General features: G+C 39.9%; 8 protein-coding genes across 33 annotated transcripts in view; 4 read left to right on the top strand and 4 right to left on the bottom strand.

Annotated features, from left to right (window-relative positions):
* Positions 1-23,549, top strand: part of kcnq5a (potassium voltage-gated channel, KQT-like subfamily, member 5a) — an 85,464-nt gene extending 61,915 nt beyond the window's left edge. The window contains exons 4-17 of one of the 10 annotated variants that reach the window (XM_061040229.1): positions 1-106; positions 928-1,053; positions 2,387-2,497; positions 2,633-2,728; positions 6,283-6,377; positions 7,145-7,171; positions 9,541-9,594; positions 11,748-11,989; positions 14,282-14,390; positions 18,620-18,751; positions 19,063-19,179; positions 20,208-20,321; positions 21,341-21,467; positions 21,715-23,549. The exon at positions 1-106 is cut by the window's left edge and continues 70 nt beyond it. In XM_061040229.1, coding sequence (XP_060896212.1) covers positions 1-106; positions 928-1,053; positions 2,387-2,497; positions 2,633-2,728; positions 6,283-6,377; positions 7,145-7,171; positions 9,541-9,594; positions 11,748-11,989; positions 14,282-14,390; positions 18,620-18,751; positions 19,063-19,179; positions 20,208-20,321; positions 21,341-21,467; positions 21,715-22,785 — 2,527 coding nt within the window. In that variant the 3' untranslated portion in view covers positions 22,786-23,549. Of the gene's footprint in view, positions 107-927; positions 1,054-2,386; positions 2,498-2,632; positions 2,729-5,926; positions 6,020-6,282; positions 6,378-7,144; positions 7,172-9,540; positions 9,595-11,747; positions 11,990-14,281; positions 14,391-18,619; positions 18,752-19,062; positions 19,180-20,207; positions 20,322-21,340; positions 21,468-21,714 lie in introns of all 10 variants that reach the window. The other 9 variants (XM_061040231.1, XM_061040235.1, XM_061040232.1 and 6 more) reach the window with 9 other exon arrangements.
* A 2,441-nt stretch (positions 23,550-25,990) lies between these two features.
* ddx43 (DEAD (Asp-Glu-Ala-Asp) box polypeptide 43) lies at positions 25,991-34,211 on the top strand. Of its 2 annotated transcripts, none has more exons than XM_061040228.1 (17): positions 25,991-26,330; positions 26,590-26,645; positions 27,263-27,380; positions 28,471-28,677; positions 29,147-29,228; positions 29,599-29,758; positions 30,304-30,422; positions 30,556-30,666; positions 30,776-30,917; positions 31,173-31,273; positions 31,689-31,776; positions 32,006-32,133; positions 32,240-32,349; positions 32,454-32,592; positions 32,700-32,787; positions 33,500-33,667; positions 33,837-34,211. In XM_061040228.1, exons 1-16 carry the CDS (start codon positions 25,994-25,996, stop codon positions 33,650-33,652), a joined length of 2,139 nt encoding a protein of 712 aa, XP_060896211.1. In that variant the 5' UTR covers positions 25,991-25,993; the 3' UTR covers positions 33,653-33,667; positions 33,837-34,211. The 2 variants fall into 2 exon arrangements, with proteins under 2 accessions (XP_060896211.1, XP_060896210.1); XM_061040227.1 differs by having other exon boundaries at positions 33,834-34,211.
* Positions 34,212-37,392: 3,181 nt separating this feature from the next.
* eef1a1a (eukaryotic translation elongation factor 1 alpha 1a) lies at positions 37,393-42,215 on the bottom strand. 2 transcript variants are annotated; one of them, XM_061040225.1, is made up of 9 exons: positions 42,057-42,215; positions 40,617-40,797; positions 40,313-40,492; positions 39,640-39,936; positions 39,117-39,267; positions 38,749-39,005; positions 38,308-38,542; positions 37,792-38,207; positions 37,393-37,751 (listed from the first exon to the last, which is right to left on the bottom strand). In XM_061040225.1, the coding sequence occupies exons 2-8, from the start codon at positions 40,758-40,760 to the stop codon at positions 38,083-38,085; spliced, it is 1,389 nt and encodes a 462-aa protein (XP_060896208.1). In that variant the 5' UTR covers positions 40,761-40,797; positions 42,057-42,215; the 3' UTR covers positions 37,393-37,751; positions 37,792-38,082. The 2 variants fall into 2 exon arrangements, with proteins under 2 accessions (XP_060896208.1, XP_060896209.1); XM_061040226.1 differs by having other exon boundaries at positions 40,617-40,800; positions 42,057-42,178.
* A 1,287-nt stretch (positions 42,216-43,502) lies between these two features.
* slc17a5 (solute carrier family 17 member 5) lies at positions 43,503-52,635 on the bottom strand. The gene is made up of 11 exons (XM_061040224.1): positions 52,431-52,635; positions 51,419-51,615; positions 50,151-50,384; positions 49,905-49,992; positions 49,592-49,678; positions 48,586-48,704; positions 47,465-47,626; positions 46,959-47,091; positions 46,684-46,831; positions 46,461-46,551; positions 43,503-45,304 (listed from the first exon to the last, which is right to left on the bottom strand). Exons 1-11 carry the CDS (start codon positions 52,513-52,515, stop codon positions 45,167-45,169), a joined length of 1,482 nt encoding a protein of 493 aa, XP_060896207.1. The 5' UTR covers positions 52,516-52,635; the 3' UTR covers positions 43,503-45,166.
* Positions 52,636-54,802: 2,167 nt separating this feature from the next.
* On the top strand, positions 54,803-72,139 carry arhgef33 (Rho guanine nucleotide exchange factor (GEF) 33). 3 transcript variants are annotated; one of them, XM_061040223.1, is made up of 18 exons: positions 54,803-55,080; positions 58,797-58,840; positions 61,062-61,226; positions 61,953-62,074; positions 62,279-62,430; positions 62,520-62,660; positions 63,976-64,102; positions 64,884-65,016; positions 66,230-66,337; positions 66,718-66,810; positions 67,034-67,182; positions 67,298-67,387; positions 67,549-67,727; positions 68,434-68,894; positions 68,972-69,193; positions 69,466-69,608; positions 70,068-70,155; positions 71,904-72,139. In XM_061040223.1, the coding sequence occupies exons 1-18, from the start codon at positions 55,029-55,031 to the stop codon at positions 71,907-71,909; spliced, it is 2,475 nt and encodes an 824-aa protein (XP_060896206.1). In that variant the 5' UTR covers positions 54,803-55,028; the 3' UTR covers positions 71,910-72,139. The 3 variants fall into 3 exon arrangements, with proteins under 3 accessions (XP_060896206.1, XP_060896205.1, XP_060896204.1); XM_061040222.1 differs by lacking the exon at positions 71,904-72,139 and having other exon boundaries at positions 54,804-55,080; positions 62,282-62,430; positions 70,068-70,627; XM_061040221.1 differs by lacking the exon at positions 71,904-72,139 and having other exon boundaries at positions 54,805-55,080; positions 70,068-70,627.
* A 1,223-nt stretch (positions 72,140-73,362) lies between these two features.
* On the bottom strand, positions 73,363-114,912 carry LOC132975571 (mitogen-activated protein kinase kinase kinase kinase 3-like). Of its 10 annotated transcripts, none has more exons than XM_061040209.1 (35): positions 114,668-114,912; positions 101,052-101,109; positions 100,518-100,608; positions 99,963-100,027; positions 99,772-99,827; positions 99,087-99,134; positions 98,552-98,594; positions 98,248-98,320; positions 97,744-97,875; positions 97,438-97,500; positions 97,170-97,251; positions 96,639-96,755; positions 94,684-94,762; positions 94,461-94,519; positions 92,575-92,637; positions 89,927-89,979; positions 89,218-89,256; positions 87,289-87,363; positions 84,886-84,937; positions 84,357-84,735; positions 82,985-83,094; positions 82,063-82,104; positions 81,866-81,950; positions 81,663-81,742; positions 81,370-81,430; positions 81,093-81,210; positions 80,809-80,867; positions 80,517-80,620; positions 79,995-80,166; positions 79,803-79,871; positions 79,536-79,628; positions 79,255-79,325; positions 78,818-78,873; positions 78,665-78,718; positions 73,363-77,947 (listed from the first exon to the last, which is right to left on the bottom strand). In XM_061040209.1, the coding sequence occupies exons 1-35, from the start codon at positions 114,764-114,766 to the stop codon at positions 77,860-77,862; spliced, it is 2,988 nt and encodes a 995-aa protein (XP_060896192.1). In that variant the 5' UTR covers positions 114,767-114,912; the 3' UTR covers positions 73,363-77,859. The 10 variants fall into 10 exon arrangements, with proteins under 10 accessions (XP_060896192.1, XP_060896193.1, XP_060896200.1 ...); XM_061040210.1 differs by having other exon boundaries at positions 82,063-82,101; XM_061040217.1 differs by having other exon boundaries at positions 84,534-84,735; positions 114,668-114,911.
* Positions 114,913-115,932: 1,020 nt separating this feature from the next.
* On the bottom strand, positions 115,933-122,944 carry thumpd2 (THUMP domain containing 2). The gene is made up of 11 exons (XM_061040208.1): positions 122,731-122,944; positions 121,891-122,029; positions 121,166-121,726; positions 120,946-121,073; positions 118,499-118,576; positions 118,303-118,355; positions 118,098-118,185; positions 117,874-117,945; positions 117,441-117,555; positions 116,531-116,651; positions 115,933-116,343 (listed from the first exon to the last, which is right to left on the bottom strand). The coding sequence occupies exons 1-11, from the start codon at positions 122,839-122,841 to the stop codon at positions 116,019-116,021; spliced, it is 1,791 nt and encodes a 596-aa protein (XP_060896191.1). The 5' UTR covers positions 122,842-122,944; the 3' UTR covers positions 115,933-116,018.
* A 6,093-nt stretch (positions 122,945-129,037) lies between these two features.
* Positions 129,038-133,332, top strand: LOC132975569 (uncharacterized). 4 transcript variants are annotated; one of them, XM_061040207.1, is made up of 7 exons: positions 129,038-129,162; positions 129,688-129,933; positions 130,431-130,619; positions 130,771-130,940; positions 131,083-131,232; positions 132,540-132,712; positions 132,791-133,332. In XM_061040207.1, exons 2-7 carry the CDS (start codon positions 129,754-129,756, stop codon positions 133,246-133,248), a joined length of 1,320 nt encoding a protein of 439 aa, XP_060896190.1. In that variant the 5' UTR covers positions 129,038-129,162; positions 129,688-129,753; the 3' UTR covers positions 133,249-133,332. The 4 variants fall into 4 exon arrangements, with proteins under 4 accessions (XP_060896190.1, XP_060896189.1, XP_060896187.1 ...); XM_061040206.1 differs by having other exon boundaries at positions 130,425-130,619; positions 130,774-130,940; XM_061040204.1 differs by having other exon boundaries at positions 130,425-130,619.
* The last annotated feature ends 8,931 nt before the right edge of the window (positions 133,333-142,263 follow it).

Here is a 142,263-nt window from a genome sequence, read left to right as displayed (position 1 = left end):
TGCGCTGCGTAGCCTTCGTTTCCTTCAGATCCTGCGTATGGTGCGTATGGACCGCAGGGGAGGGACCTGGAAGCTGCTGGGATCTGTAGTTTATGCACACAGTAAGGTAGGACAATTTTGAACTGTGTCTCAAGATTCAAGATTCAAGATGAACTTTATTGTCTCGCAAAGTGAGACATTTATCTTGGGCTCTTCACCTGTGCTGCAGCCATAAAAAAGACCACAACCAACATCATCATTCACATCAAACATACAATGATAAACATTGCATAACAAGATGAACATTAATTAAGTAAATGATAAATTATCAGGTTCTTCTTAAAATACCGGTGCAAACACACAAAGACAATACCAGTATAATCAGTCTTATTTGCTAATATTTAACAGTTTTATAGAAACAGGGATAAATGAATTTTTAAACCTGTTCAGTCTACAACGGGGAACTCTGAACCTCGTACCGGAGGGCAGCAGCTCGTACTCTGGATGTAGAACATGGGAGGAGTCACTGACAATCTTATTAGCTTGCTTTAGAGTAGCCAGTTAAAAAAAATCGTCTGCAAGGATGTGTGATGTTTATCTCCTATAATTTTCCATGCAGTCTGAATCAATCAGATCAGTTCTCATTATTACTTCGACCTTAAATGGTTCGGATATAAACTGAAAAGATGCCGGTGGCATTGTGTTATTTCACTTCGACCGCAAATCAGCTGACAATTAAGCACAGAAACATTTCCGTGATGTGGGAAAAATAAAGTTTTATTAGATCTTATCTTATATTACTCACAATGTCTGTTCTATCGTAATATAACTCTTATCATGTTTATGTTGTATCTGTTTATATAGATAATGTATTTTGCATGGCGATGCTTCACCTGCAGCTATCATCTGTTTCAACTCTAATCCTGATTGTGCCCGTGTGTCTTGTAGGAGCTGGTGACGGCCTGGTACATCGGGTTCCTGGTGCTAATCTTCTCCTCCTTTCTGGTCTATCTGGTGGAGAAAGAATTCAACAAGGAGTTTGCCACCTATGCTGACGCTCTGTGGTGGGGCACGGTAAGCACACATGGCATAAGACAGTGTGTAAATCACAAGGAGAAGGATATAGGAGTGCCCTATTTAATATAGCACTTTTGCTTCCCATAATTCTTGGCAAAATCACAGAAAGTCAGAAAACTTTTAAGTCATCCTGGTTTTATTGGACAGCAGTGATATATATCCATTTGCGGGGCCGGGTGACCTTAATGACAAGAGCAATACGAAAACCAACAGCACTGGCCTTAAAAGTCACACTTGGCTGGCTGTACTGCACTGTTTCCTCCTCCATCTAAAACCCATTACACCGGGAGAATGTGGAGAACAGACAACACGGCCTCAAGAAATGGTCAGATCAATACATTCATTTTCTCCTGCTGCCAGGTGAGACCGACCTGTTATGGCTTGTTTTTGGAAAGGACACTCAGACACTCTCTGTTCCCACATGGAAGAGTCTCTCTTTCTGCTCGTCACTAAAAGCTGTTAAATAATTTGAGTGCAAAGGTTCAGTTACGTTACGTAAACTTTAAAGATGTATGAGTCAACACAAAAACTGCAGGTGTTGAACACACAAACCGAAATATCACCAGCCCTACAGCCTACTAATGCATTGTGGTCATGAATTTATGAAGGTCACTAAGCTAGTTACCCAGTTTTGCTTGTGTAAACTCTGTAAAGTAATATAAAACACTTAAAGCATCTCAAGTCTTATTATATGTTTTATGTAAATAACCACTAACAATGTTATGCTATGCTATGTTACTAACTAAGAGGCTAACTACGACTTATTTCTTCTGCTCTTAAGGGTCAGTTTGTTGGACAGCTACTGTAATTTAGCCCCTTAAATTCATGCGCTGCACTCCTAACAATGTCCTTAAAGTTTGGGAGTGGGCTACATGCTTCACACCCTTTTCTGCTTGCTTGTATGTTCTTTTCCACTCTTTTGTTGACACTGTGAATACCCCAATCCTCCCTTTTTTCAGTAGTGCATGCGTGGAACAGGTTTTTCACAATGTCATAATATAAGATTATTAACCAGCTTGTGGAAGATACTTGAAAGAAAAACACTTTTTTTTATTTGACTGCAAGACTATGTAGTGACTAGAAGTGTAATTTGACCCAAATACTCCTGTCCGCGTCTACTAGTGCCTATACAGAGTATCGGTGCATTCATATTGTCCACCTTCTATGAGGGTTCTGAACCCTGGTTTTGTAAAAACATGATGTAAAATGTATAGTTATGAGATTCTATAGCTGTCAGTGATTATGCAGAATAAAATGATCGACGTTGGTACATACAAACCATAATTTCCTACACTATCCTGATTGGCAGATTTGACCTCTGACCCCACAGATAACTCTCACCACCATTGGCTATGGGGATAAAACTCCACAGACGTGGACTGGGAGATTATTATCGGCTGGTTTTGCTCTGCTGGGGATCTCCTTCTTCGCACTACCAGCTGTGAGTCACACACGGACACGCATTATTTTACTAAATCATTTAATCACAGCTCCATTCAGCTAACGCTAACAGGAAAAGCAACGGTGTTGTGATGCAGCAGGTTAAAACCTCAAGAGTTTGTTTTTCTGCCTGTAGGGCATCCTTGGGTCAGGTTTTGCCCTGAAGGTGCAGGAGCAGCATCGGCAGAAGCACTTTGAAAAGAGGAGGAATCCAGCTGCCAGCCTCATCCAGGTACACACACACACACACACGCACACACCTCACACAAACACACACACTTCTCTTCTATTTATTTTTACAGCAGCAACAACAGATGACCAGTGTGAATGCATAAAACATCCTTTCCTTTTGCTTGTTTCGACCGCATATAAGCCTGTCACTGTCTGTTTCAGTCTGAATAAAAGCGTGTGTGTGTGTGTGTGTGTGCGCGCGTGTGTATGTGTGTGTGTGTGTGTGTGTGTGTGTGTGTGTGTGTGTGTGTGTGTGTATGCTCCTTACCCTTTGATCAATGTGTTTGTAACATATTTTGGTGTGTATGCCTGATTTAATCATCTCCCCTCCTATGCAAGTGAAGGTGTTTCATTAAGTATTTAATATGAGCGTGTGTGTGTGTGTTTTGCCCTTCTCTGGGCTGTCAGGGTGTGTAGCTGATGATGACTTACTGTGTGTGTGTGAGGCCGGCTGTCGTCTCTTCGCTTTAACAGTGACACACACAGACATGCTGCTGGGGATTTGTGAGCCGTTTCTATGGTGACCATCCCCTGGGCAGACACTCCTCCAAAACCGTCACTCATTGTAATAGACAAGGCCAGCTGCATTACTTTCTAATGACCCATACATATCTGCCGGAGAGTTTTTGTTAGTGTGTATACCCACAGGTGGGCAATTGGTTGTGTGTGTGTGTGTGTGTGTGTGTTTCCTAAATGATTGACTTCATGCACCTATTTGTTTCTCGTAAGGGTGTCTGGTTTCATTTTGTGTGTATGTCGTTCTGCTGTCTACTTTTCTCTATCTTGACAAACATCTTGAAAATCAACCACAAAACAAAACAGCTGCTATGGTGCTATTTTTGGTACTTAAGGATAGTCGGGATCTCTGAAATCTGAGCCTTGTGTTCACTATGATAATACACTGCTAATTTACTTACATGCAACTGGCTCATAATGCTAAGATCATCTGACATGTGCCTTCTGGAAGTCCGTCCCTCAAGTCTTCAACTTAAAGGAGACCGTGCTTTAGTTGTCAAGGCCCCTAAGTGGAACAACATCCACCCCCCTCTCCATCAGGTCTGCCTCAAAACGTACTTTTATATGTTGCCATTGGAGTCCTCTTGTCCCGCTTGTCTCCTGTATTAATATCTGTTTTCTGTGTTGTTTGTCTGCTACATATTGATCTAATTATAATACATTTAATCTAAACATGATTTTTTTAAATACATATTAGTTTTAGCGGATGATGCTAGATACCTGACAAAAACCCATTATCAACCAATTGATCCTGAGGGCACGGTCACACTGGCCATCCGTACCGTGCCCAAGCACGCTTCAACGCTAAAGTCCAGTTCGTTTGACCAGTGTGACCGCGACGTATCGTGCTCGGGCACGGTATACTTCCTTGGCTTCGGCACGGTACACTTCATGCACGAGCACAAGCCCGCGGGTAAACAACGCTGACATCCTTCATTCTGGAGAAATCCAGAGTTTCATGGCTGTATCTGACTAACATGACACAATATAAGCCACAAAGTAGCTGTCATGTTCTCTGTGTTGTTCTCCGATGTGCAGACGTGGACTTGACTGCGCGTCTCTTTTTCTCTCTCTCTCTCTCTCTCTCTCTCTCTCTCTCTCTCTCTCTCTCTCTCTCTCTCTCGTCCGCCTGTTTGTAAACTGAGCACGCTTCATAATAACATAAAGCGTGCATGTGTTGTATTAAGACGTTATGTACAAGAGGTAATCGTGCTTAGGCACGGATAGTCCTGTGTAGTGTGACCGTGGGCCGCGCCGGCCAGGGGGGGAGTGGCGCAGCGGGGGGGGGGTGGCAATCGTGCTTGGGTACAGCACGGTACAGATGGCCAGTGTGACCGCGCCCTGAATAACCCAGACATGGGGCTGTTAATTCCACATGTGTTGATCTTGTTTTCCTTTATTGGCTTCGTATCAAACACCTGGTCTCTGTCTGTTGTCTGCCAAACCCAAAACATTTTCCTCAACAGGTGAAAGGAAACTTGGAAGCAGATTTGCTGTGTTACATATATGGATGTCATTACTGTCCTGTCTGTCACTTCACTCCTCCATCTCACACAGCACTCCCTGCTTTCAACCACTGCTTGTGTGTGCGTGCGTGTGCGTGTGTTGTATGTGTGTGTTTTGTGTCTCTGTCAGCATGCAGGGCAGGAAATTACCGCTGTCTTCAAGCCTCAGCAGCTGGTCAATGCTTAATTTCACCTGCTGCAATAACTATCTCTCCTACCAACTGTATTTTTAGTACTAGATTGAATTTCCAAATGACTATAAAGTGGTCCCAAGAGCAGCATAGCTACCTACAGCCAACTTTGACCAGCATTTGGCTGATGGCCGGTGTTAATTTTCCATCCTTTCTGTGTAGAAAGTGTATATATGGAGGCTTTCCAGTGGTGTCACAAATCTTGTAACCGCACCTGGCGCCATAGAGGAGGTTCAGTCAGCTCTAAGTGAATTCTGTTTTAATATCCAAAATATAATAAAGGAAAAATTAAGTAAAATACTGCAAAAATGATTATTGTGCCATTAGTCGTTTCTTTTGGAACAACTGGTACAAAACAAAGTTGCTTCCTATTGCATTCTAGTCCAATAAAGGAAGGAGGCCTTTAAACATAAAATCCAAATAAAACGTTAGTCACTGCATTGTAGGCTTTTTCCTCATCTGACCATATGATCTGCAGGATTCCATCTTTATCAAAAACTTCCCAAACCACCGCTCTTTTTTGACATGAAACCTCCACAGCTAATGTTGGTCTGCTTAAGGCACTGTTAATTGTTAATGCTAATTTCCGAAGAGATTATTGTCATAGTGAAAAAGAAAAAAAAAAAATAATGCTGACTGTGGATACAATGTCAGATTTCTAAAGGTGGTCTCTCATGACCAATTCACAGCCCCTTCCCGATCTGTTATGTCAAATAAACAAAGCTGATTGTTCAGCCTTGTTCAGAGCCTCCAATATGGCCACCAGCTGGTTACATCCCATGACATGCCCTGTGAATGTGTCATGTTTACATATACTTCATTACCTTTTTCCTTATCATATTATTGTGTCATTGCCCTTCTGTGTCCTATATGTGTGTTTGTGTGCGCGTGTGTGTGTGTGTGTGTGTGTGTGTGTGTGTGTGTGTGTGTGTGTTTAAATGTGGATGTGTGTGTCCTGTCCATCTCGGCTCCCTCCCCCCACCCCAGGCAGCTTGGCGTCTGTACTCCACTGAAGGTGCTCGTCCGTACCTCAGAGCCACCTGGCACCACTACCAAAGTGCCCTCTCCCCCCTCAGGCATGTATACCCACCACCTTCACCTCCACCACCACCTCCACCTTCATCCCCACCTCCCTCAGACCACAATGCATCCACGTTACCCCCCCCCCCAAAAAAAACTAATCAGCGGTTTCTTTTTTCCCCTTCTCACTTTCCCTCTCTCACTTCCTACTCTTATAACCTGTACGTTCCTCCCTCACCCCGTTTTTTTTTCCTCCCACACTATACCTCTTTAATTGTTTCATTTACCATTATTTTATTTATCCCTGTCAACTCTGCACGTAGTGTGTCTGGCGTAGTTATACTGCTGATGAGAACTCGGTTTCCATTGCTACCTGGAAGCCTCATTTGAAGGCGTTGCATACCTGCAGCCCCGCAAAGTAGGTAACAACTTACTGACTTGGAAACATGGCGGCTGCTGCGTCTCCTCATTCCTGCTTGTCTTCATCCGTCTAACTGTAACACTTTCTTTCCCCCGTTGAATCACTCATTGCTAATGCACCATTGTAACAGCGAGCTAAAAACTTGGATTAACCCTTTCTTTCAGGGATGGTTTGCCTGGCTTGCATGACCTTTAACACCTTTACAGACATGGACAAGCTAAATGACTGGCTAAAGGTACATAGGGAGTAACTCGGGTATCATGATTGATTTTTTTGAAGGTGATTTCTAAATGTAATAACATTTTTGAAATTGCACACATGCTGGTTAGTTTCTTTTTATTAATAACATATACACTGACTTAAAGTCTCAAAGTAAAATGACATAGCACATGTGGATTATCTTTACAATGCTATACATGTTGCTCTAGAACATTCACATGTCAGTACCACCACTCGTACTTTAATACACTTCACACACACACACACACACACATATCAATGCACATATCACCTTTAGATCCTTACCTTACTGATCTCCATTCCTTTCATTCTGCTTCATGCTAAACCCTTACATTGCATGACCGTGGCTTGCATGTGCTTGAAAAACGATGAATTCTTTTTTTTTTTTGTAGTTTCCCTCTGATGCCGTCCATACCCATTAGAGGAATCATCTATGAAATGCTATTTTTCTGCTGGAAGAAATAATCTGCCAGCATACTGATTTCTCTCCCTTTGTCTCATCTTTATCCCACTAACACTTGAAGGAAAGAACAGGGAGAGACTACTTACAGGTTTGTACGACACTGTCTAAAAACACAAACACACAATGTACCCTGCCCTGATGATAAAAAAAAATGTGAATCTCTTGTACTTTAAACACAGATTTAAAAGTTTAATGATACATGTATTTTTTTGATTTTTGTGTTTGTTCATTTATTTATGTAGTTGTTGACATTTCTGAATCAATTAATATGCAAATTGATATCAAAGGGTTGAAGACTGGGTCAGATGGTAAATTGGGATTAATTGATTGACTTAACCAGAGAATGACTGAACCTTTTAAAATACATTTTAAGGTTAATCGTTGGAGGTATTTGATTGAGAAATTTCCAGAAGTTGTGGCATTGTTTAGACTTTTATTGATCAAAAGTATGGGAGGAAGGGGCCCCCGGATTCAAATACGGCCTCGGCCCTTTGCTTCATGTCTTCAAAAAAAATAATAAGTGAAGGTGAAAGAAGAAGAAAATGTTTGAAATGTTGAAGCTGAGAGAAGGTTTACTGCAGTGCTTTGACATTCAAAGTAAAGGGATAATTAGCATGTGCAATAACAAGGTTGATTTATCCTAATGAAAGGAAATGAGAGATGTCAGCTACTGTTTGTTCCAGTCACTCAACTGGCAAACATGTTTATCTAATATAGTCAGACTCAAAGTGTCTCAAGGTAGTCATTTTTGTTTTGTTGCCATGGACAGGAAATAAGAAATAAAACAGTTACCTGCAAATGACTTCGTATGACGGCAAACATGTTTTCCTCTTCTTTTCTTATTTTATATTTCTGCCTCACTTTTGCAACTTTTTCTTTATGCCAACTGCCTCTTCTGACCTCTCCTTTCTCTACTTTCTCTGCACTTGACGCTGATGCTAGAAAGGCTGATGGGCTTCTTTTTCTTTGTTTAGTGTGTGTGTGTGGGGGTGTGTGTGCATACACGCCTTCAAAGACAGGAGTCTGTACCATGTCTGTACCATGACGCACTTTTTCCATTGGGATGGTATTTATATAACTCATCAAACACAAGTCTAGGGGAGACAGAGCAAAGTTGAAAAGGGGGGAGGAATGAGCGGGGGAGGGAAGGGGAGGAAAGATAGGGGATTTCAGGGAGAGGGGGAAGAAGACAGAGAGAGATTTGTGAGTTTAATTATGCTAGTATAGTTTTTACAGTTCGGAACGTCTTTGGAAACATTCAGGGGCCATATATTGAGGCAGCAGCTTCTTAGACACAGACACACACAACAACAAGGAAAAGTTTATACACTGAGTCAAGCACACTAACAAAAGGGCCTCTCATCCTTAAATGAACAACATTTTATCAGGCTATGTTGCATCCACAACAACACACATCCCCGAAGAATTCTTTTTTCCTTTTTAAAGGCTTGTGTTTCATTGCGCTTTCCTTTCTTAGAAACAATTGTTGTAAAAGTCCAATTTGCACTTCATGAAATCATAATTATGTACACTTTAATGACACTGCTCCGTGTGTTCTTAGTGGTTTCACAGACTGTCGGCTGCTTGGCGGCGGTAGGTGCAATGGTAAACAGCTGGTGGTTTTCGTTTAAGCAGACTTGTAAACACCAGCAGTTGTAAAACATTAGGCGCACCACAAAAGTGCTCCAGCGGACAACATGCTGAGTGTAAGTGTGCTGGATGTTGGCAGTAAGAGGCAACATGAAATAAAGGATAATAGGAGCTTTAATTGGATTTTATATGTGTAGGCAGGTGTTGCCTGTGTTTCTATGAGTGTTTTTGTATCTCCTGGTTAAGCCAAATTCAATTGATATGTGAAAAAAAGGGAAAGGACAAAACTTAAATAAGTTTATTCTAACAACTTTTAACCTGGATATTTGCTATAATCATTAATTGTGTGTTCGAACCTTCAATTCTTCCTCATTGGAAAATCAATAGTCAATTTAAAGGAACACCCCAAATCTAATTTCAACAATACTGTAGATCACATGAAATGTGCAAACAGCATGCTTTTTCTGTTTTTCAATAGATCACTGTTGCCACAATGTTAAAGAGACACACTAGAAAGGATGATATTATTTTTGGTGCTTTCTTGGTTTTATTTGAAGCTTTAATATGTGATTTCAACAACCAAACCATATGCAAAAGAATGTAAGCAGAAAAGTGAAGTTTATGGTTGAAGCATCTGGTGAGATTTTGGTCAAATATGTTGTGAAAACTGAGTTCAGGTGTGTTTACCTTCCATCCAGCCCTCTTCACTCATTCTCCTCCTCTGGTATATGTCCACTGTCCACTCTGTGTGTTTGCTCTACGTCAATATTGACAGCAGAGAAATTTCTCTTCTCCTTCCTCTTTAATCTCATTCCTTCTTTGTGTCTTCATTCCCTCCTCCATCCGTCTCTCCCTCCTTTGCCCTAGTAAGGGTCTAAGTAATGGGAGGTTCTTCAGAAGGTATACTCGGAAATATAGGAGGTACCTGCTGTATTGCATCCTCTCTGCCCTGACCTGCCTTTAGCCCCAAAAAACCTGTGCGAACGACTGACTAACAGCATGGAGGAGATCAAAGAGAACCACTTTCTTAGTATCCTCTTCCCTCTTTAATATCAAAACAGATTGTTCTGCCTGTTGCCTGTCAAATGCAAGCCAAACGTTATGTTACATAAGTAACATACGGAAGTTACTCTGATTTTTGAAATTGCGATCCTTTAAATACTTTCATTCCTTTAAATTGTGCAAATGAAAATGTTCCCCTGACAATCAACCAAAAAGGAACATACAGAATTCATGGGGCTGGACCCAATTCACCATGAATTATCACAGCACATCACAGCAGACAGGATCAAGGATTAACTGTTCCTTGTTTTACTGCATGCTGCATTTTAGCCATCAGAGTTCATATATCTGTATTTTTTAAGATCAATTAAGCTCTGTGTTGTGTCCTGGATTTTAGACAGAACTTCATGTTTTTTAAGTATAAGCAGGAAGATAAAAGGGTACATGAGTATGAGGGCGAGGGGGGGGGGGGGGGGGGGGTAGTTTAACACGTTTTTACAATAGTTTTAACAATTGTGAGATTGTGAGTATGTATTACATGCTGTGAAGTGTTCCTGAACAAATCTGGGAAAGTAGGGAAAATATTGTACAGGTCAACATGTCTCTTACGCTTTGGAACTATGCAAACAAACAAAAAACTGATTCAGATAATGAAAGAGAGAAGCTCTGGACAGTATAGCATGGAAACCATTTGAACCCTGCATTGCTCTCCCATTTGTCCACTGCACTGCATGCTGGTCTATTTGCCTGTGCAACATCATGCAGTAAGTGTCATTGACTTCAAGTGAATGACTGTTTAATTTTTTTAATGGGCTGATGTTGTTCAAACTTCCATAAGCGCACTGTTGAAGGAAAATGATGATTGATAAAAAATACATTTTTAAAATAATTGCATAGGTAGGTTACTATACGTTGGATTTTAAGCATTAATATCAACGGATTACTCACATGGCGGCCATTTTCCTTACTCTATATGCTCAGGGTGGGAAGCTCAAAAACTTTTTTAAATGATGTGCTGCTGTGTTTCAGGTTTTAAGTTACTAAGTGGATAATAAATCCTTATCATTTCAGCGCTATCAGAATTATCTTTCATGAAAAAATTAAGATTAAAAACCCAGAATGACATTGGGCCTAATTTGAGGTGAAACAACATAACCTATTTGATATACCATAAGCTACTTTAAATAGCTTATTTTAGCACTCAGCCAGGTCTTAGCAAATGTTAATGTTAGCTAAGAACCAGCTATGTTAAAATCAAGTCCTGTTTGTGTTATATGTGAGCATAGCCTACAACAGGAAAGGCGCAACATACACTTTTCTAGCTAACAGCTCATTTAAGCTAGCAGGAATGTTAGCTAGGTTGTGGTTGAATGCTAACATTTGCTGTTGTCTGATGTTAGCTGTGATGGTGTGATGTTTTACCTTCAAATACGGCCTAATGTCTTTCCACAATTTGAACTTTCCCATCTGAGTTTGATGTCAAAGGAAAATGGCTGTAAATTGAATACAATTATGTTTCCCAACTAAACAATGGAGATCAAAACAAATCTTATTTTCTGATAAACTCTTTAGTTTTAGTTTTTAATTAGATAAATTAACTAATTGTCTTTTGTTTCCCAAAACGTGATCCAACAATAGAACACCATGTTAAGGTTGTCAGAGTCCTCTTTTGATAATGGTCTCATTTGTTTAATGTTGTCGTAAAGTGAATGAGATGATGATGCACGTTGGTTGCCTTGTTGAACATCACCTTAAAAATATATTTTTTTTTAGGAACAAAAACATTAATATATTGTCAGATTGTATTGTGAGGATTGAAGTGCTTCAGGATCAACCACTGTGGGTTTGTTTTGGTGGCTTGGCAGGCAGTCTGGCTGTGTTCTGATGTTTTGGGCATGTCAGCTGGATGGATTATGTTTGGGCTGAAGGAAAAGACGGAACGCTGCCCTGTGTCTGCGCTCTGAACTCTTCTCACTCTCTGAGGGGAAATAGGTGTTGACAGAATCTTTTTTCCCCCCCTCTATATCTTTGTGTCTTTCTATCATCCCCCCTCTTCCTCCCCATCCCTCCAGTCAGAAGTTAAGTTTTAAGGATCGAGTACGGATGGCTAGTCCTCGTGGTCAGAGCATGAAGAGCAGACAGACTTCCATCAATGACCGCCAACGCTGTTCCCCCGGCAACGAGGTGGGGGGCAGTGCCGAGCTGATGGGTGGCAGCCCGGCCAAAGTGCAGAAGAGCTGGAGCTTCAATGATCGGACCCGATTTAGGCCATCGCTGAGGCTGAAGAGCCAGTCTCGCACTGCTGTTCCAGATGGTGAGTCAAGGACTAAAAAAACAAAATCTAACATTTGCCCTTTTATGCATGTATAACAATTTAAACGTTGTTTGAAAAACAACCTTATTTAATCTCTTAAACCTCATTGAACCCCAAGTGTGCCAATATTTTAAAGCTCCTCCAATCCACATAAGCCAGTTTCTATTCAAATGAAGATCCCAAGTTTCCAAAGTTTTGATATGTAAATATATCAGACTGAGTTTGGAGGAATTGTTTTTGATATGGTTCATTAAAAAAATGTGTGAAAAAAGGGTAAACAACTTTTCCTTATAAACAGAATTTTTAGTTTGAAAGTTCAACTGATTTAGAATAGAATTGGAAAAAGATGATACAGGGTATGTGTCAGTTGCTGTGGATTTTCAAACAGAATAAAACATATTTGTCTGTCAATTTTGAGGACGAGTTATTAAGATAACATTTACACTCAGATCTTACAATCCCAGAATCTGTGTACAAGACAATTACACTGCTAAACGCAACAGAAGCCAGATGACCACCAACCAAACCACAACAACAATAACTTAGCTACAAAAGCTGCAAAAATCTTTGTTTATGAAGGGATTGAAGGCACAGGAAACTTGGTTTCAAATATTTACTGTTTCTCTGTGGCCTCTAATGTCCAGTGCTGAATATGCATTATCAGAGAAAGTATCAGAATGACTGTGTTCATGTGGTTTGATCTGATTTTTCAGTGACATTGATCTGGGAACATTAGGAAACAACCCAATAACTACTGTCACATTGTCATGTAAATCTTGGTAATCCTGATTAGGGTGGGGTAGTACAAGTACAAAGTTACATATAAGGAAACATATTCCAGTGGAGCCCCTCCAACTATAGACCACTTAAGAGGACTAAACAGGAGATAGAAATCTCAAATCCAAACTAACCAAAGAGTTCCAGGGACACAGTTAGCTGATGAATATAAAAGGTTGTATGGCCTCTATTGACTCTAGAAACTGTTACTGTATCTAGCCTCATGAATTCCTGCTCTTGTTATTCCATTGCAGTTGACAGCTGGTGTAACAATAAACCTTGAATTGAAAGAAGAAATTCCTTTTCTTTTTTATTTAATTTTTGGATCATTATACTCCATTGTATTGTTGATTGGATGAGACTGTTTTAAAGAAAGTTTCTTATTATATTGTACTAGGATAAACTGAAGCCACTTGTTATTTGCATTTTTTATTACTACTCTTAGTTACGATATATTTTGGAGAATGGACTGCAGTATCACAAGTGTGCAGTGTTTCTTTATGGGATCAAACCTGTACCAACATGTTTTATTGAACTCTCTAAACTTTCTGTATATCTTCTCTGAGAATTCCAGATACACCAGATGATGAATGATCTGCATTTTTTCATCACATTTAATAGAAACCTATATGCTATATTAAAAAAAGGAAATAGCTGCATTATCCTTTTTGCGTTGGACATCAAAGACTAGCCCTCTATTCTTTTGATAAGACAACAGCGACCCAGGATATGTCTCACGCACTTGAGAATATATAGGCTCGATGAGTGTATATTGCTACTTATTGTACATAATTGAGATTGTAAAGTGTCTCTCAACCTTTTAGCTGGTGTCCTTGGTTTTTCTTTTGTTTTTTGCTCTTGTGTAGTTGTTTGTCCCTGTTGGTCTATGCTTCTTTTCCATAAGATCCTCTTGTATTGAACCTGTATTTCAAAGTGTCCAAAAATGAGGACTTGTGCGGATTCACAGGGAAAAGGATTTGTTGCTTGCTATAAGATAAAAATGAAGGAAATTTTTTTTGCCCTTAGTGCACACTTTGTCTTGTATTTGCCCTTCAGAAATATGTAAAAAAAAAACACAATTAAAAAAACAAAGCAATAGCGGACAGCTTTAGTAACATTTCTGTTTCACCTTTTAGTATCTTATATTTGATCACCTCCATTACTCACTAAATCATTGTGCACACTCTTTCCATCTTTTCCCTTCTGCTTCCCACCTTCTCTTCATCTCTTTAATGTCTGTCTATGTCTCCCACTCTCATTATTATTGGCAGTATTAAGGATATATACCCACTTCTCTCACTTCACACAGCTGAGCTGGCAAATTACTGCCCATTTCTAAAGATCCAATCCAAGCCGAGCATACATTTTCACCTCCTAAAAGCCAAAATAGTATCACTTTGAAACATTCTTGGCGACTCCCATCAAAACTCGCTTTCAGGAGAGAGTTTTATGAGACAAGAAACTATTAAGCATGGGTCCTCATTCATTAATGAAACAGCGGTCTGTCTCTTTCAGTGGATGCTGGCATGACCACAGAGGATTCCTTTGATGAGAGAGGCTGCCATTGTGATGTCACAGTAGAGGATCTGTCTGCACCGCTCAAGTCTGTCATCAGGGCTGTCAGGTGAGCTCCTGCTGCACTTTTTGTTTGTGAAAAATGTATATTTTCTATAAGTATGCGAGGGCCTGCATTCTGCCAGCCACAACCAAGCCAGACCTGATTTTCCACAGCTATGGCTTATCTTCATTGTGTCAGTGTTAAAATAAAGGAGTTTGATGTTCTGGGAAAAAAATATTTGCTGTCTTTATGATAAATATGAAAGTGCTGCCAGCATAAAGACTAGAAACTGGGGCATACTGACAATGTCTTGCTCGAGCACAATACCTTCTGGTTTCCTGGCAACCTCAGCATCGTCATGACAAGTATCAAGTTACTGCACCAGGCTAAGAAAAAGTCTGGGACATAATGAAACCCTTAAGCCCTAATTATTGTTATTTTATACTTTTATTTGAAGAGAATAAACAACAAGGATATAACTTGTTAATAATGATAATATGAATTATTTATTGTTTACCAGAAAGTCTTGGTTGGTGTGTTTTGTTACCGTTGGACATAGCAAGGCTAACTGTTACACCTTCTCTCCATATTTATGCTAATATGATGTGCTCATATTTATACAGACGAGTTTCATCAAAACTTCGAAGATATATGAGCGCATTTGAGAACATTTTAAGCTGTGCCTTTAACTTTGACTATTTGTGGAAATAGTACGTTTCAAGCAAGGGGTGCGTTGGGTACCCAAAACGCTAGGGAAACTGATTCTAGGGAAAGGAAAATTGTGGGCCTGGATACAAACTACCTCGTGTTACAATTGAAAAGGACAAAAACATGACTATAGGTTTCTTACAATCGAGGCAAGAAATGATGTAACAAAATCTAGATTCAATCGATAAGTGCTACCTTATTTGACTATTTGACCTGAGTCTGGTTCTAAGTGGTTGTATGGACTCATTTGCACAAAGTAGAGGTCAAGTCTTGTTATGCTAAATTCAGATACAGCTTGATTTTATGGTATCCAGTCGGTCCAAATCATTAACACTCATCAGTGGTTTTCAGAGTGCAAAAAAAAGAAATCTTTATGTTATCTACCTCCTCTCCTGATTGGCCGGTAGTGCAATGTAAGCTTTCAAGCTTATCTTATTGGCTGTATTATGAGTTTGTATGTATTTAATGACTTAAGGAACGGTGTAAAGGCAATCTTAATGAGGAGTCACATTGTTTAGATCAATTATTCCCTTGTTCTTTTTTTTTTTTTTCATCAGGTTAGTCCATTGATTCTAAATCCTCAGTGACGGCTCACTGATGCAAAGAGTTTCCAGTCAATTGGTGATGTCACTGCACCCCCTCCTCATTTTACAATGGGCTGCTTGTTGGTTGTATGTGACTACGTTTCTGTTACAGGTCGAACTCGGCTCATGTTTTCTATTGATTGTTTGGCCCTATGCTTTACTTTACATGCTGTTTATGATCTGTAACTATTGATCGGAAAGTTCATGAATGATTCAGTGTGAAGGACTTGAATGAAAATCAAATTATCACCAGTTAATGGAGGGATCCATTTTTAAAGTCTGAGGAGTCAATGGACTATGTGTACTGTTGATTTACACAAGAAAACCAAGGACAGTTTAAATGAATTGAGGCTATTTAAGAATGTGATGAATGTGAATTTCATACCCGTTAGCGTTTAGTTTAAAACCCTGTTTACTTATCTATTCCCTCGCAGCCTTACAGCGTCTTGAAATGAATCAGTAACACAACACAGCAACACAGACCCCTGTAGTGTTTCCCTCTATACAAGTCATTCTGGAGGGGAGAAACATACATTCACACATGAGTGCAGAGGTTCTCATGGTGTTTGGTTCCCTGAAGCACAGCATTTTTAAAATCTGTTTCTTTTCTTTTCTCCTTCATGCTTTTTCTCCTTATCAATATAACCCTCTGCTGGGTTTGGCTGCAGGGGGTTTCAAGCAGAACTTGTATGTGTGTTAATGTGTGTTGTCTTACACTGGCACCGGCACCCTGCGAGCGAATGTTTATCTAACTGGCGCCAACTGATTCTCTCACTCCACTGCTTCTTCTCACCCTCCTCATCATTTTTTCATTATAAAAATGTCCAGTTTCTCCACTCAATGAAGCAGGATTTACACTTAAATTAATTAGAGGTTGGGGAAAAGATTGACTTCTGGTTCAAAGATGATTGAGCTACTTGAATTTAAGCAATGCTGTGCTGATTTTATCATTCTAGATTTGACCACATAACTTCCTTCTTTATTCTACTCTGTATACTACAGTGCATTAGCGATAAATGGACACTTAGAAATATATGAAAACAGAACATATAGATGCTTTACATAGACCACAGTGTCTTTAATAAGAAGTCCTATAGCTGCCAAAATTTGCAAAAACAATACATTTTCACATAAACATATTGGGACTTTAATGACCTATTAATTATGTCCAATAATCCTCAAGAATGTCATATGCAGCAATTACCTTTACTGATATTTACAGCGGAGGCTGCAATGATTACCAGTTTAACCATTTAGCTGTCGGCTATCAAGTGAATTTTCCACCAACAACCCTAATCCAGCTACTTTGATGAACAAGTATTGTTTTGAGCCTTTTTTTTTTTATTTAAATCAAAAAGTGCAAATTCTCTGATTTCAGCTTCTAAGATATGGATGTTTTTGTGTGTTTTTCCCTCCTGAAAGTGAACTGAATTCCTTTGGGTTGTCAAAAAACAACATGTATGAAGATGTAAATCTGTGCTTTAGAAACCTTGATCATTTTCCATATAGTGTTGCATTTTCGAGACCAGTCAACTAATGGACAAAATTATCAATAGATCAATCAATGATGAAAATACTTATAAGCCCTTGTGCTTTATTCAGTAATATTGTCTTTCAGTAAAGCTTCCTGTTCTCTAAAAACAGCTCTGACAGTGACTCGTGAGTCGGGGGTGAACGCAGTGGGAAATTTGTCATTTTTATAATTGTGATGGAGAGAATGAAAACAAAACTCTATTTCAAAAACTCAATTAAGCCTTCCTCAATGAAAATGTAAAATAGTGATTTATGAAGCTGCAGGGTATGTGCACTAGCTATAAGGTTTGTATCAGTCATTGTTGAACATGATACTGAATATGTGTAATGTGAAATGTTATCTGATTGCATTGTTTCATATCTTGTTTGAGCAAACTGTATCAAATTGTATTGCACTTTATCATAATGTATCATATAGTACAATATATCGTATCGTATCTTCTATCAATCGAATATAAACATATTGTACTGATATTACCAGAGAGCCAATTCACATAAAATAAATCAGAGATGTACAAGTTGCAGTTATAGTTATAATGAAATACAGTGGATATTTACTTCATCTGCTCTGCTATTGTGTCAAAATTACGTATTTGCACTGAGAAGGATCAAAGGTGACGAGATTTGATACTTCTTTGTGAAGTCACTTAGTCAATCTCCCTTTTTCTCCAGCCTGTCTGTTTCTCTACTCTCAAACACAAAAACAGATTATAACTACCAATCAACCCCGACCGGCCTGCCCACCCACCCAGCAGGCATTTCTCCATGGGCAGCCAGAGCCCAGGGCTTTCCCAGGGTGTCGGGTTGAGGGTTGTACACCCCCCTCCCCTGCCAGGACTGTTATTACAGAGGGTCATCTGTTCCCATTGTTTCCATTTAGACAGTGAGAAAAACAGGCAACTGGAGAAAAGCAGAAGCCACCGGGGAATCTAAATGCACCTAATACATAGCTCCCCTTACCTGTATCAATATTATTCGCACAGCGGTGCTGCTGTGCACCAAATTGAAGGAGATAGAAGGGTACACTCGAGTTTCAAAGTCATTCATCTTTGTTGTTATGGATCTGACAAGAGAACCAGGGAGCTTTGGTTTCCCCTTAGTTCCACTCTGAGGTATCTGATCTTTCAATAATGTTTCCTTTATTACACTCCAAGAACAGATCAACAAGTGAAAAGTTACATAGGTCCTCCTGTTGGTTTCCACAAGTCGCTGCTACCATCTACTGGTTTCTTATAGTTATTACACCCTTTTTCAGCACTTCAGTATACATGATCTCCTACGTCTCTTTATTTTACTTGATGTACTTAACTTTCTGTGTGTGTGTGTGTGTGTGTGTGTGTGTGTGTGTGTGTGTGTGTGTGTGTGTGTGTGTGTGTGTGTGTGTGTGTGTGTGTGTGTGTGTGTGTGTGTGTGTGTGTGTGTGTGTGTGTGTGTGTGTGTGTGTGTGTGTGTGTGTGTGTGTGTGTTCAGGATCATGAAGTTCCACGTTGCCAAAAAGAAGTTTAAGGAGACATTGCGTCCGTATGATGTGAAGGACGTTATAGAGCAGTACTCTGCAGGACACCTGGACATGCTCTGTCGCATCAAAAGCCTTCAGACCAGGTCAGCACACAGACACAGAGTCAGACACACACACAAACACACACACACATCTCACATTATCGGCCCGTCTAAAAGTCATCATTCTTTATCCATTCCTACTTATTGTTTATTATTTTTAAAATATATTTTCAATGTTATTTTTTTATAAAAGTTTCATGACTTATGAGATGCTGCTGTCATTGTTGCTTCAAACGTTTCACTTTGTAGTATCCCATTATATGAAATTAACCCACTTTTACCCCAATCTAACCCTAAACTATGTGCATATATGGTCTGTATATATACATGTGTGTGTCCCCTCTCTCTCTCAGACTTGACACTGTAGTGGGTCCCCCTCCAAGACCCTTCAGCAGCCCCAACAAGACCTTTTCCTCTCCTTCCCTGCATTTATATTACAGCCAGGCCAGGAGGAAACAGTCTTCACTGGGGTTAGACCACACCCCGACCTGTTCTGCTTGCCAGTTTTCTTGCCAAGATAACTAAACCATGATGATGTCACACTTGGGTCAAGTCTCATCCATTCACATGCCTTACATCTATTAGAACATCCCCTGCATACATACATTTATATTAATGTGCATACCTGTACATATGTTTAGCCAATAAATGTCGAGGGAAGTCGTAAATCTTTTTGTTTATGCACTTTGATTTAGATACAGGGCTGATTCATATTCAACAAAGTCCAAGTGATGTAGCTCAGGCACCGCTGTCTCACACAGCTAGCGAGCTTTCTCAGATTTTTGTATAGCTTAAGATCTAGCAGCTTTTTTAGGGTTTCAGTTCCTTGAAGCAGCTTAATTCCACGTCTATACGCTTTTAGTTCTTGTATCAAAGTTCAACAATCACTTAATTTTTGAAAGTAAAGTTGATGTATTGTTTCAGAAGGGGTTGTGCTAACACAGTAATACATGTCACATATACAAACCATGTTTTTAAAAATAATCTGGACTTTCATCCACTGGTTTGTTATGTTGTGTGAATCACTAAGTGGTTCTGTAGGTAATGCCATGTTGTAACCTGAAGGATTTTACCCCAACAGGGTATATATTGTCTATCTGGATCTGTTATGAGATCAAAAATGTCAATTTTCAGAAAAATATTTTTTAAAGCAGCAGTGGCTTAGCATGGGTTACGGCAATAAACTTGCTTCCCAAGATTTTTTCAAAATGAACAAACAGACAAAACAACAAAACAAATGCCAGCATGAATATCAGCCTGTGAAAACCCCATTTAATGTAACTTTCATACTGTGTTTATTTGCATACTTATGTTGTTTGTTGTAGATTAGTGTTGGACTTGATTTCTTCATCTAGCCACCTGTGCTTTCTGCTTTTGTGTGTATGTGTGTATAAATGTGTTGAAATGTGTGTGTGTGAGAGCGAGCGAGAGAGAGAAAAAGAGAGAGAAAGAGAGAGAGGGAGAGGTGAATCTGACCCAGTGTTTCTCCTATCTCCAGACTGGCCAGTGCAGCGAGCTCTGGTCCCAGCCTGAGTAGCCGATCCAGGAACATGTCCTCTCCTGCCCTGCACTATTATTGCAGCAACAACAAGAAGAAGCTCTCTGGCTCAGGGTTACTTAAATTTCACTTAATTCAAGTTTAACCCGTACTAGACTCCCTATTAGTTATCTCCATTTCTACCATTAGTTCCCCTGCAGTCCCTGCAAAACAAACACAACATCTGACATGCTTGTAGTGATGCAATGAAAGGTCATTTCTTTCTCTCAGTTCCAGATGGTTAGAGTTTGCATTTTATAGTGTCATGTAGAAGATTTTGACTGTTACTCACACACAAAAATGGAGGTAAAACATTTACTTTTATGCATTCGGTAAATGTTTACGAACTAGGACAGACACACATTTAATTTGCAGTTAATGCAAATTCATACTAACGTGTACACACACATTTATTAAGACATAATCAATTGAACTAATTCATCATTATTAAGGCATTAAAGAGTGACATTAAAAAGTTGGAAACAGATAAGAACTGGTATTTTGAATGCAGCACAGCATAGCATCTCCAATGGTATAAATGTCATCAGAGTTATGAAAATATTTTCTTGTACGTTTCCTTCTTACACAGACTTCATAGTTACAATACTAAAGCCTTGCTACTTAAGTATTGGTAGTTTTCAAGGAGAAGGCTATCCTGTGGGAGCTGTGAGCATTTTGGGTTAAATGGGTTATATTTGAAAGCCACATTTTTAGGGTATTTTTGTTCTGCCATTCCATTTCTTTAAGGATTGATATTCGATGCAAAATGATTTGTATTTGTGTAAATGTCTATTAGAGCCAGTCAAACTCATACAAACTGAATACTGCATGGAATCCAATCTGAAAATGCTTTTCTCCTTTCTTCCTTCAAACGCACCATTTGGTGGATAATTGTTTTTATTTGAGAGCAATGATATAGTCATGGATTGTGTGTTGTGTGTAATACTAACCCTAATCTAAACATCCTAGTGCTGCTTTAGGTTTGTTGCCTGACTCTGGGATAACCTGGAATGAAGCTTGGGGGCCTACTCACATTACAACATCAGTATTTTTGAACATATTAACACAGAAATACGTGTGTTTGTGTGTAACAGGGTGGATCAGATTCTGGGAAAAGGCCAGATTCCGTTGGATAAGAAAATAAGGGACAAGCTGCACCCAGATGGAGATTCCTTGGAGGGGATGAGCATGCTGGGCCGTGTGTGTAAAGTGGAGAGACAAGTGAGGAACTACATCAGCACTTTTCAAGATTTGTATTGTCCAATAACTGGAGGTGTTTGCAAGGAGTTAAAATATACCAATGACTCGGGATGCATGTATGACATCTGTTTTTAGTTTTATCAAGGTTAGAGGACTCAAAAAATGACTTTGTTGAAATTGTAGGTCAAATAAACTGCTCCTGTGAAATACAGTGAAAATTACAAACTGGATTAAAATGAATTCTCTTTTCTCTGTTTTTTTGTTCAAGGTAACTTCCATTGAATCAAAGTTGGACTCTTTGCTGGATGTTTACCGCCAAGTCCTCCAGAAAGGCCCATCAGCACTGACCCTCTCCTCCCTGCCTCTGTTTGAGCTGGACAATCACCAGCGCCATACCTCCGACTACCAGACCTCCGTCATTGGCAGGGATCTCCCCTCTCCACATGAGGGAGATCCGGTCAGAGCGGGAGGCGACAACAACAGGGGACCAAGTCGCTCTCTTAGCGGCAACCCGAGAGGCCTGCGGCTAATCCTGCCGCCCGCCGATGACGAAGGCCCCCCAGACTCAGCACCTCCATCTTACCCCCCGTCCACAGCCTCACTCTCCCCCTCGCCCCTTCTGCCTCCAGATAGCCCCTACCCAACCGTAGTCACCCCTAATGGGACCTCCAAGAGACCACACTTCCCTGACCTGCCGCCCCCTCCCTCAACCGGGGGTTTCACCCTCCGGCTGCCCCCCGTCATGCACCCCTCCTACCTTGGATGCCATGCTGACCCAGTCCCAGATGAAATGGGGGATGAGGTGGTCGTGGATGAGGGGGGTCTTGGCCCTTCTCTTGTTGTTGAATCTAGTGCGGATGCTGACCAGGTTAGGGACTGTGAGGCAGGCTCAGTGACGCTGCGGGAGAAGTCAGACTTGAAAGCTGAGGGGGTCTGGAGGAGGCACATGAGCCTAGAGGTCAACCCCATGCTGCTGCTCTCATCTAGCCCAGATGGGACACCTTCAGACTGGGGGAGCGGTTTGGGGAAAACTCTCTCCGTTCAAAATCTCAGCCAGCCTTTGACCAACCGTGCCCCTGCACTGTCCTCAGCGCTCAACAACAGCAGCAGCAACGGTAGCGAGGATGGAAATAACCACGGGGACATAAGCAACTGGGATGGAGCAGAACTTTTCATCAGTGAGTGCAAACTAGAGCCAGAGGAAGAACTTTTCAACTTTCAGTCCCAGGGGCCCTGCAGCAGCTCCGCAGAACGTTTACAGACTGTAGAAGAGGTGGCACCCCGACCCAAAGGAAACACAGATTTTCTCAGTCAATCACCACACATACAGTTGGCATAACCACACACACACACACACACACACACACACACACACACACACACACACACACACACACACACATACACATACACACATATAAAAAAATGTCCAGGACAGGAACAAACCAAGATCAATGCCTTGTTTAGGGATAAACCCTTTATTTTAACATTTTCTCAAAATGATTATTTCCACTGTCACAAATATATATTTTTGTAATATACCTATGAGGTACTAAAATTATCATTAAGAGATAAAAACGTATGAATGAAAGTGGGTCTAGAGAAAAATTGCAGAAAAAACCTGTAACCGCCCTTTAAAACGACTCAAAAATAGCAATTTGATCAATTTGACCCTGTAAAGACTTTGTTTTATTATCCAATAGTATTTTAATGAAAGGCTATGACAGATGTCGGCTCATTTACTTTTATTTGAAATAAAAAAGGGAGGAATGTTTACTGTGATTTCTGAGCCTGCAGTCTGACACCTGCCGATTATGTGTAGAAGGAAAATCACGTTATTACACTTGACACAAAAAACTTTGAGAGAGGTTAACTTTATTTTCAGAGTCATGGAGCAGTCCTACATTTTGAGTAACTTGAACCTGAAACAGAGCAGCTAGTTTTTGCTTACATGCAACTTTTCTCTTTCGAAATTAGACATCAGATACATCAGGGAACGAGTGCCAACCTGGACAGTAAGATTGCATACATAACATAATGAATAGTCCCAAAAAAAGACACATTAAAACACGCTCACACACATACAAATGACAACAGCACCCATTGGGAACCCTGAAACAAGCCAACGACACAAAGAAGTGAGACTGACTGGTGTCTTATTCTTTCTACAAGTGCTTGTATTCAAAGCCTTCCTCAGAATAAGGGGAAGAGTGAATTATTCTCCTTGATCAATGTCTGTGTTTTGACATGTAAAATGTCATCGTTTACTTAAGCTTTCATACATATCACTGCATGGACTGTTTCTAAAATGAATGGTGAATAATGGAGGGAGGCCTGGTTTGTTGGGAAATCTGAATTTCTGACTAAGAGTTAAAAGTCACTCCCTTGGAATGTTTCAGACCACACTCATCTCTTTCTGTTAATTCTCTATAGACACATATTGGTGGTTTCATCTGTTGGCAACATGTTTGTATCCATTGGGGAAAATAGCTAATCAGCAATCACTTAAAACAAGTTCTGGGCCATATTCAACCTGATTTGGACACTAGTAGCTAGCTGCATGCTAATGGTCTGAATGCTGTACTGCAGTTCAGATACCTTGAGGGTTATTCCAGCCAAGCATGAGGTACTGCATGTCAAAGCTGTTGCAATAACTCAAGAGCAGTCGCTCACTCCCTGGTGGCCAGGATGGACTACTGCATGTTAAAGTACTGTTCCCTAAAAACCTCATCAAAAAGGTACGAACAAAGTGAGCCTATATAAACATTATTATCCTAATGAAAACTAATTTGAAACTAGTTTAATCTTGTACTGCCACTTGTGTGGATAACCAACTTACATTTGAATTTTATGACAAGCTTACAACCTTTGAAGGTAATGAAATGTTTTTGACAAACCCTGTCTTTTTTAACAGGTGCTGGTTGCACAATGCACATCAATAATTGTGAAACCCACAACAACTATTTACAGAACATACTTGTTTTCATCCAGAATACATGATGAAAGAGAGGTTTAGAGGAGTGTTGGTACCTACATTTAAAATTTATAATATTTTCCATGTCTTCAGCTTACTCATCCCATGCTCATGGGATCTTTGAGAGGGGATTAAGCAGGAATTCTAAGCTATTGTAATATTTTGGTAAATTAAAATTAAATCCATATTCAAAGTGAAAACTTTGTATGTTTTAAATTAGGAATAAGTATTGCAATCATGTTTAACGACATGGGCCTTCTCTACACTTGATGTCAGTGTTTTGAAATGTTATCCCTATGGTACATATACGTTTCCAGCTCTTAAACAAGAGTGATGCAGAAAACTCTTTTTGAAATGTCTTAAGGGATAAGCAGTCTTAAAGTTGCATTTTCATGTGTTAATGACCTTTATTCATTTATTATTTTTACAGAATCTGTTCCCTTTGTTTTGAATGGCGAGTAAGTGCATTGCTTAGGAAATTAACAATCTCTAGTGGATTATAATATATTTTATCCTCTAACAAATGTCAATTGTAAACACTAGTAGATGGTTTCTTTAAATATTCTACATGCAGGTTGCTGATTAAATATATTATAAAATAAAGGCACAGCTGTTTTTTGTCTGAAGAGCCTGAAAATGTGAACTGGTAGTTTAATACTAAATATTATTGGAATAGACTTGTAGTTTTATGAGTATTTCTACAAACCCTAGGATAAGAGGTCAGCCAGGACTCACAGTTACTTTGTAGCAGGATATGGTACACATAGGCCTACTGAATAAGTAGACCCTATGGACTTTGGATGGGTTATTACCCTCAAAAAACCTGCCCATTTTTGCAATCTGTAAATTGCTTCATGATATCTTTGTTGCATTCGAAAGGGTTTATTTTTCCAATCTACAAATGTCCTATAGTTGAAATCGAACTGCTCAATTTGAATCGGGCATCCATTTCACTTAAGTAGCTTCAGCCACCGACATTATTAGGCTCCTATGGCCAATGATACCCTCTCCCTACTGCTTAAACAGCAATTTATTACACAACTGGCCTTAAAGTTTGATGTTAACATTTATTATTTCTTTGAAATTAATTTATTAAAGTGCACATAATGTTCTCTGGGTGACAAATGCAAAAGTAATTTTATTATACATTAATAAAGAACAAATTAACTCAACTGTTTTGTCTTATTGGCTCTTTTTTTCCCCAAAAAGTATTTGCAAATACACAAACACTAACACTTTTCAGACTAACTAGGGTCACAAAATGTCATGTTGCCATCAGGGTGTTGCTAAGGAACTAATAGGGTCTTATATTCTTATATTCTACAATTCACTTATATCTGATGCTGTGGTTTTTTTTGTTTCAATTTACTACCTTTTTATGTTAAATTATTTAAAATAAATACATAAACTACAGTCCTTATTTATAATATTCGTCATGATCTCGTCAGATTTTACAGTCTATGGATCAAAGTAGGAAGAGAGGAAGTGAAGTCAACACTGTCTTGATTGACAGCTCGACAGTTAATTGCGATGTAGCTAGTTCGCGCTTCGCAGGTGGGACGGGAAATTAAAAATGGCCGACTGGGAAGATGAGTACACCTCTGACGGCGTTGCTATCTACAAGCCTGTAACAAAGTCCTCTCCGAATGAATGGAAACCGCCGTGCAGTGACGGTCTCAAGGGAAATGTTTCTTTCGGTGTAAGAAATGGCGCCAGGTTTGGAGCCCCAAGAGAGTGGAGAGCGCATCGTGGTACCGAGCCAAGAAGCTGGAGGGACGGGGGCGAAGGTCGTCCGTTTCCCTGGAGCACGGAGCGCGAAGGCCCGCCGGGAAGACGAACCTTTGATCATGAAAACTACAACTCACCTGTGACGATACACGTGGAGAATGCCTTAGTTGGAAGGATTATTGGTTGGGACTTTCTTGTAACACTTTTCTTTTCAAAAGTGACCTTATTAAACATTTTTCAGTCTTTATTGGACCACACTGCTAAATCAGCCTGGCTTCAATTTTATTTTATTTTATAAATTACACCTTGCTGTTAAACCAGCTTACTTGTGTATTACCTCCTTAGACGTAAACCATAGTTTATTTATGTGTCAAATGTTGTTACTACTCATGTAAAGTCATTTTATTTATGTAGTTTTAATATATTGTAACCTTGTTAAAGGTCGTGGAGGAGCTAAAATCCGTGAACTTGAAGAGAGCAGTGGTGCAAGAATCAAGGCAAGTACATTTTGTCATTGTAAAAACTTAAAAGCTCATTTATTAATGAACTGACCAGTGCTGGGCTGATGTCATTTTCACTTTAAAATTGAATCTGCCTTTTTCCCACCAACTAGAAATTAGGTTATATCTTGTCTAAATTTGGCTAAGACTGACTTAGTATGCTTGTTAAGTGCTGTTTTTACAGCAAGATTTCTTTACTGCTTACTTTTTTCCAACAAAACCTGCAACACAAACATACAGTTAACAATTTGAAGTTGCTCTTTGAAAATCAGACCGTTGTAAAATCCTCTTATGGATGAAATTCACTTTCAAAGACCAGAATCAAATCAGTTGAATGACAAACAAGTCCTAAAAGTTTCTGGGTTCATTAGAAACCATCTTTTTTTTTTTTTATTAAATATAATATCTGAATAGTACAAAACCTTTACAAGGTATGAGCAAGGTGATGGTTATTGCATGTTGTTGTTTCAACTGGATCCACCAGGAAGATTTAAGTGTGGGTTACAGACTTATGTATAAATATGTATTTACATTTTAGATAACATGCATGTTGAATCATGTATTTCTCATATTGGCTATAATGCCCTGTGTGCAACTGCTTGTCTCTTTTCTAGATAAACAATGGAGACGATGAGGGTGAAGTGCTTATCTTTGGGTCCTCAGATGCTCAGCAGAAGGCTAAGGAAATGATTGAAGAACTGGTTGCAGATGGCAGCTCTCGTTTTCGCAGTGGTATGAGCTATGTATTTCTAGAAAAATTTTGATGCTCAATTATTTATTGGCAGTTGTGCATCTCAAATTGAACATAAAACTTGTATTATCAAATGCAACAGATGCTTACTCACAATTCTCACATAGTCTCTGAAAGCCCCCTGGTCCTTTGTGGGCCTAAAGCGCTGTTCTTTGGCTCTCTAGTCAATGATTGTGTTTCAGTCTCAGGAGCGTGCTAGCAGTGACATTTGCTCGTTCCAAAGACGCACCGAGTCTATTTTTGACGGAGCCCGCTACAAGTACATGTCAAGCTAAACAGAGTATACCAACCCCCACAGGAAGTCAGACAAGAAAACAAACAGAGCATCCGGTCAGTGTCAAATAAAACACAATATACAGACTCCTGAGCGTATCTTAAAATCTCACTGAGGTTTAATCCTGAATGATATATGTTACTGTCAGGAACCAAAGCGCAGAACTGTAATACATGTGCCTTATCAAATCCACAAAATTTAGAAGGTAATTTGATCCCCAAGCCAAGTTGCTGTGATCTTATCAAGTGTGGATAAAGTTAGAGAAGACTGGGCAACATAGTCATTAAGTTCTTATTGAGTTCAGATTTAAATTAGCAGCTGAGATGCCATTTAAGAATTATTAAAAGCCAGTAGATGTCAATCCAAAAGACAAGCAACATTTTAGCCAATGTGGTTAAGGTAACACTCTAGTTAATCGTTTAAAAAGTCGTCAATAAACGAATCTCAAAGTGTTTCAGCTTTCATTATTCAATAGCAAACAAAGGTGGAGTAGCTAAACACCCTCCTAAACCTCAATTTTGGGAAAACACAACAAGCTTGCTGCCAAGGACTATTACAAACAAACAAAACAAAAATACAGGCACAGTCCACTAAATGTAGTTGGTGTGTCCATTGCTGCTGACTTACAAGTAATGACTCAACTTTGGTTGAATGGCTTCTTAAAGCATATCAGCAAGGGCTTCACGCTACTGCTCTATGTGCCTTTGAATTGCCCCCTGGGAACAAATCAAGTTTTCTGAATTGAATTGAGTTCCACTTACCTTTAATCTCTTTTGGTGTAATGCTCTTATTCTCAGGTCCAGGTAAGGGTGGGGACTACTACAGAGGAGAAGGAGGAAGTGATGGAGGAGGCAACAGAGGAGGAGGTTATGGAGGAGTTAGTAAAGGCTCTGTGTGGTCTGCTACAGCATTGCACACTGCAAGCGAGGTCCAGCCCAGTGAAAGCATAGACTGGAACGCCATCCGGGAGAACAAGGACAAGTATGCTGCCATGAAGTGGAAGGGTGAGAGCTCAGGTTTCAAGTGATCTACATCAACTGCAGTCCACACGTTTACTGTTTTCATTATTTAGCAGGATTCTGGATTTCAGATTAGAAATTTAAAAAAAAAAGACTATGTTAAAGAATAACGGACCTTCAGCTTCAATGGAGGTTTGGACATGTTCACCTGAAACACACCAAACCAGGGAAATGTTGCCCACTCTACCATTGAGTAGGTTTGGTTTTCATTTGACTTGAATCGATTCTTGTTTTTAACGAGTCCCTGTTTTGAATACAAAATGGTAAAATCAAGAGCCAATGCTCATGTAAAACCCTTCAAGTGTTTCATTTAAAATTGTCTGTGCTAGCCTGTTTGTAGTTACAAGCTTACATTGAATGGCTTGTGATATGATGCTAGCATTTAATTGCACAGTGAAATGGGTGTTATTCATTTCCTAAAACCATTTCTGTGATCTTTTGCAACTTTCTTCAGACCTCCCACCATTGAAGAAGCATTTTTACACTGAGGCAGAAAGTGTTTCCATGCTCACAGAGGAGGAAGTCAGTGAGTGGAGGTAAAGCTGGCTGAAAAAAAAAAAAAAAAGAATACTGTTCACAGGCTCTTTAAAATGACAAACCGTCTACTTTTTCAGTGAATTTATCACACCGACCAGTCTGATTGTCTTTAATTTGTCAGTGGTACCTGAAAGTGAAAGAACATCCTTTGTCCAGCTTGGAAACAATGAAAAATACAGCTGATTTGTGTGGTGGTAGGAAAAACAGTGAAGTTTTGCCCAGATGTGGTCTCTTAAATATAAACAGCAGTTACGCACATTTCGTATTTATCCTTGTCCAGAACTTTTGTCTTGTTTGAAGTTCACGATTGCACTTTTGCATAGTTCCACTTTTACTTATTTTTGTTGTGTGTTTTTTTTTAATCTGCAGGAAAGAGAATAACAATGTCTTTGTGGATGACCTGAAAGAGGAGGGGAAGAAGAGGCCAATCCCCAATCCCTGCCGCACCTTCCTGGAGGCGTTTGAGCCCTATCCAGAGATCATGGAAAATATTGAACGTGTTGGCTTTGTCAAACCAACTCCCATCCAGGTATGAGCCTGACACTCCACAAATGTATTTAGTAACTTATCGCTAAACCCTTGTTGTATTACTGCTGAATTTATTACAAACAGTAGACCCACATTCTCCACTGAGGGACATAATGATGAAATCTAACACAGCTGTAGTTGATAGTTATGTTGGTTTGACATTGAACAGACAAGATCAATTTAAAAAAACGTAATCCATCTGCTGTTAACAACTTATTTTCATTTATTAACAAAAACCAAATGACCCAATATTTGTTTTGTTATGTCCTCCAGGACTCAAAGATAAACCAAATCCATAAAGATCAAGATCACTGTGACCGTTTCTTTTTCAATAAAAACACATTTGAAGCCCCAGAGTGCAGACACAAAACGTTTTCATTATGTTTCCTGGATAAAATGTTGTTATTTAAAAGCAAGGATGACCTGCCTTTGATGTGAATGAAAACACGTGAGATGGATACAGCTCTAGTTTTGTGTAATGAACTTGAACTTTTACTCTTTGTTATTACATAAGTGTATTATGATGATTTTCTGTCTTGTCACCAGTCTCAGGCCTGGCCTGTGTTGCTGACTGGGGAGGACCTGATAGCTATTGCTCAGACAGGAACAGGGAAAACCCTAGCCTACCTGCTGCCGGGGTTCATCCACATGGAGGGACAGGCTATGTGAGTTTATTCTTTTATCAGTCATACTCTAGTACTGTTGTTTTTTTATTTCTTGTAGCGATACGCAGCTTTGCTAATTGTGCATGATTGTCTGTCAAACTCCTTCCATCTTTTTGTCTCGCTTCAATGACAGACCTAGAGCTGAGTGGGGGGGTCCAGGCATGTTGGTGCTGACTCCTACCAGAGAGCTGGCCCTGCAGATAGAAACTGAGTGCAAAAAGTACCGCTTCAAGAGCTACAAGAGGTCTAGCAGTCCTATTTTATCAAACCGTTTTAATGACAAGCTTACAATCAATTATATACGGTTATCTTAAAGCAACAGGACTATGACTATTAAATCTGTCCCTCCTCAGTATCTGTATCTATGGTGGAGGGGATAGGAGAGCCCAGATCAAGCTGGTGAAGGGCGGCGTGGACATAGTGATCGCCACACCAGGCCGACTAAATGATCTACAGATGAATGAGCTCATCAACCTCAGCTCCATCACCTACTTGGTCAGTTGTTTGTATACGTCTTTGTTCTTGTGCAAGGAGGATTGAACAATTGGGTAGTGCTCTGTCCATAATAAAAGTTTCACCTTTAAAGGTTTCATTTTTTCAAAGTCCTCAAATATTTACCCGAATCGAATCAGTGAAGCAAAAAAAACGTTGTGTCATGTATGGGCTTTGTCTGTTTTTGTACATATTGTGTATAGCAGTACATGAGGATATGGTTTTTAATAACTACTCTGATCACACACACAAAAAAAGGTGCTGGACGAGGCTGACCGTATGCTCGATATGGGCTTTGAGCCCCAGATTATGAAGATCCTCCTGGACATCCGCCCAGACCGCCAGACTGTCATGACCAGGTAATCAGTCCCGTGACATGAAGTACTGTAAGTGAATGTCGTCACGTTATTGAAAGAGTCAACAGAGCACACTTACAGAATCCATACTATCCTGTGTTGGTCAGTACTCCTTGCACTGTTTTCAGATAGTGTTATCGTGTATATATTATATAAATTTTCCATCATGCCATTTAAAAAAAACCTCTAAAGGAAAGTGTCATAAAAAGATAGATATACTGTATTCCATTTCACAACTGTCTATTATTTCATATTTCACTAAGCATAAGAAGAACAGAAGAACTGCTGCATTAATTTATTCCTTTTGTTGTTACTCTTCCTTAAATAAGTGCTTTTTAGGTTTGCTGGCAAACGTTGTCAGGTGCACACTTTAGAATTGAAAAGAAAGTAATTTTAAGATTACCTCAATGTTTTTCAGCGCCACCTGGCCCCCTGGTGTGAGACGGTTGGCAAATACCTACCTAAAGAACCCCATGATGGTTTATGTGGGCACCCTGGACTTGGCGGTTAGTGGAGATAAATACAGTTAATTAGTATGTTGACCGGGTGCTTGGTCTTGGATGCACCCAGTAAACCAAATGAATAATAGTGAAACCACTGTTTCTTGTCATAGACTGCTAATTAGACAATAGAAGACTAAAATGTATCTTCACGATCCTCTTTTTGCTCTTGTGAGGTGAATATTGTGATCCTATATGAATATTTGCATGCTTCCTGTGTTCCTCTGGGTCCTAGGCAGTCAACACAGTGCAGCAGACAGTGCTGATAGTCCGTGAAGAGGAGAAAAAGTCATATGTGTTTGACTTTATCAGAAATATGCTGCCTGACGATAAAGTCCTCGTCTTCGTTGGCAAGAAGATTTTGTAAGTAGAGTCACCAGCATGCTGCTTGTTGTTGCATTTTCATAAAAAGAAGTTTACCACATGTAAACTATCAAATTCATCTGTGGCTCCTTGCTTGCAATCTCAGGGCTGACGACCTGTCCAGTGACATGTGTCTGCAGGGTATGGCTGTGCAAAGTCTGCATGGTGACCGTGAGCAGTGTGACCGTGAAGAGGCCCTCAAGGACTTCAAAGAGAGTACAGGACCCAAAATCACCTTAAAGAAGATTTTAAACTTAAGTGTTTAAAGCATCTGAAGTTTAGGCTGAACAATCAAATTGATTGCAGAATTTTTACCCCAGGTCGAGTTCGTATCCTGGTCGCCACAGACTTAGCATCTCGGGGGTTGGATGTTCATGACATCACACACGTCTTTAACTACGACTTCCCACGTAACATAGAAGAGTATGTGCATCGCGTGGGCCGCACTGGACGAGCAGGGTAAGGGTGTTTGGTGTTTTGCAGGGATCACATGTAGGAAAATCACGGCCAAGTGTTCTGCTGCTGTTCTTTGGTTAGTTTGAGATGTTAATGCATTTATCTTTCAGACGGTCAGGTGCTTCAGTTACCCTGGTAACAAGGGAAAACTGGAGGATGGCCGCTGAGCTTATTCCAATCCTGGAGCGAGCAGGACAGGTTAGCATTTAACATTTAAATAGAAGTATCATTCTATTTTAACAGTAGACTAACCAGGAGCGTTTTGTTAATAATCGTAGAGAGCTTTAGTGGTTTTCACTTCATAGAAAACATAATCACAGAATGGCACTTCGGATGAAATCACCAAATAGTTATTTGAAATACAAATCTGGTTCTGTCCTCTTTGTGGCTCTAAGTCAGTAAATCAGGAATAACTGTTCCAATGAAGTATTGGCAACCTTTGATAGCTGAGATGAATTTAAAAAACTAAATGTGAAGAATGTGTTTGTGCTCTTATTTGAATGCTTAAAGGTGAACTATGGAGTTTTGGTGGTGAAATTGGAAAGTTGAAGAAGTGAAACAATTCTATGCTTTATTTTCTGAACTTAATGCACACACTTTACTCAAAGAAAAAAATGGGTCCCTGGAAAAGTGTTTGGAGCTAAACAGCTACCAGGAGATTTACAGTGTCACTGTTGCGGGCCCCCCACCATAACTTCTCACATAACATTTTATCTTCAAACTGTTACAGAGACCAAATTTTCCTCTGAGGACAGTTTATATATCGAGTTATGAACACATACCACAGAATCTGTACACTTCTCTAACTTAAAAATGTCTCTACTAAAACTACATAGTGCACATTTAAATAACTTTTATTCTAGGTTACATATATATATATAAAGTGACAAACCATGATGACATGTTGCAGGAGGTCCCTGAGGAGCTGGTTCTTATGGCAGAGAGATACGAGAAGCACAAGAGGGAGAAGGAGGCGTACGGTCCAAGAGGGGGAGGAGGAGGAGGAGGGAGAGATTTTGGAGGAAGAGGAGGCAGGGATCGAGGTCAAAACTGGGGATTCTAATGCATGATTGTTAATGTAAGTCAACACATTCAACAAAGTGTCTACTTATTAACATAAGACAATAAGCTGAAAGTTTGGTAGAAGTAGAAACAGGTGAAATTCATGTGCTGGTATTTTGAAGGAATATTTATTTACAATTTGGGACTAATATCCATTTCCCTTTTTGTTTTTTCTCTCAAAGCAGAGTGAAGCAGGATCTGAAACCGCCTGTGTTCTAACTTCTTTTGGATGTATATGTCATTCATTTTCTTTGTTTGGATTCTTTTATTTCCTTTTTTCATTGTACCATCATCAATTATCATTGGAGGCAGTTCATGCACCTTTATTTGTTTTCCTTCTGTTTTAAAAATGTTGAAATCCACAAGTTTGATGTAAATCTTCAGCCTGTAACTCGCCAACCACAGCAGTGTGCAGTATCACCCTGAACATTTTGTTGTCATTTTCTGATTTGTGATGAAAATAACCTGTATAATAAATTCTCTTTTTAAAGAGATGTGAAACAAAGTATATATGTGAATGTCTTTGTAACTTTCATCTGTTGAAGTGATGTTTAAACCTGCTTTGTGTCTCTTGATAACTCCTCAGTTTATAAGAAAGAGTTTACTTTAAGGATGCCAAAGGCTATTTTTGATTTGTAATTTAAAATCTTGCTGTCACTGGTTATAACCACAGTTTTTTTCGTAGCATTACATACCGTGAACAGGATTTCATCCTGTTGGCCATGAAAGACTTAATGAGATGTGGGGCAAAAAATCTTAAGGAAATCAAAACAAAGCCAAGCTTTATATTTCCATTTCAATCAGAAGAATGAGAACTGATACAGCAGCTAGGGGCTGTGGATCAGCGGTACAGTGGGTTATCATATGGAAGGTTGGGGGTTCGATCCCCAGAAGAGCACTTTAGAAGCCCAAGTCCATTACCCACATTTTTATTTGGCAGTTGCATACTGTAAATTGAGAAAGCTTCAAAGTCTTGGCAAGTCAATTTCATTTTAATGACACTGTTTCTTTGGCTGTTGATGTGAGCCATACCTGAGTGTGTGGGTTTGATTTTGACACCTGAATGCAGGAGTGTAAGTATTTCCAACTGTTACTGAAGCACTGTGTCAGATCTTCTGACAAAAACTTGGTGATAAATAGCCAGAATCTTGATAGCAAAGCAAACTGACTACCATTTAGAGCAGTCTTAAACAACTACAAGTAAAATACCAGACCTTAAGCCCATCAACTATGTACAATTAATTTCTAACGTTCATCTCTATTACATGAAAATGATTGCATTTAATTTGCTGATGTTACTAACCTTCAGACATTCTTTGATGTTGACTCGTAAAGTGTGAAAATTAACCTGGAAAGTGCTTGAAATCCATGAACAGTTTCTTCTATTTCCAAACCAGTGTTGCACAGCGAAGCAAGAGGAAGGATCTAATTTAATGCCAAATTTATTCAGATTTATTTGATATATTTCAGATCAATGTAATGACACCAAGTTCAACAATGTCTTTAAGATGTGTCTCCTGGGGTTCTGTTGTTTTTTATTCCCTACTGGATTAAAGGAAACTAGTGCAGTAAATGATTGATATTCATGTTGCTGTTCATATTTGTTTAATTTCAGACTGGCTGGCTCTGAGCTTCATCAGCTTCTGTGATGTGTGTTCCTGAGTCCCGGGTAAGGTACTGTTTTTAAGAGAATTATTATTCCAAAATCAGTCACCTGTTGGAGCTTGATGAGTGAAGTAAATATCATGTGTGAGTACTTGTGAAACTATAGGATACCAACATAAGCTTATTAGGTGTGTAGTAATGCTTTCAAATAAAGCAACCAGTTCTATTATATATGACTTTAAAAACATGAAGCTGTTTTACTGGCCGTATTACGGTAGGTGTTTTCCCCCTTTCAATAGCCTTTTACAGATTGTAACCTCAAAGAAAAGAATGATCCTTTATCATTTTTCTAAACATATTTAAATCCATATTTTAATTCAATAGTAACTAGACTTCAGGTCTTACAGACAGCAACAACTAAAAAGGACTTGAAGTAACTGCTGTTGCAGTATATTTAAAGTGGAAGGGGATTTTGTTCCCATCAGCCAGTGGCTAGTTCCCAAACTGCATTGAATAAACTGCCCATTTCATAACATTTAAAAGGTCAAAAGTGAAGTATTAACTTGGACATTTCTTTGAAAATGCCTTCACTTCTTCCTTGAATTCCTCAAGCATTTTGCTGACAGATAAAGTGGTGGTCTCTTGAATTATTGCCCTCCTTCCACACTTTAAGGCCACACTGTTAAAGGCTCCATCATCTCCAAATGGTTCAAATGTCACTCAGTCAACAGGAATTGGTAGCATAACACAAAATTGATCAGGATTAGAAATCTGAATAAACACATCATGGCAACATTTGAAAACATTTCCTTTAATGCGAGTTCCTGCACCACTTATAGACCACTAACCCTTTATTTACAAGGCCAAATGAAACCAAGTGCTTGTGTGAGGGAACTTTTAAGTGACTTACCTTCAGATTTTCATAAAAACTTCCAGTACGCAGTGGTTCTTCTACAGTGTTCTGTTACAAATACACAATTACATCTGCTACTAGTTTGACCACATCTGATGCCTCTGATCTCTACTGCTTTATCTTCAAGAGTTTTGAAGAGGTCGGAGTCCACCTCGGCTTTGTCCTCACACTTTTCTTGTGGCAGAAAAGCTTTTGTTTGTTCTGTTTAGGCCTTTGTCCGATCCTTTTTGGTGTCCTTTGGTGCCTCTGGCTGCATCTTTGTCATCTCATCTGAAGACCGTTGTGGTGATTTTTCCCTTTCCATTACATGGTTTTGCTTTTGTCACCTTTATCAAATTATTTTTTTTGTTCCCTTTGTTGCCCTCTAGCTGCATCTTTGTCACCTGAAGACTGTTTTGGTGATCGTTTGCTTTTGCTTTTGTAGCCTTTATCAAAGCCTTTGTGCTGTTGTTTGGTGTATCTTGCTCAGTCTTTGTTATCCCCTCTGCAGACTGTTGTGTCATTCTGACACTGCCAGCACATGTTTGTGAAAGTGTTGCTTGTAGAGTCTTTTGATGCTTAGTGGCTTCCTTTTGTGGGCTTAGTACAGATGTCTTCTCCTTTCCTTTGCATTTCCATTCAGCCTCTCTTCTAAAAAAAAGTCCTTTCCTGGACTTTTGAAAAGAGATGTTCTCCCCCTCCTAGTCATGATGGTGCAATGAGAAAAATGTTACTGATCTGTCAGTTAAACTGAGAGTATTTCCATCAAGTCTATGAAGACACACTTCTTAGCGACTTGGTATTCCACAAATGGACAAATAGCAACATCTTGTGGACAAAGGATTGTATTGTAGTTAAGCACTCTTTCTTTTCAGGACTAGTTAAGCCTAAGGAAAATCTACACACTCACATGAGCATTCATTGTTGTTAGAGACACTGGGTTTAGAGGTGCTATGTTTTTGTAGTTTGGTTTCATAAGAGAAGTTAGGTTTTAATTGAATTCCGATGTTGCACTAATTAGAAAGATAGTATTCTCAACTATAGTTTGGAGTCCTCCTTTTGTTTTCCCTGTTTATTGATTTGAACAGCACTCACTTTTTTATCTCACTGTTTTACTTCCTTGTTAATAATTACTCATGATGTTATTTAGAAGATCTGGTTATTTGTTGCTTCCCTTTTTCCTTTTTTGAACTGGGTTGCAACAGTCACACTCAGAAAAAGTGATTTGAGACCCCAGTCAAAGGTTTTTGGTTGAAACATGTTTAATGTTGCTAAGAGGCTCATGCCAACTAACAGTAAGGTGCAGTAGCTTATGCAAAAAAATTAAGCTTCTCCTGTGCAAGTGCAAAGTTAGCAAAACTCCAATCAAAGTGCGTTAAGAATCAACAGGTGGTCTACTCGGAGTCCCCTGGGAAGGATACATTTGAAACACTTGTCCTAGGTGCTATTGAAAGCTTAAACACAACAAATCACAAAGCTCTATGAATCTACTTCTGGAAGGAACGTAGTTTTAGCTTCTGGCCAAAGACTCCTACAGAGCACCATGTATTTGCAAACGAACGACAAAAGCAAGACAACATGTACCACATTAAGAGACCAGTGCCTGTACTCCTAAGAGCTAGAGGGATGATACATTTCAGTACCTTAATATCAATATGACTGAAAGGTATTGCCATGAATCAAATCAACAGTGCACAATTAAGACTATCTGTTTGATATAACATTGTACGTAATGGTAATCTAACCACTGAAATGAATTGCTGCTTCAAGGATTTCAAATCTAAACGTTGTTCTTTCCTTCGAATGCTTTTGCGATGCATTGTGATGATTAACCAGTCTTTGATTATTGAATTGAAGCAGCCAATTGTAGGGTGAAGTTGGATGACTGATGTCCTGCCATGGGAGACCTTGGGGTCGGCAGAGTAGCACAACATTCATTTGGTCTTCTGGGCCTTCTGGGCGGACTTGGTAACTTTGCCAGTGGTGGAGGCCTTCTTCTCCACACCCTTAATCACGCCCACGGCCACAGTCTGCCGCATGTCGCGCACTGCAAAGCGTCCTACGAGGTGAAGAGGAGGAATCAAATACATATGAGGGTCATGTTTCAATTTGGTATGATTACCAACTGGTTTGATTCTGTGTTCTACCGTTTAACTTACCAAGTGGAGGGTACTCAGAGAAGCTCTCAACACACATTGGCTTTCCAGGAATCATATCCACAATTGCAGCGTCTCCGGACTTGAGGGATTTCGGGTTGTCTTCCAGCTTCTTGCCAGAGCGTCGATCGATCTTTTCCTTGAGCTCTGCAAACTTGCAGGCGATGTGAGCTGTGTGACAGTCCAGCACAGGAGCATAACCAGCACTGATCTGGCCAGGGTGGTTAAGGATGATGACCTACAAAGCAATCAGAACAACGTGGATGCCCTATTAATAGAACGATTATTTACTTCCTGCCAAATAAGTTCATTGCAAAGACTTGGCAGTTTGCTTGTTCATTGACTATTTTCTCATTTAAAACCTTCTCTCTTTGTCCGAATAAACAAGACCCAATACAATAAACCTGGCGTGGAAGAAATAAAAAGATCCCTGGCAATGTCTACCTGAGCAGTGAAGTTGGCAGCTTCCTGTGGTGGGTCGTTCTTGCTATCGCCAGCCACGTTGCCACGGCGGATATCCTTGACTGACACATTCTTGACATTGAAGCCCACATTGTCGCCAGGTAGGGCCTCAGTCAGTGCCTCGTGGTGCATCTCCACAGACTTCACCTCAGTTGTCACATTCACAGGCGCAAAGGTCACAACCATTCCTGACTTCAGTGTGCCAGTTTCCACACGGCCTACAGGCACTGTTCCAATACCTGAGAAGAAGTCCAGAAGAGTGACCATTCAACAATGGACATTCAAGTGAAAATAACGTGTTTTTGGAATAGCACCCTTCTCCCACATTTCTTAACCAGTGCGCTACATGCCTCCTATTTTGTAGACATCCTGCAAGGGGAGACGCAGAGGTTTGTCTGTTGGACGGCTGGGGGGCTGGATGGCGTCCAGAGCCTCCAGTAGTGTGGTCCCCGATGCATTTCCTTCTTTTCTGTTGATCTTCCATCCCTTAAACCAGGTCATCTAGAGAGAATACAGTTTATTTTACAAGTTTGATGAACAGGACTATTAGATAAAACAACACTGGCTCAGTTTTATATTGTATGACTCTTTGTATTTACTATTGTTACCCTTCATTTTGGCATTAGTTACATAGAAATATTATGCATAACTAGTACAAAGGCACTGCTACATTCATTTTCAAGGGACAGGGAACAGAGTTGAAACGCAAACTTTATCTGGACTGTTTCTTTGGAGTCTAAATGATAGTCACAGTAACTAGCTAGCCTTTGAGCTACTCCTTCCCCTTCTACTGGCCAAACAAATTTATATTCAAATTCAAGGCTGTGTATTTCAAACTAATTCGTATTTGCATGACGTATTTGTCCTACTTACATTTGGGCTTGGCTCGAGCATGTTGTCACCATTCCAGCCTGAAATGGGAACGAAGGCAACTGTGTCCGGATTGTAGCCAATCTTCTTGATGTAGGTGCTCACTTCTTTCACAATTTCCTCATATCGCTTCTGGCTGTAGTTTGGCTCAGTGGAGTCCATCTTGTTGATGCCCACGATGAGCTGCTTCACTCCCAGAGTGTAGGCCAGGAGGGCATGCTCCCGGGTCTGTCCGTTCTTGGAAATACCCGCCTCAAACTCTCCTACACCAGCTGCCACGATCAGCACAGCACAGTCTGCCTGAAGATGAAAAGATAAAACATAAGAACTGTTGGTGCCCAGCAGGTTTAAACACCATGTCTTTGATATTAGTTCCTAAGTGGCACACCTAACAGAAAAAAAACTTTAAAGAATTAACATAAAAATTAAAGTAAGTTGTTTAATAGGAACCTGATGAAACATGTTGTTGCAGGATGGTGTTTATTATGAATTTTGCGGTTACATGCAACGTTATTTACAAAGTATTAAAAGCCAGTTCTGCTTTTAACCTTGATGAAACTCACCGGTCAGTCGTTCTAAAAAAGGCACATAGGCTTTCAAAAGGTCATCACAGCTATTTAGTAAAGCCAGCATCTAAAGCAAACAAAAAAGGCTGAGCATCCTCATGTTTACATACCTGGGAGGTCCCAGTGATCATGTTCTTGATGAAGTCCCTATGACCCGGGGCATCGATGATGGTCACATAGTACTTGCTAGTTTCGAACTTCCACAGTGATATGTCGATGGTAATCCCACGCTCCCTCTCTGCCTTTAGTTTGTCCAGCACCCAGGCGTACTTAAACGACCCCTTCCCCATCTGAAAAGTCATAACACACAGTCGTGTGGTCATAGTGGGTATGACATGGTGAGGGCATCTCAGGGAAAAGAGTTAGTGGATTCCAGAAGGCATCTACCTCCCCTTGTCTGTCCCTCTCTCTTACCTCAGCGGCTTCCTTCTCGAATTTCTCGATGGTTCTCTTGTCGATGCCCCCACACTTGTAGATGAGGTGTCCCGTGGTGGTGGACTTTCCAGAGTCCACGTGGCCGATCACGACAATGTTGATGTGGAGTTTTTCCTTTCCCATTGTTGCTGAGGCTGGCTGGAGTCACGAGACAGTCTGTCTGCTAGAACCAGTGTTAAGTTACAGCCGGTACGGAACACAGACGGTTTGCAGGACAGAAAACGGACCCAAAAGATTCAAAAGATTGGTTGAGCATAATACTAAAGTGTAAAAAAACCCCAAATAATTTGTGGAGAGATTCTAATTTAGAAATGAAATGGTGTTGAAGGGCTGTCAAAGCTCACACAGCTTGATATTCTGCAAAACAATCACAATGCCTAGTGTTTAAAAACACTGAGAGTCATCTGATGCAAAAATAATTTCAGCAACACGCTGCAAGAGGGAAAGAGACATAAACAACCTGGCTGTACTCTGTCTGGCTCTGGGTATTTGGTAACAGGAATAGATGTTTTCCTAAATGGTGTATCTCAGAAGATTAAGAATAGTAAGGCCACTGAACTGCGCAAAGCACAAAACCCTCTGCCCCTCCTACCCTGTCTTTCTCTATCCATCCACACACGCCTGCTCTCATCTTTCACATCCAGCCTGCTCTCCTGTCCTTCCTGCCGCGCTTTGCTTTTACCAAGACAATGCCTCTGGTGTTTACAAGCACATCCTCCTTTGCCAAGCATTGACTTACTACAACTTCACTCCAAACCCTGAATCCACCATTTTGTAGCATTTCTCAGTCGATGCAGTGCATTTCTCACAGGTGAATGCAGGGCTGAGTACACAGACTGTTGACAACTCTGCAGGAGTTTTATGGTTCTAATCTGAAGTGTAAGGAATCTGATTCACATATGCACCAAGTCATCCTAGAATGCTGAGCTTGGTTTAATTTGATCTGAATCTAGTGTGTACCAGGGAAAGAAGCCCGATAGTTGCATTCTAACTGTAACATGAATCCTCACATGATCTTGGCTGGACTCGTTCAGGTGAACTCGGTGTCAGGACAAGATACCCATTTACAAGCGTGTATTTTAACTCTCCCCTGTGAAACAACGTCACAGAAGCTGCCGCAGTGCGCTTCTACTTTAAAAAAAAAAAAAAAAAAGATGACAAAGAAGCAGAAAAGAGGAGAGGTAATTTTGCAGCCGGCATTAAATCTAATGTCTGAAGGATTTAAGGGAAATGTCACCCCTCCGCCATGTTCTATCATCTGCCCGCTTACTCCTAGATGCGTATTAACTGCCAGCCGGCTGCCCCTCTTTTCTGCATCACAACAACATTCCTAAAACGCTGCCTGCAGCCTCATAAACGTTCATTTTCCGTATATCTTCGAAAGGCATGCATAATTTCAAGTAGACTACTGTGTCGTACCTGAGAGCTGGCCGGTGTCAGGTTGGGTGCAGGACCGATGAGGCTGAGGAGAGACGCTGATCCGGTTATTTAGAACAGGACAGGCGGGGGTGTTGCGTAATTGCGCGCACCCGCTGCTGTGACTACAGCATCACAACGAGGGACCAGGAGAAGTTATAGGAACCGTTTTTTGTTTTTTTTAGCCATAGGACACTTTCGAAGTATCCATTATCGGACATAAAATGTTTGACCGTATTGTATTACCCAGACCTTCCACCAGATACGTGTGTGCATTACGCTCAAAAGAGATTGGTGGCGTCATTCGGTCCATTTTTAGCAATAACAAAACGTTTCTGAATACCCTTAAGCACAGGCCACGTGTTTTGTCGGCAGTTCTATCTGCTTTATTTTGCGTTTCAGAAAAATATATAATGAAGATAAAAACACGCTGCAAGCTGAGGAATGGCATCTTGTAAAAAAAAAAAATCTATCGGAAAGGGATAGATTTCTTTTGGAACTATAAGTTTATAGGCTGTACGTGTTTAGTGACAGTAATGTGAAACGGCTTTGTGTCTGCCGGCGTTCATTCACGTGCAGCAGGCGGAGCGCTAACCTTTCCAGACGGATTAAACTAAAGTGCGTGCCCTTGACTTTCAAGTGCGTCTGTTTGTCTGCCTGCCTAAAGTAACATGATGTAGGGCTTCTCGGGCAGAGTTAACATGGAGTGAGCGTTAATGATTGTTGCCCTCTGATGTTCTCGTGAAACATGTGTCGTCACGTTGCATCGTCTGTTAGAACTGTTGCAGGTAAGAAAAGGTGCCAAGACGATCCAAATTAAGTAGTACGATGCTCTCCGTCTCTACATGTCGAAGGAACGTGAGTTTTTAAAGGGCAGGGCATTCAAGAAAAAAGTACTTTCTTGCAGAATAGAAATGAACAGTGTTATGGCACACAGCTGTGAAATAGTGTTATAACATATTTTAGAAGTTTTGTGGGGGAAAAGTCGTGTTCCTTTGATCAAGTTTCTCCAAACATCTTCTTTTTTTTTAACAGTAGTAGTCAGTGTGTTTTTTTTTGGAGTAAATATCGTATTTTCCTGTGCAGAATTGGATTCCTAATGTGGTTTAGATTTGATGCGAGAAACTATAAATATGCATTACATGGTCGTCCTTTACTTGCACATGAAGAGAGATATTTGGCAACTAATTTATGTATAAGCAAATTTTATACAAATTTCCTAATAAATTGAAGTGGAGTAGCACAATGGTGGTATGTAGGGTTGCTCCTTTAAGATATAAAAGTATTTTAAAAGGTAAAATAAACTAGTTGCATATTTTGTAACGATGTCAAATGTGATCATTTTGCATCTTTCTCATCAGTGACACAAAGAATCATTGCAACTGTAATAATGAAAAGAAAAGAACAGAACAGTGACAACACATTGAAATTACAACCCAACACAGTATATCAGATGGGGAACATAACTGTATGTGATGATGGTATTCACAATACAAGACCGTCATTTAAGACTCATTTTTTGTAATATCTCCAGTTGAACATTTACAATGGTTATCATTATAGTACAGAGTGCATATACATATCACATAAAAGTCCCTTTATCCTAAGTGTATAAACACTAATGTAAACATAAAATAAAAACAATAGAAACCCTTAATCAACTGGAAGAATCTTAACTCCGTAATTGTTGGCTGTTTAAGCTGATTGAATAAGGCACAAGTGCATTACATACATGGAAGATGAGCATCTTGTTGACAGAAACTACAACCAAGGAAAGAAAAAAAAAGGTTCCCTTGGATTGGTTTTAATTACCCCCCCCCCCCCCGGATTCACTTCGTAAGATAGGAAAAAGATACACAGTATGATGTACTATACCATTGACCCCTAAGAGAGAAACGTAAACGTAAAGAAAATAAATCAGCTGTTCACATTCATGAAAAGTTAAGACGAAGAAATATGCTGAATTAGCTGTTTGTAATCATTTTAAAATTGAATCAGATTCAGTTGACACTAAACTTGAGAACACGTACCTCTATGAAGTGAATCACTTCATATTTTCAAACAAACATACTTAATTATAATTGTGACATACAGTAAGATACCTGAGAATTGACACAGAAAGTGCAAATTCCTTGAATTAAGAAATGCCAACAGTAACACATTTAAACCACTTCTTAGTTTCCCTACATTTGAATATTTACACTTTCCATTATTTTGAGTGTTTTACATTGAAAATATCCTGACCCATGCTTGCAGTATGCATAGGTTGAGGGCTGCTACCTAAAAGCTGGGCATTACTCAGGCAGACAATACATATTGTTGCTCACATAAAACCTCTGACGGGAAAAATATCAAAAATGTTAAATTTTCAATCATGTGAAGGACATAGAGCTTTCAAATCATTGTGAGGAGGCTTCACTATAAGGCAAGTGTTTGTGCGTGCTGCAGTCACAATCCTGTCTCACCAAAGACATTATCAAAAGTGTGTGTGTGTGTTTCATGTTTGTCATTGTCAGGTCAAACCATTGAAACATTTAAAGGCTACTCTTACTGGCACTTTGGAAGGGTTACAAAGTTCCACATTTCTCCCAAACATAAAAAGCATACTTCTTATTGGCAGTAAAACTGAAGAGGAGTTTAACGTTTAATAAAAAAGAAATGGTAAAGCAAAGTGTTCTAGAGACAGAAATCCTACACGAGCCTAGTAGGTTTGCAACCTGGCAAACCTAAACACCAAAAGAAAACCATATGTGTATAGTTTGTCTTTCACAGCTTATTTACTGTGGAATACATTAAATGCCTGACAACCAAATAGCCTTTAGCTAACAAAGCTAACTGGTTTCATTCTCTTTATCTCGGTTTTAGATGATAGTGCTTTTCACATAAACAACGTTCTGTGCTGCATGTCATTGGACATTTTTCCCACTGATTTTTTTGTCTCTGATAAATATTCTTAATGACCTTAATATGGCTTTTTTTCCACACCGTAAGTTAGCCATGCTTTTACTGTAAATGATAAGCACAGCTGGACCATCCCTTGATAAAGATACCTGTTGAATAAGCCTCTGATTAATGCTCATCCATCATTAAATGGACAAGTCTGGGACCTGTCCTCAGTCTCCATGAGAGTAGGATGAGTGGACCGCCCATGGCTGCACCGATCCTCGACCGAACACGGTGTAGACCACCGCCCCCAACAGGTTGATAGCAGCAGCGATGTAGAAGACGGCCTGCCACTCCTCGATGGTGTTCTGCAGGACAGTAGTAATGAGTTTTTAAATTTAATAAGGGACTGGTGCTCACTGGACATGGGTGCTATTTCTGATTCAGCTCTCGATGTGGGAAGATATTTGCACAGATAATCTGAACTAAAATCACTTGTGCCTTGAGTAGTCACAAAATGCAACGTGAACATTTGACACATTTTTATTTAGCAAAACAAAATAAGTAACTAGTATAGGACAAGAAAATGTATTTCCTCTTACAGTGCTGAACTGTATCTTAATTAGTTTTAAACTCCAGTGGTCTTCAATCATCCTACAATAGTGGAAAACATTGTGTTGCAAAAAACAATTTGATTATTGTCATAAACCACAAAGCATCTGTCTGGATGGATTTTTGTTGTCCTGACTAATTATCTAAATCTGGACCTTTCCATGGACTTAGGTGGACAAACAGAATTTCAACTTGCTAAAACTTTTATCTAATGATGAAAAGGTTCAAATTTACACAGCAAAGCATCTAGGAGGATGTTGATACTGTCCAGAAAGACAAATATTGACTATCATAATAATCATGAGCTTCTTCTTTCACATTCATGTGGTTTGGCTTTGCTCTTATGATATCGTTATTTCAGATAATTTTGGTGAGTACATTCTGGTCATTTACGTTATTTCTCTTCTGGTGCTATTGTTTAAGATCTGAGCTTTAGTTCAGTTCTCCTGACAGAGAACTGAATAAACAACAAAACATGTATCAACAGTATTAATGTGAAGGCTTTTATCAAGTCAAACAGAAAAAGCTCCAGGCCTGACTCTGTGAGCTTTTAATAAAAGTCTAATGAGGCCCCCTGATGGACAAACGTTCACTTACTAATCCTGCACTGACTAAACCAATTAGACAGAAAAAGGAGCCAAAGATACCGTCTGTTTTTTCCAGAGACACAGTTACCCAGAGTGAGTTTGACATCAGCATATTGCATACTAAAAGACGTGAATAGGTTTATGTGCTGGTCGTCAATCATTGTGGATATCAGATGGCACAAAGCTTTTTAAAGCTGTAATAACGGTCAATGTACAATCTAAGTTTGGACAGTACGTTAACCTCTGAAACACAAATCAGTTCCTGCTCAGCTTCATTTTCCGTTCAAACTGGTATGTGAAGTGTGTTTACAAAAGAGCTTCTTACATGTTTGGTGAGTGCTCTTGCTATGACCGGTCCCACCATGCCAGGAATGGTAGCGAAGGTGTTGGTGATTCCCAGGAGAATACCAGCATACCTACAAACAAGCATATTCATGTATTTAAAGTCAGACTTACAAACCTGCTCAACGAAACAGCTTTGACTTGAAACAATGGTGAAGAAGTGAAAACAAACAAGAACAAAAGTTAAAGAACTGGGTCATTCTTACGAAGGTGCAATGTCGAGGTGGTTGATGTTGAAGCCAGAGGCGGACACTCCGCCCAGAGCGGAGGAGAGGGTGAGGAAGGTCACGGCCAAGGTGTAGTTACAGCCCGTGTACCCCGCCGCCACCAGGAACAGCGCCGGCCCGATCATACCTGCGGAAGAAAGACGACAAAGTTGAAACGTTCTTTCACAGGTAAAGCCGGGGTATACTGGATGTGAGTTTCTTAAGACAAAATAAAAATCGATTCACTGGCGAGAAATGCTAATGCTAATCCTTACCAACAAGAGTGAAGGACTTGCGGACAACGACTGTGCGGTAGAGGAGAGTCTCCCGAAGATAATCGGCAAGCTGACCGCTCAGCACGGCAAACACGGCACAGCCCATATAAGGAAGAGCTGACAGAATACCGTTCTATAGTGGACACAAAGAGACAACAGCACATGATATGGAGATTTTATTGATTAAGGAGTTATTAATGCATATCATTGAAATTATTTACTGACTCAAGTGTTATATGATCAACCAATTTGAAACGTTCAGTGCAGAGAGTTCTTTTTTTTTTTTCTTTACTTTTGTGACTTTCTGTCTTTGTTTTCTCTCAATTGTTTTGACCAATGCACCCCGAGTGACAAGTCTTTTCTCCTGTCATCCAGACTTGACTGAACTGACTGCAGCGCTATAAACCTTAAGTTGAGTTACACACACCCACACACACGTTTCAAGGTTAAAGGCCACCAATTCTGTGTGTTCATGACTGAAGGCCTGTTTGTGAAGATGACCTCACCTGCTGTATGCTGAAGCCCAGAATGTCATTCATGTAGGTTGGCAGCAGGGTGAGGAGGGTGTAGAAGGTCCAGTTGTAGGAGAAGTGAGCCACAACGATGGCCCACAGCGGTCTGGACGTCACTATGGCTTTCCAGGGGATGACGCCTTGTGAGGTGGACAGCTGAAACGCAGGGGGGGAAAAAACAGAGCTGCAGCAGAATGCACTAAATCAGAAGGAGGTAGAAAAGTTTAACCCGGAATCAAAGTTCACCATCGTTGTATAAAAAAGGGGCCGCTTTGCATCTGAATGTCACCAAAAAAAAAATACTGCAGAGTAATGGGAAGTGTAGTGACCTCACAGCTGAGTAAGAAAGATAAGAATAAAAAGCTGCATCACACTGAGGTTACGTAACAGAAGCATCTGATAAGCGCACTGAACCTGAAATGCCTGCGAGCTCTCTGCTGCTGCTCGACAATGTCAAATGAAACTATGACTACTACACGTTAAAGGCAGAAGAAACTGAAATAAACGAGAAGAAGATTTGCAAAATAATAATTTTTTGCATTAATTCTATGTAGTACAAGTCACATTGTAATGCTGTTTCATAAACCTGACTATGATTAGGGTCCGACCGACATGGGATTTTGGGGGCCGATATCGATATGAGGAAGAGAAATAATCCGATACCTTTATACCTGCCAATAACTTTTTTAGATGTATCTTTGATCTATAGAGATTGATAAATATAGTTATGCTTATTTATTGCATTTATCCCTCAAATGCAGTTATCAAACACTTGTGGAAAAGATATATAATGAAGGTGAAGATGGTGAGCGTCATAATGCTCATTGTAGTCCATATAGCACCCTCTGCTGGTGACAGCCAGAAAGAGAAATGCTACTGTAATACAATTATACTCAAATGAAATGCTTTGTGACTGGTGAATAAATCTAGTAATATCGGCGCATATCTGCAATAAAACATGCAGATACCAATAGTCACTTAATATGCCAATACCGGCCGATATTATCGGCTGGCCAATTAATCGGTCTGGCTCTAATGATAATTATGACTTACTCTCTGGAAAAAAACATGTCTAACCCCTGTGTGCACCATGAACATGAATGAAATAATGTTACCTCGTTCTTGAGTGAGGCAGTGATGTAATTTTTCTCCCTCTCTGATATCCGTGGGTGAGTGTTTGGACTGTCAAAGACAAGAAAGGCCCAAAAGAAAAACCACACCACACCAATGGCACCTGGACACCCAAACAGGGAAACAAGAGCTCATTTTAATTAACATAGAGGATGGAGATCTAGAGAGTGTATTCAGGGTGGAATTAAAGGGTGAATGTAATCACAAGATCTAACTTTCATCATCTCACAGAAGACAGCGTTTGAGCGGTCTGTTTCCTGCTTACTTTTTTATTTCACCTGAATCCACTGAGATCAATAATAGGCGTGTTAATCGACTCTGACATCTGTCGTACATACAGTGGTTTTGAGCTGGAGTTTCATGCTGGCAGGAGTCTACCAGACAAGTTATTAAAGTGGGACTTCTGCTATTGTTCTACACGTAAGCACATTTTCTTCTTCAACTTGCTAAATCATCATTTCTAAGGAAACACAGAGGAACCAAAGTCCAGACCATGGAAACATGTTGTCTGAGGCTTAAAAAGAGCACCTTAGTGCATAAATAGATGAAGAAAAAAACAACAGTTTGTGCCTCCTAAAAGTCAGAGTCAAACTCATTTAAAGACTTCATAACTTATGAATGATGGCACTTTCTTAACATTAAATGATCCTAGTTTTTTTTCTCCTATAAAATTGATGTAGCAGGTGTAAACATACAGTTGCCATAAAGTTAGTCACCTGTTAGTGCTAAGGAGCTTTCAGGTGAAGCATGTCAATCACAATAAGGATTCAAGTTAAATAACTCATAAATAAATTCAGACGTAGCCAGTAGGGGGAATTTAGAAAAGTAAAACTCCTAAAATATGTCATTACAAAGTTGCAGTTGAACTCTAAACCTGTTAATAACTCTTGCAGAGTGGATTTGTACATTAAAACCTCATGACTGAATGTTCTAAGAGTAGCAAAGTCACCCCAACCCCAACCTCCAGGAGTGATACCCCGGGTGTATTACCAAACACGTAGAAGACATAGGTCCAGTCCAGGTAGAAGCAGATTTCACCCGACAGAGGGAGAGCGATTACCGTCCCCAGCTGGGCTCCTGAGACAGAAGAGAAGAGACAAACATATCTGTATCTCACATCTGTCTGGATGTGTATAGTTTAACCAGAGGATTGATCTGTTTTTTTTTTATTACTTGTTGTCTTTTGTATGAACCCTAGAAAGACTGGTTGTTTCTGCAGTTTCTCAGCATTTTGTGACAAAAAGAAAAAAAGTCTGACAGACTTTTCTTTGCGTTGAGGTAGTTGCTTTTGCATCCATCTTACCGATGTATGATATTGTGAGCAGTCGACTCCTCTCGAGTGGCGGCGCCCACGCTGCCCACATAGTGTACATTGCAGGGAAAGTGACTCCCTGAAGACAAACAAAAGAACAAAAGTCAACAACAGGAGTGAGGTTGGCTACTTATTTTTAACACTCACTTGATCTCTGATGCTCAGAAAAACATTGTGATTAAAAAAAAAAAAAAAAAAAGCTTATAATTATTCATATTTTACTGTTAATTCCTCTACCTCTCCTACACCTTCCAGCACTCTGAGTGCAATGAGGTAACCTGCACCCAGGTCAGCAGCCACAGGGGTGAGCAGGGTAAAAACTGCAGTTCCCAGGATTCCAAAGCCCATTAGCCACTTGGGACCAAAGCGACCAGCAAGGTAGCCCCCAGGTATTTGAGTCAGGATGTAGCCATAGAAGAATGAGCCCAGGATCCAGCCCTGTGTCTCAGAGTCCCAGTCGTACACTCTGGCCTGTGAGGAGGGGAGAGAAAAAACAGAGCTACTTTAGGAGTTAAACTACATCAAAAGGCCTTTTTGAATGAATGAATGCAGTGTGTGTGGTTAATTGACTTAGCCTACAAATCGTGTTACATTTGCATGTTTTCACACTATAATCTACCAACAACTTTAATGTTTTTATTGTCTCTTTTAAAGCCTCTACCAAGTAGTGTGAAATTATGACGAAAGCCACCACACCCAACCCAAAACGAGTTCAGTGCAATAGGTAGAGAAAGTGTATTAGTCCTTAACGGTGTCTGCATAGAAGTGATCATCTGCACAGCTCATCAAAAGCGGCTACTGGTTAGTTAACTCTACAAAAATACAGCCTCCTGGCAAAACTAGTCTTACATAAATGAGACAAAACCTTTGGACAATGTAAGCTGTGTTGTGTTGACGGGTGTGTTGAGAGAGAGAGAGGGATGGATATCAATTCCTTTTCAGTTTACATTCAGTAATTTGCAGCATTAGGTTGCAAAGTCATAGTGGATAAAAAATAAAAAAAAAACACCTGCCCTATTTATTTAAACACTTAAGCAATATTTATGCATTAGTACATAATGCTGATCGCCAACAGTTCATTTTCCAAAAGAAACTGCTGACTGTGAGTCTCCTGATTCAAATAATCCAGACAACTTCTTTGTTTCCACTGACAGCTGAGAGAAATGGGGAAATATTGCTGCAGCACTTCGGGCCTTTTCTCCCCCTGGAGAAGCCTGCCAATGAACGTTTGTTAGATCTGAAATTGGAACTGGTGTGATCGCTTTGGCCCTGTCAGCATAAAGATGTTTTAAGACAAAACTCGATGTTTAAATCTCCGACAAGAAACACACTTTTGGAGTGGAATGATATTCTGAATATTTACTTGTTGTGAAAATGATATACTGAGCGTTGATTTTTATCGTGCTTACTTAAATCTAACCCTACGTGTTTGGAGTCTTTCTGTTTATTTTTCGGGTCAGCGAAGGTGGTTATGTCTCAACAATTGCTGTCACGGTCTTGCTCACCGTGTGGTTGTGTTTGGGTCGAGTAGGGCTGGCGTGAGCTGGACAAACGGAGAAGCTGTGGTTGGTGCTGGACTGGTGGGTGGTATTAAGCATGTCGACCATGGCCACGCTGAGGTTCACCCGCAAGGAGTAGACCACGAAGAAGCCTAAGGAGGAGAGCAGCGCCAGGCAGTAGCGTGATGAACAGCATGCTGGGGCTGCAGAGGGAGAGAGAGAGAGAGAGAGAGGGAAATCTTTACTCCATTACCGACTTCTTACAAAAAACATGAGTCTGAGCTACCTGCCTAAATGATTAACTAAACCACTGCTACTATATAACTCACATAAATCATCTACAAAACTGAGAATGGGCATTGAGTGCTCTCATGTAGCAGGTTGCTTTACTTACACAGGAAACAAAAGTCATGTTCACACAAGCCAACCTTGATCCTCAGCCTGTTTAAAGAAGTAGCTCGATCCCCCAGTTCACCTTCACACAAGCTCAGCATCCTACCTAATATTTCACATCTGAATCCTTGTCAGAAAAAAAACTTCTCGGCAGTTCAGACTATGCATGATTTTTGAAACGTATTCTGCAAACTTGATTCTACTGAGCATGTCTCATAACACTGGTGTGCCAGTCGTATGGTATGAACTAGACAGATGTCACTTCAACTCGTGACTCAGGATAATTAAAATGCCATCTTGGAACAGGTTAGGTGTGGAGAAAATACACCTTTAAAAAGAAGCTCTCTAGAGTGACAGCTGACGTCAACAAAGTCATGATAAGCAGAATTAGTTCCTTATGGGATGATGATAAAAAAGGACGCAACAATATGCAGGTGTTCATGTCTCCTCATTGAGTAAACAAAGGAAAATGTCGACAACGAAACAGCCCAGACCTACTCTTTGCCTGCTTTCCCCAGTCAAACAGCGGGAACGAAACAGAGTTTATTTGAGATATATTCCCCGAAAGGAGCTGTGTTATTGTTTGCCAGCTGTGTTAGTTAGGCTTATTTCCTTTTTCATTTACCCCTCTGGACTTTGTCTTCCTGACTCCGTTGAAGAAGAGGGGTCTCCTGCTCGTCCCCTTCCGTGTCCGACCCGTACTCCAACATCTTCAAAAAAGTATATTTAAGTGGCTATACTTCATCTCCGACAAAGCCTCACACCAACACAACAGCAGCACACACTCGACCTGATCGTCCGGTCAGCTGAGCTCACCGCACACAACAAGCTTCCTCTGCGTTCACGTGGTAGCTGAATAATCGGACAATTTAGTTTCCGACAGGACAATTATGTGAAGCCCGAAAATTACAAGTTACTTTCCAGGTTGACAAACTAGCAGTCATTCAGCATATAATGCGTGTGCTAGCTATATTGCCAGAACGTTGCTTAATTCACTGACTTCCAATGGAGAAATCAAAATGTATTTCATTTCTGAGAACCAAAACGCTACATTGAAATTGATCGATTGGCTCTCATAAAATAGGCCTATATTTAAAGGAAACCATGTTGTTACCATTAAGTGTCCATGTGCGTTACATGAAGCGTCATTGTCATTTCAATATCAGACCATGTGAACACACCAAAGTCAGAATTACGTTGCATTGCAACTCGAGAAATTGAGCCATTCGAGGCGCACTTGAATGCAGCATGTCTGCCGTCACATGGTCGTCACTTGACGAGGGGAATCCGACCGGAAGTAAGTAAACATGAAAAAAATACATCCCCCCCCCCCCTAGTTTGACTTCAGGTTAAAAAGCAAAAACAAAATTGAAGTGTTGGAAAGCAACGCTGGGAAAAAAAGAAGTTAAGCTACATGCAGCTGATAAGCTTCCTGATTAAAATGTTGATGACTAAAAAGGTGGAGAGACTGAGAGATTCTATTTATTAAAACCTTTAATTTGCCTAAACGTTTTTAAATAGGTCAACTTGTTGGTAATTGTGACATAAATAGTAGGCCATAACTCTACTGTAATGATAAAGTATCAGTGCTAGAGCTAATACTGAAATTTCATTCTTATTTTGTAAAATACATGATTTCATATGTCAGGCCATCGATATCAATGAATTGACTTTCTGCACGGGACTAATCTATAACTTGTAAATGATATGAAAAGTAATGTCAATGCCTTCAAGTCAATTATATCATGCAGCCCTGAAGCCCATCCTCAACCTGTTCTCCCTTTTAAAAAATATTTCTCAAAATTACAGATAGAAGTTACACATTGTGTTTTTTTTATTGCACTCTATATAGATTGTATAGATTATAGATTGTTGGAGCACAGGTGGTTTATTAGTTTGGGGCTTCCAGACCCAGGGGTGCTCTGAAGGTCTCCAGTGTGGTTTTTACTCAATTATTTGCCCCACTTCAGTGTCATACAAATTGAAATGTGTTCAACATTGTGTTTTATTCTGCACAATAGGGCCCTTTCTTACAGAGGCAACTCCATGGCAAATTGAGGTCTCCACTTTGTGGTTTTGATAAAGCAAAATGTAATAATACATGATCTCCCAATTACGAAAAGAAACAAATAAGGGTAGAGTTCTGACCTTTCTGTTATCTCATCCTTATTGATCCTTGTTTCCTGGTTTCTAATCATGTTAGACTCAGACCAAGAACCAAGGACACAACAGTCTTTATGCTTTGATTTCAATTATTGTAGAATATAAACAAGTATTGTTTGTTGTTCAGAGAAAAATTGGACACCCTCCCACCGCAAACATTCACATGTAGCCACAAAATCAGATGATGTGTGGGAATGATGTAACCTTCAAACACATGTTTGTTGTTGAAAGGAGAAGAAGCTCAGTTGTTCCTCTCCAGGCATCGTAGTCTCCACTGCAGAAAGAGTTTCATACTGACACATGGTTAATAGAACAACTCTGAATGTATTAACACAAACTGCTTTGTCAATCTTTTTTCGGAGCCTTTTAGCTTCAGCATGTTGGTTGGGGAGAAATGCTTTATAGAGCTAGGTCCTTCAACTTTAGGAGTCAGATTCAAGGCCAACCGGTATCCCATCTGCTGCTGTAAACTGCTGGTATTTGTTGGGTATAACTATAGCAGCTGTAAGCTATATTTCTTTTTACATACTATTGACCAGAGGGCTGTGTGCAATGGGAAAGAGGTTGCTTGTAATGACCTATTACTTAAACAAAGGCTTAAATGAAATGACCTCGGAACCATTCACGTGTCCATGTAACACCCAATAATCAGCCAATTTAATTTTCCCGTGCAATACCTGATTTTCCCATTTCAACTCTGACCTGTGCTGCTGTAGCAATGATCCTCATTAGCACCCATTCACGCCTCTTCCATCTAATGATTTAGCTCCAGTCTGTGACTGTACGACGTGCAGATGTCTCTCTCTCTCTCTCTCTTCTCCTGATCTTTCCCCTCTGTCCCTCTACTCTGTGAAGACAAGGGTTTTTTTGTGCGAAAGGGGAATCATAGGACTCACATGCTTTGGAGGAGAAAAAAACAAATCGCAGCAGAGGATTGGGTTGTTCAGAGGGGGAAAGAACAAGGCAGAGGAGCAGACTGAAGTCATCTGGAGCTGGATAAGACCTTAGAACTGGACAGCTTTAAATCTGGAAAGGACAAAATTGGACTGGATACCTAAACATGGAAAATGGACAAAGTGAAACAGAAGAAAGGACGGAGGATGTGTCAGAAGGTAAAATAAGTGTCAAGAGACTTGAGCTGTAACTTGACTAGATTCTCCTGGAGAGAAAAGGTTAGGGTTTGTAATTTTGCTGCAACTCATAGAATGAAAATCATGGATTCTTATGTAAATTAGTCCTTTCATTTAATGAAAGAAGTCAGGTTTGAGAACACACATTTGGTGTTACATTGTTGAATTGGCTGTGGATTATTTGTAATGCAGCAGAGTCTTGTTCAAGAAGAGTCGGAACGTGATCATTCTAACTGAATTCACCCTTATTGTTTTAGATCTAATGATCCTGCACGGATATTATTTTTAAATAACAAGTCTATGAAAAGACATCCACTGATATCTCACCTGAACATAACATTCACAATTTTGAAAAGGATCCCTTCGATGTCTTATAGTTTTACCATAAGGATAGGCACTATAGGGACATTTAATACATACTCTCATATCTCTGCATTTAGCCCTGTCTGTGTTCTTTTGCGGATGATACTTTTTTTTGCAGCCAGAAGATAACACACATTGGATGAGGAGTTGGATTGTTGGAGATTTGAGGCAGTTGACATTCTCTTGCTTTGCAACCAAGAGTTCACTTCTTATATAGTCAATGGCTGTTTCATCAATAGAGCAGGGGTGTAATGTTTCTCACATGTACACCAAAGTGGAACAATGACAGGACTAAGATATGCAATTAAGGGCTAAAATGCTGACAAAATGTACCAGGAACTATAGAACTTAACATATTAGGGTGTCAAAGTATTATCCTTATCCACTTTGTCTAGAGGAGAAAACAAAACACCTTCACTGTTTTCACTGTTGTGCTTTTTTTTATCTATTCCTAATGCTAATAAAAAAAATGCATCCAATCACACATCAACTTTTGGACATTTTCTGTAGTTTGCTATCAGACATGACAAGAAGGCATCGCATCGTTTCCCCGTTTGTTGTGGGCGGAACTTACACTTAACTTCTACAAAGTTAAATCTACCAATAAAATCAGCCGGGCTTAATAATAAATAACAGATAATAACTACATGGTTATATTGTAAATTTCATCATGCCAAAGATGTGTGCCGTAGCATTATACAAAGTAAAACTATTCATTGTAACATCTGTCGCATATGTATTTCAGTTAATCGACTGTATGCTCTGTGATTGACATCATGTGTTTATCTGACAGTAATTCAGTTATAGAACCTTTTGGTTTCATAACTGTTATAACTTCAACCATTTTTGTCTTTCAGCGTAGGGTTCACTCTGGAGCAGTGCAGCTTAAATTAACACTTTGAAGCTAAAGCCTCTAGCCAGTAACAACTGTAACGATTCCTCTTACTGTAGAGCCTGCATGCTGAAAGACTGCCTTATTTCACGTTGTATTCCCTCTCTTGCTCTTTCACATTTAGGAAGTGTTGTGCTTTACAGACGTGGCACATTGCCCCTTGAGGCCTTGTTAATTATGCATGATAATACATGCTTAATGCGTATTTCGGATGACCCTCTGCAATGTTGACAGCAACCTCATCCAGTGAACTTTCATCAACAAACAGAAGCACTGTGCTTTAATACAACCAGTTATTTGTCTGGGTTGAAAAGTAAAATCAGTCACTTATCTGAATGCTGCTTATACAGCACGTTCCTGCATCCCAACCATTTTGTTTCCACTCTCTAAGTCAGCTACAAATGAGTAGAAATAAATATGTTCTTCTGTCATGAGGCACTTCATGGAGCGGCTCTCTTTACTAGAATTATAACATTTTGTTACCACAAGTTAGTGGAGGATCAACACATGAGCATGAAGAGGACATAAAAAGAATACTTTGTTCTTTGATGCAGTCGGATGACTCTCTCTTCCGGGAAGGACTGAACTGTGTAGCACTTTCATATGACTGCTGAAGCACTTAACTTTGCTAACAAGGACACCCATAAGAGGTGGGAAAAAGGGAAAGCTTTATGGGCCCCAGCTGCATGAAGGGCCCATGGCAAAAACATAATCTATTCACAAGTTAAGCAATGACAACACAATTTTGTTTTTACACCTAAATTCTCACTTTTTCTTACTAACAAAAAAAAAAATACACTTCACATTTTGCTTATAGTTGCCTATTTCATTATATAGCAACCCCCCATCCCTTCCCTTTCTTAAGTTAACCATTTAGTCTGTGATGTAAACTTCATGAGTGGGCCAGTTGAACTTAAAGATTAGACCAGAAATGTCTGACTTCTGACCAAAAATAAGGATGGCAAACAAAAAAAAAGTAAAGGAGGCTAGTGCAATTGACTCGAAGGCAACAATAACTAGTTAACAAACCTTTTTCAGTCAGCTCAAAAAGCTGATCAGATCCAGGCAGAGGAAGCAAATGTTAGCCAGGAGGCTAGCTCCATCGCTACTGATCAAATACACATGCACTGATATGATTGATAGGCATCTGCTTCTCAGGGGCCCAGCCACTTCTTTGGTTCAGACCTGTGTGATAATGTTGAGCTGTGATAAGAAATGTTGTCATGAGCTGTGCAGCAAAAGGTTTTACCTGATACAGACAGAATCCTTTACTCAGAGGCCTATGGGTCGGATTTCTGAACGGTATCTTACGTTACTAAAGTAATCAAAAAACAGGAATTCACAGTGAGACCAAATAATATAAAGCCTTCCAGGGACAGGTGGTTAGATCTTGAGTGATATCCCCAAAGTTACTATGATTGTCAGTTTAATTTTCTTGGAAGCTTTAGCAATACTTAGAGGGATACTTCACCCGTTGAAACATGAATCATGTATTGACATTGGGTCATATATGTAGTAGAAATGTGAAATACATTTTGAAGTTGGTGCCTTCTTGGCCGAGAAAAGGCAGAAAGTGTCTTTTTGGCTCATGTGGATGAAAGACACCAAATCCCAGAATGCACAGCATCGCAGGCCACTCCCACTAAAGTCCTCTAGTTCAGAATCAGAAATACTTTATTAATCCCAGAGGGAAATTCGATCGTTACAGTTTCTCCAAAATACACAGTATAGCATTAGAAATACAGTAATAAAAACATTTACAGACATATTTACTTCAACACATGAGGCCATTTCCTCAACTGATTCTGAGATTTCTTCCAGAATTGATCTTGGAAATTCCTGGCAGAAAACAGACTCTATGTCTGTGTCCATAGGCAAACAGTGAGAGCACCGACACTACCAGTCCGCCCCAGCTCAGTGACGCAAAAATCGTCACTTTGCGTCACTGGAAGCTCCTTTTCAGACTTAGAAATACAAAGATTTCTCATCTCAGGGGAAAATGAGGGCGGGATGCACGACCATTCAAAAGTACTACCAGGTTTCTAATGATACAAAGCTTAATGCAAATGGGTGAAGTATCCCTTTAGATATACCCCCACTGACTCTCTGCATCACAGAATCGTATCTAATCTTATCTAAATAAAATGTGCTGAATTGTGTAAGTGTTTGAATCCTATAAGTAATTTGAGCAATAGATTAACAAGTCAATTCATGGATTACTGAATTCTTGTGAAAACAGGTTCATTGTTTATTGTCGAAGTTTGCACTTTGGAAGTTGAACTACATAATCTCAACATTTCTGTTTGAAAAACATGTTTTATCTAAGGTCTATTTCTATGGTATGAAGCATCCCATTTCTCTACTTATTGATCTGTCAACCTTTCTAAGGGAGCTGCTGCCTATTTGGATACAAACATCAGCTTTTTTAAAATTTTTGTTTCAGATAAAGAAGAACACGTAGAGGAGGTTAACCTGGAGATCGCACAGGTAATCGAAAGCTTTTTTTTCTACACAATTTGGGTAGTCTTAAGTTTACAACTCATTTATGGTGAATCTGAAATAAACATTGCAATGATCTTTACTTTTTCATGTACCTACTGTACGCGCACTCAGCATGCAGCATTGACAAACGTATCTCTTTGACAGGTTCAGAGTGCTACAAGGAACTACAAGGAAACCATTTTAACGTTTTATGTGTTGGCTGATTTTCCTAGAATCACTGAGCTCACTGAGCTCATTTAAACCACTTAATTGCTAATTCCTTCACACCTAATTTTAAAAATTTCATGGGAAAAATCTTTGACCACATGACGTACAATCTTCTGAGGATCTACAGAAAACATTAGGGTCAAAAGTCAGAAGAAGTTAAAAGTTTAGTTTGTCACATGAGGGGTTGTTGGATCTTCATGGCTCTTTTGACATTCTTGGAGAGAGAAAAAGAAACACTAATATTCAACATCCACTTCTTTGATATTCTGACTCATTGTGCTTCAGGCTTTTTACATTAGTGATGATTTTAATGTGACAAATGAACAGAGATTTCTGTCTTGATTATTTGAATAAAGAAGCAGTTTAAATATGAGAGACAGACTAAATATGTTCATTGAAATGAGCACAATATTATATTTTTACATTCATTATTGAAGATTATCCGGTGGCTTTCCACACAGTGCTCAGACAATTTAAACAAACGGTGTCGAGCTTCTTTTAAAGTGTCACTTCATATAAAGCGAGGACACAAAAAGTGACTGTTTGGCTGAGAGTAACACGGCAGAATAAATGAAGTGTCCTAGCTCTTCTCATCATGGTGCACGCAGTGATGGAGTGTGAAGCTGTGATTCATGTCCCACGGACTTCAAGTCCTGCAATGTCTCATGACATTTTAAGACAGTTTATTTGCTCACAGCGGAGGAAAATAAGGAGAGTAAAGTAACCGGGTCCTATCAAACACTTAGGTTAAGAGTTTTGCACTTGGTCAGGCAAAAGCATTGCGCAAGCGGATCTGTAATCGATCAGGTTTAAATTATCACAGGCTGCCAAAAAGACAACATTTTCTAATACATTTCTTAGTGTGTCTCACTGAGGCTACTTGTAATCCCCTATACTGAATTATGACCTTCTGACACTTAAATTTACTTTCATTTTTAAAATCCTCAACAATAGCTAAACTTGTAACAGAAATAGTTGGATGAAAAATTCTGTGTGGAATGCGGTTAGTCTTTAAACCTGAAGCCCCAGGTGTACAGACGTACAGTAGCACTTTTAACCACTGATAGCATCAGAGGAGAAGAAGAGCAGAAGGCACAGCAGACAGATGCTCTATTCAGTGTGCTGCCTGATGCCTTTCACATGACCGAGAGAGGGTGTGAGCAAGAGAGAGAGAGAGAGAGAGAGAGAGATGGAAAGATTTGGGGAGAGTGAGAGAGAGGGAGAGCAGCTCCAACTTATGTTATGTTCCCATGAGCTGATTCAGTTATCCCTGCTGGATAAATTCAATCACTTATGAGAGAAACAGGGAGCCAGATAAAGACTCAACCACACAGGTTATCATAACAAAACGCTCAAAAAGTGACACTTGGTAAAAAAAAAAGAGGGAGATTATGAGAAGAGAGGAAAGAAAAGAGAGTTAACTGGGATACGAAGCTGAAAGCAAATGTTCTCTTATGGAAGAAGTCTGAGAAAACCAAAGTGAAGAACCATCAGAACCACAAGAAGTTACAGAAAAATGGAAAAAACTGGAAAAGAAAACAGAATGTAATGGAAGAGAACAAAACGTGCTTATACAATGGAAAACCCTTCCAGTATAAAACACTAAATTAATTAGATAACGAGATGGCAGTAGAACAAAAAGTTCAAAAGTTCAGAGTACATGCAGTGAAAAGTAAAATAGCTGAAAATATAAAGATAAAGATCCAAAGAATAGCCTACAGAAATATCTTTAATGATAAATTGCACACATTTAGAAAATAACTGGTAAGTCTTTGAAGAAATGTCACGGGTTAAAAAAACTCTAAAGCAAAGGTTTTCCATTAAATCAAACTTGAACTGAAAACTGAATACACACCAATGAAGAAGAAATGCTCCTGTTGAGTACTTTTGTGCAAAGTTTCAGCTTCTTAAATGTTAAATTCTTGTAAATATTTTTTCCTGTTTACATTTCAAGCATTCTGCAGCGGTAGAACACTCAACATTGTTTCTTGTGATGCAGCTGCAGGGCCTGGTGGATGAGCTGCGTGATGGGCTCCAGGTCGCTCTTACAGAGCTGTGCGAGCTGCGTCACAGAGACCAGGGCCTGGAGGAGAAGCTCCAGGCCCACGAGACTGATGTGGATGATAAGATAATGGGCCTCAAGAACTCCCTCAACACTTTGAAGGTGCTGGAGACTCTACACAGTACAAACACACATGCATGCACACACACACACACACACACACACACACACAAACAGTCTATTCTTGGTAAAAGAGGGAGATAATTTGGAGCATCTGACTGGAACTCTGTCGGAACTGTAAACTAATCCTATTCATTGGAGAGGAAGGTAACTCCGTCATACTTCAACAGAAGTGGAAATACTGATACACATGTAGGTCATGTTGGGAGATTTGTGTAATATACTTTTTATATGAAAGATATTATTATTGTCATCTTATTATGAAAGGTCCAAAGGTGGATTTGAATGGAAAGTTGTTACATAACATATAGTGTTATACATACATATACATATAGTGCAGCACTATAATAAATGTGTTGTATCACATTAAGTATTATTACCACACCACAGATGGTGATGACAGCTTAACAAATATGATTACTCTAAACTAATTTGCACCTATAAGCTGGAACACCTATAATAATCAACTGTTATTTATTTAAAGCTGATTTTCCTTGTTTTAAAAACTATCCCAAACTATTTATGTATGAATGACTTATTTCACAATAGGACATCACAAAACTTTAAAAAAAACAACAACTTTTTCCTGAAAAGTCAATCAAGCAGATTTCTCTTCATATCTGTGGTGTCACAGAGTAAATACAACACATTCTCCTTCAGTCTTATCAGTGAACAGCAGTTACACTGATGTGGGTCATCTGCTTGCAGGAGGAGCTGAATGTGGCCTTGTTCCACATTAAAGATGTTTCGAGCAGACAAATAGAGGTGCAGAAGAGGATAGAACTGCTTCAGTCAGAAAACAACAAAGATTTCATTTCTGTTCCACACAGGTAAAGTTGAAAAAAATGAACTATATTCTTTAATTTTTTGCTCTTCTAAAATAAATGTTTCATTGCAGTTTAATCTTAAAGACCTTTTAACGCCACAAAAATGCCTTTAAACAAGGCACCTACTGCAGTGCTTCATCTTGTGATCTTGCTTCTTGGAAATAATGCAGATTATGTAACTCCTTCTTTTATTAATTGATTCAAAAGTAGAAAGAGCTCCAAGGCAGATGTCCTTTTGGCACAAGGGGATGAACACATCTGTGTGCCCAGCCAGTCAGAGCTCAGTGTTATTCAACACTTCTTCTCCAGTCTGCCACCAAGTGGATCATCACCACAGAGGAGCACCACATCCACACAGCGTCAGTCTATGGAAATCATTCACATCTAACGGCTTAAATTAAAGGTCAGGCAGTGTAAGAGAACTAAGGGAAATGTGTGTGTGTTGCAGCGTCTACCTCTGAGCAGGAGGCTCAGCAGCAGCAGCAGCAGCAGCAGCAGCAGAGAGGTTTCCTGTCTAAATCTCCAGCATGGGGAGAGAGAAAGAACAGCAGAGACGACACAGAGACATCCAACAACCTGACTGAAAACAGTAAGAAATACATGTGTTAAATCAGTGAAAATTTACACCAATGCTCAGTTCATGTGGTCCTATAATCACAAAGATGCTTATATTACCAGTGTTGCTTCTAACACTACAGTTTAGTTACTAACAACAATGCATAACCCAACACATTACAGTTTGTTATTTATTTTTCGAGAAATATGCCTAATTTCTGCTAATTTTCCAAACGTAAGACAAGAGCAATATCTTTCTCATGTCTGAACATTACATTTAAGGCTACAACCAGTTAGCCTAGCTGAGCATAAGGACTGGACACAGGGAACAGCCTGGCCATCTTAAAATTAAATATCACCTCTCCACAGCCCATGTTAAACACAATCATTAACATGTTCTGTCTTGTTTTTGGAGTTCTGTTGACTGTCTTAGGTCCAGGTATCAAGAAAACGCTGCAGGTAGTCACTTAGCTCTATTCAGAAACACAAACTGAAGACCATGAACTATCTTTTTGTTTTGTATGGATTAAACACACCACATTCTGATTTGAAGAGCTGTAGACTTGCTGGAAGGTAAATACCATTTGGACAGTGCTAAGCTAGCTTTGTTGTGCTGTTTTCCTGTTGAGTCTTTCTGCTAAGCTAAGCTAACTGCACTATGGGCACTTTTTCAAATCGTCAGTCGTTTTAATTTTATACTGATAAGACCTACTCATTCTTAAATATGGCAATACATTTTTTTTACACAATATATTTCAAGATCCTCATCACAAAACCCTCAAAGATAACCTCACCTTTCAGAGTTCAATATTAGGACCCAGTTGTTCAGAAGGACAAGATAACATAAGATCAGCATCATTAACAAACAAACAAATCCTCATTGCACGACATTAAAAAGCCTATCTCATTCAAAACAGCTGTGAGGAACTTGCAGTTTGAGTGAATTTTGGCACCTCTTGTGGACAAAGTATGTGGTTCCCGTTAAAGCGCTTGTAATCTGGATTTGGTAACCGGTTAATGTCTGTACCTGGATCAGGAAGATGATTCTTTGAACCATTAAGTTACGATTACGTGATCCAAGGTAGAAAAAAGTGGATTTCCCAATCTACAGGATTTTTTTTCCATATTAAACCTTTTTAACTGGGCCCTGGTGATAAAACTGAATTTACCATCTGCTGTAATGTCAGCTAGTATCTCTTTTTAGCTAGCATCATTACTGGCACTGAAGACCGATCAGCAGCAGAGGAGGGCCTGTTAACAGTCTGAGATATTATAAGAATAAGAGCACCACATACAGCTCATGTGTAACTCAGCATAGTTTAACCAAAATGCTGTTTGTGTGTGTGCAGGTAAGAGGCAGAGAGTGGCTCTGGAGCTGCTGGAGTCAGAGAGAGTTTATGTGTCCCACCTGTCTCTGTTACTGAAGGCCAACATCTCCTTTAATGGAACAGAAGCTCTCACCTCCAAAGACAAACGGTAAGGACAACACATTTCAAAAACATAACAATATCACAAAATCTTACATTGACATTCAAAACAGACATAAAAATGATTTTGTTGAAATGAACAACTTTTAATGGGTAAGGAGGTTACATAATAAGGAGGAGACAGACATTGCTAACCTTTTCTGCCATGGAAACGATTTCTCTGATCTGTTATGAGTCTTAAACTCAATAAATAGAACAGACTATACAGTCATTTCTCTCAGTCATCACTCAGAGGTCATCATTCAGAATCTCTCCCAGGAGTGTCTACTGATCTAATTTAAGAGCTTGCAGTGAGGGGAGAACAGGAAACCTAGTAATGAAATAGAGGCAGGTTCTAAACACAAGCGAGTCAGAGAGGATACTCTCTACAAAGCTTACTAATACGATCACTGCTTAGCTGCAGCACATGAGTTCTTAATTGGTATCTGTGAATGATTGCATTTGTTTTTATATAAATAACCTTCTGGCTGTCAGAAGTCTGTCACATAAGAACGCAAACTGGCTTCAAATTTAGAACATGAAAGCACAAACACATTTTCATATGCGTCATTCATACGAGGCAGTTGAAGAAGCCAAAAATGCAACAATAATGATTTATTTAAATCATCTCTCTTCAGCAAGGTCAGATTTTGTTATATTATTTAAGTAATATGAATAATTGAGAATAAATGTTTTTAAGGAGGAAGGCTTTGTGAATTCTTTTTCTGTTTTTTTGGGGGGGCATTCCAGTTATTTTTTTCTCACCTTCACTGGTTCTTTGGTGTTTTCAGTCCGTTTCCCAGCTCTCTGAGGTTTCTGATCCAGCAGCACCTGGAGCTGCTCCATACTCTCCAGGAGCGTGTGATCAAGTGCCAGTGGCAAGGCATCATGGGGGATGTGTTTATGAGGCTCACCAGCAAAGAGGTAAACAAGCAAGTTGATAGTTTGAGCTACTGTGCGTTGATACTGTACATCTTTCACCGTTTGTGTTGACTATTGTTGTGATCAAAATGTAGTTTCTTTACGGGGGAGTAAACACTTAAACATGTTTGTTAGCGTGAGTCACACTTTCTAATCAAATGAGCATACAGACGCAACAACACCAAACTGCACATGAAAAACTACAATGTGCTATATCTCAAAATGGAACAATAATTGCCAAATAATGTGGAAGCATTTTTCCAGCAAATAAACATGTGGATAGTGACCAAAATCCAACAAATCTTCAACACCTGCTAGCAATGACTGTTACAGTTACAATTTTACCTTTCGAGAAAAAAGGCCCTTGTTGATCTTATAAATATCCAGACATGTAGGATATATCGGCTGTTTTGAAGCTATTAGCACAAAGGATCTGGACCTCCTGCTTATTAACTTCCATAACTTGTCATTCACAATGCACAGTCCTGTTCCAGGCTGCTTAATGTGGCAGGGTCAGAAGGTTTGGTCTTGTGACCGGGCATTTATAATGAATGTGAGTCGCTTTAGCTGCCATCAAATTAAATGTCAAATTCCAGCGGAGCCATGTTGAGAGCTGGAATACAGATGTAGTAAAGAACCAGAAGGGATTCTTATTTCTGCACAAATAAACTGATGGCGAAGATGATACCAAGATGACAGAATTACAGTTCTCAGAAAGACTTGTCAGCTGCACAGGTATTCTGTTTGACACAGCAGGGGGATGCCTCTGTTATATATATATATATATATAGTTTTTATATTAAAAACAAAACTGCGATAAAAACCTTTGAGCTTGAACCGTAAGGCTGAAACCTTAAGCCTGCCTATCAGCCTGCCTAACACAGACATCACAAACTAAATCTCAGGATCCTCTTCTATTAAAGACAATGTGTGAATCATTTGCTTTGAGTGAACCAGAGGAAATAGAGTACGGTAATTGGTAAGCACACCTCATGAATTAGACACATTCAAGTTCACGTTCGCTATGCATTACGGTTCCTCTGAGAGAAAAAAAAATAAATGGCAAGAAAAAGAAGCTTAATAGAAACAAAGAAATTAATTATTTTATTACAAGAGTATTTAGTCTTAGGTTAGATAAATATATTTCATTATGCTGTTTTTATACTTTGAACAAGCCAAATGTGTCCTGACAGAATCTCTCTTTGTCTCCTTTCAGAATGATTTCTTGGACTTTTATGTTTCCTACCTGAAGGAGCTTCCAGACTGTCTATCAGTCGTCACCACACTCTCCTCCAGCTCCATGAAATCTTCTGCGTTTCTGGAGGTAGAAAAAAAAAAAAAAAGGAAATGTAGATCATATTTAATGTAAAAACAAAGCAGGATATGAATTAGCACTTAAATCTAATAGACAGGACAGGAGGGGATAATTAGCAAAGTGTACTCATTAACACTTCTTAAGCACATTGAGATTACCTGTAATGAAAGTGCTTTTACAATTAAATTACTTCTGATTAAAAAAATGTTCATTAATTTCAACAACAAGACCCTGTTATTCAGAAACAACTGTAATGACTTGAATGTATGGCAGCCACATTAGCTAAAAATGCAAAGAGTTCATTTAAAGCTCTGTCTGTGATTAACTGGTTTTGTCCCTCCACTCTGATTGGTTGACATGCTCTGATTGGTCCATGATGCATCTATCAGAGTGATATAACAGGTGATGAATCCAAACCGTCTCTCTACACTCTGCTGCTTCAGCCGGTTCAGAGGATCCCTGAGTACCTTCTGCTGCTGCAGGTTAGATTTATACACACAAACCTTTGTAGTAAAAGAGCTTCACTTTTAAACATCATGTGTGGTCAAATCAAACTCAGAATTCCCTCGTACAGTTCATGCACAAGATCAAAAGAGCTGAAAGACACAAAAAAAACCTCTCCTATTCCTGATAGAGCAGATGTGTCTCTGAACATAACATCTGCTAAAAAATGTGTGAACATGAATAATAAATGTGTTTGTGCAGGGACTGCTGAGGCAGACGGAGGCGGAGCACCCAGACTATTACCTGCTGCTGGTGTGCATCCAGCAGTTCAGGTCCTTCACGGCTCAGTACCATCACCTCCTCCAGCACAACCAGGAGCTACTCCTGCATAACCGCAAGGAGATGAAGAGGTCAGGAATACCACTGTACCAAAAAAAAAAAAAAAAAAAAACTGCGCAAGAGGTTCAGCATGACATTTTGTGAGAGTTTGAACCTGACAAAATAAGTGTTTTTGGTCCCCTGCAGGTCTAACATGAAACAGCTGTTAAAGACAGTTGAAAGTGGGATTAAAGCTAACAACATCGGCTCGCCGTACCCTTGCAGCAGTGCAATGCTGTGAGTTTCTTTTTAATTTGTTAACAAGCTAGTGGTGCTATCCGTCTCCAATGTCATCCTATAAGTTAGCACATAGTAGGTTCATATGTAGTTTGTGCTTTAAAACCCCCTGAAGAATCGGGGTAATGAATCCCCTTATATGAATGATCTATCCCTAACAGAGAACATGCAAACCAGGTGAAGCAGAGCAAGCAGTGTCTCCTGGAGCAGATCCAGTCTCATCGTTTCCAAGCTTGGGAGCGGGACCAGGATTCAGTATCTCATGGTTATGACCCCGAGTGGCCCCCTCAGCTCCAGTTCTTCAGCCCCAACATGGACTCAAGAAACAACAAACAAACAGGTCTGCGCTCACAGGAGTGCCTCATTTTGCCAACAAATGACTACATTGTTGTTTCTGGTTGTCAGTTTTCTTCTAGAAGAGCTTATTTGACTGCCGAACAATATCTAAAACAACAATTTGTCAGTTGTCCTGAGAAAGGAAAGTTGGTAGGAGATGAACTTCTCTTTAAAGTTCTCTCCTTTCATTCTTTACAAAGTTACTACCAACATTGAAATACAAAAAAAAAAAAAATGTGCAAGAACTTCCAAAGTGAGTCGGTGAGTTCTAAATGTAGGATTTTAAGACGTCTGGCTTTTTGCCCTACATCCAAGTCTTGCTGTTTGGAACAGGAAGAAGACAATTTAGCATTGACTTGTTCAGACCACATTTCATCTTAAACACTTTGTTTAAAGCATAATACGCTCTTTTGAGTGCTGCTATAAAAGTCGCTTGCTCAAAGGCACAACAAGCGGACTGCCAAAGTCTTAGTAAAAATGTAAATTATGTGGCAAATGTTTAGCATCCATGTGAAACCGTTAATCCCCAGTCTAAGGTGCAGGCCTCAATGTCTTAGGTGAACAAGACTTGGTACACTCAGAATGGTCACATGAGCGTTTGTTTTGTGTCTATTTGCTTTAGAGCCCTTTTACATTATTATGTGTAGGTTTTTCATGATTTAACTCTGTGTCAAACATTGATCTATCAGTCAACCAACCTTTGACTTCAGGTCTTGGCAGTATCCCAGAGAGCGAGGGATCTGAGCGGTCCGTGACATGCCATCATCATCTGACCTCCAGACATCCAGACTTCCGTCAGGTTCAACCAGGCTCGGCTCTGGCAGATGCCCTCGGAGAGTTCCTTCTTCCTCCAGACCCACCGGGGATGGAGAGCCTCTACGAAGAGGAGGGAGGCTCTCTCCGTGACGACTCCATGTTCGACCGCTGCTCCTCTGACTCGTCAGATTCCTCCATCGACATCGCCTTCATGAAGTGCCCCAAAGGCCCCTCAGCGTCCCGTCATGCAATGGCGGTGAATGTGTCGGCAACACGCGATGTCTTCGGGAATGGTGGAAGCCAGGGGAACGGTTACAATAAGATGTCCACCAGAGGGTGCGTGTCTCCAGATGAAGCTGTAATGATGCGGCACAATCAGCACCGATCCCTTCAGGCGAGTCAGCGTAAGAGCAAGGTGGGCTGGTTTGTGCTAAAGTAAAACCTCAGAAAGTTCCTACATCTGTAAAAATGTTCACTTCCTTTGCTGTACAGTCACTGAATGGCCTGCAGATGGACACCACAGTGAGCCTGGATGGTGGTCAACTGTCAGACCACCTCCACAGGGTGGGACTGGGAAGCCATGCCAAGCTGGAGCGCCAGGGTAGTAAGGGTAGCAGAGGGTGTCCCACGCCATCTCGTAAGGTCCAGAGCCCCCTCGGGAACAGAGCTGATACAGAGAAACAGCACGATGATCTTCAAGGGATGCTCAGCATTGTAGGTGGCAACAAAGAAAAATGTCCAATTTAACTGTTTTTTTGACCTGGAGTGATTAGTATTAAGTACCGGTACGTTGTTTCTAGGACAACTTCCCCCACTTTCTTTCTTAACTTAACAGCAACATGAAATCAAACAATGCCCTCGATGCATTTCTTAGTTGTGCATTTGACTGTCTTGGACTATTTGAGATGGAAACATGATTAATGCTACCAAATGTAATCAAATAATCGTAATTGAAGTAAATCAAATATTGCGTTCAACTCCGCCAGGACTCTGGATTCCAGTCATGGGGGGAGGATTCAAAGTGGAGAGGCGGGGCGGAGGAGAACAACCACACCCCCTTCAGCGAGAGGAGTCGGAAGCAGGACAAAGGAGGGTTCAGGAGCTCGTTTAAGAAACTGTTCAAGAAGAAGTAAGAATGATAATTTAACAAGGAAATACTCACATGAGTAGAGTGATACTAAAGCTGACATCCAATCATGTCAATGCAGCCACAAGGAACACCAATTCATTTTAAGGCAGCAAGTGTTGCAGCAAAGTATCCAGAAAATGCTTTAAAGCTCAGTGCAATGTCACTTTGAAGAAACCATATGGACTCAGCTAGATTTAAAAAAAAATAATTGAAAGAGGAAGAAGCCAACTTGTGGAAGAATTTGATCATTCATGAAGACAGGTAGCTTGGTGGACAGGCAGGTTAGCTATCCAATTGTTTTGTTCTGTCAGTATGAGAAACTTTAACACAAATACTGTATTTTTTTAAATATATAACAGCCTAACTTAGCTTTACTTTTGAGACATATCTATTAAACAATACTGCCAAAGTACTACAAAATGAAAGATTCCAATTGACTCCTGCTTTTCTTTCTCACAGGAGCGGTGAAGAGAAGAAGGGAGGCGAGAAAGCCCCAGAAAACCAAAACAATGGTGAACACGAGACTCCGGGGAAGAATCCCAAACAGGTACATCTGGAGATAAACCGTGGCACAGCTGTATGAGTCCCATTGTACTGCACACACAAACAGTACCACAGACTGATGTGATATAAAGTGTCTTACATTCAGTATCAGTACAACACATGGTTGATTGTTAAACATTTACAAATGATATATAAATGCTGTACAGGTATTATTCATTAAGCTACGCTACCTTTACTCTGATCATCTCCAAGTATCCAGTTCTCCTTTTTGTGACAGAAAGAAAAAGTTCATAGTGAGGGAAAGCACTTCACATGGATCAAATTCAAAAGTTAAGAAAACGGCCACAGGGGTATTTTTGCTCAGAATAAAAGGAAATGTGAGGTTAAGTTATCAGTGTGTATTTGTACATTTACTTAAAGCTGGTTTGACTTTTTTTAGGTTCCTTTTCCCCCCACATTACAAGACATGACCACTTGAGGTCATAGTTTGACACTGTCAATCCTTTAACCTTTAAAGGTCCCATATTATGCTTTTTCTGGTTTTATATGCCTTTAAGTGTCCTGTGCATGTTTAGGCACATCTATGTGCAAAAATTCAAAGTCTGTGGAAACGTGACTTCTCCTACGTCCTCCTGTTAGCTGTAGCATTAGCTGCATGTAACACTCGGTTCTAGCCCCCCTTGATAAAAATGTGTCAGTGCGGCGTCATTGTCAGTGTGAGATCACTGATCTAAGCCCATTGGCTCGTTGTGGCAAGCCCTGCAGCTCATGTTGAAATTTCCGAGAAGCGTGCTGAGCAACTGACCAATAACGACAGAGCGGATCGGCAGACCAATCAGAGCAGACTTGGCCCACGTGGGGTCTAACAGTGTGGGCTCAACAGAGCGTAGCTGACAGACTCAGAGCGTAGAGGGAGCAAGGAGGAGCAGTACATGAAAACAGACACTTTTTTCGGACTTTAGCTATTGTTAACGTACAAAAGTAGGTACATAGATTAAATATACGAACCCCAAAAAGGGCATAATATGGGCTCTTTAAATGGCTCTTCCTTACCTTCTATTTCTGGACTTTTCCTTATCCTACAAATGCATCCCTGTATACACTTTTATTGAAGGTCACAATATTTGGTAATAACTAGTTGCTTATAAGCATGCTAATAATGAGCAAACTCTCTGCTTATAAGTCATTATAGAACGCATATTAGTACCTTATTCTACATAACCATGCACAGTCTATAGATAATAAGAAATTAACTCAGAGTTTGCCCTCAACACTATCCTAATTACTGCTTATTGTTAGGAAGTAAGGAAGTTGTTGAACATGAATGATGATTTTAACATCCTTTGCTTAGTTTGGCCCTTATAAGGTAGAAGTAAGCAAAAACATATCAATGTCATAATTCATGTTCAACAACTTCCTAACTTACTATCATTAAGCAGTAATTAGGAGAGTGTTTCGGGCAAACTCTGAGTTAATGGTCTATTAGCTATAGGCTGTAGTCAAATATAATAAGGTACTAATAAGTGCTTAACAGATAAACAGACAGTATGCTACTTATTAGTTTGCTAATAAGCAACTAGTTCATGGTGAATATTGTGACCTTGATTTAAAGTGTTACCAAAACTTTAAAATGAGTGAAATTTTTTTCTTGGATTATTACTTTTGCACATCCCTTGATGGGTTATTCTCTCTTTGTCTTAAAAAACAGCTATCTTTTGAAATATGATTACTGTTGCTAATTTGAAAAAAAAAAAAAAGATCTATTTAAAATGTTCTGACTCTCTTTTATAGATGTAACTCCAGTTCAACTCTCTATCCATCTGCATCATGTCTTAACCAAAGATGATTATATTGTGTATCATTTACAGAACAAAACAGATATTAAACTGGTATTTGTGTATGTTTTTATGTGTTAAGCATTTTGCTCCAAAGAAAGACAGAATTGAACAGAAGTTTTTTGTCAAGAGGTGAATGTGTCAATGAGGAGACAAGAATGCTCAATAAAGGTCCATACTTCAAAAAATAAAGTGCTGTTCAGTGTCTTTGTCCCGAGATGAATCAAATTTCACCTAATCATATGCTGGGTCCTCTCTGAGACACAAGATACGCTTCAGCCATATAAACTGAGATTTTACACTATTTTGAATAACTCTTTAAAAAGGCAGGACACATCTATGACTATAACTCATCATGCTGATATTGATTCTACGTCATGGACATCTTGACATTTGAGAATTTTCCCTAAGATGAGCTTTCCACAGAATACAACAAGAACAAGAAAGCAATGATGAGCAAAATAAGAATCTAAAGCCATGCTAGCAAATCTGCTGGGCTTTAACACAATAGCTTTTTAGCAAAGCAAGCTATGCTAAGTAGGCCAATTGTTCACCATCTCAGCATGTTAGCATGCTAGCACTTGTATTCATTTCTAGGACTATTCACAAAAGACAGCTTGGGAAATTTAAAATGCTTCTCTCTTCATCATTTGTATCATATAAGCAGAAACATGTCTTAAAAGATCAACTACAACTAAGGTCATAAGAATGGAGCATAAGTCAGAGGACTCTTTGGTATATTCAGAAAAAGTTTGAGTGCTACTGGTTCAAGGTAAAATAACACAACATTGATCAGATATTCAACTTATTGCTTTACTAATGAAAAGTTAATGTTGCTTCTGTTAATTAAAAATATGGAGATTGGAAAAGCCTCAATGAACTTAACTTGAAATGTTTCTCTGAAACTGGATGACTAAACTGAACTCAGGTTCACATCAGTATTATAGTACCAATTATCTTTCTAAAACTGTTCTTTTGAACCACACATACATGAATTTGGAGATGACAAATTTTCAGTAGACATTTTCTAAAGTATGCAAAGCCCAGCTCTGTTGTTTTTGTTTTTATAGTTGTATTTTATATTATATATTTTTAAAAATCGTATTCTATTTGAGTGCACTGTCAACGGGAGCACCGCTGTTTTATAACTCCTTCATATTTTTCCACAAGTCCTTTATATAATTAACACCATGTCAAATTCAATGTGTAAATGTACTTGGCGATAAAAGACGATTCTGATTGTAAGAGAGCAAGTGTATGAGTGGCAGGGTTCTCAAACAAAGCAGGAAATCAGAGCAGCTCATCATACTACCACCATCATTTATTTAATATAACGTGTGCTTTTCTTTCTGTGATGTGCCAAGATGTCTGCCATTAAAAAGGCCCTTTAGAAATAACCAACTCAGGAAAACAAATGGCTGATATCCTTCTTTTTAATGTGTTAACCTGTCATCTCATAAATCTGTTACACTTCTGAACCAAAATATAGGCAATTATACAGTATGTAAAACAAACCCATTTTTATTTTACAATATATACAGTTCATAACGTGTGCATTGCATTATGAAAACAAAAGACAAAAAAAGTGATGTAATAGCGACAGAACAGAGGAGACTTATTTTGTGTTATTGTTATTTACCCGGAGTAGGCCTGGGCTAGAACAGCGTCTGTATATAACTCGTCAGGGTAACTTTAATCTGGATGGAGCACAAGATTCATCAGGTTCACCACATGTAGACAAGAACAAGCAATCTCTGAAAAACCATTTCATTGCCAATTTAGTGATCTTTTTTTTTTGTGACTGTCAACACATATATGGTGCCCGCAGCGTAAAACAATGTCTATGATTTATGTTTCACTCATGGTTTAATTTAATAGCAGTTAAAATAAAATAATAAAAAAACAGACTCTTTAATTTTTCTGTAAAACCCACCAAGAATAACCATGTTGGCACCGGCGTTAGAAGACAACAGATGCAACTGGAGTCTATTATTGAAGCATTATCACAGAGCGTCATGCTATCCTGCAGAACACTTTTGTGTTGCTGCAAAACGGACACCAAAACCAAAAGGAAAAGAAATCAATACAGATTACAAGCAGATCGTTATTTCCGTAACAAAAACCTTTAAATGTGAATTTTCACAGGAGCTAACCTTAACCATGTGCGCTGTTCATGGCTGTCTTTTGAATCAAACTGTTTTTTTCATTAAGTAGGACTTACCACCAGGTTAACTATCTAAACTTGGCCATCACTATTTTCCACAACATGATTTGGCATCTTATTTAAAAAGCCTAATTAAATGTCGCGTCAAGCTGCTGAAATGTTAAGAAAGGAGAGAAGATTTTCACGACGAAATATGACCCGGTAACGTGTTTGGTAAGGCATGATATTACAACTAGTAGAATGGCAAGTGACCAGTCAAATTCAATAAATCAAGCTTTTATATGACACATGATTAATAGACATAATGGCTGATGATGCCAGTCTTAGGCTTGGTAGTATACTTGCAGAACTATTGTTTGGACACTGAGAGAACAAATTCTTGGAAAATGTTTTTGGTTGCAGTCCTGAATCTATGACACCATGTTGGCTAAGTAGCAGACTAATGAGCAGGGTTTGGCTAAATCACACGTCTGCGGTAGTAAATTCAATTATAAGGCAGTTGAAAATAATGCTAAAAAATACATTGTTTGCTTTTTCTACAGTTTTACATTTAGATGCTTTTAAAAGCATTTTAAGGTCTATGGTTACTTTTGAGTAAGTTTGATATTCTCTGCATGGCAGTTTGAAATAGTTTCCCTCCGTGCATGACACATTTCATGGTCTCGGTGCTCTCCAGATCTTACCAGAAGAGTTCAACCTATTTGACATCTACCTCTGCTATGGCTGATATATGGCGTATTACAAGTCCTATAAAGGGAACAATATTAGGAAAGTTTCCACTCCTAGCTTACTACAGGGCAATTAAGTTTAGCATATTTAGCTCTTGTATGTTTGGTATGCATGTTGCTTGTTTTCCGGGTGCAAAGTGACATTCAATGGGCATTTTCAAAATAAAAGTGTTCACAGAGGAAGCAAAATAATGTTCATCCTCACAGTGGATTCAAGCTCTTTACACTTACTAAACTATGCTTATTCAGCTACTTGCACTAAAGTATCATGAGCTGATCTGGAGCGGGAGGATGACTAATCAAAAATAAAACTCATGAAAACACAATGAAAATGAATGTTGGGGGGGGGGGCAATGCTGTGTTTCCTGTCAATGGATGTTTAGAGAGAGGGCATGCTTCCTTGTTGGGTGTGAGAAAAATAAATCAAACATAACCTAATGAAGGTTTGATGGGAGGTCAGCAGGAATATAAAGCTGTTACATTCTCTTAAAGAAGTCCCCCAACATAGTGAAATATTCCTACAACAACCAACACTTCTACAGAGAGCTGAAATAGATCAAACATTGGCTCGACTTAACATTACACACTAATCATTGCCCTATCAGTATGTTAATGGTCTTCAGCTGCAGCTGTTGATCTGATGAAACCATGCGTCATGTGGAGAGCAGGTAGTAAACCTCTCCAGCAGTCTTGTGTGTTTTCATTAATCTCATTGTTCTGTTCTAAACTGGATAATTAACAAATGAGGGATTGACATCTTAGGAAGAATGAACCAAAAAACTTCAGCCCTGTAAGTAATGGTGTCTCTAAACTAGTGTTGTAGTCCTTTAAAGCCCCTCCCCCCCCCCTCGTGTTACAGCTTGTAAAGACTGGTAGTGTACTGCCACATGTAGACTCCTACACACCACAGAGTGCATATTATCTACATGCATGAAGTCATCTTTCATACAGATGTCGGCCTTTAAACAAGTCACAGTAACTAAGGTCGTCGTTAAAAATGAGACTAAAATTAATTAAAATAGTTTGGACTTGCACAGAAATGTAATTCCCAACGCATTTCTTGGCTTGCGTATGTTCCAATAGAGTAGCTCAAAGTTTAAATAACATGTTCTTTCTGAAACAGTAGAACTATATATAAAGTTTTCTATTCGTTTTAAGCTCATACAGGCTCATCAACAAGCTGTTCGATTGGCATTAAACAACTGTGGCATATTCAAGAGTTTGCAGATGTTCAGTGCAACAAAACAGATTTTTTTTAACAGCATATTATCACTGTGCACACAGAAGTACCCAGAATGTTGTTTTAGCTTATTATGAACCTCTCATGGGAATCCCTTTTTTCTTTTGAAGGATATTAGCGCTGTAGTTAGCTAAGAATGGGAGTTCAGCATTAAGTTCTTATTGTACTCTTTACATTATGATCTGTTGTATCTGCCCATTTTAACAATTTGATGTAGCTACTTTAACAGAACAGGTCATGAATCGTGAATATGTTGCATACTCCAGACGTGGAATTCGTTAAATTTAATGGCAGAAATCGTGGCTGAAAGTTAAAATCAACCAAGTGTTCTGGATAAATATAAAATAAAATCTTTCTGTGTGTCTTTCAGCTTTTTTTTTCTTGTTGGACATCAGGCAGAAATAAAACTGTTACTTGTTTAAGACCGGATCTGTACATGATGCACTTAGTATGTGCATAACTCTATGTCTACACACACACACATACCTACACACTGTGCATACACACACAGGGTCATATATTATAATGACGTCACATTTGTTTGTCAAATACCATTTTCTCTGTGCAAAATTTTAACACCAGTGGTTCGATAAAGAAAAGTATTAAATGGAAAAAAAAATAACTTTCTGATTAAAATAGAATTTAAAAAACAAAACAAAAAATGATGTCAAAAAGTGAGGAAAAAAAAAACGTAAAACGACTGGAACTTACTAACGTCTGCAGCCGTGACGACGTGCAGAATGTGCAGGGGGTTTGAGGGTGAGTCATGCTTTAAGAAAATGACCAATCGGTGCTGCTTGCTGTGTCTGCTCAGGTCAATCCTGAGCTCCAGATTGTTATTAGAGTAGTATCATGTTACCTAAGCTGTCCACCTGAGGAGACAGCAGGGGGGGGGGAATTCATCTACAGCCCCGTAACTCTTCCATGCCCGCCTTGTCTCTCTGTCGGTCTCCACAGATGTACAGAGCGACTATACACACACCTATCTACATGACCAGTCTTTTAGTGTTTGGCTCTGTCAAAAAATACTACATTTATATTTACAACAATTAAATAGAGGTCAATTAAGCACTTGTGTGGTGTGGTGACGGGTATTGGAATTCATTGCTAGCAGAGGTGGCAAAGCTTTTTAGTCTTTTTTTTCTCTTCTCTTTATCCTTAAAAAAAAAAAATAATAATCAAATGAAACAGGTGAGCCATCCTGTTCGCTAAAGTTACATCATGCCACAATAAATAAAAGTGTAGTTTAAAAAAAATGGGAGAGAAGGAAAGAAGAAGAGGAGGGAGACACGAATAGATGAAGGACAGATTTTCCTGTGCAAGGTGGCTCTTCTGTAAAGCTTTAGCACAATTAGCAGTAGCAGTAGTAGTTGTAGTATGTGTACAAGAAGTAGTAGAAGTAGTGTTGAAGTCAGACTTCTGTGCTGGAAGCAGTTTTTTTTCCCAGTGTGCAGTGTGCAGGGGAGGGTATCAGGAAGGATTCTGGGTACAGACCAGCAGTTTTAAACCTCACTGTGTCAGATAAGTGTCGACAACCCGCTGCTCTACTACAACACGCTTAGCTAGTACACATGTAACACTGTGGTTTATTTTAATGTCTGCAACTGGGAGTCCACATCGGCGCCCACGAACAGCTCCCTCATCTCCCAGTTAAATGGCCGACAGGAGTTTTTGGGTTGGGTAAGCGGTAAGATTGGGCTGACTGTATCTTCGAGTTGCTCAACCCCCTTGTCTGCATTAGTGGCTGCTTAGAGAGTGTGTTTTTTTGTGTTTGTGAGTCTCAGTAGCTGTTCTCATGACCTGCCAGGATGTAAAGGTTGCTGTGGGCTGTAGGGTTGTCCGTAGGCCTGCTCTCCAGCACCACCACCCTGCAACACAAACAGGCAAAAAAACCCACAAAAAAACGACATCAGGTTTGGTTTGGAGGGATGGTAACACAAAACAGCATTTTAAATCCCAGCGCTGGTGTTAGTTTGTTCTGATGAAAACAAATACCACATAGAGGAATAAGAAGTGTAAAGACACAGACTTTTGTGAGTAATATGTATAAAAAAAAAAAACACCGCCAGCAACCCTGAGGATACAGTCGGATCCTGTAAAAGCCCTGTTATTTGGAATAAGGCAGCCGAGGAGGATAACTTGCTTGGACATAAAGCACTTCACAAAGTTTTCTTGTTTGCCCTGAGGACAGTGAGAAAGCTGTTAATACTGTTTTAAAAGGGACCCATAGACTCAGACATTCAACTGTTATAACTCTGAGGGACTCAGCTGTTCAGTAATGACACAATAAACACCAAAAGAGGTTAAAAAAAACCTGATTTGTTTTGTTTTGTTTTTCTGGTGTTTTACCCATCATGTATACAAAACAGATAGATTTGACTAATATATATGTAAATGCAGACAAGGATCATTTTGGTGTCTATGCAGTCATGACTCAACAGGTTTTATCTCCCAACCCTTTGCAGAGTATCCTATGACACTTTTTTCTCTCCCTTTCTCAGACAGTCTTGTGACATCTGGCGTCAAGCAAATCTAGAGCGTCCCGACAGATAAGAGGCAGCGTTTTCAATGAGCAGTGAGTGTACCTGGGCAGAGTGAGGCCTCTTTCCTCCGCCCCCGGATCTATACCGTCAGCACGTCTTCAGTGATAAGACATCAGAGAGGATGTTAAAAAAAGACCTATGTGCATGTGTATTTTTTAAAAGAAGTGAAGGAGAAGTGGATGTGCGCTTTCTCACCTGTCTGATCCCAGTAGTCTAAAGATGCGTGTGCTGTCGGAGATCTCTTGGGTGATCTGATGCGGAAAAAGAAAAGTAGAAAAAGAATTGAGGTTAGCTTGCCAGGACAAACCAAGCCAAACACCCTGATGCATGATTACTACATTTAATACACTGTGGGGAAGTATAATATGAGTGCTCTGATTAATGTGGTTACTAACTCAGTAAGTGTGATAGTTATAACAAAATGTGTGGTCTGTTGTCTTTGAAAACAAGTGAAAGATGTTAAATTTCAGCTGACTGTCTGCTATTTTGAAAAGGTTTATTCTGGGTGTCATTGTGTGTGAAATGATGACCCTTTTGTACGCTCAAAAACTATAGATTTAAAAGAACACAAAACAAATGGACCTCTTCTTGAGTGGGCACAAACACACAGACAAATAGGAGGTCAGTCTCACCTCGTTGGTCTTGAAACTCCGCCCCTGCATGCCATGCCTCCAGAAGGCTAGTACACTATCCTGAAGACAAACTGCAAACAAACAGGTATAAACAATATGAATGATCTCTATGGATTACAAACGAGCATGCGATGTAAGATTAATTAGGAGACATGCAGGAAATGTCAAGATCCTTAAATGATGGGAAATATCACTCATTTCAGATGTGTCCCCAAGTTGTGCTGTCTCCATTTTCATATTATTTGCTATATTCATGTAATTTTAAATTCAACTATTTTTACCTGTTGATTCGATCTGGAAGTTGAAGGTGAGCTCAGCTGACAACTTCCTACTGGATTTTAACCTGCCCTGGAGGTTCACTATCTTTATACACCCTGGAGAGAGAGAGAGAGAGAGAGAGAGAGAGAGAGAGAGAGAGAGAGAGAGAGAGAGAGAGAGAGAGAGAGAGAGAGAGAGAGAGAGAGAGAGAGAGAGAGAGAATTAAAACCTCTTCAATCTGACCTGGGCGAGCTGAAGCTGCACAGTGCAGGAACACAGTCATCACTCACTGTCGAGGCAGACTAGAATAGTGTCCCTCTCTAGCTGGGTGACGTGGATCACACACGTCTGCGGTGTGTCTGCAGAGAGGAAGAGGAGAGCAGAGTATTTTATTATGTGCCCCAACAACAGGTGAAGTGTTGCTTGTTTAACAGAACACACACACACACAAAAAAAAGAAAAAAGGGCCGCGCTGTTGTCACCTGCTTCTGTGAACCACGAGGAGGTAGAGTTGGGGTTGACGGTGCCAAACTTAACCACCTGGTTGAGTTCCGTGCCTTTACTGACCGCCACGCAGATCAGAGGGTAGGTCTGCTCCGGCACCACCAACATCTCAAAGACCTCCAGTGGACAGGGCAACGGGAAGTCGATGTTCTGTTGAGGGGAGGGGGGGGGAAGGTAATGAGTCAGGTAACTTAAAGGATCCCCCAGTAAATGTAAGTAATCAGTACTTTCAGCTCTAGAAATAGACACAGGAGGTGCTTTTGACAGAAACAAGATTTATAAAGCAAAGAAATCTTCCTAAAAACACAGGCTGTTAGTGCAGTAGCTAGCACTAGAGTTTAGAGTAGGTAGGTATGCTGACACATTAGCTGAATAGTCTACTTACAGACATTTTAAAATAGTTTGAGTGCATTAGAACAACCTTAGAAAACGTGCCTGTGCACTTATATTTATACTCTCAGACAAGGAAACACAAAGACGTTTAAAGCACAACAACGGACCTTGATGAGCATAAACTTCTGCATGGACTCCACCCACTCCAACAGCATGACACTGGACTGAAAGGCTCCACACAGGTACTTATGGCCTGTGTACGGGTTACGGACTGAAAGAAAACAACACCAGGGATCAGTTTATATGTATTCATTCCTGTGGCTTCAAACGTTTAGGTTAAATAATTCAGTGCTGTGATAATGACATTCTGCATGTGTTTGTTGAGAAGGTTGAGGTGTTTACTTTAAACATGACAGTTAAGAAAAGTCAGTGTTGAGCTGAGACTTCTCTGACACTCACCTACACAGCACTTTTGGCACCCTTTAGTGTCTGGAATTTTATTAGACACAGCAAACTTTCTATAAACAGAAAAGGAAGAAAACAATCAGTCAGTCAAAAAAGGCGTTTGTGATAAAGTCAACATCATGTTCAAACTGAAATTAAGGTTCTGATGTTATTTCCATTTTTTTACGAGACAGAAAAGTCAGAAATCAAAGTGAAGGATTACAAATGAGATCAAAAGGGAGACATACTGTGATTATTTGTACGATGGATAAGTGTGACCTCCCATTTGGGAGAGTTACCTGGGAATCATCTTATCAGGCAGCTTGTGTGTGGGAATGGCTACTGGTAACTTCTGTAACTGTCTGGCCTGCTCAAACAGACCGCTCAGAGTATGAGAGTACAGCTGAGAGGCTTTGCCTGGAAGACAAGAAGGAGAGAATTGTCGAAAAAAAAAAAAAAAAAAAAACACATGAGAAAGGAAGAGACCAAAAGTGGAGAGAGAGAGTATCTTAAGTATAATCAATTTATAAAGACAACTTCGAAACAATTCCATCCCACAGATATGCTATAACTCACCGGATATGGAGAGAAGACAGTTGTTCATGACGTATAGCCAGGTACACCGCCGAGGGAAGAGCTGCAGACACAAACAAGATGAAGAGAAAAGAGAAATGAAGGAAACGAGCAACATGACAAAACTAGACTCAATCATTTCTGCAGATTTAAAGGTAGGATCATTTTGGATTGATTTTTAAACTGTGCTTTTCTTTTAAATTAAAACATAAATGAATACATTGTCAAATACGTATACAACTACCACCATAACATAAATTCCCGACCATCTTCAAATCCATGATCTCTAGTCTCACCTGTTCCATCGAGGTCTCGTGCAGTTCATTAAGGTTTAATGTGTAGATTCCCTCTTCAGCTCCAAATATCAAATACTGGTCTGAAACGCACACAAAACAAAATGATTCCATTAATCACCTTGTTTAGATTGAAACTAGTGACGACATCTTTGTTCACATTGTGAGTTCATGTTCAACACGGTATCTGCTTGCTGTACGGATACCTCTGGTGTCGGGATTGATCCAGGATGTCGCGCAGTGGATCTTCAAAGGACAACCGTTGAACACCTTGGAGAAACATGCACCCATCTGCAAACGAGAGAACACAACACATTCATGAGCTGTACAATAATATGCAAGTAACATAAAGGTCATACAACCTGTTTTTTCTAAACGAGAATAGAAGGCGTCTGTTACTTACATGAACTTTTGGTGTTGGTGGGAGTCCATTACTGATCGGCTTCTAGGACAGATGGATTAACACACACACATGCACACACATACTGTCAGTAGGCACTCTGTTATGGATGATCTTTAGAACTCACTGTAACTCTTAAATCTCATTTTGAATCCCAACTCTGTCAACATAGGTCTTTAATTAACTGTTTATGATCTACTGAGGTCCTTGAGCAGAGAGTCAATCAATCAATCAATTTTTATATGTATAGCGTCAACTCATTACAACAACTGTTATCTCTAGACACTTTACAAAAAGCAGGTAAAAGACCTTACTTATTACAAAGACCCGGCTTAATCCATCATGAGCACTTCAAAAAGTTACATTGGTAAGAAAAAACTGCCTTATTAAAAGACAGAAATCTTTAGGCCGGATTCCAGGCTCATGACGAAACAGCCTTAGACTAGACTGCGCCGTGCGGGACAGTGGGGAGTTTGGGGGGTTGTTGTTCAGGCAGTCTGTCTAGCAACAATCCCGAGGGGAGGGGCAGTGGTGTTACAGAAGTGTTAACAACATCTACGGTTTGTAAAGGGTAGGCAATGGGAAAAGCCCCAACACTGTACCTGAACTCTTTCTAAATGCCTGCATAGGGCACTCCAATAATTTTTTTTTTTTTTTTTTTTTTTCTCAAACTCTACTTAATCACTTTATTCATGAAAATGAAACATATTTCATGTTCTGTAAACATATTTCAAAGGAAGCATGTGATTTCATTAGTTAGTTTCAAGTCTGCTTCACTGTAACATGATCATGATGTTGTAAATAATAATCCCAGTTTAGAGTAAAACAGATGACAAAGCACTTCCTTGTGATGGACAAGTTGCTACCATGGCATACTGTGAATCAGAACAAAGTTTGCCATGACTGAAGAGGTAAGTGTGCTTACCGGAGCGACGTCCTTCTTGTCTTTCCGTATGGGGACACTAGGGGGCATAGTGGACTGCCTTTCTGCTGGACTGTCCCTCTCTCCAGTATGTGGAGAACTCAAGCCATTACCTACAATGACAAAGACACAACTTAATGTGTGAACGTCGTAAAGAAGAAGAATTGGACACATAAAGAGAGAGTGTGGAAATACTGCACTGTGTTTAAGAAGTGAAAAGACTCAGCTGCAGAACACACTGCAACTACAGTCCACTCAAACTGACTCTTCTTCATCAACATTTGTTTGGGTGAGTACAATCTAATCTGCAGGACTGAAAGCACAGTGAGATCAACTTGAACAGTAACAGACACACTACTGGGAGCAGAGAGGGAGGGAAGAAGGGAGCAGGCTAGCAGGAAGAACACAGAGGATCAAATATAGTCATGAGCGGAGGGGAGGTGTTAATGCACCACAAACAACCTGCCTGCCAGATGGTGACCTGTATTATGACTTGTATTTTTGTCCACTTTTATACTCTGACATGAAACCAGTAAGTCCGACCAGTGTTTCCCACATACAGACGATACCTGAGCGGTCCGCCCAGGTACAGTGTCATTCTGTGGGAAACACTGCTGTCCAAATACTTTGTTAAAGTATATTGAAAAAACTTTACAATTATTACTTTTTGTGGCAGCTAGCTCCTCTGGAACCTTTCTGCACACAGCCCATCTCCACCAAAGCTTTCCTGTTGAGGACTTGACACTACAAAACTTTACTTTCCAGATTCTCAACTTGATTGATTTTTTTTTTATGTAACTACAACTAACCAAACCTTCTGTTGTTTTTACTAATCTTTCTGATTTTACAAAAAAAAATTCAAAGTTAACAGCTCCAAATAAAAAGTCTCAGTCATTCTTGTAAGCAAACAGGTTAACCAAAATACACCTTATAAAAATGACATGTGGTCAAGAATATAAGGATATATATATATTTCAACTAATGAGAGCAAAACTTTACTTCAAACTTTGAACGCTCTCATGTGATATCACATGTCTCCTCTCTCTCCTGTATAAGTCTGATTAGCCAGGACGATGTTTTCTCCTCTTCATTCTTCCTCCGAGGAAGCGAAGGGGAGTGATAGCAGACAACTAGCTCTTGATTGACTGTTTAGTCCAACCAATCACACTTGACAAAAAGATGACAGACACTTATATTGATCAGGAGCTGATGGACAGAGGGAGCTACAAACAAAAAAGAATGTAAAAAGCGCTGTTGTTAACGGACTCATGGAACAAAGAAATCAGACTACAAGGACCGACTAATGGGAGACAACCAATCGGAGGGGACGACAGGGTCTGCGGACACTACCAATCTATCAAGTTGCTGCTCTTACTCTCTTCCTTTTCCTCCTCTTTTTCCTGCTCCTCTTTCACCTCCTTCAGCACCTCCCATGCCTCCTCCAGCTCCTCCTCTGTGTGAGGCGTGTGGAGCCACTCCCAGAAATGTCTAAAGCTCCCATCATCCTCTGGGGCAGAGTTTTCCACGTCCGTGCACTTGGGGCTCTCGTTACCTAGGCTACTGCGGCGGTGGGGTGGCAGCTTCGGGGGCGGGGGTCGCGGGGGGACATTGGAGGCTGCCTTTGCCGGGCTTGACGTCTCCGGGACTGGGCAGCGTTTGATGGTACCTCCCCCTCCGCCGTCGTCCTCACTGTGTGACTGGCTCTCGTCGTGTTTTTGTTGCTGTTGGGACGTGGTGGACGTGATGGACTTGGGCTGAAAGACAATACAGACGAGGACAAACAGTGAGCAGATTTCTCATATCCAAGAAAACATGTTAGAAAAATGACATAACTGATAAATAAAATGAATCCTCAACAGAGAAATCTTCCACTGAGCCTGAGGGATGTACTGAGTTGTTTATACCTTGGGAGGAAGTGGAGGCGGGACCTTTGGCCTCATGATGGTGCTGGATTTACTGAAAAATTAAGAACGCAGGAGATTTGAGAATTTGCGTCTTAAAACACTCAAGAGTGACACTAAAAAGTATTCAACACACCCATCAACATGTGACAACTGATGCTATGGTTTAACTTTCCATTTCAGAAGAAGTTACTGATCATAAAAGGCAGATTCTGTTCCAAGACACATTTTATTATCTATACTTCATTGTGTTAAACTTCTTTAACTAATAAAGGTTAAAATTACGTCTGTCTATTTCTAAAAATGTAAAAATCTGATTCATTCTAATAATGAAGTGGAAACCCGTTTTGTGCAGTCAGACAGGACTGGGTGTGGTCCTGTATGTTATGGGCTGATCAGATAATACATTCTGAAATGAAGAGGTTAACCATAGCCTGATATTATTTGACTGTGAGACACACACACACTTAATAAACACACACTTAAACCACACACACACACGCACGAGGGAACTGCTCTAACCACTTAAAACAAAGTGAGACACACACGAGAGATGGTCAAGACAAACTACAAACAGAGCATGAGTAAAGTCTCAAAGAAAATAGTCGTGCTGAAAGTTACTTTTGTTTGTTAATTTAAGCACTATGCTAAATTTCCAAGTTCACCAGCACCATATTCACCGAGACTTTATCCATCCTGCCTAATGAACTGCAGAGTTCTAGCACCACATGTAAAAGAATGACAAGACAAAGAACCAATCATAGCACACACATAAAAACGAATAGAGGCTGAATGAGAAAGTACAGGACACTAACAAAGTCCTCTGTGTTAAATGACAGTCAACAGGTTAATGGCCTGAATGGAATCAGTTAGATCTGAACAGTGAGTGTGATGGTTTAAGGGTAGAATAACAACAATGTTGGTTAATGTAGCGTGGTGGTGGGCGGAAATTGAGACGAAAAACCTCATTCAGTTCAGGATCAATTGACATGTGTTAAGATATCAGTTATATGATATCAACGGTTACACAAAATAGGGACATTGGCAAAAAAGAAGTTTATCTACAAAGTAAGCACAAACCCATTGATCCCATGCTGATAACTTGAAAGGTGAAATGGAGAAGATGAAGATGACTATTTTGCGGAGCTGCTTCAATATGAGTTAAGACTTTATTCAAAGTAAAATATGATTTTTCTTTTGACAGTGAGAGCTTATTTATATTATCATGAACATGCTAGCTACAACCACAACATGTAGTTAGCAAGCATAACCTAACCTGTAGTTCTAGATTCTGGAGGTTTTTGTAGTCACTCAAATATATATCTTTTTTTCATTTTCTTGGGATGTGTATGTGTGTAAGTAATTGAGCCTGTCTGACTACAGTGAAAAAGACATGTAAGTCTGGCAAAGATTAGGCTCTGGTCTGCTGAAGACATTTGGCTTTAACATGATGAGGGATGTGGCTGGATGCCAAATATACAGTATAATAGAAGCAGGAGAAGCCAGAAGGCAGCGGGTATGTGCACACACACACACACACACACACACACACACACACACACACACACACACACACACACACACACACACACACACACACACACACACACACACACACACACACACACACACACACACACACACACACACACACACACACACACACACACACACACACACACACACACACACACACACACACACACACACACACACACACACACACACACACACACACACACACACACACACACACACACACACACACACACACAGAGAGACACACACACACACACACCCTGACACAGCAAGGAAGCACACAGATGGCGACGCAAGTGGAGAACAAAACAAGACAACAGCAAATGAGATGTCAAGGTCATGAGGATCATTTATCTGAGTACGCAAACTACAGACAGACCTTTGAAGTCATCGGTTCTGAAATATAGATTAGTATGAAGTGATTGAGGGCGATGAAATGATGGTATGCATCTGGGATTTAATGTATCAAAAAGATTTTCTTTTTAATTCAGTGGTGTTCAGCCCTATCCATGGCTAATGCTATCCTTTGTCCCTGGGTATTTAAGTAGGTAAAGTGTAAAAATGACTGAATTCACTAGCAGCCTAGAGGTCAGTTTTGGGGTTAGGGTTACTGTTAATAGCTATTAGACTTCACACAAGACAATATTAATGGCAGAGAAAACACACACAAACACAGGTGGCGTATGTGGCGTGATGGCGGGGTGTGCTGCAAAGAGATGCATCGATGAAACTTTGGCTAATACAGGAAGCCTTCCCCCCTTGTCTTCCTCACCCTTTCCTCTTTGATACATGGGAGGAACGGGTGATGAATTAAAAAAAAGACAAAGGGCGAGAGGCTTCCAGCTCTGAGACTGGGAGAGAACTTACTGAGTGTGAGTTTCATCATCATCTGCACCATCATCATCCTCATCCTCATCATCCCCTAAGTGTGCCACATGGCCCCTGGGAGAGGAGGTGAAGATAGGAGGAGGAGGGGAGGAAGGGGAAAAGGGTTGAGGTAAGGGGAGCATAAGAGGGGCGAAGTTAAGGGAGAGAGGGAGCAAGCAAAGGTGAGAACAGGAGGAGGAGGAGGAGAGAGGGAGGAGGGGAAAGGGGAGGGAGAGCTGAGTGAAGCTCGGTCCACAAACTACCTCTAACCCTTGAACCAGATCTGAAAGGACTGAACAGATCCAAAATTAAAAAGATTTTTCCTCCCGCCAAAATAAAAGGTCCTGTGAAAAATACAGAACCAAAACAGCCATTGCTTCGAATTTAAACAGTTCAAACCTGTACAGTCCTTGCAGATCTTACCACAACACAATCTCTAATCAATCAACTCGTAGCTACTTACACACAATGAATACCCTCTAAATCCTGAAGTATATATCAACATCAATATTTTAAACTGGCTTTTAAGGGGCACACTACATTTAAAACCTTATCATGTTTAAGAAATACTTCTTCCTGTTTTCTAAGCAACAACAGTAACTCATTTTTAGATGATAATCTTCATCTTCATGTACATTACCACAGCATTCATTCTATAATCACAATTCTATAATGTTAATACTGTTTTTTATCTGGGCAGGAAGCTATCATGTAAGCTTATATACAGCACCTGCCATTACTTAAGAAATATTTGAGATTGGACAGGCTTTTCATCGTGGATATTAATCGTCCTTCCCTCCTTTCTTTCTTTCTTTATTAAGGACAATTTAGCAAAAAAGTGAATTTCATGGAAACCTCCATTCAAAGTTGAATTATAAGTCGTTATAAATGCATTCTGTCCTGTAAGAATGTCATATTTCCTACTGTAATTTCTCCCTTCAGTAAAGAGGGCCTCGGCCATACCTGGGTCTGAAATCCTCTGTAAACAAATTTTTGTTTATTTCTTCTTAGGCATACCACATAAGATAAATAAACATTGATGGCTAAATTAGAATAAATCAGTCAAATACTTTTCAGGTAGCGTTTCTTACATTTTGCAACACCTCAAAACTGCATAGTGAACATGACCTTATTTGAACAATGTCTGTTAATCCTGACTGACTGTTACTACTATATGCTCTACTACCACTTCATTGTAATATTGTACAACAGTACTTATTCGTCTGTTAACCTAAGGATACTTAAAGGGATACCGAGAGGGGCAGAACAGAACACTTGAAATTTTAATGCCAACGACTACATTCTATAGGCCAAACAATGCTTCAGTAGATCTGGTTTATACATGTAGGGGAATCAAAGTGTCAGGTTCTTAAAAGGGGACGTTAAAAGCACCTAATGACTGTATATGAATGTGAGGACTCTACAGTATCTTGTAATGGACACCACAATTACTCTTTGAAACATTTGCTGTATCAGATAATCTCAGAGAAAATAGCAAAACACAAGGATGTGATCATCGTTGTCTTTTGGGGAAGTAAGAAGAAAACCTCCTGAGACTTGCCGGTAAATTTGCTTAAGACACCAACTGCAGCTTTGGCTAATGATCTGTGTACACGTGCATATGTGTGTGTGCGCATGTGTTTGTGTGTGTTAAGCCATGCTCTGCAGGAAGCTCCTTTGAAGCACAGCGCTCCCCTGATGACATCAAAAGCGTGAAGCAAGCCGCAGAGGGAAATTAAGACCCACAAGAATCCCCAAAGTGTTGATAGGCGTCACAGCCTGAAGTCATTACAGCAGCGTTAGTTACTAGTGATTGGGCCCAGGTTAGTCCTGCCATTAATAATGATTGGCTGATGGGACGGCGTGGTTAGAACACCAGCGAATCAAGAGGCCCTGGGTGAATCAGGACGTGAGAGCGGTCTGACCTACCTCTGCTGCAGCTCCTCCTCCACAGATTTGAGAAGACTCCTGTTTGACAGACAAAGAGAAGAGAAATGAATGAATGATGGAATAAAGATAAAGATGAGAAGAAACACACTTATATATGATTTCTGAATTCATTCAAAATGACTGCAAACACATGTCTGGAAAAATCTCTTAATCCTTGATAGACAGTTGAGAAAAATTCTGCAGCACTGATCTGAACCTCAGCTTTCTGCTTACAAAGAACACGGAAAATCAAACACACAGCTTAAAAAACATCCTCAGGCTGCAATTATGAATAAATCATCAAAACTACCCCTATCTCAAGCAGTAGATAATAGAATGTGACATTTTCTTTTTTTTTCTTGCATGTGAGATACAGTATATATAAAAAAGACAAAGATATAGATACAACGGCGCCTGAAATCCTCTTGATCGGGTTTTTCACACATCCACCTCACAGAGGGAGACTATCATTTTTACAAATACTGTATATCCCTCTGGTGCTACTTGCATCAGCTCACTCGCACTTTCTGCAGAAAAAATACTGGGGGGCTAGCGGGAGAAACTCCAGATGAAGTTCAAGTGAATATTTCCTCTGTTTGTGTTCACACATGCAGCTCACCCCTAAAACTAGTTTTTTGGTAGTTTTGTGCAAATGTGAAATCACTACAAGAGAGCGACAGAAGCTTTGAAACTTGAAGACGAGACCTACTTGTTTCCTCCCAGTAGACTTGGTGAGTCGTGGCCATACTCCAACTGCAATTCCTACAAGACAAAGAGTAACATTACAGCTGTGTCACAATACATACTGATGATGGGTTCATTTGCAAATGTGTCATTTATTTGATTTCTCCAAAAGAGAAACAAGGCGGAAGATCCAAGCCAAGTGCCAAAATATATCACACTTAAATAGTGACTACAACTGAAAGCATGCTCAATTGATAAATGACTAGAGGTGCTGTGGCTGTTAGAGCAGCCTGCTGGTGATGATAAGACCCCTGATTTAACAGAAATGTCACCTTAAATTTAAAACAATACCACAGACAAACACAGAGGATAAAAAGAGTCAGTGTTTATGGCTAAGTATGTGTGCGTTTACTCTTGCTGAGTTCACATTGTGGCCTAAAATTTTTAAATAATAATGGAGATGTTTTAAATGTAATTTCCCTCTCGTCCTCATAGTTTAGATATTTTTTAAAGTGTGATATGTGCAGGTTGGCTAATATAACATTTTTACCTAATACATTAAAGTTTAAAAACAGGAAAGGAAACTGAATAAATGAGCCAAAACAATGGGCACAAGATATATTTATTCACAACTATTTTTCTGTGTATTGAGTAATTCCTAAATTCCTACTTTATCTTCTTTAGAAGGTGCAGGTTGATACATGTACAGTAAATACCTGCAGGCATTCTGCTTAGTTTTGTTCAATATTACTTTGCATTTGTTAAAAGTTGGTTTTAAACCAGTTTTACCTTTTTGTCTTGTTACACCATAAAATGAAGCAATGTCTACCTAAGACGTGTCATTACAAGTTATGGTCTCTGAGTTCACATGCAGTGACGCAAGTTCAACCTTTGAGTTAGGTTTTAGAATCCAAAGAGAGGGAATAAATATATATATATGTACACAGTACTTCTACATGAAAAAAATATATAAGATTGAGGAACAGCCAGAGAATATAAACATTAAATTTTAATTGTTGTTGTTTTCTTTTCTCCAACTCTAGCTAGCAGAGTCTAATCAGTGATAGCTTTTTAGCTAACTTGCCAATTAAGCTAGCCTAAAATCTAACGTAGACCTACTTCACTGCTGATGCCCTAGTTGCTAAATTTTCTATACAAACTTTCAAACTTATGAAACCAAACTATGTTCTCCTATCGACTTCAAAGACAACAGGATGTGAGCCTGTAGCCAAACATGCTAGCAATGGCAGCTACAGTAGGAGTAGCAGCTGAGAGCAGTAGCTCTGTAATAGCTCTTTAATTACAGCCACATGCACACTGTAAAGGTGTGTGGAAATTCACTGCTCAATAAATTTGAGTCCCACACTGCTTTTTAAACCAGGTATAGCAGATTAAAATGCAGGTTCATAGTAAGCAGCCCTGGTTGAGTTTAGAATACTTTTTTTCAGTGGAGTAAACGTAAACCTGGGCTCAATTACATCAAAAAGAGCCACAATGTGAATGCAGCATCATGAAACAATAGTTTTTAAAAAAAGAGAAAGACATAATACAACAAGCATGCAGAGTGAAGCACACATACTGCAGACATCAGACGATCAGATACACACAAACATTGTATCACACACACACACACACACACACACACACACACACACACACACACACACACACACACACACACACACACACACACACACACACACACACACACACACACACACACACACACACACACACACACACACACACACACACACACACACACACACACACACACACACACAAAAAGGCCTCATTGGTCCGTTCAACTACTGAACGTAAGAGGTTAAGGAACATAAAAAAGTATTGAAAAAACACATTTTGCGTTGTATTTTGAATTAAAAGTAAGATATATATATCTAATAAATCAGGTATAAAACAGCATAAACTGAAAGGAGTGTATTTTGTAAATTTGAACTTTAGGAGCCAGACTGTCAGTGTTCAAACCCAAGTGTCCTTGTGCAAGGCACTGCACCACTAACAGCTTTTAGACGGTTTAATATTATCTATTTGTGACCCTGAAATCTATCTTTGTCTATTTTACTCAAGCTTTAGATTTATCACACATTAAAACGTGATTAATAAATGTATTTAAAATAGTTTCAATTTTAATGATTTTGTTTGTGTGTGTTGTATGTGTATCTGAAAACAACAACAAGAACAACAACATCACTAAGGACCCTTATCACCATGACAACTACAACACCAGTTAGTGCGGCAAAAGCCAAGGCTGAAAAAAAAAGAAGAAAAAGGATGTACAGAGACAGATGGGCGGACCACAATAGATGGAACAAAACTGTGAAAATGAACAAAAATACATGTTGGACACTGAGCAGCCAAAACAATCAGCACTCTGGAATATGAAAAAAAAAAAAAAGGAATTATAAAAGAGGCGGCCAGGGCTTGGAAACCAAGAGAGCAAAAGGAAGAACACGGACTTGTCCTTCAGGAGCAGATTAAGATGTGAAGAGAAACATGGAGAAAGTAAAACAGCGGTATAAAAAAGAAGCCAAAGGTTATAGAAATGTAGACGAATTGAAAATTAAAAAGGCCGGTGGAGGAGGACAGAGGGAGCGGCCGAAAGATAGAAAGAGAGAGGGAGAGAGAGAGAGAGAGAGAGAGAAAGAGTACTACCATATTAGATCTGGCGGTATAGTAGAGCTCCTCAACACAGTCCAGATAGGGCTCAGATTCACACTGGTCAGCAAGACAGAGCGAGAGAGACCTCAGTTAATACATTAACCTGGACTGATGGAGGGAATGGGGGGGAGGGGTAGGGGGTAGGGGAGGAGTGGAGACACGGATGATTGATGAAAAATGGATTAAGGCCAAAATGGGATCTGAAGTCCGTGGATCAGCAAGACAGAGAAGGAGGGAGATGCTGCAATATTAATTTGAAGAGGGGATGAATTGGGGTATAGAGTGAGGGAGGGATGGAGTCAAATTGAGGAGTTGGAGGGTTTAAAATGAGCAAAAACTGAGGAGGAGAGACACAAATTACATTAAAATCTCGAAGGTTACAAAAAATTGTTAATTTTAGAAGCCTTTTGTTCCTGGGGTATTCTTGGCAGTATTTCTAAAGAATTACGACCGCATGTTACAGTACCTCAATCCAGGTTACACAATGTATCTATAGCATAAACTGTAGGTGATATAAATGATATAAACATGCTTAAAGTTAATCCAGCCATTAACTCCTGTCTGGAAATCTTGCTGCCAACTGTTTTTGCAACAGCTTTGAACATGGTAACAACTGTCATCCTGAATGTATGGATCATATAGAGCTAAAAAACAAAAACAAAAAAAAACCAGACTAATCAGCAAGACAGAGACAAAGTAGACTTTCAAGATTTAGACTGAAGGATAAAGGGGATGAATGAAGAGGTATGACATAAAGACCTTCACTGGTGTCTGTCTCATAACCTTACTCCAGATTAGATGGATTTACATATGGAGGGAGAGAGAGGGAAATTGGAACGCTATTGTGTTGGACTTTCTAGAAGGTGAGAGGAATACAAGGGTGGTTTGTGGAAAAAGGTGAAAGTGCAAAGGATAGAAAAATAGTTGAAAGAAGTGAGGGAGCGGGGTCTTTATCAAGACGCTGTGGCCATGCATGAAACCTGCACCATCCCATTTATTAACACTCTTATTCTGAAGTTTTCAATTCAGATCATCAGGCAATTCAAAAAAAAAAAGTACAATAACCATGATGTAATGACAAAATCAGGCCCGTAAGTACATAGCATCAGAGCTATGTGCTAATGAGTTCACAGTTCTTGTTGTCTCCACTTTCGGCTGCTAATCCAGTTCTGAGTCTTGGTGGCAGTTGTAAGACTTCAAATGTTAGCCAGCATTTACAGGGTTACTGAGACATTCCGTTTCCAAGGTCTCCCCTGATTTGGACGAGACCAGAATATGTTCTCAAAGAACCATCCTGGGAGCAACAATGCAAGAGGCCAGAACAATCTTAGCGCAAGCCATTCAAAACAAATCAGCAGGGTTCTACTCTGAGCTCCATGTGGACATCTAAGCTGCTCACAATGTCCCTAAAGGAGAGCCCAGACACATTGGAAAAGATATAAACAGCTTGTGCCCAAGCCTACATTCACATTCAAAGAAACCGGTTTAATGTGAAAAATCTGAATAAGGCCAAACAAGCATGCACTGCAGCATTTTTGAATGCAGCTCGGCAGTTATTTCATTTCATTTCAAGTTGACGCTTAAAGATTTTGATCCATGGCTGGTATAGATTGGACATCACTAATCTACCTCAGTGAATGAACTGAACTTTGTGGATGGGCTTCACGTCTGGTTTGATGCAGATTGACAAAAATCATTGATTGGCTGCTGTGCCTCCCGTGTTTAGGAGTGGATCTGTCATGCTGGTGCAGGCGGAGTGACACCAGCAATCAGACAGCCGTACACACACACACAGACACACACACACACACACACACACACACACACACACACACACACACACACACACACATAAACATACACCAAAGCTAGTAACTCACCGGCTCATGATGAGGTTCTGTCTCCTTTCTCAATGGAGGATCAAACTTCACCTGTCCAACTGAGAAAGATAAAAGAGTCAGAGTAAGAGAGGCAAGAGGGACAAAAGGGCAGATTGGAGAATACAGTTCATAGAAAGAATTTAAACACTCTTATGTTCAGTTTCCCTATGTGCAATTTTTCTGCCTGAAAATGTTTTTGTTCCTTCCTTGTGTTTGCACTCACAGTTGATCTCTGACAGCGTCTTTCCCTCTCTGGTGCTCCTGCTGGTGGAACGAATGCGATGAGGAACAGAGACCGGAGACTATCAGGAAAGAAAAAAAAAACACAGACAGACATTCAAAGAGCTGTTCAACGATATATACACAGTTTAGTGGCTAACAAATTCCTTTGAGTCATTACAATAGGTTAAAAAAAAAGATCCCTCTGCTTTTTTCCTTTGGCTGGGATTTGATGACACAGCAAAACAGGCAGCCACACTGTGCAACCAGACAACCAAGACATAGCAACACAGATGGAAAAAAACAATCTTACTGGGCTACAATGTCAACTTTTATTAAAGCAGCAGTCTCACATAATATCTACTGATCTGCACTCTAACTCTAACTTCATCCTCTAACTTATATTGAGACAGCAGCTTTACGTATTTGTAGTAACTGGTTTCCTTTATAAATAATGGGGAATAAGTATTGTTCATCACTATGTGTGAATGTTTAAGCAGCACAACCGCTCATTTATAAATCAAACCATTAAACTCTATACAGTCCAAACCCATCTGTGAAGAGAAAGTGGAAACACAGCAACCTCAAAGCATGCTTACACAGCACTGGAATCCGACAAACCCAGACTATACAAACGTTGCAGACGATCACTGACATGTCAGTCAATTTGAAAAAAGTCAAATATTTTTGGAGGAATAAAAGTCAATTTAATAAAAACACAACTCATGATTAGTCACTTTAGGCAAAGTTAGATGAAGACGGCTTCCATAACTGAGATATTTGAGCGTGCCCTTTCAAAATGCATCCTGTGCTTTTCAACAACCAAACAAAAAGAGTTTGATCTGTCTTTATCAGGGCTGGGTAAAACAACACTTGTGTCTAGTTTAGGTGACTTGGAGTTACAGTTGGGACAATTTACTGGACCACTGGCAAAAGGAAAACTATTTGAAGTCAGTTTTTAACCTCAAGTTGGAAACCATACCCGTCAAGCTCAGGACATAAAACAGAATCTAAATGTCACAGCTCTTTTTGCAAAGTATGATCTAACCGGAGCGTGGTTTTAATTCTTAGTAATGTCCTATTCTGGGAACCATCTTCAAGAATGTCCTTAGCTGTTTCTTTATCTGATAGCCGCTGCCATAGAACTTGAATGAAAGGAGTCATATTCATGATGAAAAGTGATCTGCTGAGATTTAGAGATGGCAATAATGCTGTGGTGGAAGAGAGCTGTTTCTTTTAGTGTATGAGTGGTCACTGGTCATTGTGTCACCGTCAAGGTGTCAAGGTGTCAAGGTGTTGTAATCCATCAGCCGTCATAAAATCACAAGACAGTGATCAGTTCCAAGACAGCATCCACAATCCAAAAAAACAACTCATTCCAAAACAACCCTCAGCTTCGATTGTGTTAGCATGACATCACTTCAGACAACGCAGCCCAAACTGGTACCTTCCTGCGGGCAGCAAAACGGGGTGCACGTCGAGCACCGGGGCTTATTGGTAGGAAATGACCCCTGTACTTAAACTGAGGAGGAGGTAGTGGGCAGGAAGTGGAGAGAAGAGGACAGAAGGAAAAGGGGAAAGGAAAAAGGAGGAGAAGAGAAAGGTAGAGGGAAAGGAGAAGTGCTACAAGGAGGAAGAAAGAAGGAAAGAGGAAGAAGAGAGGAAGGGAAGAGAAGATGAAAGCAGAGGAGAAAGATGAGTGACAAAGAGGAAGAAGAAGAGCAGCACAGAAAGGAGAAGGAGAGGAAGGGAGGAGAAGGACAAACAGCAGAAAGATGAGTCACAAGTGCTGGGGAAAAGAAGGACTGAGGCTGAAGAGGGTGAACAGAGGTTATTAGAGAAAACATGAAGAGAGAGAAGCAAAACCACCCAGCAAAACAAGGTCACTGCCCTGTTGACCTGCACGTTTGATAGAGACTTTTGTTTTCGAAAGCAAAGCCTGATAAGGTCAAAGGTTACCTCTGGCTCAGGGTCGTCATCATCAAAGTCGTTGAAGGTGCTGTGGTCGGGGTTGTTGGCTTTGTCCAGCAGTTCTATCGCCAGAGTCCTGCTGAGAGGCTGCGACACAAACGGGTGCTGGAAGACAGACGTGAGGGAGACATCAAATCAGAGTCGGACTGGCTTCTTTCTTCTGTTTGACCAATATTTTAACAACCCAGGAATAATAAACGAGGGTGGTGAATAAATGTAATACTATTAACTACACCTGAGCTGTGATACATTGAGTAACCATCATATGCAGCGACTGGGTGATTAATTGTGATAGTAAATCTTAAATCTTTGCCTCTCTTACCCTCAGATGTCCATAAATTATAGTTTAGAAATATCACAAATATTTGACTGGTTTCAGGTAAAAACACATTGTGCATCCCTCGTGTAACTTGTTGAACCTTTATTGTCTGTTGATGCATAGCGGTATAGCTAAGAGGCGTACACTTGTTAAGAGTAAAACCATCTGGTCTGATTGTTTTAGAGACGTTCATCGCTCACCTGCAGCAGTTTCTCAGCTGTGGGCCTCTTCTTTGGGTTCTTGGTGAGGGACAGTTTGACAAAATGGTGGAAGTTATTTGTCCTGTGATCAAAGGAAGAAATAGACACAGGACAAAGATTGAAACATATGAATGGGTTTTCCTTTCGGTCTTGTTGCATTGATGCTCAAATTGAGTAATCTCAACTGTAGGGTGAAGCGTTGACAGTAAACTAAGCTCAGTGGCTGAAAATAGTCAAAACAAACGAGTAGACAAGGCCTGTGTCTTACCACTTGAGTTTATCTTTCAACTTAGGAGGCTGGAAATTGCTCTTGGTCATTAGGAAGAGAGCCCTGTGGGAGAAAAAAAAGAGCGATAACATTAAGCGTCAGGTCTCCAGAGCATTGTGAAATAGTTGTTAATTGGTCCAGAGAATGATCAAAAAAAGTGCTACCATTGTAGATTCCTGAACTCTCCCATATGTTTAAATACAGCACTACTTTGTGTCAGGAATACTGACTAACTGTTTCACTTCATCTGCATGTTCACTCAGCTATCATCACGCTCTTTGACACATCACACATTCCTCGGCCTACCTCATGGGGTGCAGGTCAAACATGGGGGGCTGCAGTTCAGCCAGCTCAATTGCAGTAATGCCCACAGCCCAGATATCACACAGCTGGTTGTAACCTCCTTTCCTCTCCACTGCTGCTACCTCTGGAGCCATCCTGTGGAGAGGTGGTGATGGAGGAGCACAGAGAGACAGACAGACAGACAGACAGACAGACAGACAGACAGACAGACAGACAGACAGACAGCAAATGAGAGAAGGAGGGGAGATGCAAGGAGAGCATGAAAAAAACCTTAAATATATATATATATACACACACAACAAAAACCTCACATTTTTACAAAGTACTAAATCACTTTTAATGGCCAAACTGAAGGACAATTTCTTTATTTTCTAGGGTCGATTTCATGCTTTCATTCTGTGTTTGCTGCTTGACGCCCCTTAAATCAATAAGAAGCTGAATCTTCTACATTTTTATCAAACTGCATGAATATCCAAAAGCCAACAGAAAACAGAGAGCACAACTCACCAGTACGGGGTTCCAATGAACGACTTCCTCTTGGCTAGAGTCGCTGTGATCTGGGCCGATACACCAAAGTCAGCTATGTCGAGAAAAAAAAGAGAACCGTGAGAACAGAGAGAGAAAGGGTGTGAACAAATGAAAAGGGAGGAAAAGAGGTAATGTGACAGAGGACAAAATCATGAAAAAAGGTGAAAGAGGAAGAACCCCAGACAGTGTGTGGAGGGGTAGAGACAGAGAAGAGAGGGAAACCAAGTCAGTGAATGAGGCTAAGTCAGATTCAGTCTATGGAAGCAGAAGGTGATCACCTCACCTAGCTTAACGTAGCCGTTGTCTGTCAGGAGGATGTTGGCTCCCTGTCAGAGACAAACACGCCACGCATCAGAACCAGAACACAAGAAATCACATTTAATTTCAATTGTAAATAAGTTGATAAGTGAATTCAGAAGAGAAAAATGATTCATACTATCGCAGCAGCCTGCAGCTTTGAATCAGCTGTCTTCAGAATACAAGGATCCATTTATGTTTTTAATATCAGTTTAAATAGATAATTACATTCTTACTTATTACCTAGTAAATTATTATTTGACCTTTTATTGACAGAAAAATTGCAGTATAATCTGAAGTATTCCAACATCATAACCGTGTAATGAATTCTACCACTGTCAAAATACGATTCAAATGTGTGGCAGCAGTGTTAAACAGATGAAGCCGCTCGAGTACTGAAATACCAAAAAATCTAAATTAATAATCAGCCTTTTTCAAGAGGAAGTTCTAAAAAAAAGTTTATTTCAACTGAAACTTCAGACAGAGTTCAAGATTGAAGTTTGGCTGACGTGTTCACTCACCTTGATGTCTCTGTGCATTTTGCCTTTATTGTGTAAATAGTATAAACCCTGCAGACACACAGAAAGTTATGGAGGGTGTTATTGCAGAAAAAAGAAGAAGAAAACAGTCATGTGATCAAAGCAAAAACATTGAACTGACAACATGTAAATTCTTAAAAACGGCAAATAAAGATATTTTGAAATTATTTCCAATCAGGTGATGGATAAGTGGAAAATCTATTTGGTTTGGTTCTTCGATAGGCATAAAAACGGTATATCATCTCCGCTCTGCTACAACAGAGCCTCCAGTAGATAACGCTAACAGTGCTCTCTCTCTCTCTGTGCTGAATAGTGGAATTGTCTGTGTTTTGGAATAATTTTCTTTTTATCTTTTTTTATTTCAAAGAGCAGACAGTTTGATCTTCAGACCATGAAATATCAAAATTGAACTCCCTGAAATGTTCACGGTAGTGTTCAGACTTTATTAATTTACAACAAGAAGAGAAGTCTCACTCCTCAGATTGAATGCTCTAGTGTTAGCACAGTGTTTGCTAGTTTTAAAATAAGAGCTCAAGATCATACTGTTTTTGGAGTTTATATTGTCATAAATTTAAAGGAAGAGCTTAAGAGGACCAACTTGGCTAAATATCCCTCTTCACAACAAGAAAAAGAACATGGTAAACAATAAATGAAGAGTATACACTACCTGTAGGGTCTCCCGTGACATGTAGGCGATCTGTGACTCTGACAAAGGCCCGGTAACTAAAGGTGGAAAAAGAGAGAGAGAGAGGGACAGACAGAGCGAAAGAAAGAGAATGAGATGGATAACACAGTGTAAGAAAAGTTGCAATCAAAACACGGCATTGCTAACACAAAATGTGTGCATGTCGGTCTTACTGTGATAGATATCCTGCAGAGAACCTCCTCCACAGTACTCCATACTGATCCATAACTTATCTCTCCTGCACACACAGGGAGCACTGTGTTAGTACAAACATACACACTTCTCACTAAAGTCATTTCTACACACACACACACACACACACACACACACACACACACACACACACACACACACACACACACACACACACACACACACACACACACACACACACACACACACACACACACACACACACACACACACACACACACACACACACACACACACACACACACACACACACACACACACACACACACACACACACACACACACACACACACACACACACACACACACACACACACACACACACACACACACACACACACACACACACACACACACACACACACACACACACACACACACACACACACACACACACACACACACACACACACACACTTTTTTGCTCTTCCCGCTTCATGTTACTATGTTATGCTGTGATGTCATACATTTTCACAGCCCTGATAAGCACTTTATTGAACAAAGGACACTCTTACCGGAGATAACTGCCAAAGTAGGCCACGATGTTGGAGTGTTTACAGTCCTTCATCATTATGATCTCCTGCTGGACGACAGCAAAGTCCTCACCTGGACGGAACACGTGGGTGAACACATGGTTAGAGTGGTGACAATCTGGTGTCTTTATTTTCAAACCAGAATGAAGCAGCAGAACAGACGAAAAAGAAATAATGAGGTAAGACAACACGACACAAGTTTACACTCTGCTACTTAGATTCGTAATCTACTGTGTGTGTTTTTGTTATTTTCAGGAAATGTAGAAGATGGAAACCAGAAGAGGGAAAGTAAAGGGGGCATATGATGCATGTGGGAAAGGGAGAGGGAGAGAGAGAGAGAGAGAAGAGAGCTTGGTCAGGGGAGAGTTTGGAAAAAAGTATTTTTTTAAATATTTGAAAGACAAAGGAGAAAGATGGCAGGGAGTGTCAGATAGGAGACGGACGGAGGAGCTATTGAGATTAAAGCTGAAAAAAAGAAGACGTAAAGAAACAGAAAAGAAAGTTGCGATAGCTCACCTGGCTCCAGTTTGATGACTTTGATTGCAGCCAGCTCTCCTGTGTTTACATTACGAGCCTACAGGAGGTGACAGAAAAACAAAGTGAGTCATGAGAAGCTCTGAGACGTACAGCACATCAAACATTTAGCAACATAGACACCAAATTGAGTCACATTTTTCTGAAGTGAGGGAGGAAAGGGGAGAAACTGCAAATGTTTTCACACAACTGCTGTGCACAATGTTGCACAACGTAGATTGGACACCAGTCAAAGTTCTACCAGTGAGAGGAAGCGTAGTTTTATAAATATGACACCTAGGCATGCTATGAAAACAACATTTTATCCCGGCAGAAAATATTTGGAAGTCACAACAATATCCTGATGATTTTCTATGCAGATAATTCTTAAAATCATCTTGAATATTTTACTTTATATTTTAGAAAGAGAAACCCTTTTTTTTTTTTTAATTTTAACTAGTAATTAGAGTAAACTCGTGACCTATTACCACATCAAACATTTCTGGATCAGACTCAACCCTCAGACCAAAAACTCTCCAAAGGTCACACATATATGATGGAGACGGGCATGGGACAAACAGAGGCATGATGGGAAAGGAGAATCCCTCTTAGAAGAATTTGTAAGACATGCAATCAAAAATTCTGTCCCACCACCATACAGAGTTTTGCTGCTATCAAATGCAGAAATTCTTGAATAGAAAAATGATATTGCCATTTTTAATTAAGTAAGAATTACTGAGGTACTGTCAGAGTTACAATACAAATATTTCTCATCAGGATGCAAATTATTACCCGTTCGTTCGTTTTGGGCGACTCCTGAGGACAAAGCAGCAACTCAAATTTCTTAGCTGACTTTGTCATGTACATGTGGAAATAGTGTTTCTTTTGACAGTCAAATGTTGAACTCACTGAGAATATTTGCTTTGAAAAATGTAAACAAAGACCTTTTTCTGCATAGCGATGTAAGTCACTTCGTCTGACACCTTCCCTGCACCGCAGCAGTTTAAGGTATTAAATGTCACTATGAAGAAGACCTAATGAATCTTGACACTGATGTTCTTGTTTGCTTTTGAAGGTCATATAGAGGCATCAATACTAGTTTCAGTCATAACAGTGAAGACTTCATACTGGAGCTATAAGGTTGTGTTTCTAAATGTGACCAGAAAGATCACCAGTTGATCAACTCGGTGTTTGCGAAGTCAAACCAGCAGAGTTCCGCCAGAGAAAATTCACAACGCACCAAAAATGCCACTTCAGATAAGGTGCGACGACTCAGGAATGTAAAGAACTTCAACAGGAAGTCAAGACCATTTTTCTTGTATTCCTAAAAAGCAGGGAGTTCTGCAGGATAGCGAGGCAGATTTTCTATAAATAGCGAGCTGTGTTTACATTTAGCAGCAGGGCTGGTGGGGCAGGGAGGAATTCTATATGAACTGTACATGAATAAAAGATGGCCTTTCAGAGGAGACATGAACTGCTCATTTTTCTCAGGCCAAGAATGTGCAAATGTGACTGTGAGACAAGAATGTGTGAGGGAACGAGAGAGTGTGGGACAGAGGGTGAGAGGTTTTTACATTAACTGATAAGACTTCCAACAGAAGAGACAAAACAAGAGCTTCAACACCCTGTTTGACCATGATCTAGTTATGTTTACTGATGCTGTGGTGTCAGTATTTCTACTTTCAATGGAGCGACAGAAATGCCCCTATCTGCCCTCATTTTGACTCACAAGCATCTCCAACTATGGAGGGGAAAACTGTTTTAAAGAAACATCCCTCAAGCTTAAGCTCTGACTGGAAATATGCTCATTTGTCCTGTAGAGAGATTTAGTCCATTATTTCAAAATTAGACACGTTTTTAACATCACATTTACTTAAAAAAAACTTTTAAATGATGGCTACCTCAGACATCTTTACCTAGATTTTTTTCATCTGAATTAATCGACAGAAGGAAATATAATCAGCTTGAAGTAATTGCTGATATAAAAGTGCTTTGTACTGTTCTGGCTAGGCACTGGCCGATATTGGATTTTGAGGGCCGATATCAATACCGATATTTTGGAGAGAAAAAAATTCAGATACCCATAAATCGGCCACTATCTTTCTTTGATTTATTTTCCATCTTTAGAGATCAGTTGGTAAAAATATACACACACATTTACTGTGTATTTTTTTTTTTTTTTTTACATTTAAACAAAAGCCTTATTGGCCAGGATAACAACAGCACACTGAAACACACATTTTCATTCATAAATGAAAACTATATAACTTATACTTACATTGAATAAACCTTGTTATACGGAGATAAAATATCGGAGCTAAAATAAGCAGATACCAATAGACACGTGATATGCTAATATCGGCCGATAATATCCGCTGCCCGATTAATCGGTCGGGCTCTAGTCCTGGCTACTTTTTTTCATGTCATCAGTCATCTGCATCTTTTATCCTTCTGTTAATTCTCTACTTTCTTTGTCAGAATCTAATGAGAATAGTTGTTGCAATAAAACTGCTTGCAATTGTAAAATTACTGTGCAACAGAAGAGATCCGATATAATTAAAAGAAAGGGTATCTTGCCCAATCAATGCCTTTTACTTATTACTGTAACAACATGGGAAGTTTTGAACAATTTCACCAAAGGTTTTCGGGGACACACTGATGCATAATGTGCTGCTAACTGAAATGAAAAGTCAGTATGAGCAGTGACAGCATCCATTGCTTGAGGAAAATAGAAAAAACAACAACATCAACAAGGCAGCAATGACTGCAGAAAGACATCATAACAAGATGAGCTCAAGGACAAAAACTACACACAAAGAAATGATTAAGTTATAATAATGAAGACAAAAACAGAGTTACTCAGTTTTGAGATAGTTTGTGTCCTTAGTTCAAGAGGAAGATCAAGTAGAGAATAACAAACAAAACAAAGCTGTGGAGGGAGGGAGGAGATATACAAAGAGACGCACAGAGAACAGACGAAGAAGAAGTGAGTGTAGAGCACAGACAGTATGTCTTCAGTCAGCAGACAGAGCAGAGATGACTCATAGCGCTCTGCGCCACTGTTAGTGGCAACAACACACAGCCTGACTTTACTTGACTGGCCGGCTCTTGTGACTGACTGAGGCATGACGGCGTCTAGTTAGGGAGGCAGACGACTTCTTAGTTTGATCACCAGCAAGGTCCTTAAGCAGTGTGTGCGCTGAACACACAACCAGGGAGCCCTTAGTACACAACCACAAAATCTAACTCACTGACAGCTTCAAGGTTTCTGAGTAAGCCCATTAGAAAAGAAATAGCTCATATTAGGTAGGCTACTAAGAAACAACTGCAGAGCTATTTTATTCATTTTTAAACTTCATTAAACTTAACTTGTGAAGTTGAAATGAGCATACTGACAACCTCTTCTGGCTTTATCACCTGGTATGGTAATATGTCAATAGAAGACAAAGGTAGGTTGCAACACATTATTAACGGTGCCAGTAAGATTATTGGGGTTAAATTACCCGATCTGTTTCTCACCTTGAGAGATCTTACGGAGTCCTCAAGATCCTCTGTTTGGTGAGTTTGAGCTTCTGCACTCAGGCAGGAGATACAGATGACCTAAAGCCAAGTCCAGCAGGTTTAAAAATAATTTTATAACTGAAGCCATCAAAATACTGAAGTCCAATGTTGACTGAATGGTGAGTTTTGTTTTGTTGAAATTATGGTTCTATGGGCATTTTTATACATTCTTCAGTTTTCTGTTTTTACCTGATGAACTCTAGTATTTATATTTCATGTTGTTTACGGTGTATGTTTTCTATTTTGTTTATCGTTTTCACCTAGCTACATACAACATTTCCCCTCAGGGGCAATAAAGCTGAAGTTGAAGTAGACCTCTTATTGCCAAAAGACATGAGCACAAGCAATCATTTCCGACCGATACGGGACTTTTGGGGGCGATACAGATATCGATATAAGGAAGAAACAATAAAAAAATTATCTGATACCGATAAACCCGGGTGAGATCTTTTGCTTTTAGCCCTTAAATGCAGATATCAAACACGTGTGGAAAATATTTACAGTATAACGAAGACAAGATGGTGACTCAAATTAACTGTGCATGTACGTGCATGACTTCTTGATACTCTGGAGAGTGATAATGCTTTTTGTAATCCATATAGCACACTCGGCTGGTGACAGCCAGAAAGAGAACTGCTAGTGTAATACAATGAAACTCAAACGAAATGCTATTTGACTGGTGAATAAATCCAGTTATATCGGCACATACATGTATATCTGGGATAAAATTAGCCGATACCGATAGACCCTTGATGCGCTAATATCGACCTTTATTATCGGCTGACTGATTAATCTGTCGGGCTCTATTTCTGATAACACGGAAAAGTCTCAAGCGGTGATTGAGTAGTTGACTAATCAATGATAAAACACAGGAACAGACAAATGGAAATGTTGTAATCATATTCAAACAAAAATCTCAGTGTATCAGCACATTGAAATGTGTTTTGAGTGACAATTAGCTGACTGAGAATCTTAGCACATCACAGCCACATCAACACAGTCCGAGTGCCTCACTGTAATGTTACATGATGAGCCACAGGTGACTGGGCTTTTAAATTATGTGAACGGGCATGTGCTTGGTAACAGGGCTGGACATACCTGTGCCAAAAGAACTGGTTTTGGTAATACCAAAGCAGAATGTTTTGTGCAACATATTTGGAAGAATAAAACGTATTTCTCTAAACAGTTCTGAACTCTACATCAACAGATTTACAAAAAAACATATAAAGATGATAACATATCAAATTGGAGGTGAAACCTGATACAGGAAAGTGTAGATATAAGCAAACTATAACTATTAAACTATTCCGATGTGATACACATCCCTACTTGGGAAATTTGACCTGAAGAAACAGACTAATTAATCAAATACATATTTATCTGTCAACAGAGGAATGAGTCCTGGAGAAAGGAGTAGTGTTTATGTATTATATCGTCAGATCAACAGCGTATTGATGTGGGCTTCTGTTACACAGTAATGGAAAAAAACTCTGCTAACATCCATCAGTATCACCTCTGAATGTGCATCTGTGTGTGTCTGTGTGAGAGTGTGATGCACTCAGCGTATGGCCAGCTCAGTGGAGGATCAGTGTGGCATTTCACTCTCTTCTCTTTCTGACCATGAAAGCAAACACAACCAACAGCCGCCATGCTAATTCATCACACCTCGCCTAAGATGTAGAAAAACGAAGGTTCATCACCATTTGATTTGGATCTAAGACTATATGTTTCTAGTGTTTGCTCCTTTCACTACTGTTGTACCGCTAACAGTTAATCCTGTGTTTGTAGTCTTGTGAGGTCAAGTCAGGCCGCGCCACCTGTCTGATTGACGGACTTATAAAAGGTCAGAGGACATGTCAGGGGAGTGGATCTCGCAGCAGAGACGAGTCAAGTCAGGTCACAGGTTCATGTCCGAGGATTACTCTCTCACTCGTCTAGGCGTGATAATGATTTCCATCCAGAGACTTAAATTACATAACAGCTTTGAATGTTATGATTTGAATGCTAATCAGTCAAAACAGAGCCTGCATGCTACCTCATCCACAGCAAGTAATGTCTTGTGTGTTGACTAAATGTTTTAAATGTTCTTAGAGATTATTTGTTGATTTCTTCATGCAGAAGAGGTCAACTCATGCAGTCATTACTAAATTGTAATATCGAACAGCATATAACTCTGTCACGTTATATAGCAATACGTATATCCAAAATGATAAGAATGTATTTATTTATCTAAACGTTTCTGTTATCATAAGGGACGACGTCATCTGAATAGATATACAGGGAATCTCTCGTCCTCATGGTCACCTCCTCCCCACCTCTCAGGACAGTTCAACTATGTTTCCTTCTGAACTGTTCTTGGTGATAACAATGTGACATGTTCGTACGTTCTCATCACACACACTTTGGAGCAGTCCAGTACAACCAGAGCCTCCTGCAGAAAGTCACTGAGCAGCTCCACTGCAGCAAGTGCTGCTGTGTAAACCTGCCTGGGGCAACGGTAGCAGCAGAAACAGTAGTGGGGTCATTCAGTTCCTCTGACGAGATTGTTCCAAGAGATATGAGGTGATTTCAGGGGACCTCCCGATCATAAAACACATGCTTCTCTGACCTTAAAGTAACTAACGAATAAGGCCATGAATCTGCCTTTTGCCATGTTAAACCTCACTTAATGACATTACATGACACAGAGTGACAGGCACTTCTAAAATGTAATATTGCTACTGTCATGTGGAACTTCAACACTTCTGACTGAAAGATGAAAGATCATATTTCCTCTATTTGCTAAGAAACCTCTTAAAAGTCAAAACTGTTTTTGAGATTGTATAAAGAGACATACACACTGAAATAAAGACAAACACTTGTTTTGTCATGTCTGAGGAACACTCTTAAAGCAAAGAAGAAAAAAATCCATCTTATCTTATAATAACAGGGACACAAGGGTTAACAATAGAGTAGCAATGATTAATCAACACATATTAGCTGTCAAACATTTAACCCATCAGCAACTGTTTGACAGTATATTTTCATTAGATTTTAAGGATATATATATATTTTTTTAAATGTGCATTTTTTCAAGTTTATTCTCTCCTCTGTCACGAAAAAAATTTGTATCTTTTGGTTTTGGTACATCAAAGCACATCTTAGGCTATTGATGAATACACTGATTAACATTTCATAAGTTAACCAATGAATCGAAGAAAAATCACCAACTCATTAATCAACTAAGAGAAAAGTCAGTATGTGCAGCCCTAATCAGCAATACTAGCGATTGATGTTTCTAATCGAAATACAGAATAAACATGATCCGAGTTAGGAAATGACGCATGATAAATGTAATGATTTTGTTTCAGTCGAAATGATGACGGCTCAACACAGCTTGTTTCTCCGAAGAGCTCCAAAGCTCAGCCATTAATAAACACATGGCCCCAGGAGGGGAACAGGTGAGGCGAGAGGCTGCATGCAATGAAGTGTTTTTAAATGAGCACACCTGTCTTTTCACAAAAAGCCCACTCACTCAAGCAAAACACTCACACACTCACACACACAATTTAGCAAAGTCACTTTTTCTTTTAAACCCTTCCTCCACACACTGCAAATTCATTTGCCCAGAGGACTCATTTAATCCAGCATTCAGAATTGAAATAGCCCTCTGATCTGCTGTTCTGAGAGCAAAGTATGGGCTCTGTCGGTGGCAATACAAACATTTTTAGTGTCAAATGCAACTTAACTTTGTTGAATGAAAATCACTGCAATGGAGCTTCATTGCGAACAAGTAGAATCAATGCATGTGTTGTAAGGTAACCTGTATAGTTTGATTTGAGCTGTTAACATGTCTTGAAGAAATTAAACTCAAAGGTATTTAAGCGTCATTTAATGAAAGTGATTGATTCTGCTGTTGCACAAATGGGATCAGCATTCAGGGTCGGGCCTGCAAAGTCACATGGCCGCAAACACTTTCACACACTCCTGCAACACTGACCCACCCAAACATTTAGTATGTGTATGGATGCATGCACCCTGCAGTGTGTGTTACACTTTCAGAGGAGGAAGAGAAATGTAAATCTACTCTTCAAACCAAAATATTCCGGCCACTCCTTGACTCATCACACAAGTGTTTCCTAAGAAGCATTCAGCTGGTATTAAACAGTTATTTAGTCCAGGCCAGCTTTGAATGCTCCATCACATGAGCACACAATCTCAAAATAGGATTTGACAATTGTACTTACATGGTGCCAAGATTACTGAACCGGTTCAGCAGCAGACTTGTAGCAGGGCGCAAGAATCAACAAAGGTGCCGCAAAAAAAAGCTACAACAAGCTAAAGCCTTCCTGGATGCTTAGTAATGAGGCGGATTTTAGTTGAAGGATTACTCTCGCAGAGGGAAGAGTTTCCCATCAGAGCATGATAAAGGCAGTTTTTTAGGGGGCCAGCCAAAATGGTTATACTTGTACTAGGCGGCTTAAGCAGCTATGTTGTTCTGATATGACAATGAAAAGGTTCTCAAATGACTTCTTTTTGAATCAAATAACTTTACTTAAGAAACACTTTAAACACTGTTAAAAAGCGGCAACCTCCAGTGTTGAAAAATTACACCAAAGTTTTAAAAAAAACTGCAGTTCCTCATGTGACCACTTGACGCTGGCTGCAAAAGCCCCAGAAGTCACATTTACAGCCATGTTTTGAGAGCAAAAAGAAACATGTTTACAGCCTGCGCAAAAAAACTTGGTCTGTATAGTTTATCTCTTCATGGCACACACTGTAGGGGGTGGGGGGATTTTTTTTATGGCTCATCTGTTTTGATGACGTTAAGGCTAAGTGTTATTCATAATTAGGGGCGTGGCTAATGTGACTGACAGTGTGTGCGTTAAAGCTGCCTGTTTGGAGGCCTCAGCCAAAGCTCTTTGCCGTTTACTAGGTTGACTGTAAGTTAGTCAAAGTCTGCATTTCCAACGTGTCTGTCGCCATCATTAGGCTTCAAAATGATATGCTTCAGAATCCAATGGGTAATGTTACTGAGACTACATCCATGTTTTATTACATACAGTCTTTAATTGTGACCCTAGTCTATAGCAGTCCACCTTCAGCTTAGCTGCGACCTCTGTTACATGTGCTGCAGACAGTGCTAGGAGTAATGAGCATACTATGTGAACCATTTCTAAATCACCACAAGAATTGTTTTCTTCAAATATTAGCTGACACAATACTAGGTCACAGTGCTCATCAAAATCAGCCCAAATGAAAGATACTATAGCTTTAATGCTTGGCTACTTGATTGAGTGCTCTCCTCGTTCATGAGCTTTAAACTTAAGATAAAGTTGGCTGAATGCACATTAGCTGAATCCAAAATGACCTCATGAGGCTATTTTTACTCGTCCATCTGGTTTTGTCGCTTGCCACTACACTGTGTAATTATCTACCATACAACTATGCAAGTTATCAATATGCCACAGCACAAATGGCTCCGAGACAAATTCCTGCACAAAACATTAACTGCACTCCGTGATCAGAAACCAGAGTGCTAAGGACAGGACTAAAGTTACCAATCTGAGTTTGCAAACAACTGGAGGAACAGTGACAAAAACAGGATGGTTTAATTGTGACTGTACAGCCATCTGTGCATGTGTGTGTCTAATGCATGTGAGGAGACAATCATCTGGTTGTGCATGTCAGTATGTGTTTGTGTTATCGGTCGCGAAACAATAGGACATGAATCGAACACACACACACACACACGCACGCACGCACACACACACACACAGGAAGTGAGTAGTCCTGCATTCCTGGAGCATGGCTGCCCAGCTGTGCCACACAGACACAGACACACACACAGACACAGACACAGACACAGACACACACACACACACACACACACACACACACACACACACACACACACACACACACACACACACACACACACACACACACACACACACACACACACACACACACACACACACACACACACACACACACACACACACACACACACACACACACAGAGAGAGAGAGAGAGAGAAATCTGGTCGGTGGACTCACCACGTTTACCTCTGTTAATATCATCAGTCTGATTGAGTCTTGTGTCACTTTAATGAAGGAACACAGAGCACCAGGCTCATTTCCTGGTTTCATCAGGAGAGGTGAGATTGTTATGCAGTTTGGAGGGATTTGCATCATAAACTCTTCCAAAACTAATAGAAAAAGGAGTGTTTTCTTTGTATACCTTTCATTTTATTTATTGGTTTTGCCATGTCAAAAGCAACCATGTCGACATTAGGGTATATGGCATAAATGTGCCGTTTAAAACAACAATAACAGAGACTGGCGGAATCGCTTGCCCCTTTTGCCAACTCCAAAAATACCCAGGTTGCTGGGATGTTTCCAGACCACACACTGCAGCCACTGAAATTGATTAGTCATTAACTTGTCTATATCACGACCCGCTCGTCCGTCTCTTCACTTCCTCAATCTGAATCCACAGAGCACTGTCACCTTCAGAAAAAATGAGCCAGTCATCCTATTTAAGCAACATAAGTTACGTCAGAATCTGCTGTGTGTTGGTAAATACGCTGCCTGTGCTGGCTCCTCTGCGGGGAAGGGAGGGCAGCTATTGCGGCATGGTTTTCGTGGCTACAGAGCGACATATAAATCTGACCTTATAGTATGTGTTGACGCTGTTTGAAGCAGTTGAAATGATAGTTGGACTACAAAAGAAAAGGTTGCTGCTTCTTCGCTAAACCCACAAAAATGGAGAAATCAATACAAAAAAAAAAAACAACTTCAAATCAGCAGTACCGGCTTTTCATTAAATGTACAATACGTTCTTCTCCAGTCTTTTTGGTCTCTTGGTTTAAAGTGACCAGTATTGGTGAAATCAGGTAAAACATAAACATGCTCTGCAGTGCACTTTACTGGCATCATGTCAGAAGGTTCTAAGTGTCATAACGCTCTGATTACAAGTTTAAGTGAATCAAACCTTTTCCTTAACCTCAATGCAGCTTTACGGTTTCAAAATTGGAAATCACTCAATGCTGATGCAACCTCCAAGGGAGTAGACTGGCTATCCTCCAATATCAACGCTTAGCTAATGATTTGTCTTCAGTAGCGCTTAATCACACGGTGGACATGTCCCGTTCCGGATATTTACACTTGAATGTTCGATGAGAAGTTTATCTGCTTTTGTTAGGTATTTCAGGAGTCCTTGTGGGAGAAATCTCTACTAGTACTGATGTTTTTGTCTTCATTTAGATGGTTTATAAACTGTGATTTGTTTATGAATCAAACTAAAGGGAGATGATATTAGTAATGTGTGAAACGCTTGTTTATTAGCCGTACATGTTTTAGTGCCTTTGTTTTCCCCCGACAGACTGACGGGTGTCTGTAAATGTCACCTCTGCCTCGCCCCTGCCTTAAGGAGACACTTTAGAGATTCATTAGTCAGAGTTTCAATTGAGAGTTTTGGTGCTCCTGAATTCAACGCTGATGAGGTGTTAACACTCTTGAAAGGATGCAGTCCAGACAGAAATAACTCAATCCTGGCCTGAGTTCTGTCATGAAAATGTCCTAGTTTTAATACAGTGTTGGTATAGCTTGAAAAAATATCGTTAGCTCCCTTACAAAAAAAAAAAAAAAAAATCAACTGTACCAGAGAAGCACCAGCTTTAGAGGATCAAATCAGTGATCTAAAGGCCAGGAGGCTAGTCTCACCCTCAGCCAATCCTCTGTCACTTTCTGACTGATAGAGGCAGAGAGGAAGGGCCACAAACAGAGGAGAAAACAAGCCAGCTCGAGTTCACACTTTGTTTCCTGCTCAAACATTCCTATCCAAGCCACAGATTTTCACACAGCCGTAGAACCAAATATAGGCATCACTCAGTGAGGTTTACCAAGTGCCCTGCTGCTTAGAAGAACATCTTTTGAACCAGAGGTTTCAGGTTTGATCAACCTCCAACAAGTTACTTTGAGTTAGAGCATCAGCTACATGAGAACTGTATTTTCTAGAGTACTTCAGTTGTATGAAAGGATGAATCAACTGTAAAGTCAATGCAAAATGCAAAAGCTCCTGTTCTGGACCATTGTGGACACATTAATTAGCTGTTTAATGTTTGTGTCAGGTTAGCTCAGAGCTGAGCTGCTGAAGAGGTGCTGTCAGACCTGTGTGTCTGCAACAAGGCAAGATACTGAACCTAAATTAGGAACAAACAAGATTAGCCGTGGCAGGGAAAGACACAGTATGGAACAAAAGGTATGAAATAAAGACAGACAGCAGGATTTTGGGGCTGTTTTGTTGGCATTAATAGCAGCTGTATCAAGTCAAAGTCGCTTAAATAAATCCATCCTGTAGGATGTGTACAGATGCATGCGTCCTCCTGTAATGACTACAAAGAGTCTGGAGGTGTACCAAACATCATCTAGCCTGACTGAAGTGCTTAATGAAGTCTGTCAGAAGCCTCACCCTCACACAGCGGTGAAAATGGAATTTCTCAACAGAGAGACAGAGACACAAACAACCACAGTTCGGTCTGTGGATGTTTAACTTCCTTACCCTGACTGATAAACTAAAGAGAACTGAAGCACTCGTGAATGAGCAATGCAGATTTAACATCATTATTTCATCAATATTAAGAACGAGGCATCTCAATACTTGTATTTTACACAAAGACGAGTACTTATAGTACTTTGTTGTGTTTTTTTTTTGTGAAAACAACATTCAAGAGGGACTTCCATACTCTGCTTTAGATTTATAGCAGCAACACCATCATGCATGATTGGATTTACTTTCTGGTCCTGCAGCAGCGTTACTGTTCAAGTGATGCTATATTTCCATGGAGTGTGTCGGCATTGCTGTTATTTCTATGTTTGTTTGTTTTTTATTCCAGTAGATTGTGTTATGTGGCCATGTTTGAAACTTGTTCGGTGGAGAATATACTACTAATCATGTCGATACCCAGTGTGACTGTGTTGGTAGCTAGCTGGGTTGCACGGTAATTCAGGAACTTCCTTCCCTTGTGGATGCAGGCTCGGTGCTCCCAGCAAAGGCCTTTTGGTGAAGTGTAGGGCCAAAAGATAATAACTCTGTGGCGACACAAAGCTGGCAGCTTACACACACATGCACATCTGAGTTCCTCACTTACGATGACTACAGTGAGCTGCTGTGAAACCGTGAATACACACAAAGACATCCAGTTTGCATATCACGCTTGTTGATGTAGCTCTGATCTCGGCGCTTTTAGCCAAAACTGAATTCCCAAAGCAGGCAGCTGTCACTTTGTGTCAAGCCAAGACAGAGACTTGTTCAAACAAATTACTGCAAAAAGCTCCGCTACAGCGCTGTCGAAAGTGACCACACGAGCGTGTTTCTTTCGTAACCCACTCAAGAAACAGACCTCCGTGTCTCTTTATTTTGTCAAAATGTTCTCACGAAACCGCAAAGAGCCTGGTTAGCCTCCCGATGCTATCGCGCTAGCTAACTGCGTCCGTTCTCGGACAGCTAGCAGCTAAACATCCAACATCGGACAAGCCTCCCTCTAACTACTCGTTCTTCATTATTATTTACAAGTAGCAAATCACTACATACATATATATACATAATACTGCGTGTAAATGTGCAAGTCGCGGTAATTCTTTGTATTTGACCCACTTTAAGTCAATATGATGTCGTATCGACGTAATCAGATTTAAGCGGCCGAGCATAAATAGACCGTCAACATAAGCTGTGGTGTTAATACATTTTTTTTATCTAGACCATTTATGTTATGTTAAACTGGGTGTCCAAAATGTCGACAAACATTCGGAGAGAATGGCAAAAACAATAACACTAACAAAACATCCGCTGCGTGTCCGATAATGGAATTAGTGCTTAGTGGCAGATTATAAAGTACACCAGTAAACATCCGCACGGGAGGTAGTGGTTCGGATTCGAGCAAATGATGACTACATGATTGTGTTTTTACTGATATGACAACACTAACGAGCTGCATAGGAGAGTAATAAATGTGTAACCAATCCGTGTCCGATAATGGAAATGTGTGGCTGATTCTCTCTCTCTGCAGTTTTACCTTGTACACATCTCCGTATGTGCCGCTTCCTATCCTCTGGATCAGCTCGAAATCCTCCTGCGGATTCCTCCGGGACAGGTCGACACTGGAGTTCATCATTTCCACTGCCGATTACGGCGCCGAACGCGCGCGGTGTACGAAACCCCAACAATATTAGGAAACAAATAATTACAGAAAAACATACGGCGTCAGAAAATCCCAGCCTGAATCCAATGTAGCTCCAACATGGCTTCCACTGCGCATTGAGCATGCGCAATGGACATGATGGCGTATCCTCTCCAAGGAGTCTGGTCGGGGCAGATGGAGCTGTAATAATGCTTTCTTAAAAATATGAACATTTAACATCAATAAGATGAAAAATATCAACAAAGTCAGTCTTAAATTACTATGTACAATTAATAGAGTCCAGAGACAGCAGCTTTTACCGGATGTGAATTTATAATATTGATTTCACTTGATCAATTTAAACACTATTAAATCCATGCAATGAGTGTATAATCAAATAATGGGAAGCCATATTTTGTAAAACACATGCGGCATTAAACACTGAAAGTAAAGCTAGTGGGGAAATGTATTAAAACACTAAACCCCAGGTGGCCTAGTCTGTCCCCTTTAGTGTAAAACTGGGCTAAGCAGGGCTAAACAGCGGCAGATGGCAACAATGTGATTCAGCCTATAGGCTCTGTCTGTTCCAGGCTGAACAATAGTGCAATCACACCGAACTTTATGGTTCATTTTAACAGGAGAAGGCTCAATATATCAAACCTTTTTCTTATCTCAGCAGAAACTGCAGTTTATGCTGATCAAATCTCACCATCTGAATTTTGTTCATTTATAGCACCTGACCTAATAATTAGTTAGCAGAAAGTTATCCTAAGATGAAAACAATTCAATACCTATGAGTAACATTTGGAAAAACACAGTGCTAAAATATTCCAGGATTTAAAGAGCTTTATTTTATCAATGCAACTTTATATTTATATATTTATAACCCTGTTCTTCTCCACAAAGACAGGTTAAGGAGTTTGCAAACGTTAGCCCTGTATTATCCTTGCTCTTGTATTTTATGGGATTTGTGAGCAATAACAAGAATATATCAAATGTTTAAGAATACACCTGTTCTTCAAAGCCACCCTACATGACAGCTATTTCTCTCATGCAGTGAAGAAAATTTAAAATATAGGATAACAACATGGATAAATGCTTTGCCCCTATATCTTCAAATGATTTGCAATTGGGTGGGGGTTATAAAAAAAACAAGACAATTGTATCTAAGTTTTAATATCAACATTTTAAAAAGTAACTCAAAAAGTAACAATTACTTTCACTTTCTAGTTTCCACCAACTCAGTTCAAGTGTCTATCTTTACATATTTATGAATAAGTCCATCAATGGCCCCTAAGCTAACCCTAAAAGTAGCCTGGTGCTTCAAGGAAGAGAGATGGGGAGGAGGGTCTGTTTCCTCTGTGGGTGTGGAATTGACATCTTGGTGGATTTGGGGAGTCTGCTGCTTTGTGGAAGATGGAGAAGTGGCCGGGCAGTCTTGTATCCTTGTTGCAGGCTTTGTTTCCTGGTAAGGCGTCATACTAGTTTCTTTCTGTGACAGGAGCTTTTTCAGGAGACAGGACAACTGAGGACTCAGAAGGAGAACCAAATATCCATCGATACGGAGAACTCTGGATGAATGAACACAAACCAAATTGATAAAATTAGTTACTTACTACTCTGTTGCATAACTTTCCTCTTAGCCTTACAATTCTGCACAGTACATTAAAAAAAAACACAGAAAGAATGGTGACATTTTCCAATTCACTGAACCATCCGAAGAGAAACAATGAAAAACAGACACACAGGGGCACAAACCTCTCGATCTCAGCGAGGATGAGAGGCAGGTTGGCAGCCATGCTTGTTTTGGTGCCAAACTTCCTTCCAAATGGGAGGTCACAGACTACAGCATCCACACTGGCGCTGGGCAGAGGCAGAGCTGCACACACAGAGGGAGACACACAAGCCAAGAGGTAATTGAATACATGACAGCAGGCTTCACTGTCACCTCCTCCGCTCACTCCCTGGCTTCCAAAAACATGCAGCTTTGGAGCCCCAGAACTAAATTAGGAGTTCGAGTTCCAAACGTGGATTAAACGAAAGGCATCATCACATGAGGTTTATGATTCAAACTCTCTGAGACATTATGACATAATAATAATAACAACAGTGTTACAAATGTATGGGTTATAATGCCTTTCAATCATTTCTAACATATTTAAGGCTATGTTCCAGTTTTCCATAAAATATATTCTCTTGAAAAAAATATAGATTCTGTGGGTTTAAGGTTAAATGACCCTATTCCATATTTTTAAAAGGATGCATTTGGCTTTACATTTACTGTTCATAACACCATGTGCAAAGAACTACAGAACAAAAGATACAAATGCAGCAGCAGGTTCAATGAAACCCCTGAGAATGGAAGTGCATATAATGATAGGAGAGATGTCGCTATAGCAACATTACAGTTTTTGTCTTGAAGATAATTAACTCAGTGAAACAGGGATATTCTTCCATCTATCATTAAAGTGCTGTAATTTGGCCTCAGAGGTTTTCACTCTAGCATACACAACCTTCTATGCAATAAACCTTAAACTGTTTTTAATGAGGCAACAACTGTCCGCCTTAACATTAACATCAGCTTAATGCCACACAATTAAAACGTCTGATGATGCATGTAACTTTACACTAGTCATTTCAGGGATTTTTTTCGGTGTATATTTCCTACCCATGGATGAAGCTTTCAGCAGGTGCATCCTGCTTCCCAGCTCTGCAAACTTTACATTCTGATTGGCCTTCAGCAGCTGTCCATCATCATTGTCCATGCCCAGAAAATGAGCAGCCTGAATGTCCCATTGAGGATGATGGGTGATATAATATAAGTGGTTTTCAAACTACACCCAACAGAATATACCATGCTTACATAAATTCAATGTGAATATACAAATGTGCACTTATTGTGAATGGTAAGTATTACTGTAAATGTATTCATACATACAATAACACAATAGTAATTAACATTCATGTAAACATACGACAAAACCATAAATATATCATATTTTCTTCAAATTCTGAAACCTTTCAAACAGAAATCTAACTTTTAGGGCTTGTCCATGTTTTCGACAGATGTACATGAGCTGTGTGTGGATTTCTGTCCCCACCTTGTGTTCCTGTGCCGCCTCTATCAGAATGGTCCCCACTCCACACATCGGGTCGACCACACAGAAACCTGGCTGGAGGGCAAGAGGGAATGTTCAGTACATATAGGTTGTTAACAGCATGCAGTGCTACAGTGACTACAGAGCAATATGACAACAAAGTCTGAACTGATGAGCACACAAACGAATATTATAGCCAAGCCCAACAGGCATGTGTGCATTAGTACCTGAATCTGAGCCAATGAAGCCATGGCCCAGGCAACAGTAGACCTGAGTCCCGTGGTTTGAATGTAGCTCCGGTTAGCCAGAGGTAACCTGAAGGAAACACACAGATGAGCCATAACTTCATTTTTGAGTTGTTCCACAGACTGGCTGTATTCCAGGTCGTTGTAATCACATGTTTAATGTCGAGAAAATGTTTCTGTAAATAACCTGGTTAGAGGAATCCCCAGGAGGCAGTGGTCGTTACTTAAACAAACATTTACCTGCAAACGAGAGTAAACGACTGATGCTGGTTCATTTTATTCCCTTACAAAAGGAGAGTGAGCTTTCATATTATCTGGACATCATAAACAAAGGGCACCTAATATTCAGGACTATTAAAAAAACCCACAGATTTTTAGTTTACCTCCAGCTGTGGATTCTTCAGTTCAACTTTCCAGCCCATGAGTCTGCTCAGACCTACTCCAATCACTTTGCTCACCTCCTGTATTAGATACAATATACAAACAAACAATTGATAGAGATATGATCCATTTGACTGCATTATTCTCCAGCGAATGATTGAACAGTGTAACACTTAGATCTTAGTGCTGCTTTTGACACCATTGACCATCGGATCCTGTTGTACAGACTGGAGCATTTGCTTGGAATTACAGGGACTGCTTTAAGTTGGTTTGAATCCTACTTATCAGACCGATCTCAGTTTGTACATGTTAATGATGAGTCCTCTATGCACACTAAAGTTTGCCATGGAGTCCCACAAGGTTCAGTGCTTGGACCAATTCTTTTTACATTATATATGCTTCCTCTGGGAAATATTATGAGGAAACACTCCATACAGTTTCATTGTTATGCAGATGATACTCAGCTTTATGTATCAATGAAGCCCGATGGTACCAGTCAGTTATGTCAGCTAGAAACATGCCTTAAGGACGTTAGGACCTGGATGACCAGAAATTTTTTGCTACTTAACTCAGACAAGACTGAAGTTATTGTGCTAGGCCCTAAGAACCTCAGAGAGACTTTTTCTAGTGATGTGACTGTCCTTAATGACATCAGCCTGGCATCTAGCACCACTGTTAGGAATCTAGGAGTTATTTTTGATCAAGATATGTCTTTTAGCTCTCACATCAGTCAAGTTTCAAGAACAGCCTACTTTCACCTTCGTAATATATCCAAGATCAGGAATATCCTGTCGCAAAGTGATGCAGAAAAACTAGTTCATGCATTTGTTACCTCCAGACTGGATTATTGTAACTCTCTTTTGTCAGGGTGCTCTGGCAAATCTCTAAAGACTCTTCAACGGGTCCAGAATGCTGCAGCTCGTGTACTGACCAGAACCAGGAAATGGGACCACATTACTCCTGTCCTGGCTTCTCTGCACTGGCTCCCTATACAGTCTAGAATAGAATTCAAGATCCTTCTTCTCACCTACAAAGCTCTAAATGGCCAGGCACCATCTTATCTTAAGGAGCTACTAGTGCCGTACTGTCCCTTGAGAGCGTTGCGGTCCCGGAGTGCAGGCCTGCTGGTGGTACCTACAGTCTCCAAGTGTACTATGGGGGGTAAAGCCTTCAGTTATCGGGCTCCTCTCCTCTGGAACCGCCTTCCAGCCGGGGTCCGGGAGGCAGACACAGTCTGTATTTTTAAGATTAGACTTAAAACTTTCCTTTTTGATAAATCTTATAGTTAGGGCTGGTGCTGGTGTAGACCAGCTCTTAGTTATGCTGCTATAGGCTTAGACTACCGGGGGAACTGGCACCTTGAGCTCCTCTCTCTCTCTCTCTCTCTCTCTCTGCATATACAGTACATCATATTACTGCATGTATCTATCTATAAATCTCAGTCACTAACCACCTACTTTCCTGGGAGCTCTTGAGCTCCCCTAGGCTCCTCAAGATCATCGGTTGACGGCTTGCCAGAACAACCCCCACCCCACCACTACCCCCTCCCCACCGGATCGTGGGTTGGCGGCCTGCCAGAACAACCCCCCACACCCCCTCCCCTCCCCACCGGATTGCTGATGGACGGTCTACCTCCCCCCACCCCCTTGCTCTCTATCCCTCTTCCTGCATCTTATCCCATCTCTCCCCCTATCCCTTTCCAAGCCCGGCGCAGTCTAGGCCTGTGAAGACTGTTTCGTCATGAGCCGGGGATCCGGCCGAAGATTTCTGCCTTTTAATAAGGCAGTTTTTTCTTACCACTGTAACTTTTGCTGCTTTGCTAAAGTGCTCATGATGGATAGGCCGGATCTTTGTAACATAGCAATAAGTAAGGTCCTTTACCTGCTTTTTGTAACATAACAATGAGTAAGGTCTTTTACCTGCTCTTTTGTAATGTTAACAGACAATGAGTAAGGTATTTTACCTGCTTCTTGTAAAGTGTCTCGAGATAACACTTGTTATGAGTTGACGCTATACAAATAAAAGTTGATTGATTGATTGATTAATAAAGTGTTGTGGGCGGCAGTAGCTCAGTCTGTAGGGACTTGGGTTGGGAATCGGAGGGTCGCTGGTTCAAGTCCCGGCACGGACCAAGTCTGGAAATTGGTCTGGTAGCTGGAGAGGTGCCTGAGCACTGCCGAGGTGCCCCTGAGCAAGGCACCTAACCCCCCCCCCCCCCCCACTGTGGGCAGCTCCCTCACTCTGAGACCTCTCCATTAGTGCATGTCCATTGGATGAAGTATAAATTATTATTATTAAAAGATGCATATATATTTTGACATTATTTCTTTCCTAGGTACAGATTTACCGAGATGAACAAACCTACACAAAACAGGCTGTTTGTGTTTTTCACTTGATTGTTTAATGTCATACATCTGCCAGTCATCATTACACTTTTAGATTTCATTACCTGCGTGCTGAAGTACCGGGACAGAGATCCTGTACACTTGCAGCTGATCCTAAAAGAGACGGGGACAGAGGAAGGCTGCAAGAGGACGGGTTGCAGAACACTCTCATCTGTTCCTCCAGGAGTCTTCACTTTATTGAACAAGAGGCAAACACAAGAGGAGAGAATGATATAAAGAAGCAATGAGAACAGATTAAAAAATGTGGTATCACTTCATATTTACCATTTTGTCTGCAGCTGTTGAACTCCATAACAACTCCCCTCTCTTCTTCTCCCTCTGTCCTACTTTGTCTGTCAGATGTCTTCTCTTTCTTTACACACTTCTCTTCTTCATCACCATCATCATCATCGCCCCTCTTTCTCTTCTTCTCCTGTGTTTGAGCTTCAATATGTGTTTCTTCACTCTTGTCTTCCTCCCCTTTGCTCTCTTTGGCTTTCACTCCTTCAATCCCTCTCTGTTCTTTTTCTCTCTTGCTCTTCTTTTCCAGTGTCTTCATGCCACTTTGTTCAACATTGCTTAACCTCCTGTCCTCCTCCTCCTCCTCCCGCCGCTCTCTTGCACTTTTTGTAGACGCCCCAATGTACCTCTCCTCCTTTTGCTTCTGCTCTTCATTCTTCTTTCCCGCCTCTGTCTTCCTTGTCATTCCCAGGGCAGAGCTTGGTGGGTTAACAGCCCTCCCTCTGCCAGTCAGCTCCCCCTGCAGGCGGCTCCATGTCATTAAAGCACAGGCCCACTGATTCCTGTCACCCAGAAGCCTTGACTGCAGCAGTGAGGCTGCTTTTGCTTTTGAAAAAATGACAGAGAAAACAACACATAGGTCAATTAAAAATCTGTCAGAAAAGAATCGAAAATAACTTCAATAAATGCAAACTTTTTAATGTCTGCCAGTTTATTCCTTGTGTTTTGTATCACGTGTGTCTGTGCTTTTTGATCTGTTGGGTCGGTACCTGGGCTGGTATGAGCAGACAGCCACTGAGGTGAGTCTTGTTTCAAGAGAAGGAAGAGTCTCTCTGCAGCCTTCAGCTCACTGACTCTGTCGATCCCCGCAGACGAGCTGAACAACACTTTACCTGGCAGCTGACACACCTGCACACACACACACACACACACACGTTAAAAGAAGTCATGCTGATGGAATAAATTCAAACCTAGATTTCATGATCCTTTAACAGATATCCTGTCTGTAAGTTTCTTGTTGAAGGAACCTTGAATGAGACACTGACATCACGAGTAGACTGATACAACAACATTTTGACAGAATGGAAAAGAATAGAATAAATCTGTATTGTCCACCTGAGGTTGACATTTTGCCTTAGGCTCTCCAGATACACTAAACAGTGTGAAGACATTCAGGCAGTCAATAACACAACAAACATAGCAGCTACATTAACACATTAAACACAGTTCAGATCATGGTTTAGATCTCATCAGTCATGTTGTAAGATTAAGGATGTTTTCTGCACTTGGGGGAAAAAAAATGACTTATTCAAAACATTATTATTTCCCATAGGACTTCTACAGCTCCGCGTGAAAATAATTCTTCAGGACTTCCTGCACTGTTTTAAAGCGGATAGGGTCAATAAACATATAAATACAATATTTGTAAATGTGCAAAGTGGCTTTCTCATACAACACCCATTCAACTTACAATAACAGCGTTAACGAAGAGTAAAGTCTATGACACCATAACACATTTTCTTAAACTTTGGTTTTATTCGCATAATAACTTAACAATAGTGTCTCTCCACAAGCCCTGACCATAGAAGAAGAAGACAAGATGCACTCACATGTTGAGCTGCCAGTTTCTTCTTTACCTCGTCGATTAAAAAACGCTCCATCCCGTTACCGGCTGTGCAGTAGTAGCGAACATCACTTCCCCCCGTGCTCGGTTCAGTCATTATGTTGTATTATGTGTTACGCGTCAAGAAACTCTCATATAGACTCGCACAACTTCTCCGTTCCTTCCGTCAGACTTCCTAAGTCGCCATATTGAATTGTTTGTTTACACCGGAAACGGAATAACGCCTCGGGTTGAAGTGACTAGCCTCGGCCAGCAGGGGTCTCTCTTACACAGTGGAAAAAGTCACTGATGTGAATGTACCGGAAATGTTGTTATACAAACAGACACAATCAGCATATTACATATTAATTGCAACATTTATTACAGTACGAATGTTATAGAGTCCCAAATGGGCCCCTAAATCATATTCATGTCTGTAGGCCTACAGTGAAGGCCACAAAAACAAACCCTCATTTTGTGATTAAAGTGAGTTCTCTTTTCAAAACACACACACACACACACACACACACACACACACACACACACACACACACACACACACACACACACACACACACACACACACACACACACTTCTGCTGCAGTATGGTACCTGGAGGCAGTAGCAAGGCTTCTGAACAGGTGTTCCTCCAGCGCACTTCAAATAACCTCATTCTCAAAATTCTATTCTTGATTCACTTTTAATCAAGACAGAGATCCTCCATCTATCTGTGTCTTACTGTAAGACTCACACTCTCCAAGCCCCTTTCTTATCTGCAGCTCTCTTTCTGCCTCGTCACACTCTCTCCAACACTTTTTAATCCCCTTCTTTCCTCACTCTGACATTTTAATGACCCCAAACACATTAAATCCTGCCTTACTTTGTATGATGAACAGTGTTCTGCTTGTTGTGTTAGACCGTAAACCCCTTCACATGTTGATAGGCTGATGTGACCTGGCAATGTGTTTCACAAGCTTGAAACAATGTGAACAGTAAGGTGCTGTATGTGTACGTCGGTGAACATCTCATTTACTTAAGGTGGGTGTGAGATTGCCCAGATGGAGGGAGAATGGAATTTTATTCCCACTAAGTCAACATGTATTTTTTAAACATGATTTATTTTACTTTACGGTAAATATCTGAACATAAATGCATTGAATTTAGTCAAATATAATTGGGAAATGGTCAAAAGTTTACTCAACGATCTAGGCCACCCATAGAGGGGGAAAGGGGAAAGCTTTCTGGTGCCTAGGTGCATAGATGGCCCATTAGGGTTAGGAAAAACATGGTGCATCCTTCATTTAAGCAATCATAACCATTTTATTTAAAATAAGTAACTGTAGTAATTGTTGCCTAATTCAAAATGTAAATTCCCTCTTCTTAAAATGGTATGAACCTGTTAGGAGACAGTTGGCCAGTGGCGGGCTGGACCCCATGCCACGACCTGCACAAAAGTCAGGATGCCAGAAAGGAAGGAGGTATTCCACCCCAACAATAACGTGTAAGCAAATTTGTTTCAGTAAGCTCAAACAAATGTATCGGTGCCAGGCAGAGGAGGCAAATGTTAGCCAGGAGGCTAGCACTACTACTGATCCACTGAGGGCCCAAACACTCAGTCTGCTCTTTCACAGGACCAGCAATTTCCATGGGCGGACCTGTAAAACGATTGTAGGTCATATTTGATGAGTGGTGCTGTCAATACAATCAACTGAAGGAAACATGATCCCCTCATGAATATATATTTTTTTGTTTAAAAATTGTTTTGCAGATTTTGTCCATCTTCTTTTACACACATAATCTCCTTATCCGAATTATCTTCTTCTTTTTTTTTTTTTTTTAAACAGTGCACATTTTCCTTTTCCAAATGTCTAATTTTCTTAGAACGGTCTCTGTGTTTGCATCCAGTTTCTCTGCTATCAAAAATAGTGGATAGATTGTAGGTCACACAAATACGTCAAGCACCGTCACCGACACCCTGTTACATCAAAATGTTCTAAATATACACTGTCCAAGGCAGCAAGATGGATTATGATTCAGGTATACCAGTGACAGCTTTAATCAAAATTAAAGTTGGATTTATGGGGCGTTTACATAACAGGACAAAATCCAGGTTCTTAATTTTCTTTGTCACTTGCTTTAAAGTTTATCCTCTGACTACTTTCATCAGCCTGTAATATTGGATGTATCCATGTAGAAAGGAGACATTAATACTCCTTTCAACAGCTGCCATTTGCAATAATTAGCCCCATTGCTGCTAAGCGAACACTACAGCCTCACAAAATGGAAGCCGCCTGGCACAGCAGCCGTGGAGTGATGTATTACTGTACATTAAACTTGTTTCTCCTCCACACCCCATAAAGGATATAAGGGAGAGAGGGTGATAAAGCAGAGAGAAAATAGAAGGTTGAAGAAAAGAGAAGGGAAAAAGGTGAATAATGATGATTGGATTGAGGCCGAGAAAAAAATGAAAAAAGGCAAGGGATAAATACACAAATATTAAATGTGTGGCGGCATAGGAATAAAAAAAAAAAACATTCAACAATGTACAACATGTTGCTGAAGTTTCAATGCAGAATAAAATAATATATAACGTTTTTGCACAGATAATAACCCACATGAAGGAACACAAACTCACATTTGACCTTCACTTGACATCTTTCAATTTGTAGAATGAGATTTAAAAAAAAAAATGTTCCCTGGAATTTTATTTGAATGAAAACCAAGTGGTGCTTAAGTGATTACAACCATTTTTGTGAGTCAGAGCAGCTCTCTTGCCAGAAATCTATTTTGTATGAGTTACAACACTGAGGGAGCCTGCCAGTGGCCTAAAGTCTCCCCACATTCCCTGTCACTCTTCTTTTATTTAAAAAGATGCCCTTTGCAAAAAGAACACAGTAGTGAGGCGTGAAGAGAACAAGAGGTTACAATTTGTCTTTGCACAACTATGTTGTGTTATCATGTGAACAAAACAAAATATGTCACATAATAACCAATAAGACCATCTTCATAATGGGCAACCCCATCTAATGAGGAAATACCAAGGAGGGACAGTGTTAGTTAAATCATCTAATGTCAATATTAGCCAGCTAATGAAGAACATCAATGACGAAGCATGGTGTAATAAATGATCTTCACTTATATCACTTTTTTTCCCCATTGGAAAAATCTCTGCAAACTAATTTAGTTTGTCCATTAATCTGATAAACCTGTTTACGTTAATTGAAGTTGGTGCCATTGACCATATATAAAGATGACCCCCCCCCCCCCCACACACACACACACACACACACACACATAAAGTAATTTTACCTCTTAGGACTGTAACACATTTTATATACTGTTCAGTGTACATCAGCACAATTACACAAAATCCAAACCTAAACCACAAAACAGGGTTTTTTGATGAAGGATCAAAGGTCCATGGTCCATTTTTAACCCGCTCGAGAGACAGACTGGTTCTCTGGTTCTCTGGAATATTTTACAACAGGACCTGAATTTGAACACTTTTAACCCTTATGAACACTTTAGAAATATTATTTTTAACCGCCCAATACCTGACTGTAACTGTTTTATTTGATTTTAATTACTGACTTATCACTGTAGTAATTTCAAGAGCTTTTAAATGATTTTAGTGGATATATTTTATTGTTCTTATTGCTCTTTTATTGATTTTATTTTCTGTAGTAGCTTTATCTCATTTCTCGTTGTTTATCATTTATGTATGTTTTCTCGGCATCATTGTAAATGAGGGTTGCCCTCAATGATCTCTCCGAGAACTTAAATAAAGGTTGATGATGATGATGATGATGATGATGAAAGAGCAATTTTTGACATGAACACACATTACAGTTGATCTTTGACTGCGCTCAGTTTCTGATCAATGTGTACACAATAACGCATATCGTAAAGAGACACTTGAACCCACACTCATGTGGACGTAAATGTCAAAGGTCCCCTCTCTGAATCATCTCTTTTAGAATTGAAAATCAAACTTGAATTTCAAATGGATTCATCTCATGAAAAATGTCACATTCCGTGTGTGTGATGATTAATATTCAGTGAGATTTCAAGAGGGCTGTCATTTAGAAAGGCTGAGTGTGTGTGTGCGTGTTTGTGTGTAAGTTCCATAATTCTACTCTACTCTCTTCCATCAACCTCACCTTTACTTTTATTCCCTTTCCATTGTTTTGACTCTCCACTTCTTTCCTGTCCTCCCCTCTACTTCCTATCCTTTTATCCTGACTTCACTTTCAGATGGAAATGAGACCTTTAGAAAGTGCCAGAGAGTGAAAGTAAGAGGGAGATGGTGCGCTGAAATGTTTTGCACGCAATCAGGTATATATGTGTGTGTGTGTGTGTGTGCATCCATGCCCATTTCTGAATGCTTATGTGTGTCTCTGTGTGAGCGCATTTAAATATTTACAGCCCTCAGAGGAGTGTGAAGTGTGCTAACAGGACCACGCATCCATGGAGAAAGAGCAAGAGAGAGAGAGGGTGAGGGAAAGAGAGAGAGAGAGAGAGAGAGAGAGAGAGAGAGAGACTCCAAGCAGTGGAGCTCATACACTGTTCAAACTGACAGAAGCTATCTAAATCAACAATGTCAGGTGAAGTAAGGAAGTGCATGGTGGAGGTGAGAGGACGATGTACTGAGAGAAGGAGGAGAGAATTGTTTTTGGAAAAAGTAGGCTACGTGTCTGTAACATTACTCTCTTAACATCATTTTCAAATCCCTTGAATCTCTAGGTACACTCATTGTTCAACAGGTCAGCCCTCTAGGATGTTTCTTTCACACGAGCAGTTTGTTTGATGCTCAATATTGTCTTCTCATGTGGCCCACTTATTAAATGTGTTAGGTACTATCTTATTGCCTCTAAATTCAAATGAGTGAACGACTCTCTGATTATGAAGTCTTATCTCTTTGCATTTGAAAGTAGCTATTTTCACTTATCATAGTACGAAAGCACAGCTGTGACTAATAATAACAATAATAATAATGTCTTTGTTCTTTTCAATGCATCAATAAGCCATGACAGTGTGACAATAAGAAGGCATGTAAACAACCAGGAGGCATGGTGTCAGGGCTGCACCTTGTTCGATTCATATGCGATAAAATATCTGATTCAATCTGTTAAATTTGATATATATAGATAGGGTTAAAACTATATCTGTCAGACAAATAGAGTGGTGAAAAGGGACATTATAGAGATCCTGTCAGTTGATTAAAAGTGTAATGGCAATACTCAGTAATGCACATTTTTTCCTCAAAAACTGGACTTTCAAATTGTCAGTATTACAACACTTTTAAGCTCCTTTTAAAACCTGTGAGGTTTTGTTGATTTTGGCGACCCCTGTTGACAAAATGGGTATGATTTATCTCTTGCTGGTGTTCTTTTGTAGAAATGTGTACATAAGGGGTGTTTTCCAATAAGATAATCAATCTGTTTTTTTTTGTTAAAATGTATAACGTGCAACTTTCAATGAATCTTTGGTGACTTTTAAAAAGAAGACAGGCTGGTTTGGCAGTGTTTGTTGTTTATAGCCTCGTCTGAGACCTCCTCCCCCCTGACGGCACTTTCAGGCACTTTATAAAAGAATGTTAATTTCAGGATGGTCACTACCTGCTTAAAACTCTTCACAGGAGCTTTGAATGGGACTAAGTGCTCCACATTAACCTATGCAACAGCCGACAACGCAGATATGATACACAAAAAACTCTGAGGCTCGACAGAGAACAAGCCCTTGTCCCAGTTAACAAAGAACATCTCTCACACTCACACCAAATCCCCTTGCCCCATATTTTATCAAGTAAAAAAAAAAAAAGTCAACATCACGCCACCAGCAAGGCCACTGTTCCATTTAGCTAAATAAAAAAGCTGAAAGCCCTTGGCCTATTTTTTCAATGTTTAACACAGCCATAAAGAGTTTGTACCTATTACTTTCATTCCCAAGGACCCCTGGCGTGTTCCAGGAAGTCCCTCGGCACATGGAGGATTAGTTTAATCTCACGATCACTCACTTAAAGATAGCACTTTAAGAAAGAGTGCTAAATAACTTTTCTCAGAGGCTTTAATTCTCCATGCACCAACGGCGAAAAACCTTCTGAAGTGGAGATTAAACTACAGGCTGGCAAATATTGGCAATGAAACATGACAAACTCTCCCTGGAAATGACTGTTTAGTTTATGTATTTTTTTTATTTTTTATTATTTCCTTTCCTTGCAGCTAGGGGGCGTTCATGGTTTACTGCTACCTTACATTCTTCTGCTGTGTTGTCTTGGTTTGGTCTCGTCGATGCAGCCACGTGACAGCGACGAGGCAACGGAGGAAGGAAGAGGAAAACAAGGCAGCTGTCCAAAACAAAAACACATCCCTGCATCTCTCCCGTTACAGAGAGGTTAGACTTGACTGAGTACTGCGGAAATTGCAGTACGAAATGTCAGTGGTTACTGGTGTTTGTAAAATGTTGTGTCTTGCTGATATGAATTTGAAAACACTGTTAACATTGCTTATGACTTGGGCTGTTATCTACAGTCTGTTATCTTGTCTTAAAACTACTTGGTCATAGTTGCTAAGCTTGTGTAATATAATACTGGTAACCTAAAACTTAGATAAGGCCTTTGCATTCAGCCTTCTTAAAACACCTTCTCAGTCATCTCATCTAAAAAGCTTGTTTGCATTCTTGTGCTTAGACAGACATAACTAATAGGCCACATGGAGTAAGTAGACCAGATCCATATAGAAATAACTTTTATGGAAGAATTTGTATTAGTTTTTATTTCCAGATTTTCTTTGATACTTGTATAGATAAAGAGTGGACCAAATGTTTTGCCATATTTGATCCACGTGCCACTAATTGAATGAGGTCTGCAACAGTTGAACGACACTGTTATTCTAGCTGAATTAGTTTGTTTTCCTTCTGCGTTCCTGCCCTGTAGCATTGCATCTCTTTTCTGTCCTTCCTCAGGTGCTGAGATGATTTAGGAAAACGAGATGCTTCGTCTCTGACAGCACCGACGCGGACGCAGGCATCATGGGCCAGCTGTTTTCATCCGAAGAAGAGCTCTCTCGGGTTAAAGGTGCAGTTGGCTCGCTCCTCTACGATGCGATGTCGGGAGGTGGCGCCGTGCCCGACCTCGGAGTCGTTCACCCTCTCCTCCTCGCCAATCATGGCGCCGACTCCCAGGTCCGCCTTCGGGAACAACTGCGACAGGTGAACACGCCGCACTGTTATAGCATATCTGAGGGATGATGACGACGACGCTGCGTAAAAGAAAGCACGGACGAGACACAAAGACTGACGAGACTTTTTGAAACATCAGGCTATTCCTTCCTGCTGATATAGGCTGTGTGGTTAAACTGCTTATTGATTTCACCTTTAAAACCATCCAGTCATGAAGTGCAGATGGAGATAAACACGAGCGGAAAGAAAGATGTTGTTGCCTTGAGACAGTTAACAAAGAGCAACTGTGCAAAATGAGGCAGCACTGAGCGTTAGAAATGTAGTCCTGTTGGGGATTATAAAGAGTAAACAAATCAATACAAGGGCCTAGAAGAGCAATGTGATGACAACAAAATGCACTTGTCCTTAAATAAGAAGAGAGGGAAGCAATTTACTCACTAAGCATTTGTATTTTATTGAGACAGATGCTAAGAACAAAGTTAAGCATGCCATCAACCTTTCTGTTGTTTCTTGTCACCAAGCTGCAGGGTGACATTGGGAACAAGGCACCCAGCTACCTTAAGGATCTGATCAGCAGATTGTCGACCTTCTCAGATGAGCCACGCGTGGCCGGCCTGGTGGGATTAGTGGTTACTATGGTAATGGATATGGCCTACACTTCATCAAAACAGTCATCTGGTGTGAAAGGGAAGTCAGCGGGGTCTTCATCACGTCAGGTAAGAGCCTGTTCTAAAAAAAAATATGAAAGGATTTGATATAATGGTGACGGTAGCAACAGGAAGTTTCGATTATTTGTGACTTCTCTAGATTGTTCCAAATTAAAAATCAGTACAATATAATTTCCATGTTTTTTTTTTTAACCTCAAGCAGAGAGTGTGCGAGCTCCAGGAGGTGATGGAGGAGTACCTGAAGCGCTGTAGGATCAACCTGAATGACAAAAGCAAGCTGATCCAGGACTCCATCAGACTTGAGGCCCAGCTGAGCCTCACCCTCACACAACTGAAGACCTGTCTGCTGGCGGGAGACTGCGACTCCAGGTCAGAGAATGCAGTAAAGTATCATACAGAAGGGAGACGGGAAGAGATTAAAGAATGACTTACTGTACTTGAATGCAAGTGAGAGTGCAGAAAGACGAGTTAGCTTTTTTTCCTCACGTTGTTTTTTTTTTTGCCCCTCCAGGTCTCTGAGGCACTGGGCCAGCGGTGCAGCGTTTCACACCCAGATGTTGGTTCACCTGGCGGGGTTTGAGAGTCAGGCTGAGCCTCTGTCTGCAAGGGCAGCACTCGAGCAATATAAGGACGACCTCACACAGATCATACCGGCTTACAGGTAATACAGTAGTTGCATTAATTTACCAATTGATGCACTGTGTACACTGAGCGTATCCTTTGACTGGCATTGTGGGCCCATTGTGTGACTCAACCATTTGAAAACTCCTATGGTTAATATACAAAAACAGTATCTGCACTTAAACCATTAAACAAATGTGTTGAGATATATCAAAAATGTGATGTCTTCCTTTGTTTTGCAATGTTTTCTTATTTCTGAATACAAACTAACAATATTCTTCACTGTAGCATACAATCATAGTATGTAAATACTAAAAACAAATTTCCTGTTGTGGTAACATCAAATAGACGATGATGCCTTTTAAAATGTACCACATGTGGAAACCAGAGTTGCACATGGCTGTCTACAATGAGATCAGCTCTCTGGTTTAGTTTAAAGAGCCCATATTATGTCCTTTTTGGGGTTCGTATATTTAATCTATGTACCTACTTTTGTACGTTCACAATAGCTAAAGTCCGAAAAAAGTGTCTGTTTTCATGTACTGCTCCTCCTTGCTCCCTCTACGCTCTGAGTCCGTCAGCTGCACTTTGCTGAGCCCCCACTGTTAGACCCCACGTGGGCCAAGTCTGTTCTGATTGGTCTGCCGATCCGCTCTGTCGTTATTGGTCAGTTGCTGAGCACGCGTCTCGTAAATTTCAACATGAGCTGCTGGGCTTGCCACAACGCGCCAATGGGCTTAGATCAGTGATCTCACACTGACAATGACGCCGCACTGACAAATTTTTATCGAGGGGGGCTAGAACCGAGCGTTACATGCAGCTAATGCTACAGCTAACAGGAGGACGTAGGAGAAGTCGCGTTTCCGCAGACTTTGAATTTTTGCACATAGATGTGCCTAAACATGCATTGGACTCTTGGAAAACACACTAAAGGGCATATAAAACCAGAAAAAGCATAATATGGGACCTTTAAACACAAAATTAAATATAACTGTCTGACTGTTAGAAAAGTCTGAAACTTTGAGCTTACTGTAAAAAAAAATCACTCGGGGTAAAAGCTGCAATCTGGATCATAATTGAAGCAAATGGGTAAAAAAAACAGTTTCATTAATGGATTTTCAAACTTTTTTTCCACTCAGGAACATCTCATCCCTGTGCTACTGTAATGACGAATCTAAAAAAAAAACATGCATTTATTAAGGACTAAGAAGCTGAGTGTTAAAGTGCTACATATGATGACACATTCACTTTTAAGTGACATAGTTTAGGGGGGAAGAAAAGGTGATAAAAAATGAAGTGATTGAAACTTTCTTCATGCCCCTCCCCCTCCCTCTCCTGTCATTTCAGGCAATATAAGTCAAAAACAGTGTGTGTTGTGAAATGTCATGGGGGCCTCCTGGCATCATGTGACCCGTCCAGTGAGTTGCCAGAGGAGGGATCCATGACAGGACTCACTGTGACAGACAGAGAGACAGGAAAGAGTGTGACCATCCCTCTGTCAGATATGGAGGCAGAGACAGGTAGACTTTATTGACCTCAACAAAAATAGCTGGTTCCTTTTTCAGTCGACATGCATTTAACTGATCTTTGTTGAACAGGGGGAAGAAATGGAGGCTCTAAGTCTGATAAAACCTCTGCAATCGAACCCTTCCACATTAACCTGGACCTGATCACCTCAGATCAGTACGCCCAGGCATACCTGGACCGTCTGTTCTCTGATAAAGGACCCGTGGCAGAGCTGGAGAACTACTTTATGAAGGCTAGTGACAATCTGAGAACGTTGACAACTAAACTAGCATGTAAAAACAAGACAGAGGTGAGCAACGGGTTGCAAACAAGTGATGGAGCGCATCTTGTAGACCGGGCAGAGGGCATGGCTGGAGACCGAAGAGAGGATAGAGGCACAGGAGGTACAGAAAGGAAAAAAGGAGGGAGCAGAAGACAAGAGGAGACGGAGGAATGCAAGCGGAGAGATGAGAGTTTGCAGCTGAGTATTGTGGAGACACAGCCTGATGACAGCATTGCTCAAAGTCTTCATACTACAACAAGTACATGACAGGACATTATCAGTCATGATCACAGTTATTTATTGAAGAGAAACATTAAACTCCAATCAAATAAATAAAAGATGTGTACAAAGTTTTTGTGTTATGTATTAAGTCTTTTTTCCCCCTCTGGTTTATTGGGCAGGGACAGATGCAGTATACATGGAGAACTGAATAACAATTTTCTGATGCACAGCACCAAAGCATTTACAGCTACTCAATCAATCAATCAATCAATCAATCAAGCTTTATTTATATAGAACCTTTAATAAAAATCAAGCGACTGAAAAAAACACAAGAAAGAAATGAATGTAAAATAGTGACAAAACAGAACAAACAAAAATGGACTTAGAAGTAGAAGTAGGTATGTCTTTGGTTTATGTTTAAAAGTATACATATTTTCAGCTCCTCTCAGATCCTCTAGCAGACTGTTCCAGCGCCTCGGAGCGTAGTGGCTGAAAGCAGCGCCATCAAATGTTTCTGTTTTACTCTGTGGGACAACTCAAAGAGAAGAGCCAGAGGATCTGAGGGGCTGTCCTGGCTCGTAAACTAAAAGCATCTCTGAGATGTAGTCTGGTGCAAGGCCTTAAAGACTATTCAAATAATTTTTAAAAGTCAATAGGAAAACTTGCAGGCAGCCCGTGTAAAGATTTGAAAATTGGTGTAATATGTGCTTTTCTTCTGGTCTTTGTAAGCACTCGTGCTGCTGTGTTTTGAATAAATTGCAGCTAATTTACTGCATTCTTTGGTAGAGCAGAAAGGAGAGCGTTACAATAGTCTAGTAGGCTATGCTAATGTCCAATGCATGTCCCTGAAAAGGCCTTCAATATAAAATACACAACGTGATAAAAAATACATGGAGAACATGCTTACAGAAAGATCTAATCTATGTTACATTTGTTTGACAGTTGTAAAAAGTTTCAAGTCTTGCATGCACATATACAGATACACCACACCAAAGCCTACACAAACCTACACAACCACATACATATGCACACACAGAAATGTACAGCTTTAATCTTGGAAGTTAAGCTATTTTTCTCAGAATACCCCCTCCCCTCCCTCCGCTCCTTGTTTCTCTAATGTCATTTGCTCTAATATCCCATCATCCATCCAATCTTGATAATTTAACTTATAAATGTCACAATGAAGGGGTTTGGTTTCATATTAAGCTTTGTATATAACATTCAAAAGGTGTCACTCAATTTGTCATTTTTGCTCTATACCAAAATACAAAGAAACAAATATAAAAGTGACAAAATGAAGTAAGAATCATACATCAACGAGAAGAGCTATGGCAATAAAGAGGCACGTGTACACTACGGAAGGAACTATGTTTATACAGGCTGCAACAAAAGTGTTAATGTGTTGATAAAAAAAAGAATCTTTTCAGATACCCTTTACAAACGTACATTAATTTGCACAAGGCTTACATCCTGTCGGATGAAGAAAATTTCAAGGTCTGTAGTTACAGTTCTGCAAAAGTATAGCCATAGCAAAAGCTGTTTCCATGGTTACTGTAAGCTGCTGTAACAAATATGTAGTTATTTTTCAAGCTCAGTCAGTGTCAGCTTCTAAATCTAAAACTGAGCTTGTAATGACATGAACGTTATGTGAGAATAATGTCATAAAGTAACATACTGAGCTTCCTTTACAAAGATTGTCTGAGTTTTTATGTAACATGGGACTGTTCTAACCCTAACCCTAACCCCCCACATTTGAAAGCATCAGGGTCCTTGAGTTGGTGGAAAATGGACTCAAATCACTGAGCTGCGATTTGCTCCCAAAGGTCAAGACCATAACAACATGTCCTCCTCCTGCATCCGATCCATTTTCTCCCAGTGTATGTGAATGGAAATGCATGCTGAATAACAGAACATTAAAGTGACAGTCACAGGAGACATGGCACTTTCCTTTAAGTGTTTTTCACTCAGAAAAAAAGGTTGAAAAGATGCTTTTCTTTTTTTGCAGCATGACGGTGTGCGATGCCGCAGGTGGGCGAGGGGCACAGGAAGGAGCTTTTGTGTGGTGGAGCTGGCTGTGCTGTGTGAATGTCAAGCCGGAGAAGGAGAGTGTGTGTGGAGTTCAGTGTGTGGGTGTGTTGGCAAGAGTGTGTGAGGAAAAGATGGAGACTGTTTGTGTGTCCGGATTAGAGAGGCAGAAATATGTGGAGAGACGTGTGTGTGTGTGTGTGTGTGTGTGTGTGTGTGTGTGTGTGTGTGTGTGTGTGTGTGTGTGTGTGTATAAAAAGGAATGTTTGTGAGTTACTTATTGAATGAGTGAATGATGATGGCGGTACATGAAGAGAGATGTAGAGAGCTACAAGTGGTTGATGTCTTGTTCTTTGTGTGTTTGTATGTCCGGTCTCGCTAGCTACCGATGAGTCACACTTCACGACTCCAATTACTGCTCTCTGCTCCGCTAATGCTGTCTGATTGGTGTTATTAGTCTCTCGCTCTTTTTCTCTCTTCCTCAATCTCTTTTTCGCCCCCTAGCTATCAGCCTGGTGTGATTTGATTATACAGTGTAATGTTACTCTGACTGGTTGTATATGTCAGAGTAACAGTTCATGTACACCAATTGGCAGCATATATAAAAATGTGCATTTGTTTGCATACAGCTTTCTCTGCCCATGTCATTTTTTTCACCTTCTTGTAGTGTTTTCCTTTAAATATTATTTCTGTGCTTAATTTTTTAACTTTAAAAGAATGTTTCTAAAGCTTGTTTTCCAATTTAGAAAGCCACATCATTTTCTCTCCCTGTAACACCTTACAAATGTCTAAAGACTCATCCTGCATTCTGGGGTGTTTACTCATTTTTTAAACAATTAAAAATCATTGTCGAGGCTAACGGTTCAATCAAATTCATCCGAAGTTCATATCCCACCTTCTAGCTTCTAGATCTTCGTTTCAGTTAAAGAGTAGGTCATGACATGGCAATTCTTCTCTGCAAGTTATTAAAGTTATTACCCCCAACTGCCAACCTTATGGACAACATTTTTTTTTTGCATTTCCTGTCTCCCCTCTCTAGCTCTATTCAGAGTGTTTGTGTTTGCATTGTTATCAGTGTCTGTGTCTCTGCTTGTATGCTACAGTCTGTTGTGGTGAAGGCGTTGCCGGGGTAACAAAATTGCCACAGTAACTCAACATCATCATGCCGCCTACAGCCTCTCAGCAGAGAACAGATGCTGACACAGAGTAACCCACTGTCAAGAGTGTGTGTGTGTGTGTGTGTGTGCATTGTAGATAACACAAGTTTTTATCAGTTAATGGGTTAGTGTGTAATCTGATCTGTGATTTGATACTATGTTTAAGTGTGCATGTGTTTGTCCATTTCTGGAGATGTTTTTGAGTCAAAGAGAGGAGCATATGGTCATCAACTTCTGGCAAGACATAAGGTAACAGGAAAGCAACACTAAAATAATTCTGAATGACAAAAATAGCAGCAGACATGACTGAGAGTGCTAAGGCTCAGGCCGAGCATGCACTGTGCAAATAGAGACTCTTTCTTACACGATTCTTGAGGAGCACGACTGATTTTGAAGAGGGGCCGAAAAAGTAGTCGTAAAAGCTTTGAGATTGATTCCTCACCTTCAAGTCAGCCTGTGGATAGAAGTTTTTTTTTTTTCCGAGATAAAAGTAACTTTCACAGACTTGAAACTCGCCTTAGATGGATAATCAGTCCAGTGGACATTTTATTTATCAAAGTTCCAACATGACCGTCTGTGAGACAGAACTTTTGGTGTGTTCATGAACACTTCAAAATCTGTTAGATTTGTGTCGTTTGTGTTGTCAAAAAAACAAGCTTTACTAATTATTTGGTTATCTCTTTTGCATTAGCTGTCAAATAGTCAGCAGAATCAGAATCAGTTTGTATTTTGCTAAATGTGTGGGCAAAATACAAGGAATTTGACTTCAGTAGTGAATTTTAAGCACAATGCTAAAATTGTCCCAAATACAAAGTTAAAAGGTAAGTGGTGAGCTATTTTTTGAGTTAGGTGCACTCCATTTACAAAATAAATATATATAAATATCTGTTTCAAAAAGGCTCATAAATCAAAATATCCAAACGCATTGAGACTTTGATTATCATTTTAAATGAACTGTATAAATGGCTTTTATTTATGATCTAAAGCAAGAAAAATGCATGTGTATTTATATGCTGCATAGAAAAGCTTTATCCATGAAGCATTCAGTGCTTGTTTAAAGGCCAAATGTTGTGTAGTCCCCTGGCACATTGACAACAACAGTGTCCAGAACGTAGTTGACCTCTAATGCATCTAATGCTGGCGCACACACAGGAAACACACGCCAGATCTGATGGTGAGTTCATGCTCTGGTATTTCCCTGACATTTAATTTCAATCCGTTCCATGTGTGTAGAACACCTGCTCTAACATGGCTACACACACACACACACACACACACACACACACACACACACACACACACACACACACACACACACACACACACACACACACAGTATGTGAAAGTACTATTAGTCAGTGAGTCAAGCCAGCCACACATATATTAGTATTTATTACTTCTTTGTCTTTATTACGTGTCTGTGTGTCTTTAGCACTTGGAGTAGGAAGCTTCAGTCTCTTTATTAAAATTAACCTCCTGTCCTGTCTAGACATGGAGATATCCCCCATCCTGTTCTTCTTGACTTTATACCACATAAATGGTTTGGTAAGAAAAAGAGCGTAATTAATCCAGGAAAATGCAGATAACAAATATATCCTGATATTTTTTTCTTTGGTAATCCTTCGGCTTCTCTGAAACGTTTAGAGAGGCTGCTCCCAAAATTGAGCATAATAAACCACATATGCAGCCTACAGAAAAGGAAATAACAGTTCTTACAGTGTTAAAATGTGTAATTTTAACCATGTGCACAACCTAAGTCTGGATCATTGTATGTATCGTTATCTATATCAATAAATACCATCTCCTTTTGTTAACATTCCAAATAATTTGAGACTGTGATTCTTGAGGCATACGTCCAGATTTAGAATGTCATTCATGTGAATTGCATACAATCATTGAGATATAATGAGAGATATATATGTATCTTCGGCATAGCAATGATAAGATATTTCAAGACTACTAAGTTTATAGTCTTGTTCACACAAAACATGATGGGACTAAGATTAGAGCCCTGTGGGACACCAATTACTAATGTTGTGATTGAGACTTAGCAGGAGGACATCATAGTCAACTATATAATGTGTCTTTCATCAGTTACCATAAAGCTGTCCAAATCTTGTGGCTCTTTAGATAGTACAGAAACTTATATAACTCAAGACGGAAAAGCAATACTAACCAAATGTTTTTTTTTACCAGGTTGATGTGTTGAAGTTGTAGTTTTTAATTAACTTATGGGCAAAAATGTTGGTCATTAGAATCTTGTCATTACATTTGAAGACAGTCCTTCCTGATTGTTTGAAAAAATAGTCCTATTAAGCAGTCTGTGCAGTGCACAAGTCTGGCAAGTTATTGTTATTCCAGTGCTGTCCAAGCTGTCATCCTCGACCTCTGAAAGAGGCTGAATAATGTCTGAGTCAGAGACAGAAATAAAGCACAAAGAATAAACAAGTATACAAGGGGTATATGTGGACAAAATCGATGTCTTGACACTGAAACAATGTTATATTGACATACTGAAACATAAAGAGTCAGTGTGCATCATCTTGTTATTCTAGCTGAACACCCTCCCCACTTGAAGTCCTATAGAGTTAATGTATGGTTTTTTTTTTTACCCTATGACCAGCCCAATAGATAGGCATTAGATATAGAAAGTTTGTAGACAATCAGACATGCACCAAGGCACATAAAAGCAGTTTTCTTTGCTATAAAACAGTCTTTGTGCTAAGGAAAGCTCAAACAAATCCTGGAACACCTCTTGGCTAAACACAGAAGGAAATTAATGTCAATCTTGTTATCTAACTAGGTTAGAAGACATATTCCCAATATATCCCAGTGTTGCTTAAAGGCCTGCTCACACACCCAATTGTTTTCAGTTATCTTGTTTGCATAGATTCATGAGTTTGGACAGAATTGTGCTCGAACTTAAGTAGGGATATTGATCACCATACACCAAGACGAATGCTAAAGACGTTGTAATTTCCCCTTCTTAAAGGGGTCACCCGAAGAAAGTAAACAATTGTGTTTTGTATTCGTCCAAAGTCTGAGTCGAATGGTTCTTATATGGCAAAAATAGGAACATAAGCATCTATATTTTAATAATATTTTCTCAAAGAAAAATGTGATTTCTATGAATGTGTCATTGATCATTCTTCTGACATGATGATTAAGTCAACGCTCCTGTGATGTTGAACAAGTGAGTGTAAGGATTTTGTGTTATGGGCGCTATAAATAGCTACAGTCAAGTGAAAAAAACAACAACTTTAAAATGTGTGTATGGGCATTTTTAGCTTCTTTTATGAGTGATTAAGTTAGTTTTTGCCCTCAGATCCTCAGAACTAGACATTTTATTGAACATACTCACTTGCATACAGCTGTACAGTATATTGATGGAGGTTTTTTTGCAAGGAGTTTTAGTTAAGAGTCTGCACAGATGTGAATGAACCCAATGTGGTTAAAATGATCCTCTTGTCTCTCACTAAGTGGTTTTCTTCAATTTAAAAGCCAACACAGACTTTCTGGCATTAAGCCGTGTTCAGGTGCAACCGTGCAAAAACATTAGCGTCATAAATTACATATTGCCCAACATGCAAACCTGCAAGCAGAGGTTGTCTAGGCGTGTACCTGTCATAAAAATGATTTAAAAAAAAAAAGAGTACACAAAAAACAAGAGCATAAAACAAACCTGCGAAAGAAATTCATTTAACATGTACATTCTGCAAGCAGTAAATATCACATAAAGCAACATTTCACACATGTGTATGCATTTCAAAGGCACCAAAACTATCAAAACTTTATTATAATAGAATCAAAATGTTCTCTTTACACGAACAAGGTTTTAATTAAAATGGAGAGCATCCATTACTCTTTCACCCAGAGACTAGACACCATCTATCATAGTGGCAGCATGGCAGGAGGAGGAGAAGCAAACACAACTCTTCCATCTGTCGGATGTTATATAACTATAAAGGCTCTCTGAACCGCTCTGCAACTTTTGATTCATACCCACACCATTTACGATTTCTTTAAAAGCTTTGCAGGTTTTATTTTCACAGCCTCGACACTAAAATGAACAGGGAAGGTTGGCCAGAAGTCAAATCCTTTTCTTCTTTTCTTTTCCTTTTTTTTCCATTCTTCTTTTTGTTTTCCTTTCCTTTCTCTTCATTTTTCAAGGTAATCCTGGAAGGTCACTGTCCAGTTAATAAGTTTAGAAGCATATTTTAGAGTTTAGAGATTGTTTTTTCTTCTATCCTCCTCTGGTTTACTTTTAAATTCAAGCCTTTATCAGATTATGTCAAGAAATTGACCATCTAAGCAAAAAGTTACACAACTGACATATGGGCAGAAATTAGATTTGCTTGATATTTGCATTTGTATCATAGACTGTAAAAGTGTATCAGTAAAAGCATAACATTGTTTACAGATGGCTATCCGTATGAATACTATTTGATGTTTCTATCAATCTGCCGTCACAAAGCTGTGACAGAACCTGTGATTGTAAAAGAAACAGGTGTGTCCAATCAGCTAATGCATGCAGCTTCATTCATCGTTCTTAACCAGCTCTGTGCTCCATTCACGCACACCAAGGACTAAATATACTTATAACCCCCAGATCTTCACAGTGTTGTACCGTAGCTTGAAATGAGCGGCTGCTGTTTCATGTCTAATAGGATTTCCTGAAAAAACACAGGACATCTCATTGAGTGGCTGTGGCTCGGTTGGTAGAGTCGGTCGTCTCTCAACTGGAAGGCTGGGGGTTCGATCCCCAGCTCCTGCAGCTACATGTCCGGTGTGTCCTTGGGCAAGACACTAAACCCCAAGCTGCTCCCCTTGCTTTGTCTTAGCGTATGAATGTGTATGAATGGGATTAGTTATTTCTGATGGTCACTTTACACAGCAACCTCTACCAAAGTGTGTATGAGTGGGTGTGAATGGGAAGGTGTGACCTACGGTGTAAAAGCGATTTGAGTAATCAGAAGACTTGAAAAGCACCCTTTAATTGCCCCTCGGGGACAAATAAAGTTATTTTGAATTGAATTGAATTGAAACAACCTCAAGTCCATTCACCATTTACTGTATCATTGTTAATTGCAAACACAAAGGACAGGCTATATAGATAAAACTTAAATGAAAGATTACACATTCGTTACAGCATGTATATGAGATATAAATAAAAACTAATAATTATATACGAGGCCCTGATGGCTAGCGGTTAGGCCATTTATATATGTTGATCTCCAGACGGGTGAAATCTAATGGGACAGTAAATTAATTCACAATTAGGGTAATGATTCAAAGGTGAATAAGTAGAATAATAAAACATAACAAATCTGATAACAAGTATTATTTCATTGTAGATCTTTTTTTTCTAAATACCTTTGTTTATTTTTCAGAGTCCTTTTTGTCAATTTTCTGCTATTATTGGCAGTAAAGGTCCTGTAATAACTTCATTGAAAGCTTAGTTGTTTTTTCTATAGCAGTGTCCCAGTAACTCATGATAGAACAGCAATGAGCCAGCATTAGCAGAACCCTGAACCCTGAAATCCAGACAAGCTAAATAGCATTCAGCTAGCGAGGTAGAGCCACATCTATTGATTGAGTTGGGGAACCAAAGTGATAGGATGTGAGTGAAAACTAGACTTACATTTATCAGCAGAAGACAAAAATAAAGAACTTGATATATTCTACACAGCTCTACATGGCAAGGACCACTTGAAATTATTAAGTGTAATAATATTTACAGATTTTGTTTTATTTTAGATCATTACTATTAAAATGACCTTGATGCATTTCTACAGGCCTAATGCATGCTGAAATCTGTCTTTATCTTGCACTGGCTCTAAAGCTTCAGATTGATGGGCTTAATTGCACAACCAGACAA

The sequence above is a fragment of the Labrus mixtus genome, chromosome 6 (assembly GCF_963584025.1).
Source record: "Labrus mixtus chromosome 6, fLabMix1.1, whole genome shotgun sequence".
Lineage (NCBI taxonomy): Eukaryota > Metazoa > Chordata > Actinopteri > Labriformes > Labridae > Labrus > Labrus mixtus.
This window is presented reverse-complemented; position numbering and strand designations above follow the sequence as displayed.

Bases quoted from the DNA above. Each gene is read 5' to 3' on its own strand.
- ddx43 (XM_061040228.1), top strand. From the start codon at position 25,994: ATGGCCGACTGGGAAGATGAGTACACCTCTGACGGCGTTGCTATCTAC. The intron at 26,646-27,262 runs GCAAGTACATTT...TCTCTTTTCTAG, and splicing joins GCAGTGGTGCAAGAATCAAG to ATAAACAATGGAGACGATGA. The intron at 30,918-31,172 runs GTCAGTTGTTTG...ACACAAAAAAAG, and splicing joins TCAGCTCCATCACCTACTTG to GTGCTGGACGAGGCTGACCG.
- eef1a1a (XM_061040225.1), bottom strand. From the start codon at position 40,760: ATGGGAAAGGAAAAACTCCACATCAACATTGTCGTGATCGGCCACGTG. The intron at 40,493-40,616 runs GTAAGAGAGAGG...ATGACTTTTCAG, and splicing joins TCGAGAAGGAAGCCGCTGAG to ATGGGGAAGGGGTCGTTTAA. The intron at 38,208-38,307 runs GTAAGTTAAACG...TTCACCTCGTAG, and splicing joins CTCTGAGTACCCTCCACTTG to GACGCTTTGCAGTGCGCGAC.
- slc17a5 (XM_061040224.1), bottom strand. From the start codon at position 52,515: ATGTTGGAGTACGGGTCGGACACGGAAGGGGACGAGCAGGAGACCCCT. The intron at 48,705-49,591 runs GTAATACACCCG...TTGGGTGTCCAG, and splicing joins CTATGTCTTCTACGTGTTTG to GTGCCATTGGTGTGGTGTGG. The intron at 46,832-46,958 runs GTAAGGATTAGC...TTTCTTCCGCAG, and splicing joins CAAGTCCTTCACTCTTGTTG to GTATGATCGGGCCGGCGCTG.
- arhgef33 (XM_061040221.1), top strand. From the start codon at position 55,029: ATGGAAAATGGACAAAGTGAAACAGAAGAAAGGACGGAGGATGTGTCA. The intron at 67,388-67,548 runs GTGAGTTTCTTT...TATCCCTAACAG, and splicing joins CCTTGCAGCAGTGCAATGCT to AGAACATGCAAACCAGGTGA. The intron at 69,194-69,465 runs GTAGGTGGCAAC...CAACTCCGCCAG, and splicing joins TTCAAGGGATGCTCAGCATT to GACTCTGGATTCCAGTCATG.
- LOC132975571 (XM_061040209.1), bottom strand. From the start codon at position 114,766: ATGATGAACTCCAGTGTCGACCTGTCCCGGAGGAATCCGCAGGAGGAT. The intron at 100,609-101,051 runs GTGAGCTATCGC...TGTTCCGTCCAG, and splicing joins AGTCATCAAACTGGAGCCAG to GTGAGGACTTTGCTGTCGTC. The intron at 89,980-92,574 runs GTAGTACTCTTT...TTTGTCTTGTAG, and splicing joins ATACCGCCAGATCTAATATG to GAATTGCAGTTGGAGTATGG.
- thumpd2 (XM_061040208.1), bottom strand. From the start codon at position 122,841: ATGACTGAACCGAGCACGGGGGGAAGTGATGTTCGCTACTACTGCACA. The intron at 122,030-122,730 runs GTGAGTGCATCT...GTGTGTGTGCAG, and splicing joins AGAAACTGGCAGCTCAACAT to GTGTGTCAGCTGCCAGGTAA. The intron at 118,577-120,945 runs GTAATGAAATCT...TATCTAATACAG, and splicing joins CCCGGTACTTCAGCACGCAG to GAGGTGAGCAAAGTGATTGG.
- LOC132975569 (XM_061040204.1), top strand. From the start codon at position 129,754: ATGGGCCAGCTGTTTTCATCCGAAGAAGAGCTCTCTCGGGTTAAAGGT. The intron at 130,620-130,770 runs GTAAGAGCCTGT...TTTAACCTCAAG, and splicing joins CGGGGTCTTCATCACGTCAG to CAGAGAGTGTGCGAGCTCCA. The intron at 130,941-131,082 runs GTCAGAGAATGC...TTGCCCCTCCAG, and splicing joins GCGGGAGACTGCGACTCCAG to GTCTCTGAGGCACTGGGCCA.